This window comes from Rutilus rutilus (assembly GCF_951802725.1).
Source record: "Rutilus rutilus genome assembly, chromosome: 5".
NCBI classification, from domain to species: Eukaryota; Metazoa; Chordata; class Actinopteri; order Cypriniformes; family Leuciscidae; genus Rutilus; species Rutilus rutilus.
In genome coordinates this window covers 9,081,314-9,225,492 of record NC_140213.1, presented here as the reverse complement: position 1 = coordinate 9,225,492, position 144,179 = coordinate 9,081,314, and the positions used below count along the sequence as shown (strand labels likewise).

The following is a 144,179-nucleotide window of genomic DNA, read 5'->3' as shown; positions in this document are numbered from 1 at the left end:
CCTCAGCGTTTGAGTGTGGGAGGGAGAGGACAGGAACTGCAGCAGAAGCCAAGTCTTCATATGGGTTTATGCCAGCTGAATCTCTGTACTTTTTAACTTCAGCCCAGAATGCCAAGGAGTTTGTTGTTTCCTCCCATTTCTGAAGGTGAATAGACCACCACTGATTAATAATTGTGTCCGGGCAATATCCTAAAAGGTTTGCAAATTTGACCATGTCTGTCAAGCTCTTGTTGTGGTTTAGTGTCTCCCCCACATTGAACAAAGACATGTGCTGCAGTATCTCCATATATTATCTGGGAGCCTTGCTCTCAGTTCATTTGCTAAGGAGATGGTGTAGCTCACACATCTCCTTCGCACACCGTCCTCCTCTGGAGAGAGGTTTAGCTGTGCTGCCTTGGACTCAAATGTATAGCCAAGGTATGGCTTGGGAGAAATGTGGCCATCTATTGATTCTTTAAGGACATACATTTTTGCCATTGGGTTAATGACCCTCATTATCTGACTGTTCCCCCTCAAAAGCCTTAACAGCGGACTGCACCTCACTAATGATAGATTTTTTTTAAAGTGAGATTCACAGAGATGGGAAGTAACGAAGTACAAATACTTCGTCACTGTACTCAAGTAGATTTTTCAGATATTTTTACTTTAGGCTACTATTTATTTTTGTTCCAACTTTTTACTTTTACTCCTTACATTTTTAACAGGAATATCGGTACTTTCTACTCCTTACATTTTACAAAATTGTCTCGTTACTTTAGTTTCAAATAATTTCAGTGGAGTTAAGTTTGATTGACAGGCGATCTGACCAATCATAATCCGCCATCCGCCATTTTGTCCGACAAAGCAGTCAGGAGAGTTAGTAGATTAATATTGGAGGATTTAAACTTGAAAAACGAAGTGTACCGACGTCTTTCCGCGGTTAAAACAACATTCCTTCTTATGTTCATTCATGTTCATTTGATGCTAAATTAACTAGAAGGAAGAGATGATCGGTTCACGAGCAGCTTTAACTGATCGATCTGTCAGACAGACACATTAAAGAGACACAAAACGGTTTAACTTTCTTTAAAAAATTACTAAATTTGAAAGGTGAGACTTTGTTTCATATAAAAAATAACCTGGCCTGTCCTGTCTGTCAGTGTGTTGTCAGTGTCCTCTCTGCTACGCGATGTATTTTTCACTGCGTGAGAACGGCGTCGCTTGTCGGACATCATAGATACAGTATATATATCTATGGTCGGACATAGCAGCGGTAACTAAAGGGGCGGGTCTTTGCGAACGGTCAATAGGATGGGAATATTAGGTTTTCTATTATTTTGAAGGTACCCCCGGGCGCCGCCATTGGCTAGCGGACCCCTGCTGTTAGCTTCCCATTGACTCCCATTCATTTTGGCGTCACTTTGACAGCGAATAACTTCACATCTGAGGCGTTTAAAGACTCCATTTGTCCATTATTTATTTCTAAAGAAACACGAAAATGTATAAAAGGCTTCATTACCTTGTAGCTTCCGTTATGGCCCAGTAGAAGCAATTTTTGTAAAAATAGGCTAACGATTGCGTCATAACCACGCGACTCTCTGTCGCACAGTAGAGAAATTATCGTATGGACAGGAGGAGAAGCTCGCGCGCAATCGGGGGGACCTGGAGGCAAAGTGACAAAATAATTAATCAGAATCAGTGTTGGGGAGTAGTTAACTACAAGTAGCGACGCTACTAACTTAACTACATTTTTCAGTAGCTTGGCAGTAGCTCAGTTGCTTTTTACACAGTGTAGCTTTTCCAGTAGCTAACTACTTTTTGCAGCAAGTAGCGGTGTAGCGCGAGCAAAAGCTACATTGCGTTTTGTCGAGCCTGCACGCATCAGCGCGGCCGCGATGCAAGGATATTCTTCTTCTTGTTCGATTGCTTGTTTTTGCCATTACCGCCACCTGTTGTTTAATCACGCATCTTGCGGCTAACGGTTCACTGACGTACAGAAGTGGGTTGACACACCCATATTATCCATGATGGAGCATGGCGTGGCGGGCGGCAGATTTGGAGGATGGAGAAACAACTAACGTTAATTACCCATGGCCTTATTTGTCCAAGTTCATGTCTCTCAAAGAAACGACAAGTAAAGGTTACACTTTTGTATGCAATCTTTGCAAACCAACGCTGTCTACGTCGAAGACCTCAAGCACAAATTTAAGGACGCACATAGTAATGAGTAATGGCCATTTTAAATGTATTAATTATCCTGCTTTATTGCTCTCTATGTTACATCAAATTTCTATTTTTGATTTAATTACAATGACTTGCCATGATCTGTCCGCCAGTTTGGTAATGAACATAAAAGACCACTAACGTTTGCGCCATCATGTTTGTCAGTTGAACAAAAAATGTAATCTTAGTGTGGCCGGATAAGTGATTTGGCCTTCTGATTGGTCCTTGTTGAGTGGGGCTTTGATACTCCAATAAGGGGGAAGTGTTGTAGTGCCAATGTTGAGGTGCAATCGAGGAAATGACTTCTCAAAGATCTCAGATGCCAGAAAGATTAGACTTTATTTCACAAGCAAAGTCTGAACGTCCTTCTGCAGAAAGACGCCTCCTGCACGATTGTCCAGCAAACGTATATACCTACATCCTTCTCCCAAATATGGTAATACATGATGGTAATACATTCTATAGGTATTTTGAGAAATAGTTTTGTACCATGTGACATTACTGAAATAGAATTTACTGCTGCAGCAGCACAGCTCTCAGGCTTCCAAAGTCAATCCAAAGTCAATCAAAAGACACACAGAAGGAGATAATAGTGTACAAAAATACAGTTAAATTACTTATTTTCTAAATAATAAAATCTTCAACATTCCCCTCTCTGGGGCTTACTCAAGCCCCACAATCATTTCCCTTTTCCAGAGTGTAGTTTCAAAATCCAGTCCCCTCAGTTATACTACCTAGTGACTAAATTAAGTCACTCATTCTTATTTCCAATGACTGAAATTATGCCACCACACTCCGAGGAGCAATCGAGCCAAACATCTTTCTCCATACATTTTTCTTTCTTTCAGTTGTTTTTCTTTCAATGGAGAAAGTAAAAGACCCGAATCCTCCCTAATCAAACATCAAACATTGTTATAAGCGTGAGCGTGTATTTTGTTCAGCCTTGCCTGTGGTTGTCACAGTTATGTAGAACACATCAAACATCAAATCATGCATTATACTATCCAAAGTTTTTCTTGAGGTGTAGACTTTCTCTTCGACCCAGACACTTTGCGCATCGTAGAGGGTCACCCTTTTTGGGCCAGAGGTTAGGCTAGCACATACACCCAGGGTCTGGCTCATCAATCATCTTCTTCGTCCTCATTTGAGGTACTTGATTCATTGTCCAATGCTTGTAAGATCCAATTTGTTTTTTCAGGGCAATCCTGACACTTTAGCACCTCCATTTGTTTAACTGTGGTTTTAACTACAAGCGATCGTAATATTGGAAGTACACAACAGAATAATAATCCTCCTATTAATATTGCAGCACCTAAAAACATTCCTAATTTTGCAAACCATGCTCCTATTGCACCAAAGTTTAAATCAAACCAGTCCCACATTTGGCTATCTCTTCCTGCATTTGCTTTAACTTCTGCTCTTAATCCTTTTATCTTAAGCATAGCTTCAGTAAATTTTCCTCCTGGAGCGGTATTATTTGGTATAAAAGTACAACACTGATCTCCAAACATAACGCATACTCCTCCTTTGTCTGCCAATAGCCAATTAAGGGCTTGTCTATTTTGCCATGTCATTTTACTTGTTTCACGTAGTTGTTCTCCTAATGCAGATAATGCATCATCAGTGTAATTAATAAATCTCTGCTGATTATAGTAAATATAATTGATCCATTCAACATTTTTGTTTTGCGTGATCCATATAAATATTGATTCAAACCCTGATTTAACTTCATCTCTAGCTTTAAATTCATTAGGGATACCTCTAGGTTGACCTATTGAATCTAAACTTACATTAGGATCTGGTTGATAAGCTCTCTTACTTCTGTTCTTGTCTTCCTTTACATTTTGTTCTGGTTCCCACTGTGCAATAGTAATTTCTTGAATTAATCTTACCCTAGCACATATTCCTTTCCATTTTAGCGGCAAGGATGCTAAAAGCCGTCCTTTTCCACAAGCCCAAAAGAAATCTGCTACTACCAATGTTTGATCTTCATATAGCTCTATTGACGGTAATGCTATAGTTTGGTTTTTACATTCTTGTTCTGGATTTATCTTTTTCCCTTTTTTAGTTCCTAGTGCTTGAAGTTCTGGGGCTCTTACAGGTATATTTGATTGCCAAGCGTTTGTTTTGTCTAGGTTCCATATTGTATCACACTTTCCATCAAATTCTCCTAAATTATGAATTCCTGTAGATTTATTAAAGCACTCATATTCTTGAGTGTAGTCTATACTGTACCATTTTGGGATTTCTACTTTTCCTTTTTCTATTTTAATATTTGAATTTACATCCCAATATTGACACCAGGTTCCCCAATGTGGTCTATTAAATTGTTCATGCAATTCAGAATTTCCTGAAAAAGCTAAACATTCAGCTGAGCAGTAAGGTCTAAAATAGTCATTTGTATGACAAAAGTGACTATTGAACACAGCACATTTTACGTAGTCATGTGGATTTGGAACTACTATTACCTTATTCAAGGGGGATTTAGAGCACATTAAGCAATTGCTCATGCCTATTTCTCTTGCTGTAAACGTTGCCCATTTATACCAATCATTATTCTGCGCTGTTTCCCATAAAATATCTCCTTCATTACCTCCCTCAATGTTTTCATCTTCAATATTTCTACGTTGTTTTGATAGCTTTTGCTCTTCAGTAACTTCTTGTTCTGTTGAGGTTATTGCTAAGTTGTCACTAATTATTGAGGGATAAGAAGTCAATTGTAGGGAAGTCTGGGTGGTGTTGTCTATAGTTTGAACTTGAAAGGAGGTTTGGGTGCTGATGCTTAAAGCTTGAACTTGCAGTATCAGATACAGTAAGCATGTGAGGATCATTATCAGACGCATTATCGGACTCATTTCTTTCAGTCTGATGATTTTCTCTACCTTGCTCACCGACTTGTTGTTCTGAGCTTTCAATATTCTGCACGCTTTCGTCCTGTCTCTCCGTTCCACGTGTATTTTCTTCTCTTTCCTGTCTTTGTTTTGGAACTCTTGTGCAGTGGTTCAGATGATACCAGGTGGTCTTTCCTTCCACCTGGACTGCTGTCGGAGTAGCTGTCACTACTTTGTAGGGACCCTCTCTCCTGGGCTCGTTCCACTTTCTCCTGAACACCCTTAGATACACTAGATCACCTGGAACTACCGGACAATGTGTCTCTGTCTCCTCACTGGGCTGCTTTCTCGATTCCTGTAAATATATAGCTTTATGTATTGCAGTTAGTTTTTTCATATAGGATCTTAATTCCAGTTGCAATTGTTCCAACGGCGGTCCTTTGTAGGGACCTCTGCAATACGGCACAGGCATGGGTCGACCCGTAAGCATCTCATGCGGTGTTAGATGAGTGATTCTATTAGTTTGCATGCGGTAGCTCATTAGTGCAATTGGTAAAGCATCAACCCAATTAAGTTTAGTACTTTCACATATTTTATTGAGTTTGGTCTTGAGGGTACCATTAATTTTCTCAACTATCCCTTGCGACTGCGGATGATAAATACAGCCTAATCTTTGTTTTATTCTTAATTGCTGCAAAACTTGTTTTACAGTCTTTTGAATGAATGCTGACCCATTATCAGAACTTATTTCTGATGGTATTCCAAATCTTGGGATTACTTCTCTTGTCAAAAATTTAATCACTGTTCCGGATCCCTCATCCGCTGATGGTACTGCCTCTACCCATCTGCTAAATCGATCTATTATCACAAGCATGTACCTTTTGCCTTGTACTCGCTTTATCATGTCCACATAATCCATTACCAAGTGTCTGAATGGTCCTTCTGGTACTGGTATGTGGCCTATTGGTGTCGCTGTTCCTTTCCTAACATTGTTCTTGGCACAAATTTCACATGTGGACAGAAAATTGTCCACCATTGCATACAAATATGGAGACCAATATCCTTGCTGTTTAATCTTCCTAATCACTTCCCCTCTCGCGCAATGGTCAAAACCATGCGAATCCGCCATGAGAATATTTAAAAATGCAGTTGGTGCCACAATTTGTCCTTCATGTGAACGCCAAATATCTTGTGCATCTTTTTTAGCCCCTCTCTGATGCCACATTGAATGTTCATAAGGGCCTGCTTCTTGTTGAATTCGAACAATATCTTCCAGTTGAGGTTGTGGTTCTATTAGAACTACTGGATTTAATATTGCTACTTGACATCCTGATGCTTTTTTAGCTTCTAAATCTGCTACGTTGTTACCTTTAATGACAAAGTCATTTCCTTTTTTATGAGCCTGGCATTTGATGATTGCCAATCGTTTTGGTAGCATCATAGCAGAAATTAATTGACCTATTTGTTCTGCATGTTGGATTGGAGTTCCATCACTCTTTTTGAAACCTCTTTGTTTCCATACTGCACCAAACAAATGACATACACCATGAGCATATGCTGAGTCTGTAAAAATATTTGCTGTCAGTCCCTTTGCTAATTGACATGCAGTTGTGAGAGCTTTTAATTCTGCTAACTGAGCAGAACAAGGCTGTACACAATGTTGGGATATTACTGGTACAAATTCATCTTTGTCTTTTCTTACCACTGAATATCCTGTATGATTTCCCAGGTAATCTTTAACACTAGAACCATCTACAAAGTAAATTACTTCTACTTCAGTTATTGGTGTAGATTCAAGATCTGGTCTTAATCTGGTGAATGCCAATGAATTGGCCACACAATCATGTTGCTTCCCTTCATAGTCCAAAGGAATTAACTCTGCTGGATTCACTGTATCACATCGTTTGATGGTAACATCTGGATACGTAAGTAATGATGAATATGCTAGAATACGAGCTTGAGTTAACACAAATTTTCCTTGTTCGATTAATTCTACAATCTTATGGTGTGCATAAATAGTTACTGGGTACCCCATAGTTATTGTAGATGCTTTTTCATATGCATAGTACATTGCTGCAAGGCCTTGTTGATAGCATGGTGGGTAGCCTTGAGCTACATTGTCCAGTTTGGTGCTATAATAAGCTATGGGCTGTTTTTTCCTGCCACTGCAAGTCTCTTGCATCAGAACAGCTGAGGCATAGCCATCAGTCCTGTTTGATACATATAAATGAAATTGTTTAGTATAATCAGGATTTGCAATTACAGGTGCCCTTTGTAATTCCTTTTTTATAGATTCAAATGCTATCATAGCATCTGTATTCCATTTCAATTGATTATTTAAATTTTGTAGTCCTGCTTGTTTCATGATTTCTCTCAATGGAGCTGTTTTTATTGCATAATCTTCTATCCAATCTGCACTGAAGCCAGTCATTCCTAGAAAAGTCATCATTTGTTTTACTGTTTGTGGCAATGGTGCTTTACTTATGCCTTCTAATTGATTTGGAGCTATCGCTTTTGTTCCATATGAAATTAACCTACCCAAATATTCAACCTGAGGCTGACAATATTGTAGCTTGGTTTTAGATGCTTTGTGACCTCCTTGGGCTAATTTTGTAAGTACCTTTATAGAATCTTTATGACATTGTTCTCGTGTTGTTGAGCAAATCATTAAATCATCTACATATTGCAGCAAAGTGCTATCTATCTCAAGGTCTTCCAAATCAGCTTTAAGAACTTGATTAAAAATATGTGGAGAGTGTTTAAATCCCTGAGGCATTCTTGTGTAAGTATATTTTTTTCCGGCATATAAAAATGCGAATAAATATCTACTGTTTTCATCCACGGGAATACTAAAGAAGGCATTACATAAATCAATTACTGTGAAATATTTTGCATCAGGAGGCACATTTGTTAACAGCGTATGTGGATTTGGAACATCAGCTGGCCAATCTTCTGTTATTTCATTAATTGCACGTAAATCATGTACAAGGCGCCATTTTGATTTGTTTGCTTTAATTACAGGCAAAATTGGAGTGTTACAGTAACTATTTGTTTCTATTAGCACTCCTGCTTTTACTAAACCTTCAATTGTATCTTTAATGCCTGCTTCTGCTTCAGGCCTCAAAGGGTACTGTGACTTACGAGGCAGGTGTACACCTGGCTTGAGTTGTATTGTTATTGGGCTAGCTGACTTTACCAATCCCACATCAGTGTCATGTTGAGACCATAACTCAGTTGGTACTTGTTGCTCAACTTCCTTAAATAGTTCCTCATCAATAGTCTCTATCGATTTGTTGGTTGTTATCATTTGTTTTTGTATTTCTTGATCAATGACAATCTCCTGAGGAGACCCCATTAATTTTGTTGTATACAAAATTTTAATGAAATCTTTGTCAACCGAATGAAAAATCGACGGATTTATTGTTGGCTCCCACTGGCATTGTTCTGCTTTTTTCATCATTGGCCCTAAATCTTTTGTCTCCCAATTCTTTCCTGCATACAAGGACACATGTGGAACAGAGTTTGGTACATTAAACCAATTTTTTATAAATTCATTTTCTGTTATACTCATTGCTGCTCCCTGTTTACCAATTATAATGTCTTTTACGTTTAGTTCAATCTTTTGGTTTTCAGTTTTCTCTTGCCATGCTTTTTCTATCTTTTCATCTCTTTCGGGGTCATATATCATAGTGCAATGAAATTCTGATTTTGGAAATTGTGCTTCAAAAATCTGTGCTTCAATGAACTTTCCCCATGTATTAATTATTTGTCTCACTTCGTTTTCTATTTGTCCTATCCAGTATACATTTGCTTTTGGTTCAGAGATCATCATTTGAGTTCTTATTCCCTGTAGGTCTATATATACTCCTTCTGGAGAACACCAAATTTGTAGCCCTAATTTACATAATGCATCTCTTCCTAACAAATTAACAGGAGTCTGATTTGATACGAGGACAGGTAGTGTCACACTTTTATTTTTAGTTTGTAAGCAAACTGGAGAAGTCATAGGAATTAGCTGCGTTTGTCCCGAGAATCCTATTGTCTTTGCAAATTTTCCAGACAAGGGGAGATGTGAGGCATAATTTGAATTTACACATGTATAAACAGCTCCTGTATCTACTAGCATGGGTGTAGTTTTACCTTCTATTTTAATTTTTAACATTGGTTCTTGATCAGCATTAGTTGTCAAAATTGGCAGCTGATTATCCCCTTTAGGATTCTCTGGGCACCCCTAATATCCCTGATTTGGACCTCCCCAAGGGTTTACTGGGCCTTGACTCGGACCCCGAAAAGGGCGCTGCCATCTCCCCCCCCTTCCACTCCTCAGTGGCTGTGACCATGGATTGATGAGACAATTGTCTCTATTATGTCCTGGATTTCCACATCCCCAGCATACTTGGATATTATCAGGCCTGCCTTTTCCTCTTTGTCCCCCTTGTGGTGGATATCTTTTCCATCCCATTGGCTGCTGCTGTGGAGCATAGACATTGACAGTGGGTGCAGGGATCTGTTGTACATTTGGAGGTATTGCTACAGGCGGGGGCAGCTGCATAGGTGTCTGTGGAGCCATTACTGTCATTTGATCTGACTCTTCTCTTTTTACAGTAGCTTGAATCTTTTTCTTATTATTGCTTGTCAGCTGCTCAATCTGTAACTGAGTCAGTTTTCTTTGCAGTTCTTTTTCTTGAATCTTTAGTCTTAGTTCATTTTTTCTGTATTGTTCTACAGCATGAGTCACATAATCACAAAACTCCTTGTGTGTTTTGGAATTTAGACCGACCACATCCTCCAGCTTGCTCTTTACTGTTTGCGGCATAGCATCTACCACAGCATTTCTGAAAAGTGTAGCCATTAATGGGTCTCCTTCTGGATTCCCTTCAGTCTCTTGCTTCCATCTTTTTAATTGTCTCTGTATATATTCAATTGGGCTTTCTGTATCTCCCAGTTGTTCCCCCTTTAGTGATTTAGGGTCTATTCTGGTTGGATACTCGTCACGCAGCGCTTGCCATACTGCTGGACGGAATGCATCAAAAACAGTCCCATCCATGTAATAAGAGTCAACAGCTCTGTCTAAATCAGACGCTTGGAGGATTTCTTCCATTTTTGATCCTCCTATGATTTTTGCCAGAAGTGCTTTAATGTCCCCCACAGATAACAATTTGCCCATTGTTTCTTCTTCAAACATTCTGATCCACTTTCCAGCCCCCTCATGAATGTTTGGGAGGCGAGTGACTAACCCCTCAAGGTCCTGTGAGGCCCAGGGCACATATTGACCCTCTGTACCCTTAATCAGAATTGGGAGTTGTTTTGCCATCGGTCTAAGCCTTCCTTTTTCTCTTCCCTGTGTCCACCTTTCCTCATCAAATGATAACTCCTGTTCACTTCCTTCATTTAAACTGTCCAATAGTCTACTTCTGCTTTTGACTAATTTATCTGTATCATCTATTAATTGTTCTGTTTCTTTAATTCTTTCCTCTATTTCATCCTCTATTTGTGCTATCTCCTCCTCTTCCTTTTCTATTTGCTTTCCCTCATATTGTGTTTTTATTTTTTCTAATGCTGTCCGTGCTTGTTTATAACAATCTAAGGGCAAGCTTTGCTTAGATGTTTTATTTTGAGTCATTTTTTGTCTTACATATTGTTTTGTTCCTTTTTCTTTTTCTAATTCCACTTGTCCCTCCATTTTCATTTCTCCTAATACTTCTACTATTCCCTTAAGTATTGGAAACTGACCTTCTGGTATTACTTTTGAAGGTGGTTTGGCAAAGATTTCCTCTTTTTTCTTTGTTTCTTTGTCTGTCTCTTTTATTATTTTCCTTGCTTGCTTTATGCTTTTCAATAAATCTTCTCCCTCTTGTTTGAACAATGCCAGCACTGCCTGTTCTTTTTCTCGTTTAGCTTCTCTATTTTTTCTTTTTAGGCTTTTATTCTTTATCTTATGATTTTTTATCAAAGTTTCCATTTCTTCGCATAATGTTACGTCAAATGTTCCTTCTTTTGGCCATTTTGTCATCATATCTTGAGTTCTCTTTTGCCATTTAATTGACATTTTATCAATTAATTCCTTACACAAAGGGTATTTTAACCCCAGCATTTCCACTGGAGAGGCCATAATTCTTCTTTAATCAATTTATTTTAAGAAACAAATTCCAAGTTCCAAATCTTTTTTTTCTTTTCTCCTCTCAACAGGAACCCAATATACTGTTTAATTTATTTTCCCTCTATCCTTCTTTAACTGGTATTTGAATGTTTACTCATACACAAATTTTTCTGTATTTATTTAATTCTTATTCAAATATCACCAATCATTGAAAACCACCACCTTTTTATTTCGACTATAGTATTTATCTATTATCATCTATTAAATTTTGCATAAACAGAATAACTAATTATTTAACACCACTGAATTGGATATCTTATATACTTTATTATATTAATCTATTTTTGCAAAGCTAATTTTCTAACTTAATTTCTCTCACATTCACAGTCATTCAACATTCATTCATTCCCAAAAGTCCTTTATTGATTGGGGACAATTTTTATTCTTTCATTCTTGTTCCTCAGGGCTTATTGCTGTTCATCCCCGGGACTCATACACTCATTCCTTTATCTCTGCTCGAGTGAACAACTCCCTCACCACCAGACCACAGTCTGTGAGGTCAGCAAGGGGTCATGCTCCACAAGAGACAGAGCTTATTTTTAACCACAAGCATCCAAAGCCCACTCACACACAAATATTTACTCCACTCCCTGTCAGCCTTACTTAAAACAGTGAAAAACAATACACTTTTAAAACCTCTATTTATACTATCTTATTCATATACCTCTTCACTCCCTCAACAGAAAAGAGTCATATATGATCTTAATTCCCCTGAGCAAACTCTTATTAGAGTAATAAGGTACCCGGAAATTGACTTAATCTGCAATCATGCTCATTTGTATCCTTCAAGGCCCTCTTACAAATGTCTGCAGATCAACCATCTATATAAGCTAAACTACACCTGTATCAATCAATGCCCACTTACAGGTATAAAACATCAATAACTGATATCCTTATATCAGTACGCTTGTCATCCATCAAGGCCCACTTGACAAGTAAGACATAACTATCCTATTCCATAAACCTCTGTGATTCACTTCCTCAACACAACAGAGTGAAATAAGACCTAACTTCTACTGTGTTCATGCTATTCTTGTATCCATCAAGGCCCACTTACAAGAACCCACAGTCTAATAATTGATATCCTTATCAATAAATTCAAACCCTCTGTGTGCATGCTTTTTGCTCATCATCCTTCAAGGCCCACTTGATGAACAAACACAAAACTTTTACGTACGTACGTCAAAAACTCTCAGCGCTAAATATGCAGTACCAGTACTTCAAATAATTCACACAGAATTACTCCAAGCACTGGCAAAGTCTATTGGAGCTCCCTGCGCTTTTACCATATCATTTGATATCCTCAAGGCCTTCTTATTAGAAATCACACTTCATGCATAATTTCTGGAGTCTGAGTTTTTCATTCAAAAATTTTTCTTTTTTAGTTCGTTAAATTTAAAGAAGCTTTTTTAAGTGCCTCACCGTAACGGACAAATGTCTGGGCGAACCACACAAACTTAAGCAAAAACTGCTTACCTTGGCCAAGAATAGAGTTTGTGCCGCTCGTCCCAACACAGCCCGCCGCAGTTCGTCACCAGCTCCTAAGGAGTCCCATCTGGGGTGCCAAATGTTGTAGTGCCAATGTTGAGGTGCAATCGAGGAAATGACTTCTCAAAGATCTCAGATGCCAGAAAGATTAGACTTTATTTCACAAGCAAAGTCTGAACGTCCTTCTGCAGAAAGACGCCTCCTGCACGATTGTCCAGCAAACGTATATACCTACATCCTTCTCCCAAATATGGTAATACATGATGGTAATACATTCTATAGGTATTTTGAGAAATAGTTTTGTACCATGTGACATTACTGAAATAGAATTTACTGCTGCAGCAGCACAGCTCTCAGGCTTCCAAAGTCAATCCAAAGTCAATCAAAAGACACACAGAAGGAGATAATAGTGTACAAAAATACAGTTAAATTACTTATTTTCTAAATAATAAAATCTTCAACAGAAGCGGCCGTAATATTTAAGGACCCTTATTTTGACGGGTTTACAGGTCCTCGTAGGTCTGGGTTTCTCACTTCCTGGCATTTTGTTTCGGTTCTCGGTCCCCTTAAGTTTATTTATAGCGGGGCTGGTGGCGATGGCATTGTAACCGGTTTCTGGCGGAGTTGCTTTCAGTAGTAACGCATTGGCAGATGCGGGTGAACGCTGGTCAGTAAACAGAGCTGCAACACCGGTTGTGAGTAACCATACAACGCTGTAAACAGAGCTGCAGCCCCGGTTGTGAGTAGCCATATAACGCTGCGTTCGATTGTGATTCTACCTAAACTGTGAATGGAGAATGGATCATTACGGTCTCTAATCCAGGGTGGAGAACGCTGCACGTGACGCCGCTGCTGTTTTGCTTCCCGGCAACGTTTTCTCAGTTTAATTTGTTATTGTATGTGCTGCTGGACTAACGCCTGGTGATTACCTGGCAGATATGGTGGAAGGCTAGTTCTCTAACTTTGTGCCTGTCCGGCTGCCTACCAGGGTTATTTAGTTTTGTTTAGTTTATTTTTTTGTGTGTTTTGTTTTGCCAGGTTGTTTTTTTTAGATTGTTTATTTTGAATTTTGGTTTTGTCTAACAGTGGATTTACTTTGTGATTAAATTCTGTTTTGTGTGATTTATTTGTGGGTATTTCCCCTGTCTATTATTATAATATAAGTTTGTGTTTGTCTCTCTTTCATCCCCTGTCCTGTTATTTTTGGGCCACTATAGTCGCTGATTGTCAGCTTGAGCGGCGGAAGGCACCGGTAGTGGGCTGGAGTATTATAGCTGCCATATGGTGGCTTTACTCTAGTTTCTTTTCATTATTTTGTGTATTTTATTTTGATTGTTACTACGAGTCCCTTTTCTTTTTCTCTCTCCAGGAGCCAGGGAGGATTTGGCGTGGAGCGGGGGAGGCTAGCTGCTTCATTCGAGGGGTGCGTTACACCGTGTGCTACCCCGTGTGCTGTGTGTGCTGACAAAACGTCCCTATGGTGTGGGTGTGCTGGTTTGATTTGCGGTGACTTGAGGTGGGTTTGGACAACCTCTTGGCTTGCAGCCGGCCTGCCCTGTTCCCGCCAAGCTTGGCTCGGAGGAAGTATTGGTTATGTGTAAGAGTCAGGAGAGCGAGTTTTTTTATTGGTGCTGATCATTTTATAATAAAGTATACTTGTATTGTCCCTCACGTCTCCTGTCATCTGCCTGTCCAAATGGTAACACTTACCTGTGTGTCTTTTTCTGGGAGTTATTTCCCTGGTGCCCCCCCAGGGTGGCGTAGTCGGATTAAAATTAGAGATTAACTGTTCCCTAAACGTGAGTTAACGTCACATTTTGGCGTAGTCGGCAGGATTTACCGGGTCAGGCAGAGATTTAAGTGAGACGAGGGGGTAATTTGGTGTTTAATGTGATATTGGTTGTTGTTGTTTTTTTCTTCCTTTTTTTCTTTTCAGAAGCAAAGCAGCAGCGTGTGTCCCGACCCTTTGGGCAAGCGGTATTTCTTTATCGGTGGCCCTTTTTCTATCTTTGGGGTGAGTGTAGCTATGACCAGTATGGAGGATGAGATGCAGGAGTTGCGAGAAATAGTGGCGCAGTTGAGAGCAGATAATGACCGTTTGCGTCGTGAAAGGGAGCAGGGGCTAGGTGAGTTACCTGGTCCTAGCACCGTTCCCGGGGTTGCCCCTGCAGTAGGGCCTGATCCTCCTCTGCCAGTCGAAACTAATTTTGTCGTGCCGGAGCGGTTTGTTTGTGTGCCCAGGGACAGACGATGCCCGAAATTTAGTGGCAAATCCGGCACCGGCGTTGACGAGTGGGTGGAGGAGGCTGAGGCATGCATGCGGATTCGTTATTTGTCTAAAACAGATAAAGCGTTTTTTCTCTTTGACCACTTGGAAGGTGAAGCACGGGAGGAGATTAGGCATCGTCCCCGTGAAGAACGGGGAGACCCGGATAGGATTATTACGATTTTGCGTGAGTTGTATGGTTGCTCCCAATCCTATGTAGCACTTCAAGAAGCCTTTTTCTCCAGGAGGCAGCAAGACGGGGAATCTCTGTTAGAGTTCTCCCTGGGTTTGATGACTCTCCTGGAGAGGGTTAAACAACAATCGCCCAATGCCATCCCTAACGCTGAAATTGTGTTGCGCGATCAGTTTGTAGAGTACGTTGCTGATAGTGCCCTCCGCCGGGAACTGAAGCAGTTTGTTCGCCGCCAGCCCGACTCCAGCCTTTTGGTAGTGCGTGGGGAAGCAATTAGGTGGGAGCGGGAGGGAATGCCAGGAGGTGCAAGGGGTAGGAGTCAGTCTGTTCCAATGGCCTACGGTATCCAGTATGGAGTACAAGGGCATTCTCAGTCAGAGTTGAGTGAGCTGCGGGAGATGTTAAAATCACAGCAGAAACAGCTAGATCAACTCACTCAGAGTGTTGCAGGCATGCGGTGTCCCCCGAGTGTTCGTCGACCTTCCCGGACCGAGGCGTTGCTCTGTCGTCGGTGTCAACAACCAGGCCATTTTGCCCGTGAGTGTGATGGAGAACGTGTTCCCCCTCCTCCTGTAGTTCGGCGAGAGTCGCCTCCTAGGACGAGGGCTGGTCAGACCTTTTCCAGACCGACGGAAAACTAGGTCCCGCCGAACTGCAGAGTCACAGTTCGGTAGGGAGAGATCAAGACTCCATGACCTTGGGCCCCCTACCTCGTTTAATGGCGTCGTGTCCTCACCTCGTTGTTTGTATAGGGGGGGTGCGGGTGCCCTGTTTGATTGATACTGGCTCCATGGTGTCTACTATCACGGAAAGTTGTTTTCTAGAGCAGTTTGCACCATGTGGCCAGGATCATCTCCGGGCATGTCAGTGGTTGCAGCTCCAAGCGGCCAATGGGTCGTTGATACCGTATGTGGGTTATCTTGAGTTGGACGTGGAGCTGTGTGGTCAGGTAATTCCAGGGTGTGGCGTGCTGGTTGTCAGAGATCCTCCTGGTGGCACTGGGGCCCAAGTCCCTGGTATTTTGGGGATGAATGTGTTGAGCCGGTGCTATCAGGAACTCTTCGGGCAGCACGGCCCGGCCCTTTTTGATGCACCATCAGTGTCCGAGGCCTCCAGGCCAGTGTTTCAAGCATTGCAATACTGTCGCCAGGTGAGGGCTACCCTGCAAGATGGCCAGATAGGCAAGGTCCGGTTGCGGGGTCGTAGGGCATGTCGTATTCCGGGAGGCACCATGAAAGTCGTGGCCGCCACTTGTTCCGGACACTTTGCTGGGGACTCAGTGCTTTTTGAACCTCCAGAAATGGGTTTGCCTGCGGGTCTTTTGGCGTCATCTGCATTAATGCGGGTAACCCGAGGCACTGTGTATGTACCAGTCGTCAATGTAGGTAAAACCGATATAATGCTTTTTCGTAACTCCGTTTTGGGCACGTTGCACCGGGTATTTATTGTGAGCCTGCCCCAGGGTGTCTCGGAAGTTAAATCTGTTTCGGCGTCAGTGAATCTTCAGATTCCCATAGTTCTCCCTTCAGTGCAGGAACAAATCCAGCATTTTGATTTGTCGGTGTTGACAGCTACTGAACAAGAACAGGTGAGGTCTCTGCTGTTAAAGTTCCATACGGTTTTCTCTGCGTACGACGGCGAGTTGGGATGTACCCAACTCCTCTCTCATGACATCCCCTTGACAGATTCGGTTCCAGTCCGACAACGGTACCGGCGGATACCTCCGTCGGAGTACGATGTGGTAAAAACGCATATAAACCAGTTGCTGGATACAAGCATTATTAGAGAGAGTTGCAGTCCTTACGCCTCCCCGATCGTGTTGGCCAAAAAGAAGGATGGTACGTTACGTATGTGCGTAGATTATCGCCAGCTGAACACAAAAACCCGAAAAGATGCTTTTCCTCTGCCGCGAATAGAGGAAACCTTGGACTCACTGACGGGGGCCCGGTGGTTTTCCACCATGGACCTCACCAGTGGGTATAACCAGGTTCCGGTCACGGAGGGTGATAAACACAAGACCGCCTTTTGTACACCTTTCGGTCTTTTCGAATGGAACCGTATGCCATTCGGGCTCTGCAACGCCCCAAGCACCTTCCAGAGGTTGATGGAAAGGTTGTTTGGGGACCAGCAGTGTCAGTCCCTTCTTTTGTACTTGGACGATATAGTGGTGTTCTCATCCTCGGTGGAACAACATCTAGAGCAGTTAGAGTTGGTTTTGAGTCGGTTAGAGCGAGAGGGGTTGAAGGCTAAATTATCTAAATGTACGTTTTTCCAACAGGAGGTAAGTTATCTGGGACACGTAATTTCGGCCAAAGGAGTATCGACAGACCCAAACAAGATAGCGGCAGTGAAGCAATGGCCGTGCCCTAAAGGTGTGTCCGAGCTCCGTTCGTTCCTGGGTTTCGCCAGTTATTATAGGCGGTTTGTAGAAGGTTTTGCCAAGTTGGCGGCTCCTCTGCACCGGCTGGTAGCGGAGTTTGCTGGTCGTAAGCCCAGGGCCCGAGCGGAATTAAGTTTTGGTGCGGCATGGATAGAGCAGTGTCAGGTGAGCTTTGAGGAATTGAAGAGTAGGCTCACCTCTGCCCCGGTATTGGCCTATGCTGACTTCTCCCTTCCCTTTATTTTGGAAGTAGATGCTAGCCATGGAGGTTTGGGAGCGGTGCTGTCCCAGGAACAGGGAGGGAAGGTGCGGCCCATAGCTTATGCTAGCCGCAGTCTTAGGCCCACAGAGAGAAATATGTCAAACTACAGCTCCATGAAGTTGGAGTTTTTGGCGCTTAAGTGGGCCATGACTGAGAAGTTCAGAGAATACCTGCTGGGGCAGAGGTGTGTCGTATTCACTGATAACAACCCCCTCAGCCACCTTACTACCGCCAAGCTCGGGGCCACGGAGCAGCGGTGGGCTGCGCAATTGGCGGCATTTGATTTCGAACTAAGGTATCGCTCTGGAAGGAGCAACCGGAACGCGGATGCTCTCTCCCGGCAGGGTCCCTCCATTCAGAGTGAATTGGAGGGATTACTTCCCGGTACAGCTCTCCCTGCCATTGTAAGGCAGGCGGAGAAGACCGAGGTGGGTTCTCAAGCAGCCGTTACGGCCCTCCCCGGTCTGGCCGTGGACATGCAGTCATTGCAAGAGGAGGACCCCGTTATAGGTGAGGTAGTGAGGTTTTGGAGGCGTGGGGTTCCTCCGAGTGCGGAGGAGCGTCAACAGCTGCCTAAAGCTGTGGTGAACCTGTTGCGCCAGTGGAGTCGGTTGTGTGAGCAGGATGGAGTACTGCATCGCCGAATTTTCCGCTCAGATGGGGGAGAAGAGTCCCTGCAGGTGGTGTTACCAGCACTATTGCATCACGAAGTGCTGATGCTGTTACATCAGGAGCATGGGCACCAGGGGATGGAACGCACCACTGAGCTGGTGCGGCAGCGCTGTTATTGGCCGGGCCTGGCAGCTGATGTAGCACAATGGTGTCAAGAGTGTGAACGGTGCCAGGCCGCTAAAGACAACCAACCCCATCCTAGTAGCTTCATGGGCCATCTTTTGGCTTTTAGACCTAATGAAATTGTGGCCATAGACTTCACCGTGTTAGAGCCGTCTCGGTCAGGGCTGGAGAACGTGTTGGTTATGACAGACGTCTTCACGAAGTACACCTGGGCTGTCCCTACACGAGATCAACGGGCGGAAACAGTGGCCCAAGTCCTGGTGGTGGAATGGTTTTATAGATTCGGTGTCCCCAGTCGAATACACTCGGACCAGGGCCGAAATTTTGAGTCCTCCCTAGTACAGCAGCTTTGCGTATTGTATGGGGTGGAAAAGTCTCGTACTACCCCTTATCACCCGGCTGGGAATGGGCAGTGCGAGCGCTTTAATAGGACCTTGCACAATCTTCTCCGTGCTCTACCTTTGTCCAGGAAAACCGACTGGGCTTTATGCCTCCCGCAAGTGCTGTTCTGTTACAACACTACCCCTCATCAGGTGACGGGTGAATCCCCATACCTTTTAATGTTTGGGCAAGAACCAAGGCTCCCCGTGGACTTCCTCTTGGGTAGAGTACAGGAGGTTGGGGTGGGTAGCGTGCACGAGTGGATGAGGGAACATCAGGTTAGGCTTCAGGTGGCTTTTGAGGGGGCACGGGGAAGGCTGGAAGCTGCAGCTGGTCGCCGCAAGGCGCGACATGATGCCCATGTCCGTGATGCACCACTGGGGGAGGGCCAGTTAGTATACCTGCGGGAGTATGGCGCTAGAGGTCGTCATAAAATTCAGGACCTGTGGAGCCCGGTGGTGTATCAGGTCGTGAGGGCACCTACGAAGGGTGGGGCGGTATATACTATTGCACCAGTGGGAGACTTGGGTAAGGTTAAATGCGTTCATCGCTTGGCCTTGAAGGCCCGTATCCGGAGGGATGGGCCGGTCCCAGCTTCCCTAGATCCCCCGGTGGTGGAGGAAGAGGAGCTTCCCCTAGAGGTGTCCTATGAAGATGTTGATCTGGTGATGTTGGTGTCAGAGACTCCTCCGGTAAGTCAGGGCCTGGTGCCTCAGGTTCTGGTGTCTCTGGCGCCCTCTACATCACAGGGTAGACCAGTAGATGCTGAGGAAGGGGCACCGGCATTGGGGGGCTCTGGGGCTCCTAATTTGGCGTTCGGGGTAATACCAGTGCCTGATAGTCTGCCGGAGAGTCTTCCGTGCACAGAGACTGTCCCATTGCGGAGAACTGGTCGTACTACTGCAGGTCACCACTCAAATCCGCACCGTTTACCACGTGCCATCGAGGAGGGGGGCTTGAGTGCTGCGGCAATACCAGCTCCTACGTCTAATAGGATCTCTATTTGGTTTAGGCCGTGGGACATGGGCCAAGAATAGGGTATTAGTATGCCACGGCAGAGGTGAGGGTCTTTGGGTCATCGTCGGGGCGCCGAAAAAAGAAAATGGGGGTAGAATGTGGCCGGATAAGTGATTTGGCCTTCTGATTGGTCCTTGTTGAGTGGGGCTTTGATACTCCAATAAGGGGGAAGCGGCCGTAATATTTAAGGACCCTTATTTTGACGGGTTTACAGGTCCTCGTAGGTCTGGGTTTCTCACTTCCTGGCATTTTGTTTCGGTTCTCGGTCCCCTTAAGTTTATTTATAGCGGGGCTGGTGGCGATGGCATTGTAACCGGTTTCTGGCGGAGTTGCTTTCAGTAGTAACGCATTGGCAGATGCGGGTGAACGCTGGTCAGTAAACAGAGCTGCAGCACCGGTTGTGAGTAACCATACAATGCTGTAAACAGAGCTGCAGCACCGGTTGTGAGTAGCCATATAACGCTGCGTTCGATTGTGATTCTACCTAAACTGTGAATGGAGAATGGATCATTACGGTCTCTAATCCAGGGTGGAGAACGCTGCACGTGACGCCGCTGCTGTTTTGCTTCCCGGCAACGTTTTCTCAGTTTAATTTGTTATTGTATGTGCTGCTGGACTAACGCCTGGTGATTACCTGGCAGATATGGTGGAAGGCTAGTTCTCTAACTTTGTGCCTGTCCGGCTGCCTACCAGGGTTATTTAGTTTTGTTTAGTTTATTTTTTTGTGTGTTTTGTTTTGCCAGGTTGTTTTTTTTAGATTGTTTATTTTGAATTTTGGTTTTGTCTAACAGTGGATTTACTTTGTGATTAAATTCTGTTTTGTGTGATTTATTTGTGGGTATTTCCCCTGTCTATTATTATAATATAAGTTTGTGTTTGTCTCTCTTTCATCCCCTGTCCTGTTATTTTTGGGCCACTATAGTCGCTGATTGTCAGCTTGAGCGGCGGAAGGCACCGGTAGTGGGCTGGAGTATTATAGCTGCCATATGGTGGCTTTACTCTAGTTTCTTTTCATTATTTTGTGTATTTTATTTTGATTGTTACTACGAGTCCCTTTTCTTTTTCTCTCTCCAGGAGCCAGGGAGGATTTGGCGTGGAACGGGGGAGGCTAGCTGCTTCATTCGAGGGGTGCGTTACACCGTGTGCTACCCCGTGTGCTGTGTGTGCTGACAAAACGTCCCTATGGTGTGGGTGTGCTGGTTTGATTTGCGGTGACTTGAGGTGGGTTTGGACAACCTCTTGGCTTGCAGCCGGCCTGCCCTGTTCCCGCCAAGCTTGGCTCGGAGGAAGTATTGGTTATGTGTAAGAGTCAGGAGAGCGAGTTTTTTTATTGGTGCTGATCATTTTATAATAAAGTATACTTGTATTGTCCCTCACGTCTCCTGTCATCTGCCTGTCCAAATGGTAACACTTACCTGTGTGTCTTTTTCTGGGAGTTATTTCCCTGGTGCCCCCCCAGGGTGGCGTAGTCGGATTAAAATTAGAGATTAACTGTTCCCTAAACGTGAGTTAACGTCACATTTTGGCGTAGTCGGCAGGATTTACCGGGTCAGGCAGAGATTTAAGTGAGACGAGGGGGTAATTTGGTGTTTAATGTGATATTGGTTGTTGTTGTTTTTTTCTTCCTTTTTTTCTTTTCAGAAGCAAAGCAGCAGCGTGTGTCCCGACCCTTTGGGCAAGCGGTATTTCTTTATCGGTGGCCCTTTTTCTATCTTTGGGGTGAGTGTAGCTATGACCAGTATGGAGGATGAGATGCAGGAGTTGCGAGAAATAGTGGCGCAGTTGAGAGCAGATAATGACCGTTTGCGTCGTGAAAGGGAGCAGGGGCTAGGTGAGTTACCTGGTCCTAGCACCGTTCCCGGGGTTGCCCCTGCAGTAGGGCCTGATCCTCCTCTGCCAGTCGAAACTAATTTTGTCGTGCCGGAGCGGTTTGTTTGTGTGCCCAGGGACAGACGATGCCCGAAATTTAGTGGCAAATCCGGCACCGGCGTTGACGAGTGGGTGGAGGAGGCTGAGGCATGCATGCGGATTCGTTATTTGTCTAAAACAGATAAAGCGTTTTTTCTCTTTGACCACTTGGAAGGTGAAGCACGGGAGGAGATTAGGCATCGTCCCCGTGAAGAACGGGGAGACCCGGATAGGATTATTACGATTTTGCGTGAGTTGTATGGTTGCTCCCAATCCTATGTAGCACTTCAAGAAGCCTTTTTCTCCAGGAGGCAGCAAGACGGGGAATCTCTGTTAGAGTTCTCCCTGGGTTTGATGACTCTCCTGGAGAGGGTTAAACAACAATCGCCCAATGCCATCCCTAACGCTGAAATTGTGTTGCGCGATCAGTTTGTAGAGTACGTTGCTGATAGTGCCCTCCGCCGGGAACTGAAGCAGTTTGTTCGCCGCCAGCCCGACTCCAGCCTTTTGGTAGTGCGTGGGGAAGCAATTAGGTGGGAGCGGGAGGGAATGCCAGGAGGTGCAAGGGGTAGGAGTCAGTCTGTTCCAATGGCCTACGGTATCCAGTATGGAGTACAAGGGCATTCTCAGTCAGAGTTGAGTGAGCTGCGGGAGATGTTAAAATCACAGCAGAAACAGCTAGATCAACTCACTCAGAGTGTTGCAGGCATGCGGTGTCCCCCGAGTGTTCGTCGACCTTCCCGGACCGAGGCGTTGCTCTGTCGTCGGTGTCAACAACCAGGCCATTTTGCCCGTGAGTGTGATGGAGAACGTGTTCCCCCTCCTCCTGTAGTTCGGCGAGAGTCGCCTCCTAGGACGAGGGCTGGTCAGACCTTTTCCAGACCGACGGAAAACTAGGTCCCGCCGAACTGCAGAGTCACAGTTCGGTAGGGAGAGATCAAGACTCCATGACCTTGGGCCCCCTACCTCGTTTAATGGCGTCGTGTCCTCACCTCGTTGTTTGTATAGGGGGGGTGCGGGTGCCCTGTTTGATTGATACTGGCTCCATGGTGTCTACTATCACGGAAAGTTGTTTTCTAGAGCAGTTTGCACCATGTGGCCAGGATCATCTCCGGGCATGTCAGTGGTTGCAGCTCCAAGCGGCCAATGGGTCGTTGATACCGTATGTGGGTTATCTTGAGTTGGACGTGGAGCTGTGTGGTCAGGTAATTCCAGGGTGTGGCGTGCTGGTTGTCAGAGATCCTCCTGGTGGCACTGGGGCCCAAGTCCCTGGTATTTTGGGGATGAATGTGTTGAGCCGGTGCTATCAGGAACTCTTCGGGCAGCACGGCCCGGCCCTTTTTGATGCACCATCAGTGTCCGAGGCCTCCAGGCCAGTGTTTCAAGCATTGCAATACTGTCGCCAGGTGAGGGCTACCCTGCAAGATGGCCAGATAGGCAAGGTCCGGTTGCGGGGTCGTAGGGCATGTCGTATTCCGGGAGGCACCATGAAAGTCGTGGCCGCCACTTGTTCCGGACACTTTGCTGGGGACTCAGTGCTTTTTGAACCTCCAGAAATGGGTTTGCCTGCGGGTCTTTTGGCGTCATCTGCATTAATGCGGGTAACCCGAGGCACTGTGTATGTACCAGTCGTCAATGTAGGTAAAACCGATATAATGCTTTTTCGTAACTCCGTTTTGGGCACGTTGCACCGGGTATTTATTGTGAGCCTGCCCCAGGGTGTCTCGGAAGTTAAATCTGTTTCGGCGTCAGTGAATCTTCAGATTCCCATAGTTCTCCCTTCAGTGCAGGAACAAATCCAGCATTTTGATTTGTCGGTGTTGACAGCTACTGAACAAGAACAGGTGAGGTCTCTGCTGTTAAAGTTCCATACGGTTTTCTCTGCGTACGACGGCGAGTTGGGATGTACCCAACTCCTCTCTCATGACATCCCCTTGACAGATTCGGTTCCAGTCCGACAACGGTACCGGCGGATACCTCCGTCGGAGTACGATGTGGTAAAAACGCATATAAACCAGTTGCTGGATACAAGCATTATTAGAGAGAGTTGCAGTCCTTACGCCTCCCCGATCGTGTTGGCCAAAAAGAAGGATGGTACGTTACGTATGTGCGTAGATTATCGCCAGCTGAACACAAAAACCCGAAAAGATGCTTTTCCTCTGCCGCGAATAGAGGAAACCTTGGACTCACTGACGGGGGCCCGGTGGTTTTCCACCATGGACCTCACCAGTGGGTATAACCAGGTTCCGGTCACGGAGGGTGATAAACACAAGACCGCCTTTTGTACACCTTTCGGTCTTTTCGAATGGAACCGTATGCCATTCGGGCTCTGCAACGCCCCAAGCACCTTCCAGAGGTTGATGGAAAGGTTGTTTGGGGACCAGCAGTGTCAGTCCCTTCTTTTGTACTTGGACGATATAGTGGTGTTCTCATCCTCGGTGGAACAACATCTAGAGCAGTTAGAGTTGGTTTTGAGTCGGTTAGAGCGAGAGGGGTTGAAGGCTAAATTATCTAAATGTACGTTTTTCCAACAGGAGGTAAGTTATCTGGGACACGTAATTTCGGCCAAAGGAGTATCGACAGACCCAAACAAGATAGCGGCAGTGAAGCAATGGCCGTGCCCTAAAGGTGTGTCCGAGCTCCGTTCGTTCCTGGGTTTCGCCAGTTATTATAGGCGGTTTGTAGAAGGTTTTGCCAAGTTGGCGGCTCCTCTGCACCGGCTGGTAGCGGAGTTTGCTGGTCGTAAGCCCAGGGCCCGAGCGGAATTAAGTTTTGGTGCGGCATGGATAGAGCAGTGTCAGGTGAGCTTTGAGGAATTGAAGAGTAGGCTCACCTCTGCCCCGGTATTGGCCTATGCTGACTTCTCCCTTCCCTTTATTTTGGAAGTAGATGCTAGCCATGGAGGTTTGGGAGCGGTGCTGTCCCAGGAACAGGGAGGGAAGGTGCGGCCCATAGCTTATGCTAGCCGCAGTCTTAGGCCCACAGAGAGAAATATGTCAAACTACAGCTCCATGAAGTTGGAGTTTTTGGCGCTTAAGTGGGCCATGACTGAGAAGTTCAGAGAATACCTGCTGGGGCAGAGGTGTGTCGTATTCACTGATAACAACCCCCTCAGCCACCTTACTACCGCCAAGCTCGGGGCCACGGAGCAGCGGTGGGCTGCGCAATTGGCGGCATTTGATTTCGAACTAAGGTATCGCTCTGGAAGGAGCAACCGGAACGCGGATGCTCTCTCCCGGCAGGGTCCCTCCATTCAGAGTGAATTGGAGGGATTACTTCCCGGTACAGCTCTCCCTGCCATTGTAAGGCAGGCGGAGAAGACCGAGGTGGGTTCTCAAGCAGCCGTTACGGCCCTCCCCGGTCTGGCCGTGGACATGCAGTCATTGCAAGAGGAGGACCCCGTTATAGGTGAGGTAGTGAGGTTTTGGAGGCGTGGGGTTCCTCCGAGTGCGGAGGAGCGTCAACAGCTGCCTAAAGCTGTGGTGAACCTGTTGCGCCAGTGGAGTCGGTTGTGTGAGCAGGATGGAGTACTGCATCGCCGAATTTTCCGCTCAGATGGGGGAGAAGAGTCCCTGCAGGTGGTGTTACCAGCACTATTGCATCACGAAGTGCTGATGCTGTTACATCAGGAGCATGGGCACCAGGGGATGGAACGCACCACTGAGCTGGTGCGGCAGCGCTGTTATTGGCCGGGCCTGGCAGCTGATGTAGCACAATGGTGTCAAGAGTGTGAACGGTGCCAGGCCGCTAAAGACAACCAACCCCATCCTAGTAGCTTCATGGGCCATCTTTTGGCTTTTAGACCTAATGAAATTGTGGCCATAGACTTCACCGTGTTAGAGCCGTCTCGGTCAGGGCTGGAGAACGTGTTGGTTATGACAGACGTCTTCACGAAGTACACCTGGGCTGTCCCTACACGAGATCAACGGGCGGAAACAGTGGCCCAAGTCCTGGTGGTGGAATGGTTTTATAGATTCGGTGTCCCCAGTCGAATACACTCGGACCAGGGCCGAAATTTTGAGTCCTCCCTAGTACAGCAGCTTTGCGTATTGTATGGGGTGGAAAAGTCTCGTACTACCCCTTATCACCCGGCTGGGAATGGGCAGTGCGAGCGCTTTAATAGGACCTTGCACAATCTTCTCCGTGCTCTACCTTTGTCCAGGAAAACCGACTGGGCTTTATGCCTCCCGCAAGTGCTGTTCTGTTACAACACTACCCCTCATCAGGTGACGGGTGAATCCCCATACCTTTTAATGTTTGGGCAAGAACCAAGGCTCCCCGTGGACTTCCTCTTGGGTAGAGTACAGGAGGTTGGGGTGGGTAGCGTGCACGAGTGGATGAGGGAACATCAGGTTAGGCTTCAGGTGGCTTTTGAGGGGGCACGGGGAAGGCTGGAAGCTGCAGCTGGTCGCCGCAAGGCGCGACATGATGCCCATGTCCGTGATGCACCACTGGGGGAGGGCCAGTTAGTATACCTGCGGGAGTATGGCGCTAGAGGTCGTCATAAAATTCAGGACCTGTGGAGCCCGGTGGTGTATCAGGTCGTGAGGGCACCTACGAAGGGTGGGGCGGTATATACTATTGCACCAGTGGGAGACTTGGGTAAGGTTAAATGCGTTCATCGCTTGGCCTTGAAGGCCCGTATCCGGAGGGATGGGCCGGTCCCAGCTTCCCTAGATCCCCCGGTGGTGGAGGAAGAGGAGCTTCCCCTAGAGGTGTCCTATGAAGATGTTGATCTGGTGATGTTGGTGTCAGAGACTCCTCCGGTAAGTCAGGGCCTGGTGCCTCAGGTTCTGGTGTCTCTGGCGCCCTCTACATCACAGGGTAGACCAGTAGATGCTGAGGAAGGGGCACCGGCATTGGGGGGCTCTGGGGCTCCTAATTTGGCGTTCGGGGTAATACCAGTGCCTGATAGTCTGCCGGAGAGTCTTCCGTGCACAGAGACTGTCCCATTGCGGAGAACTGGTCGTACTACTGCAGGTCACCACTCAAATCCGCACCGTTTACCACGTGCCATCGAGGAGGGGGGCTTGAGTGCTGCGGCAATACCAGCTCCTACGTCTAATAGGATCTCTATTTGGTTTAGGCCGTGGGACATGGGCCAAGAATAGGGTATTAGTATGCCACGGCAGAGGTGAGGGTCTTTGGGTCATCGTCGGGGCGCCGAAAAAAGAAAATGGGGGTAGAATGTGGCCGGATAAGTGATTTGGCCTTCTGATTGGTCCTTGTTGAGTGGGGCTTTGATACTCCAATAAGGGGGAAGCGGCCGTAATATTTAAGGACCCTTATTTTGACGGGTTTACAGGTCCTCGTAGGTCTGGGTTTCTCACTTCCTGGCATTTTGTTTCGGTTCTCGGTCCCCTTAAGTTTATTTATAGCGGGGCTGGTGGCGATGGCATTGTAACCGGTTTCTGGCGGAGTTGCTTTCAGTAGTAACGCATTGGCAGATGCGGGTGAACGCTGGTCAGTAAACAGAGCTGCAGCACCGGTTGTGAGTAACCATACAATGCTGTAAACAGAGCTGCAGCACCGGTTGTGAGTAGCCATATAACGCTGCGTTCGATTGTGATTCTACCTAAACTGTGAATGGAGAATGGATCATTACGGTCTCTAATCCAGGGTGGAGAACGCTGCACGTGACGCCGCTGCTGTTTTGCTTCCCGGCAACGTTTTCTCAGTTTAATTTGTTATTGTATGTGCTGCTGGACTAACGCCTGGTGATTACCTGGCAGATATGGTGGAAGGCTAGTTCTCTAACTTTGTGCCTGTCCGGCTGCCTACCAGGGTTATTTAGTTTTGTTTAGTTTATTTTTTTGTGTGTTTTGTTTTGCCAGGTTGTTTTTTTTAGATTGTTTATTTTGAATTTTGGTTTTGTCTAACAGTGGATTTACTTTGTGATTAAATTCTGTTTTGTGTGATTTATTTGTGGGTATTTCCCCTGTCTATTATTATAATATAAGTTTGTGTTTGTCTCTCTTTCATCCCCTGTCCTGTTATTTTTGGGCCACTATAGTCGCTGATTGTCAGCTTGAGCGGCGGAAGGCACCGGTAGTGGGCTGGAGTATTATAGCTGCCATATGGTGGCTTTACTCTAGTTTCTTTTCATTATTTTGTGTATTTTATTTTGATTGTTACTACGAGTCCCTTTTCTTTTTCTCTCTCCAGGAGCCAGGGAGGATTTGGCGTGGAACGGGGGAGGCTAGCTGCTTCATTCGAGGGGTGCGTTACACCGTGTGCTACCCCGTGTGCTGTGTGTGCTGACAAAACGTCCCTATGGTGTGGGTGTGCTGGTTTGATTTGCGGTGACTTGAGGTGGGTTTGGACAACCTCTTGGCTTGCAGCCGGCCTGCCCTGTTCCCGCCAAGCTTGGCTCGGAGGAAGTATTGGTTATGTGTAAGAGTCAGGAGAGCGAGTTTTTTTATTGGTGCTGATCATTTTATAATAAAGTATACTTGTATTGTCCCTCACGTCTCCTGTCATCTGCCTGTCCAAATGGTAACACTTACCTGTGTGTCTTTTTCTGGGAGTTATTTCCCTGGTGCCCCCCCAGGGTGGCGTAGTCGGATTAAAATTAGAGATTAACTGTTCCCTAAACGTGAGTTAACGTCACATTAGTTTGTTTATCACACGACACAATGCTTTGAAATCATAATTGTATTGCATTGTTTTAAACACTAAATATTTTACTTAAAACATTCCTCAGACACTTATTCAATTATTTATAATATACGTTGTTCAAAAAAATCAAAAGTAGTTTCAATGTAGCTAGCTACTTTTTGATAGTAACTTGTAGTGTAGCTAACTACTTTTCCAAAAGGGTAGCTTGACTGTAGTTTAACTACTTTAACTTACGAGTAGCTTGTAGCTTGTCAAACTACAGTTTCAGAGTAGCTTCCCCAACACTGATCAGAATACATAGCAAACGTTTCTCTTGCTCCTAGCTCATGGACAGCTCCTACTCACACTCTCCGTCTCTGCGCGTTTCGGAAGGGAATGATTCAGATTTCTCTTTGCAGAGCTACTAGAAGACAGACGGGTTGCTTGTACGTCACATCTACATCGTCAAGCTCAGTTTGAGTCTGCGCAGTACGCTCGACCCCCAGGAAGTAAGAGTTTCTAACTGACTTCACTTTGGCAGTTCATTGAGCGAATATGCAAGTCATGTTACAAACATACAGTCATGTTTAGAACATATTGCAGGAGATCACAACATTGTCTCTCAAGGTCCACTAACATGCAGAGTTTTGCTCCAACCTAGTCCTAGCACACCTGAACAAGCTAATCAAGGTGCTAAACTCCGGGTTGCGATATTTTTTTCACAGGATGGTAGGGTAAGACTCATGAATATTCATTAGGGAAGTCATCCCTGATTTATCACAGTGTGTATCACTCAGGTCCTTAGCTCAGTAGGCAATGGTTAAGGGCTGTCTTAATCACAAAATCCTTACAGTGCACTGAAACATTCGCTCCCTAAAAACTCACTATGTTCCCTTATCGGAGGTTCTGAAGCTCAAAACTTTAATCACACGAGACAGTTCGCAACAAAATGGCACATGATAGATGATTTTAAAACACAAACCAATATTATATTTCAGGATAAACATACATCGCTAGACAGGTGATGTCTAATCAAGCATACATTTACAATTTATCTATGACTGAAATCTTGCACGTAACGTTATATGTATCCACCTTATTCCTGACGACCTTACTGCGTTTTGAATTATGGGTGGCACTTCCGGTTTGGGGAACTTCCATTCAAAAAGGCTGAAACGAATCATTTCAAATCATAAGTTTGCCCTACAAATAAAGCTGATCCGTCAGTTTGACTGGATGAGCTGTCAATTTTCCTTCATGATTTATTTTCAGACATCATGCGAATAACGTTATACTTGGTATTTTAACGTGGCATGTTATAACAAGAATATCTATGGCAAGAGCTCTTTTCAGTCGCTGCTTTCTTTTCCTCGTGATACTTTTCTTTTTTCCCTTTGCATTCCGCTGTAAAAGTATGAAAAAGGACAACATATAATCTCAACAAGAATCTCTCGTTATTCTCCTCAAATCCTCACGTCTCTTTCCAGGTTTGTTTTCACAGGTAAATGCAATTTATAATCTGTCAAAATGACGGAAATCACTTTAAATTTGTATCACGTAATGCTGAAGTAAATGAACATTTTTGATTAAGGCAACCAGTAACATAATACAGATATATATTAGAGATATTTAACCAAAGACTCACGCTTTTGGGATTATTTGGTCTGTTGAAGTACCTTGTTGATGCTTTTACACTTTTAAATTTCCTTTTAATGTTCGATGGTTGAAGGGTGAGTAGATTAATGTCATCTCATTGTGACACTTTTTTTATTGCGTTCATAGAGCGAGCCTTTTCACTGATTGTTTACATCTTAACGGAAGTTACACCCATAATTCGCGCAAAGCGTCATGGGGCGTAGGAATAAGGTGGATAGGAAAAAATCAAGTGTAGGCCTATGCTTTACATTTTGGACAACCATTGTTATGTTTTTTTTACATTTACATTTTGGTTATTATTTTCTTTCTCACTTTAGATGCTGGAGAAAAAACAGCCATAAGCATTCAAAGTAAAAACTTCTGTCGTGGCTCAATAATCCGGGATTGGGATGGTGTAAGGAGCAGAAGAACCATAAGATCAGAGATCAGGAAGAGATCTACTGGTGCCCCTGAGGGAACTGATTTAATATGTAAAATGTGTAAAATTCACCTTCAAGTCGTTGCAAATCTGTAAGACTTTCGTTCATCTTTGAAACAAATGTAGATATTTTTAATGAAATCTGAGAGCTTTCTGTCCCTCCATTTCACAGTTTATGCAACTACCACTTTCAAGCTTCAGAAAGGTAGTAAAGACATTATAAAAATAATCAATATGACTCCAGTGGTTTAACCTCAACTTTATGAGGTGATGTGAATGCTTTGTGTGCGCCAAAAAAAACATTGCCTATTTTTTCACAAAATATACATCTCTGACACGTGTTCACGGAGCACCACGATTCATCAGTGTTATGTTTGCGTGTAACGACTGAGACAATCAGACACATAACTATTTGTTACATTTAACAAATAAGCTTCAAAGCCCACTCTTAGGAATGAAACATCCCCCCAAAAGAGACAAGATAGCCGGAAAGGTTTCAGTCGCCAGGGCGACGATCAGATAAAATGTCTTTATTGCTGTGGAAAATGTGATCAAGACCTAGGCCATAGGAAACAGACTTTCCTGCATTCATTTATCGACAAACTGATCTATAAATGAACATGCATCCCTTCTCCATGGTTGCTCTGCGTGGCTTCTCTGGCCCAGGGCCGGCAGGCCACAATCTGCAATCCAGCCATGTGCTCATGGAGAGAGAGAAAACTTTCAACCAGAACAGAGTCAAATAAATCATTCGAATTCATCACCATTTTTTTTCCTTCAACGCGGTAGAAATCAATTGAGACTCATGAAATCATCAAAATCCTTCTTCAGGAACTTCACAAAATGCTTTCACTGCAAAGGCCATGCAAGCATACATTTAATGAGGTGCTCTGAAAATAATATGCTGATGGTTCTTTTCATAGTTCCATTTCCTGCTTCCGGTTTCATACTGTCACTTACCATTTTTGTGTATATGTGTGTTTAGTTTAGTTATGTTTGTGATTTAGTTAATAAAACTTGTGCACAATACGTACTTGGTTCTGATTCTCTACTTGCAACAAAGTTTATTTTACGATTTAGATTCTGACTACAGGCTCTTAGTAGTACTGTACAGTAAGAAAGACATTTCTCTCCCCCGGAAATGAAAATTTCTTAGAATTAATAAGCAATTAACACTGAGTGTTCACGGGACGAACAGGTGGATTGGGCAAGAGCAAGGGCAAGAAGACAAGCAGTCTCAGATGAAATTCAAGCCATTAGTTGCACGTCTTTATGGTATGACTATGAGGGAGGCTGGGCTACGAGTAAGGCCAAATTTGAGTCGCTTTACCGTCGCCTCGATAACCTTCAGGGAGGTGTGGTGGCAAACAAAATTCTATCACTGAATAAAAGACAAACATTTCCAATAGTCTTTGATGAGGTGTATTTTCTTGCAAGAAAAGGCCAGCAGTCGTACAGTCACACAGAGTGGCTGCGAAGTGTGACAGTGAAGGGAGGGCATCCTTTCTCCTTTATAGTCTTGACTCCCAGAATGTTATCTTTCTAGGAAAATGATGGTATTTCAACCATATGTGGAACATTCTTAGACGTGATCATCATATCGTCTCCTTGAGTGGAGGCTCTCCTGTCACGTCCCAACACTCTTTACCATTTCAATACAATTCCATATTAGAATAAGGTTTGTGTGTGCTCTTTTACTGTCATATGATGGTCACACACATCTTACTGTAAGTAAATATACATTTTTTAGAGGAGAGAATAAAATAAAAAAGTAAAACAGGGAAAAAAAATGTGTTTTGTTTTGTTGTGTGTGTGCTGTACTGTGCCAATGTATCCACTGGTTGTGTCTTTTGTGTTCATCATGTGAAAAGGTTTGTGAGGGGGGTTGAACCACAAGCAACATAACTTACCAGTTTTGGAAATGTTGTTTTGAATTTATTTCACCAATGTGTTAGACTATGTTGTAGTGTGTGTGATTTTGGGCAAAGTTTGGTTTTTCAGCAAGAGTGAATGGTTTTGAGTGTAGCTTCATTTTGACCTGAAAATAGGATGTTTGGGGAATTGGGTGAGACGTTATGGATTTGTGTTTACAGTTTTGAGAATACGATGCATAGTTTCAAGAAATGTGTTTAAGCAATCGAGAAAGACTGTAACTGATCCAAATATTCATAATAAATTATAACAAGTTATGATTGATTATTAATATTTAGAACTAATTTGCTACAGCATGAGAGTCGGTCATCTCATAGTGCAACGTGTGTCAGCGATACATAATTTGTGAATAAAGACTTAACTGTTTTTTTTGTTGTTGTTTTTTTGCGCACACAAGGCATCTGTTAAAAATATCTTCAGTTGTGTTCTGCACAAAAGTCTTATGGGTTTGGAGCGACATGAGAGTAAGTAAATTAATGACAGAATTTACATTTTTGTGTGAACTATCCCTTTAAAGGTGCTCTAAGTGATGTCACACGTTTTTTAGGCCAAAATCTTTTTTGTCACATACAGCAAACTTCTCCTCACTATCCGCTAGCTACCTGTCCCCTGAACACACTGTAAAAAAACATGATCTCTGTAGAGAGCCCAGGCTCCACAAACGGCAAGAAAAACAACTGACCCAGCCTGGACCAAGAAACATAACAAATAGTGTTCCAGCCAATAACCGACAAGAATGATTTGGGGGTGGGGGGTTAGTGTGTGTGCACATGAAGGGGGGTGTGGGGAGTGGAGGAGAGAGAAGCATGAAAAGGGAAATTAGCTAGAGGAGAGATGTCCTAGACAACGACAACGACTGACGTTAAAAAAGTATATTCTTGAGAATTTTGATATGGCCGACACACGACCAAAGAGACAACGTTCCGATGAACAAATAACAAAGAGGAGGGAAAAGGATCGGAACGCGTAAAGTCCCGAATTTACATCGGAAAAGCGTTCAAAAGGTGGCGAGAACTCCCCCGGCAGAAGGGCTTCCAAATCCGAAATTCAGGTGGCTCTGTTTTTGCTGGAGGTGGGTAAATCCAGTTTGGTTTTTCTAAATGATTCATGACTGTTTCAGGAAGCACGGAAGGGAGGGGGAGGGGACGGGATGAGGAGGAGGGAGGGTCGAGCTAGCTTACCACTAAGCTAACCTACCACTAAGCTAACCTAGTTTTGTTTGACAATACTTTGAATGTCAACAAGAAGTGTCTTCACCCAACATCGCTTAGAGCACATTTAATGTTTTCTAATGTGGTAATTATTGGTCATTGGTCTGTTTTATAAACATTTTCAATATTTTAAAGATTTATTGTTTTGAAAAATTATGTTTATACAGAAAAGATGGACTAATTTGATCAAAAGTCACAGTAAAGACTTTTAAATAGTTAAAAAATATATGTTTCAAATAAATGCTGCTCTTTGGAAAGTTCTTTTCAAAGAATAGTGAAAACTGTATCATAGTTTCCACAAAAATATGAAGCAGTACAACTGATAATAATCATAAATGTTTCTTGAGAATCAAATCATCATATTAGAATGATTTCTGAAGGATCATGTGACACTGAAGACTGGAGTAATGATGCTAAAAATTCAGCTTTGCCATCACAGGAATAAATAACACTTTACTATATATTTACATGTATATTTATTTATAAATTTATGGAGAAGTTATTTTTATTGTAGTAATATTTCACAATATTACTGTTTTTAGGGTATGTTTGATCAAATGCAGGCTTTCCTGATGTGATCAGGAAAGCGTTTTTTTACGTGAAATGTATTTTATGTGTCAATAAATGTTTTGGTACACTTTTGTGAACTGTCTTATTTTGACAGTAATTATGAATATTAAATATAATCATGAATTCACGTTTGAAATTAGGCCTGAAAAAGAAGTCCTTTCAACTTTCACTTTACAACCTAATTTAGACGCGAATGTGACGTCCTTTTATAGACCTGAAACGACCTGAAAAAGATGGCTTTTCACTTTTCAACCAAATTTTAACGCAGAAAAAGGTGAAGAGAACTTTTTGCAAACAGATTTTTTTGGTATTAGTGTCTACAAAAAGGGGAAGTCTAATTAAAGATTAGTTCACCCAAAGATGAAAATTATATCATTATTTAGGGGAGAGCGGGGCACAACGTAACACGGGGCTAGTTGTAACACACTTGTTTTAAATACTTCCACACATGCTAGCATGACGAAATTTGGTGTATTTACTAGTTGCCATATCAACACTATAGAGAAAAAATTGTGCCAAAAGTATTATTTTTTTGGAAGACATTTATTAAACCATAGCAAAAGTAAATTTCTTACTTAAGTTAATTTTTCATCTCTATTTTTTGTGTTTATTTAAAATTAGACAAATCTGATATTATTTTAATCTCCAATATGTTATTTAACAGTTGAGATAGTTCTTTAATGCTTCGCTAATTAGCAGAAGACACTAGCCGGGTTTAAATCCCAGTTGTGCAAGTGGGGCATGTTGTCACACTGCGTTACAATGTGCCCCTATTAGAAATATGCTATTATATTCTATACTTTTATTAATTCTATCGAGAAAACATGAGAAAAAAGTGAATAAAGACAGAGTCAATGTTCAGAATTTGCTAATTATTTATTTGTTTTTAACTATGTTATATAGTTGTGTTTTCCTGTGTTCGTAGTCAAAACTCAAAAATGAGTTTATATGTATAGTTTATATGTATATTTATATGTATAGTTTATATGTATATTTTTTTTATTAGATCAGATAACATTTTAAGCTGTCATATGGTCATGTTACAATGTGCCCCTCCAACACTATCTCACGACCAATTCGTACGAATTAGTACGAATGATAAAAAAGGTGGCTAATTCGTACGAATTCGTACGACCTCACTCGTACGAATTTGTACGATTTGTCTAAACCCACGTGATGGGTAGGTTTAGGGTCAGGGTCAGGGGTAGGTCATTCGTATGAATTCATACTTTGGGCAATTCGTAAAATATGTACGATTTTGCAAAAATCTTACTAATTTGTACGAGTGAGGTCGTATGTATTGTACGAATTAGCCACCTCGTAGAATTTGTATGTTTTGTCGTGAGATCAGGTTGGCCCCTCACATGTTACAATGTACCCCACCTATGGGGCATGTTGTCACATTTCACTTCCATTCTTTCGGGGTATATCAAGAAAAAAGTATATACTGTATTAATAAAACAAAACCACATAAGTGTACTAGACATGTGTGAAATTAATGTGATAAAAATAAATACTCTGAACCATAAGTAGATTTACACAAACTGACAAAGTCAAAAAGCGTTACTTGTGCCCCGCTCTCCCCTACTCACCTTCATGTCATTCCAAACCTGTAACACTTTCGTTCTACGAACTAATATCCATATTAATAGATTTAATAATAGATTTAAATTCGTCCAAATTTTCTGTAGATACGATCGCTTTATATGATGAACAGAATGAATTTTATTTAACTGAAGAGAAGCTGCATATGACAAGTTGTTCTTCTTTTTCAAGCCAAAATATATTTTTAAATATTTTTACTTTCCCCAAAGTGATGATTTCAAAAGTCGCAGATTCTTGCAAAAGAAAAAAGGTCTATTCCAATTCCAATAGATCTACTGTGCAGTTTTGACAGCTAGTGGTTTTATATTGGAGACGGTTGTTTTTTCAGAATCAAGTAGTAGGAAATTACTAGTCATCCAATTTTTTATATCACCTATGCATTCTGTTAATTTTGTGAATTGGTAAGTTTCGTCAGGGCGTGAAGAAATATAGAGCTGAGTATCATCAGCATAACAGTGAAACCGAATGCCATGCTTCCTAATGATATCTCCCAAGGGTAGCATGTACAGAGTGAACAGCAACGGTCCTAGTATTGAGCCTTGTGGTACGCCATACTGAACTTGTGATCGATGAGACATCTCTTCATTTACTGCTACAAACTGATAACGGTCAGATAAGTATGATTTAAACCATGCTAGTGCAATTCCACTAATGTCAACATCATTTTCGAGTCTATTTAAAAGAATGTTGTGGTCAATAGTATCAAATGCAGCACTAAGATCGAGTAACACTAATAGAGAGATACAACCACGATCGGATGATAAGAGCAAATCATTTGTAACTCTAATGAGAGCTGTCTCAGTACTATGGTACGGTCTAAATCCTGACTGGAAATCCTCACAGATATCATTTCTTTCTGAAAAGGAACATAGTTGTGAGGATACCGCCTTTTCTAGTATCTTTGACAGAAAAGGTAGATTCGAGATCAAACTGCTCATAGTTTGGGAAAAAGTAAGACCAACTATATTAATATTCCCAAGAGAACAAATGTGGCATTAAATGTATATACAACAAAACAAAAGCCTTTTAATTAAGCTTTTTATTAGAATCTAATAGCGAATCTGTTGCAGTGATCCTGACTTCAGCAAACATACTGCATGGAAACATTGAAAGAATCATTCTTTAGATGCATTAGAATTGCATCACATACTCCTTGTGCTGCTACATGGGGAAGCACAAATATCGATCATGACATTGCATGCCATTCATTTCAAACACAAACTCATTATCTGCTTCACCACACACACGGCTCAGAACATCCCTACTGTACTGCCATTTATTTGGACTTGAGATCATTGCTGTGTACAAACACCCCATCAAAATCTATTTAAAGAAAAGATTAAGAGCTAAGGTAGAAGAAGAATATCTGTCATAAAGAAGGACTGCAGTTTTTTCATCCTTTTCTTTACTGATTGTAAATTATGCAGAATTGAAACATAAAATGTTTAACTAAGCTGAAAGTACTAAACTGGAAGCATAATCAAATTAGCCAATATATTTCATAAATGAATATGCAATGATTATGTATACAATTTTGTGAATGACAGCAGAATTCTGCAAAATCTCTATGTGGGCCTGACGGCTTCCTTAGACACAAATCAGTGACTCGGATTACTCAGAAATACTCAGTAAGTAAATAAATGAAAATATACCAAAACAGCAACAAATAACATATTAGTGTCATGTGAAGAGCAGAGGTGTAAAGTCCAGGTTTAGAAAGTAAAAGTCATCCTCAGTATTTTGTTCCAATCACCTAGATTTGCTAATTAGAGTTCATTGGTGGAATAAACATATGGCAGGATTTTTACTTTCTGACTCCTGGACTTTACACCTCTGGAGTGTCAAAATGTGCCAAAAAGCTTGGTGCAGTAGTAGAGAATTGGGGACAAAACGTAAAGCTGTTGTAGAATACATTAAGACTGTCACAAAACACCATTAACACAAGCAAACTCACAAATACAGACGTCAAGATCTTTGATCAAACAAATGGGAAATAAGCTCACATAAACACTCAAAATCGACCCTTCATCTCAGAGGGAAGCCAATTCAAATGGCTTCAGTAATGGTTGTCTTGGTCCATTGGTTAAAGATGAAGATGTAAAGCAAGCAGATTAATGAAGTGCATACTGCATAGAAGAACACAAGCTTCGTGGACCTTACCAAGATCACTGTGAGAATAGTTCTCACACAATTCTAAGTGTCTTTGCACGTGTGTTCAGTTCAAGCTTTAACTTTTGGAATCTTCATGCACCATCCTCATGCTATTTTAAGGCCTCACAGAGGAAAGCAGATCTCACCAGTAGTAATACCACATTTTAGCAAAATACCATTCCCAGTCACAGGTGAACATGTTCTTTAAAAACACTACATGCTACAAACTGTGACAGCAGGTGCGAATTCAACTTGCCTATGATATAAATCAACATTAATTAGGAAACAGACTGCTACTGTATGTGTGATTACTCTCTAATCGACTGCATGAAGGGTTGCAATCAAAAACACATTTGCAAGTGGCCATTGAAAACTTGATTCAGTTATGGGGCAGGATAAGCTGATGCAGATAACCATGTCAGTGACTAAACTAAAGAGTGGCAGTCTGTAGCATGCGTGTTCAATTCTGCATATCTCTCATCAGACACTTTGGGTGATTCTGATGCAGATGAGTAGAAACGTGACAGACAGGAAGATGGTTCGCAGCACAGTCGAGCTGCTGTCCTTGAGCATAGCCCTGAGTTACCATGGAGACTACTGAATCTTGGGGCATAGACATAACATCTCTGAAGTCTTGCTTGAGATGTTCAAGAAAGTGTCATCAAGTCTCCCTTGCTGTTTCTCTGCTGGGAAGGCCCAGTGCTCAGCAGGTTTCTGGGTGCAGTCTAAAGCAGGTTTCCATGTGTAGAGCTGTCTGGAGGCATTATAGGATCATCCGGCAGACTGGCAGTTCCTCTGTAGGCTCTGATTTGCTCATAAATGGTGGTGCTATCATCGCCAAAATCATATTGACCTGTTGACTGCCATTCTGCATCTGGCATGGGAGCTAGGAGAGGAGATGGGGGCGCCACCTCCTCAGTCCCATTAACTCCATATCTGTATACCACATGAATATCAGGTTTCGTGCTAGTGGCTGCCTCGACTTCCAACTTTGATTGAGACCAGTCCCCTCCATCATTGCTGTCTGTTGGTAGGCACTTGAGGCTGGGATAGTGTCCAGACTCAGCCATGACCTGTTGGAGCTTCTCCCAGGCAGCCGGCGCATCAACACCTGCTTGAGTGGCCTGGAAAAGTAGATTGGCATGTTGGCGGAGCTGGGCTATGTCTCGTTCGGTGGCGGCATTTTGTCGCAGCAGATCCTGCGTTCTTAAGGTGATGTCAAGTAACCCCGACTGGCTCAGAATCTCCACTGTGTTGAGGAAGCGACGATACCGTGCTGTCCCTTTGTGGGTGTTTGACCCTTTGCCAGTGTCATTTTTCTGTCCTTGGCAATGCTTATGGGGCTCTTTTCTGGACTGAATAAGGTCGTTGGAAGAGGGTGGGGAAGGAGTCTGAGAGCTTGAGACTGACGGAGAGCTCACACTGAGGGAAGTGGAGGGACTAGATGGGCGGCATGGGCTCCGGTGCTGGTGAGAGGCAGAAAGTGTCTCATGGCCCACAGACTGCGACCGTGAAAGGGAATGAGAGTGCAACAGCAAGTTGTTCTCTGGCTGTTTGTGCAGATGTTGCTTAGTCGCTTGCGTGGTTGTGGACACCTCCTCTCTTTTCTCCTCTGTGCATACTCTCTTACTCAGGCTGTGCTCCTCTGTGTTACTTCCCCTACTGGTTGTAGGTTTCTCTGGGGTTTTCTTATTAGGGTGAGGTGCGATTCGAGGGTAGGAGTTTAGGATGGGGAGGTAAGTGCTTTTCTTTACACCCTTGCTTTCGGATCTTTGTGAGTGGGGTTTGAGGGTGTGCATTGGGGCGCTTTGATTGATGCCAGGCTGTTGTAGCAAGAGAACATGGGTGGCACCCTGATTGCTTGTAGTACCTCCACCCCATGACAGTGATGAAGGGTGGATGTTGTCCTGACCGGACTGCCCTGGCTTGGGAAAGAGAAAAAGAGGAGAGACAGAAATATTTCTTGTACAGAGCAATTTCACAATATGAAATATCAAGTAAATCGTCTCTTTTGTAGCACATTTTATATGAGAAATGGCATGCCAATATCTTATTTTATAGGATTTGTTGTTTTCTTATGTGACTCATTTACATGGTTATGTTCATAAACACCTAGGACCTTCAGACACCTCTTACCATCTGTTTCAATTTAACGCATCATTCCGTTTTCTTTGTAGCTCTTTCTCATCAGTCTTTTCCAACCATCCGCCTAATACATTTTTCTCTCTGGCTTTTGTTTCAAAATATAGTGAGCTGCCCTTTTTACTTTCTACATATGTTTCTGCCTTAGAAGGTAGCTGTCTAAAGCCGACTGTGTCCGACTAAATTTTTGTGTCTGAGCGGTGTCGTGCAAATGATTTGAACGCTTGAAAAGAAAGGTCCACATGTGGTCCACATCAAATGCCTCCACTTGCCCTTACGAAAAAGAAGTTTATTCAAGGGTGCTATTAGTATACTTATTTTAAACTAAAAAATATGAAAGTATACTTTTAGTCTACTTTTTATGTACTTCTCAGAAATATACTTAAAATCACACTTAATTATACTTAATTATACAGAAAAAAGTATATTTGGCTTATACTTATACTCAATCTTTTGATCGAGATATACTTTAAATTATAATTAATTTAAGTATACTTGGCTTGTAGTTGTGTTTACGCTTTGAGTAGCCTATTAATTACTTTTTTCTAAAAGTTTTACATACTGTCTTATAAACTTACATTGTTTGAAAATATTGATTTATAAAGAAACCTGATATGTTCCTAATTCTGAGTTTTCGAATTTTTGTGTAGGCTAGTCAACTGATAGTGTACATAGGAATCTACTTCAAATCAAAATTTCTCAGCTTTTTGCTTAAAATATTTTTTCACTAGTTCGCCTGCCCATTCAACCTTAAAGGTTAATAGTAAACTAGCTTGGCTAGCTGTCCTTGGAGGAGGCTCGAGTAAAAAAAAAAAAACCTATGATGAAATAAGAGGATAGAGATAATTTACTGGAGGAGAAGGGGAGGAGGAGGGCTGCCAGAAGAATTTGTCAATGAGATGACGTGGTGTCTGCTGCTTATATAGTATGCTCGTAATGACGATTGACAGGACTGAATGTTTATGCTCCTCCCGAACCTACGTTTTGAAATTCATTTAAACTTACCTACATTCAAGTGTTGATATGCCGATATCAACTCGTCTCCATACCGGCATGATGACTCCGACTTCCAACCAGATGGAACTGGATAAATATTCTGAATGTTCTGATCCAATCTGAATTCTGACCTGATGGAGAAATCCATCACCTTGATGGAGTTTTGGTTCCTTGCCACTGTTGCCTTGGCTTTTGGCTTGCTTAGTTGGGGACATTTAATATTCAACAATATTATTGATCTGCCTTAATATTATTGATCTGGTGGACGATGACGCAATTTTCTTCTAGAAACTAATTTTGTTGTATTATTTTCATGTTATCACTGTGAAGCTGCTTTGATACAATCTGTATTGTAAAAAGCGCTATATAAATAAAGGTGACTTGACTTGATAAAAAAGATTGCATGAAACTAGTAATACATTTTTTTAAGTACAGTTAAAGGTATATTTCAAGTATAAAAAATGTATAGGTCTACTTAAAATAGGAACATAGTAGTATACTTGAACTATATGAACTATAAGTATGATGTTATGTTCACTTAAAGAACATTTACAAGTATACTTGCAGTATAAAACTACTAAACTAGTAGTTTACTACAAGTATTTAACTAATAAACTATTGTTATAGTTATATATAAGTTCACTTGTAGTATAGTTGCAGTACAAATGAAAAACTTGGTTGTAAACTCAAAGTTTACTACTGTTACACTTAAAGTATACTTAAAAGTATACGTTTATACAATAAAAAGTGGGCCAATTTAGTCCCAGGTAGTACTGACAAGTATCCTTCTAGTACATTGATATTAGTATACATAAAGTATACTTAAAAATATATTTTTTAAGTATACTTAATAAAATGAACTTGAAGTATACTTATTTTTCGTAAGGATGAGCTCAATTGAGTACATTTTAAAAAGGCTTCCATGCTAAACTACGTGAGACAGAGCGGAAAACGGAAAATTAAGTATACCTGGGCCTTAACTGTCATTGTGATTGTGAGAAACCTCATAAGTGACCAACCTGGAACAATTCACATTGGCAGCAATTCCATTTGTCAGAAATAGTGCTGCTCACGTGAGGCATATGTTGGAAACATATGTAGGCAGCTCACTATGTTTTGGAACAGAGCCTCTTACTCTTTCCACTCGGATTGTCTCACCTGCTTCAACACCACATTCTTAATGATGAATATGGGGGTGAGTTCAGGGGTCCTGGACACCAGTATGTGGCTTCCCTGTAGAGGGCCTTGATCCACCCCACCCAAATCTTTGCGGACCTGAGGCTCATTTACACTGCTCTGCTGGTCATCTGCATCAGTTTGCAAGGAATCTGAGCCAGTGTCTGAGAGAGAAAAAGAGCAATAGGAGGAGCAGAGAAAGAAGGAAAGGCAACAGGAAGGGTGGGAAACAAAGAAAGAGAAAAACAAAAGTGAGAGGGGTAGCAGTCTCAGTCTACTAATGACAAATGAAATTAAGCATCACAGAAGTACATCAACTTCTAATGAACAGGTTTGACTCTTTCAGCTGCACTCATTACTAGTATGTGCATAAATTCAAGCATACAACAGCCATACAACAGTCATTAAATGTCCTTATACAAACATTTTCAGTTGAATCGGGCACATCAAAAAACATGACTGTCATAAACTGCAAATAGTAAAAATAGTAAAAGTGTTTACTATTGAACACACTTGAGATTGAATGGAATGCTGTTTTTGATTTTTTTTTCATGCAGCGTCAGTGCTTGACCTTAACATTTCTTTTGTTTCTGACTGGGAGAAAATAACACTATACCTACATCTATTAATAGGCCTTTTCAGAAGAATAGAAGCTGTTATAGGAGCAAAGGGAGGAGCAACTCCCTATTATTGCCCGTGGTTTTAAAATTACATGGTTAACAAGCACATAAACAAGGCTGTTACATTTCTGACACACTTGAGGTGTTTGGCCAATCATAACACGCAGTCTGGGCTTTTCGGAATGAGGGCCTTTGTAGAAACCGGACCTCAATCTGAGCGTTTCAGACAGACTAAGAATAGAGGTGCTGCAATAATATGCAGCATGTGAAAATAATGTGTTTTTTGAACATTAAAGCATGTTAACCTATTCTTGTACACCAATAAACAAAATAAACTTTTAAAATAGCATCATATGACCACTTTAATAGCCTTTGGACACTGTGGAAAATCTCGTTTAGTGTTCTACAGAAAGAAAGTCATACAAGTTTGGAACTACATGAGGGCTGATGAGAAATGCAGATAAAACTTGCAGAGTGTGTGTCGTTACATGGCCACATATAAACAGAGAGATATCTTTTTTGTATGAACATGTGTTCCTTGTTTTTCTCTATTAATGCTATCAATGTGAGAGACCGCCTTTTTTGTACTCACAATATTCAGAAGGACTGGTGATGTTGGGATGTGGCGCTGACAAAATCAAGGAAGTGCTTTTGAAGCAGGTTGAATAGCCGGTTAGGGAGAGTACAAGTTAAAGAATTTACAATGACTATAGACTTCCACTCTTTTATTAGATTACTCTCACCAATAACTATTTCATGGATTCATGCTTACAAATAATCAGATAGAATAAAACGTATGCGTATTTGACGTGGGCTTTCGAGGAACATAGATGAGTCGGCCATGTATGTATATATAGGCCTCATCTCTTGCTGATTGGCAAGGCAATTTGAACGTGTTCCTCACGAAATTTGTTAATAAAACATCATGAAATATACCTGGAGTGGAATATACTTGTTTCTTTTTGGATTTATTTTCATTACAGAGATTTTATCACAAGAGTTCCAATCACCAGAACTTTCACTCACTATTTGACTACCAGGTAAGACTGATTTATTGACATATTACTAATATATATTATATATATATATATATATGGAATTAAAGAGGACTGAAACCTGGTGGGATTGCTTTGTGGTTTTGTATATATTGTATGTTAGGACAATTGTTGTTCTTGGTACACTTGTTTGTTCTACACTTGCATTATACTAATAATAGTGTGACCCGAGTCTCTTAGGGGGTGAATGTTACAGCAGGACTGTCAATCAATACTCACCTGAGTAACCAGAGTCTTTCTCAGAGCAGCGGGAGTCACGTCCATATGTTTCCTTTTCAGTGCGTGCTCTTGCTCTAGATGCCAAAAGGGTGGCACTGTTGCTTTTGTCCTTAGCATTTTTACTGGCTGGACGAGAGGTGCGTTCCCTCTCCCCTACACACCCCTGGGCATCTCCTCTTGGTTCCTTGGGCATCCCGGGCCCTGGGAGCAGAGATACACAGCTGGGCAGACAGTGACCTCATGCAGAATGTATTTACCCATTTCTAACATGGTGTTTGTTCTAAAGGTTCTTACATACAAACATGTTTGGTCAGGAGCACTAATAACACCTATGCCCACAAAGGGTTGTCTAGAGGAGAATAGATTTTTTTTTTTAAATGGGTAGCAAAAATAAAAAAGATTATTAACAAATTCAAGTAATGATTATGTATATTGTGTTCCAAAGCTGCTAATAGGCTTTTAAAGAACACTTAAATATATGCAGATTGTAAATTCAAAGCACAAGGTACACATTTTGTCACTAGTAGCAGCTTTTCTGAATGGCCAGCCTTTTCTGTAGTGACCATTAAAGTGTATTCAATGCTACTGCACAAAATGTAGCCTTTTTCTAAATGACTAACTACTAAAGTGACCACAACTCACATACATTATGTATATGTAAACACTGAACTCACTGCTGATACACAATTGTTTATTGTAATTATTGTAATGTCTTCTCATTGACCAACATTTCAGACCCATACAATAGGCTTCTTGATTTTAACGAGCATGTTAATTTACATGGGACTGCATGAGACCTGTGCTTATATATTTAAGGGAATTTTATAGAATAAAAACTTCAGCTATACAACTGATACTTCCAACACTAATTCTGATTGGATTGATTGTGGTTGCTGCTGTAATGCCATATCGTAATTACCGTATTCGAGATGACAACACGTGAGGTTCTATTCGGGGCTGTTCACGTCAACGGACTGGGAATTACGCATTTCTATGGTCAGGTGGCTCAGAAAATTCCCAGTTTACAGGTTGTAGTCTACTCTGAGCAAAGACGTGAACGCTTTATACAAATTGGAAACTTGTAATTACGGTAGTTATGACATGGCTTGAAGGCACCTTAAAATACTGCTAAAAACTGTCATCTTTGCTCATTAACACTCATGAGTTCTGGGATTATTTGTCATGTGATCTCTTGTCAAAAGCAGAAAAATGGGGAAAATCCATTTCACACTTTTAAGAGACCTCAAAAATAATGTGCCACTGGCCTCTGCATCTACAACATATTCATCACAAATATTTCATCATATTTTTGTACATGTTGACCGGGAAAATAAATATATATTGTCAGAACATAGTTACGTTTGAATGCAGAAAAATGATTTTTGCCGTCATGGTGTAGTTCTGGCATCTACCAGCAACCAGCCAATTCCATAACGCATTTTGCGTAGGCTACTGTTGAAGAAGAACAGTGATAAAGCTTGCCAGAAAAAAACTACAGCATGTGTGAATGATCAAATGTATAGATAAGGCAAAAAAATTATTAAATAGCTCTAATGCTTAATCATCATTTTGCATTAGTGCTCAAATCTGTAAAATATAAAAGAGGACATTTTAAATATGTCCATCGATGTTGTGGCTGCTACATTATGACTAAAACCGAGGCATTTAATGCGCCAAAAGTTGCGACGTTGCTTGGCAATCATTTAGGCCTACCTACAGCCTACAGTTAATGCACAATACTTGGCTGGAGAATTGTATAACTAGCCTATTTTAGTGAACAATAGTGCTTTGTCATTCTTTCGGTTCTATAACAACGATAAGCCACTAAATTCCGAGATTTTAGCCATTGGTTTTGCTTTAATGACTTTTGTCCGTAAAAAAAATTCGGAAAAAGTTAAAATTGTAATGTTCGATTCGGAAGTGATTGAAGAAACAGAGAAGCTCTAATTATTACATTACCCCATCTCTCATGTAAAACTGTCAACATATCCTGACACTTTTAAATACGCGTAAATATTACACACATTTCATGTAAATATATAAATCATTGCTATAGTAGGCCTAGGCTATAGCCTATGTTCCACACACAAAAAAAAAGGACACAAAGATGCGATGTCAGCTTGCACAACTCTGTAAATTATCATGAGCAATACAAAATACTTTCATAGTTCTTGCTTTGGTCTGTGGCATGAATTATCCTGCCAGGAAGGTTATTTTAGACACACACACACACACACACACACACACACACACACACACGGAGCTCTGAGCCCTCCCTTCCCCAGACTGTTATGTAATATTACAACAGCCGAGCTCAGTCTCCACTTCCTCCTGTTGACACCACATACACCGTTAAAACAACGTGCTTTACTCAGACAACCTTTATGTGCAAATAAAGCTGGAGCTTAATGCCAATGGGTAATCAAATATACACCCAAAGAGACCTAAAAAGACATCATTTGTTCGCAGAAAACTGAAATATAAATAACACACCAATAGCCTATTGCCTACCTTAGTAATGTCCAATGCTGGTCCCGAGTGTTCGTCTCTTCTCCGTCCAGGGGTGCACACACTCCTAACTACCTGTCCAGGCACAATCTGTGCCTCCCGTCATCTCGCTGACAAGGATGATGACCACCCAGCGTGACCGAGCCACATTACCTTTTGCTGTACTTTTTTCTGATGGTCTTCAGCTCGGGTTTGTTAAACCTCCTCCAGCCCGTAAGTCAAAATTGCCGAATGACAACTCCACCTGCAGTAAGCCCCGCCCTGTCTAATCGGAGCCCGCCCACTCGAGTGATTGACATTTCACCGGGCCAGTAGTGGCAAAGGGATTCCGCCATATCTCGCCCCAAGCACGAGTGACGCAGGGGAATATGCGGCATGGCCAATCCTGTGAGCAGGCACGTGGAGAGGAGGAACGAGACGGTATGACAGCACGCAACTGAACGGACACGAAACATAACCAGACGGAGGAGTGGCGAAGAAAGAAACGAACGACGCATGTAGATTTGGCTGTCCATGTGTTCGATATTTTGTAATCCTGACCACTGACTATGTATTGAGACAAATAGCCTACGGAAAGCATTTAATACGTATCCTTGCAGGTCAAAGTGTGAATATTACAGCTTTATATTTGACACTTTTCTCTAATGTTTATAGCCTACTTTCATGCAATTTGTTGGAACGCACGAATTGTGCGATTAAATGCTGCTAAGTCAATGCCATGGCAAAAACATACATAGCTAATACTTTGCCCATTTTAGTGAAGCTAAGTGGTTTACACAAGATGATTTTTTCTTTTCTTTTCTTTTGTGGATTTTTAGACATGTGGTCTCAATATAAGCTTTATATGATGAAGATATTGAATTTAGGCTTTTATTCACATATTAATATTCATCAACTCACTCATCATCAGTTGTAGTAAACGGAAGCTCGAGCATGTTCACTTGACATGCGAGAAAGAGGTTCATTCTCGTGGGACAGAAAGCGCCCAGATTTCATTAATAAGATCTTCATTTGTGTTCCGAAGATCCGGAACGACATGAGGGAGAGTAATTAATTACAGAATTTTCATTTTTGGGTGAACTAACCATAGTAAACCTAGTGTGTGTTTTTTGTGTGTGTTTTTTTAAGAGTGTAAGTGCAGGTTTACATGACTATGTTATATTTTATGTTTTCATGTTGTCTCCTTTTTTGCCATGCAGCGTTTAATTATCTATTTCAGGTTATGTTTTAGCTTCTGATTAGAACAATGTAATTAAAAATAAATAACTTTACAACCTTTTTTAATTAACTCACAATTAATAAAAACAACAAATCCATATCTAAAGTTATATTGTTTTCATAATATGATTTCTATTTTTTTGTCCTATCATTTATGGGTGCATTTAGAGACATTTTGTGTTACTGGAACATAATTCGAGTGTGAAAGGGTAACATTCTGGCCATTACAGATGTACCAGTGGGGCCTATAAAACGTAGGCTATAGGTCCGAACTCAATGAGACTGACGCGCATATTTCATTGACTGCCCGTATGTTTCACACGTTGCAGACTAAACTATAGAGCAAAATTCCCGGGAAACCAAGGCGCGCGGGGGAAATGTTTCGCTCCGTGAACTCTCCTTGTGTCTCACACGCGCCTCTCAAATGTGCCAGATCTCGAGAGCTCAGCTGTTCTACTACAGCGCCACGTGGTTTTTTGCAGAGCACAATGACGCCGCGCGCTCGGGTCAGCCAATCAGCTGCGCGGGTGTGCGCGGACATGTGAGAACGAGAGTAGAGGAGCTGCGCGCACATGTTCTGTGCACAGGAGCTCGTTGACAAATTTGCGCTCGGTTCAGGTGACGTCATAAATAGAAAAGAAAACACAGCAGAGTTGCCAAATCCGTTTTTTTTACCGACGTAATTAAGCTAATTTGAAACCATTCCCACAGTTTGAGGGTTTGACATTTCGCTTACAAAGCAGATTAATCACATAGCTAGTTATAAATATGTGCAATTAATAAACATTTACGATCAGCAGATTGAAGAGGTCAAGCACATAGTCTACTTACCGCACCCCTATTGTTTTTAACAAACTGGGAATACAGGTGCGTCAGCAACATATAGCCAATACATGAAATTAGCACAAGGCAATTTTTATGCCTATTATTATAAGCTTAGTCCCTTTCAATACAGTAGTGATGTGATTTTTTCTTAATGTCTGTGAGCTTCATATTTTAACAACTGAATCAGCAACAATAATTATGTAATAAACCTACAAGAATCTAAAAGAACCAGACTTTAACATGCAGGCAGATCTGGCAACTCTGCACATGATGCCCCTGCTGAGAGTGTCATGTGAGGAGGAGTGCACTGAACCGCCTACACAGGATTTAGAAAAAAAATAAAAAATAATAATGTTTCCTTTCATATACAGTGATGTACTGACACACGAAGCCTGTATGGATTCCCAATGCAGTTTTCCAAAACAGATTTCATTTTTATTTTTTCAAATCTTAGACATGGAAAGCACAAAAACAGTTAAAACAGTAACTGTTTTAAAGTGCTTTAAATTTAATAAGACACCAACATCTATTCCAGTTTATAAAGTTCACACCATAGCATTGAGAAACACTTAAAAGCTACATAGACATAAATACACTTTTTTTTTTTTTATCCTTTTACATCAAGGTGACATAAGATTACAATAAAAAGTTACAAAAACAATTCAGTCCAAAGAGTAACCAGCTCTCCTACATGGTATTTTGAAGTCCACTGATGTCCAGTGCAACAATCCTCACGACTGGCCACATTGCGCGTTTACTTCCCTCCCCAGAGTAGCAGTGCTGTGCAGCGGTCCTGAACATTTCCAGCCTCCTCACTGGTGTTGGAGCGTCACGTCCGAGGGCACGACAGGCCCAGTAAGCCAGGGGCGGCCTTCAGGGCAGGGTGCATGCTGACATGGAGGGTTTGTATAGTGGAGAACTTGATGAAAGTGGCACGGGTCTCACGAGTGTGTGCTCTCGCTGCTGCCATGGCCATGATCTGCATTATACTGAGGAGAGCTGCTTCACTGCCTCAGAAATAGTGAAGATGATTTAAAAAAACAACAAAAAAAAGATTTATTAAATCAAATTTGAACATCTTTCTGCTTTTTAAAAATTGCAGATTTTAAATTGTATGAAAGCATCAAATAGACCTATGATATGATTCAGAATATATGATAGGATTCAGAACCATATGGTTCAGAATCAGGTTGAAACAACATGACAATTTAATAACTGACAAAAATAGGATTTAGAAGGGAAAAGGTTATCTTGAAATTATCCATTATTCTTACACATGCACTACCAGTCAGTTTTTTGCCATCCAAGGCCAACTATAAAACTATAATATTACTACAATTTAAAAGAACCTCACTTTTCTTTACTATTTAAAGATCTTAAAATGTAATTTATTCCTGTGATAATAAAGCTGTATTTCCAGCATCATTCCAGTCTTCAGTGTCACATGACTGTTCAGATATCATTCTAATATGCTGTTTTGGTGCTCAAGAAACATTTATCAATGTTGAAAACAGTTTTTGCTTTTTAATATTTGTGAAAACTGTAATACACTACCATTCAAAAGTTTATGCAGTTCATTGAACTTTCTTTTTAAAGAAACACAGAAAAAAGAGAATTAGCAGTTTTCACAAAATTAAGCAGCAACTTAAATTAAGTTTTAAACATCAGAAGGAGAACCAAATAAATTGAGCATTAATATTATAAATATAATATAATATTCATCATGTGATGATGATGATGATGATGATGATGATGATGATGATGATGATGATAATAATAATGATGATGATAATAATAACAACAGCAGCATATTATAATGATTTCTGAAGGATCATGTGACACTGAAGACTGGAGTAATGATGCTGAGAATTCAGCTTTGCCATAGAAAATTTGCTTTAAAACTTAATTTTACAATATTTATTTTACTGCATTACATGAGGTGAGCATAAGAAGCTTAAATAATAATAAAACAGTATAGTTGTATTTAATGCCATGTCAGCATCTGTGGCCATCTTCACAAAAAAAAAAAAAAAAAAACCTGAATAACAAAAATACAACAGTTACATGTATACAATAAAAATAAAAACCAAGCAAACAGAATTTTTTAAACCAATTAAAGGTTTAAGGTTAAAGGTTAATCTCCCAGAAATCAATCTCAACACAACTGTGAGCAGTATTAAAGGGATATTTTCCTGACCTTCCTATATAGATACTAGAGGCAATGCACCAGGCCGTCTCTCCATCTGGAGTGGGAGCTTCCTGGAGGATCCTTCGGGCCAGTCGGAGGGCAGCACCTGCCAGCTGAGCGGGCAGAAACACCACACACTGCCCCTCCAGGAGCGACAGCTCCAACAGATACCGGGCCATCCAGACCCACTGAACAAACCATTTAGGAACACATTTTGTTGATGTTCAAGTAAGAGTTTTTGCAATTCTGTTTGGTCCTACTTCACCTTTAAAGGGATACTCCACTTTAAAATGAAAATTCTGTCATCATATACTCACCCTCATGTTTCAAACCTGTATGAATTTCTTTCTTCTGCTGAACAGAAAGGAAGATATTTAGAAGAATGTCAGTAACCAGACAGTTTCTGGTCTCATTGACTTCCATAGTAGAAAAAAAACTATAGAAGTCAATGAGACCAGAAACTGTCTGGTTACTGATATTCTTCTAAATATCTTCCTTTCTGTTCAGCAGAAGAAAGAAATTCATAAAGGATTGAAACAACATGAGGGTGAGTATATGACAGAATTCTCATTTTAAAGTGGAGTATCCCTTTAATAAATGACATTTAGCAATTAGCTCCAGTTAACTGACCTTGTCGCTGCAGCGCGCAATGGAAGCAGTGATGAGAAGAAAGTGAAGTGGGAGACAGTAATAGAGATCAAACTTGAGCCCAGTTAATACTCTCCTCTCCATCCGTAGCAGTTGTTTCTTACTGTAGGTATTCTCCATCAGATAGCAGAGCTCTGAAACCTGACAAACATTGACACCTTTAACAGTGTTCACTGTTAAAAATAAGTTTAATGGAGATGTGAAGTACCTCTGGTAATAGACATTCCTCTTTTTTGGCAGCCAGAAAGAGACAAACCACACCCAGCAACTGCAGGCTGGAGATGGACACTTTGATGAGCCTTAGCGCTCGATTCAGCAGGTGTACTGCCAGATACAACGTTTCCTCGGAGAACTGAAACACTTCCTGAGGTGAAAACGTGTAAATTATTATTATAAAAAATAAAATTACATTATACATTTCAGGTCGAAAGTTTGGAATAAACAAAATGTTTATTAATGTGTTTGAAAGCAGTTGCTTCTGCTAATCCAAGCCTGCACTTATTTGATTTAAAAAAAAAAAAAAAAAAAAAAAAAACCCACACACACACACAACAATCTAAAAGAACTTTTCTATTTTAATACATTTCTAAAAATGTCATATTAACCTGTGATGGGAAAAGCTGAATTTTCAGCATCATTACTCCAGTCTTCAGTGTCACATGGTCCTTCGGAAATCATTCTAATATGATTATTTTGTACTCAAGAAACATTTATTATCATAATCCTGTATTGAATAGTTTTTGCTGCTTAATATTTTTGTAGAAACCATGATACATTATTGAAATGTTTTTTTGTTTTTTTTTAAATCAGGGATGAATATTTGAGCAAAGATGACCAAAAGAGACAATAAAGAGGTTTATAATGTTAAACACTTATTTCAAATAAATTCCGTTCTTTTACTGTGAAAAAAAAAAAATTATGACAGCGTTTTTACATTGCTTTAACTCAAAGTAAGTTAAGCAATTTTCAAGATTAAACTCATTTCAAGTTGATTTGACTTCATTTATTTATTTTTTTACAGTGTTTGAACTAAGGAATTCTGGAAGAAAGTTTCCACAAAAATATTCAGCAAAAACTTTTACAACAATAAGAACTATTATTAATAGAGCACCAAATCAGTATATTACAATGGTTTCTGTAAGATATGACACTGAAGTAACAGCTGCTGAAAATCGATGTCAATATGTATACATATACAATAGAAAACAGTACTTTTAAATTGTATTTCTGTTTTTACTGTATTAGATTAAAATACAGCCTTGGTGAGCATATGAGACTTTTCAAAAGTAATTTTAAATAGTATATAAATATATAATTAGTCTAAACTTTTGACTAGTATAAACACACAAATAGGATAACACCTAACTCCTATATAATATAATCCACACTGTTAGGATTGCATAGCTAATTTTCCCTCTCATTCATGAACAGAAAAGGAACAAACAAACAGGTCATACTTACAAATTTGCATCCATTGCACTTACATGGACTTGAGTTAGCCAGTCAACCAAAATAGCTCTGGTAGTGTCAGTGAAAGGCTTGGGCAGGTCAGCGTTTGGGAGAGTGCATAGTAGCTGACTTCTCTGTAACCAGGGGGGAAAACAAAAACATGACCACAGTGAAGGGAAATCAACAGTACTTTGCATCGTACCCTCACCATCATGTCTAAAAAGATATCCCATGCATAGGTCTGGTCATAGAGGAGTCCCAGCTTGCTGATGGCTACCCCCACCTCTCTGCGCAGAAGTCCGGGCATCAATTCCCGTAGAATAGGTGGACCTGGCAACCTGGTCACATACTGCAGCAAAGCCTCCTCCTCATGGACATCTAGCATGGTCACACAAGATTGAAAAATGTTCAACTGAAAGACTATAAACATTCTTCTGCATTTCAGAACACTGTATGTTAACCATGTTAACCCACAGTGAAATTAGTAGTCAAACGAAAGCACCTGCATTAGTCATCCATGAGCATACTAGTTAGGAATGCACCCAATAAATAAATAAAAACACTGCACTAAGAAAAGCCTGTAAAAATAGGACAAAATACTGTCAATATGAAGGAATTTTCTGTATTCTTTACATATGTTGCCCGCATTACATGTTGCATTGTCGTTTAGGGGTTAACCCTTATGTTGTGTTCAGGTCAGGTCATTTTAACCCAGAGAGGATTTTCTTTTTAACTAAAATGTTAGTTAATGTCACCACATTCACAGGGTATAACTACTTCCCAAATTTAGGGGATTTTTGTTTTCTCCCCCATCTTTTTACACTTAGTGTTCCCGGTCAAAAAGGACTGGCCTACAAAAAGCAGCTTTTAAATATCTCGTTATTCTATATTAACACCAAACATTGGAATTAATATTGTCAACTTCCTGGGTAAACATTAAAGCACACTAGTGTGATAAACAGGGCAAATTCCATATTTTGTTGAATATTGAAACACAAAAACTGAGGTGCATGAGGCCTACAATCAATTAGATCCAAAAAGAAATACAAAACCTGTCCTAATTGAAAGAACAAGTTTGAAATAAAAAAAGATCGAATCCATTATTTGGCGATATAGCATAAAGAGCAATTTTTAAAAGGCTGTTCATTCTTGACTGGGAATATCAAAGGTGTTTCAGGGTTTTCAAAACATCATAAGGGTTAAACTTTAGGACAATCCCACACCATTTGTGAATTGAGCAGCTTGGCAGACAATAAGGCCTGGTTTCACAGATAGGGCTTAGATTAAGCCAGAATTAGACTTTAGTTCAATTAGGACATTTAAGTAAATTTTATAAACGTGCCTTAGAAAAAAACATTACTGAGTTACTGACATAACTCAAGATATGTCAGTGCAAGTTGCAGCTCAAACATGCATTTTAGTCTGGGACTAGTTTAAGCCTTGTCTGCGAAACTGGGGGTAAAATGGAGGAAAAAAATATATCAGACTGAAATTGGAGGGACAGAATTATAGCAACCACCCAGAACCTAGCAACTGCATAGCAACATCGTGGTAGAAAGTTTTAAACGGATAACATTTTTACAGAAGACGCAAAAAACTAGTTGGCATTTTTAACGCAAATAAAAATGGCAAGTTAACGAAGTCACTGCATTTGCATGAATAGTTAAATTGGGCCTCTGGCCTGACGACCTGAGAGGTCAAAACATTGTAGTTGTTGGATTAAGTTAAGCATTAACATCAGCGCATGGACATTTACTCTTGTTTCATTATGTCCTGGAGCAGTAACTTGGGTTAACGCAAGCTCATGCGAAGAGGTTTCAAATTTCGCTGCGTTCCAAAGTTCAGGTTTGGTGAACTCAGCGAATTCATGTGTGAAACCGTGTGACCAACAAAAGATCAATAAGTCACGGCTTGACCTCGTAGCTGAATAAAAAGAACAAATTAAAAGAACTGCAGCATTGCAGGAAAGGTGACTAGATTGTATGCTTAAATTTGTTACGTGTTGAATTTATGTTTTTAAAAAGACGCTGCATATCATGACCATTGCAGTGTCTGAAATGATTTTGTATGCTCAAAGTCTAGTGTAACATGGCTTTAGATCTGGTACACTAAATTGAGAAAAACGTATAAAATCATGGACTTCAACTACTAAAGCAGCATCGAACATGCCATTTCACGTCACCTGAAATTGATTCGTCTTGAGGAGCATAATCCATTATGATCCCATCCTCTGCAGAGACGGAAAGCCTTCGAACCTTGAGAAATTGCAGAATGGTGATGAGAACACATAATTTGAAGAACCACATGTCTACCAGGGTGATTTTCTATCCATTACACGCAGAGGAGGTTACAAATTATTGCATTAATCTGGCACATAAAGACATACGGCAGATGTCTTCAACCCTGCTCCTGGAGATCCACTGTCCTGCAAAGTTTATTTCCAACCTGCTTCAGCACACATGCTTGTGTATCTTCAAGCCACCAAGAGCAGCTTGATTGCATGTCCTGATTTTGTAGAGTTATTAATCCTGGAACAACATTCCAGGCTGAAAATATTATCCTAACCACATCCCTACCTCTTAACCTCATGCTACCCATAACATTTCCCTAAAATCATTGGGAAATGATAGGTGAACAATACTGATGTAGAAGCACCTAACCCTGGTTGGAAGCCTAAACTTGACAAACTCTGAACTTGTCCTGATTGGTTGATTGGAACGCTGTTCCAAGAGCCAAAGATGTTGATCCAGGAACATGTTGCACTCAGTAATTGACTTGATAAACTGCTCCAGGTGTGTTTGATTAGGGTTGGAACTAAACTTTACAGGACAGTGGGTCTCCAGGAGCTGGGTTGAAGACCTCTCACATAAAAGGTGTAGTTACCCATCGACTCTCCTGGGCAGGTTTGCAGTGCTGCCCTGACCCAACCTCATCTCCTTCAGCAAACACCCTGCGCTCCTTCAGAATACAGGAGTTTGCCCACACCCGCAGAGGCGCTTGTCTGTCCTCAGCCTTTCAAAGCACAAAACGATTTCACTCATTCACAATAGATTAAAGCATTACCACCTTAGAGTAGCAGTCTTTCAATCCAAATGTACAAGATCTGAATGAATCCAAAGACATTCAGGTTTAGTCCTAAACTCTGGAAGATAATCAGCATGGATTCCTCCTACAAGTTTTCAATTATGAGCAAAGTAATGTCTGTGGATAATCCCACACAAAGAGCTTTTATTTGACAACAAACGGCTACATACTTAAATGTGAATTCTGAAACCCTTGGTCAACTGAGCTACATTTTTCAAAGGACACAACAGTTTCAATGTTCACATTTGAGGTTTAACTGTACAACAAATGGTTTCTTCAAGGAATGTTTACCACAGACCTCATTTTACACAAATGTCACACGGAAATATATTTTGGTTAACCCGAGTATGCCTTCAGATATCAAGAATGTTGATACTGGTGAACTTGTACAAAGTTTCCTGCTGATCAGGTAAAATGGGTTTACTGGTCGCATTTTGGCCATTATTCACTATACACAAGAAGTCTAGAAATTAAAAGAGAGATTTTACAGGCAGTCTCACCATATGGAGGTCCAACAGTTGCCTGGAATCACAAAACCCAGTTCGAGCCATGATTCACCCGGACACTGCAGCTACCTTCACACACTGAATCTGCAGCTGTTCACTGACACCAGCATCAGCTAATTAACACCAGTGCCACTAATAAAGCTTACTAATTGACCCGTCATTAAGCCCCGCCTTGTGTCACTAGCTTGCTCTTGTCATGCATGTTTGAAGTCCTGTGTGTGCTTGGGTAAATTTGGAGTCTGAGAGAAATTGTCCAAATATATAGTAAGAGTTGCCATGACTCTTTTCGCCAAACAAACACATATTGTCAACATAACATTTCTCCAAGATTAATTACATAATTAAAATAATATAATTTGATTGTTTACATCAAAAAATAACAGAATAAATAAATTAAACATGTTTTTTTAGTTTTTAACTGCAACGATTGCTCATAAAATGGGATTTTAACTTGCATTTGTAGACAATAATCGGACTAAACTAATAACACAAACAATTGTATTTGTCACATTTATTATCAAATACATTGAGGGTATGTTTTCACGATAACAATGTACTGAAACCGTAATGTTTTTCTTCTGTATTTTTCACATTGTCAAAAACAATCCCCGTTCACACAGATCGTGAAAACGATTAAAAGCACTGTATTATTCATGCCAGGCCAGTAGTTGGCGATGTCACCTTGTAAAGAAACACTTTTGTAGTTTACAGAGAGACGATAACAGTATCGTTTTCAGAAACTTGATCTTTGAAACCTGGGGCCTACACCATGAAGCCGGTTTAGGTGGCAAGCCAGGTATGTTTCAGTGTAGTTTGTGCCAACCCTGGGTTTTAGGCACCATGAAAGTGGTTTGGCTTTTAGCAGTGTTCATCGCCATAGTAACTTAGGCTCCATGGCTAACCTGGTCCGGGTCAGGTTATGCTACAGGTAAGAGGTTGCAAACCGAACGTGGACCAATCAGCTGTGAGCAAAGGATAAAGTCACTCCTCCTGTTTCTACTCCAAATTAAAGGTCACTATACATCACGAATGAATTTTAAAGACAAAATCGTTTGGCTTTTACTAATGCTTATTTAGAATAATAATTTTGTATGATTTAGATATTAGATATACCCTTAATCGATCAACATGTACAATTTTAGTTTATCAATTATTATTACGCAGTTTAAATGAATAAATATATTAAGGTAATGTATATACGCTTTAGAATCAATAGATAGCTATAAAATGTAACTTTTACTTGCACTGATATAGCAAGACTTTTTCTTTTAGCTGTCCTCTTTCATAGACAGCTTAGGTACACATTCTTGCTGTGTAAATTTGTTTAAATTCTTAATATTTAACAGAAGAGAGAAGTGAATCGCGCTGCTTCTCTTGCGAGAAATGAATCGCAGTTTCACTCTAAGCATGTGATTGGCTGTTCGCTACTGATGTCACACCTAAACTCAGGATCAAAGCCCGAGTTGAAAGAGAAAGTTGAGGATCAGCATCATGGTACCAACAAAGCCTGATTGGATTGGTTTGATTTTGTCAACTTGGAACTAATCACCCTGTAAAGTTTGCATTTTCAGGCCCCCAAAACGCTGTCGTCGTGTAAATGAACATCCAAAACTCATAAAACGTTTTCAGTTTTTAGTTGAAAATGGTGTCTTGCAGACAGCCCTTGGGAGTCATCATTCCCAGAGTAAGTGAATTCTTGAATTTAGCAGCTTGTAAATCCTCCTTTGGCAGCACAACCTCCACCAAATGTTTCCTGTCGCAGACTTTTGAATCCCTCCTCACAAATCAGTTTAGCAGTATTTCTGGGTTGTCTTGATAGCACAGTCCTCTTTAGGTTATGCCACAGCATCTCGGGACACAACACGTTTTCTTCATTTTCAACCATTCTTTATAGTTGATTTGCTTTTGTCTTTGGGTTTTTTCTCACATCTTTCTGTTGTGTGATCTTGGCAGAATGTCCTTGATTTCTCTTGAGAAGAACAAATTTGTCAGTAACCAGGCATTGTGTGCCTTTATTTAAAGGGCATGCCACCCACACGTCCAATCTCATCTTCTTAATTGATTTCAATTAGCCTTTGGAGAAATTGCACACATACAGGGCACACTGTTGCGCTTGTAAAACACCTCTAAGCGTTTTTTGTTTGTTTGTTCAATTATATATTTTGGATGTAGCCTTTCGTTACAAAGACTACTGGAGACATTTTTGATGGCTATGCATATATACAGCATATAAATATCCATTTTAGATATTAATTGAAATTCACTTGATACTTCATGTTTTCTAGTGAATACTTAATGGACCCATTGTGCAGATCAATGGATCAGATCACAGCAAATAGTATGTAATGCTCGATGTGATTATTGTGCATGTCATTCAAAACCTGTTTTGCAGAACATAAAGATGATATTGAAGAATGTTAGTAGCCACACAGTTTTGGTGACCATAGACAATATGGGAAAAAAAACAAAACAATATCACTGAAACAAATTTTACGTTCCACTGAGGAAAAAGTCATACCGGTTAGGAACATGACTAAGTAAATGATGAGAGAAAATTCATTTTTGAGTGAACTATCAATTTAAGGTTAGGGTTTAGTGTAGGGTTAGAGGTTAGTATTTGTTGAGTGGGAAATCAGCACCGTGATGGGCATGACCAAAGAAATTAACTGCGATTCCAAGGCTCTTCATTGTCCAGGACAATATTCAAATACCCATAGGTCTATAGGTTATTATACTTGAGATGTAATGATGACTGTCAGTAGATTTTCATACAATAAGCAAATTTATGTTTAATATAGAAATTTCCATAATTTTAATGAATTATTTTGGTATTTTTTATTTTAAACCCCACATTTAAAATGCCAAGTTTGCCATGATCGTGAAACCCTTCTTAAAAATGAGTTGTTGATGGTGACAAATTAAATAAAGAATGATACAAGTTTACATTTTGATATTTTTGTTTTACTTCGCTTGTCTAGTCTTAACATATATGCCATCTAACGGCCCCCTAGCGAGCCCCCGTCCCCTGGATGAGGTCCACTGCTCTACAAGAACACCCCCCAAAATATCACTGGTTTATAAATGGAGAGTTCCACTCCGATCAAAAGCAAAAAGCGTGTCCCTGTATTTTTAATTTATCGGCCATGAAAGCTTTTTGCAGTGCCATTAGGTGTAAATTATCCAGACCACTGCTGAAGTAGAATTATCATGCAGTCTCACCGATGTGGGTCTAATCATGGTCATTCATGATCCCTCTACAAAGATTTTTTTTTAAATCATTTTGAAGATATGTACAAGTAATTCAAAAGAATACTTCTGAAAAGTATAAACATCTTCAAATGAGATAAATATTTGAAAACATTTGCTGTCCACTAGGTTAATGTCACACACTGTTTGGGTTAGTAAAAGAGGCAGACATAGTTTTTGGTAAAAGAATTTACTTGCATGAATGTCCTAATAGCAAAGCATAACCCATAGCACTCTGTAGCAAAAAAAAAAAAAAAAAAGTTTGCTGACATATTTCAAGTTTCCCCTAACGTTTGCATCCCCAGCACTAAAAAAAGCAAACTGTGCATCAATGATGACATTCGTGATTGTTCATCACATTCAGAACAGAACAGTCGATGGTTAAAGTTGCAAAATAATTTCACTTCAAAGCTGATTTGTCCAACAGGTAGGTATATACACACACAAGAAAGATGGGTGAAACCACTACAGCAGACCAATTCAGATCTTTGCCCCTCATGTCTCACCCAAAAGTTTCTTTTAAAAACTTTAGTTTTTGAGCATCATTAATGATGTGAACGAGAGTGCACAATTGTTATTCATGTACGGAGCAATGTATTATTTTATGACACAGGCAAATGGCACCATCTAGCGGTCTCTCTCAGTCAAGGCAACAAGGGCTGTTTCAATACCTAGACGGGCAATCGGGCATGATGCGTTTAAGACCCGTAGAAGCACTTCAGTTCGGCCTTCCTGTATGAGTAAGTCTATGGAGGAGGGATGGTAATATATATCATGTTTAAACAAGAAGGATCGTCATATCTTAAAGGATGTTTTTCATTTCCCGTTGCAAATATATACTGTGACTACCTTATCACACACCCACACATGCACAAATAAAGCACACACACACTCACACACAAAATGGAAAAATGGACAAAAGAAACGAACAAACAAACAAAAAGAAAAACTTTACTACTGTAATATATATTTTATATATATTTTTATCAAGACAATTTAATTTCAGGGAGTAGGTGAATGGAACAAAAAGATGAAAAAAAATTGATCCAAATAAAATAATGAATAAAATAAAAACAAAAATAGTTTGATGTTCCTTACATGAAGAATCTTTAAAAAGGCAAAAGAAGAAAATAACACCTCACACATCTAAGCAGTGTGTTGTGACAGCTTCTATCTGGAGAAGCACGCCTACCTTACACATCTGGAGATCAAGTAGAACATTTCCTCTCAGACATCCTAACCATTTTTTTTCTTACTACACTAATAAAAAAAAAGGAGAAATGAAAAAAGTGTTAAGGCTGCGACAACAATGGCGTGGCACGCAGGTGCGCGTTTCCACCGTTTGCTACGTTAAGCAGTCAGTGATGCTGACGCAGTAGCTATTGCAGTTAAATAACAGGACAAAAGGACATTTAAATCCTCTTCTTTCTTTTTTTTTTGGTTGTTGTTGCCTGTACGTTTGTCTCTAAACTTCAACATCAATGCCTGCGAAACTGTTGAGAGAATGAAAACAACATGATGGAGAGTTTCTATGATTCACTGACCTTGGAACATCAAGCCTCTTGGGCAGCGGATGAAAACTGGAAAGCCGGTTTCAAGGAGGAAACCGCAACCTCCCTGTTAACATGCTAGAGATGTCTTCCTCTCTCTTCCCTTTAAAGCACAAACATTTTCACATCTATAGTGTGTGTGTGAGCCTCCCAAAACCCCTAACAATCCCACCCCGGTCCACTACTCAACGTTATGCCCATGTACAAAAATTGAAACAAAAAGACACACAGTTTAAGAAGTAGATTTGAGAACACGCATTCGTCCGTCCGTCCGTCCGTCCGTCCGTCCGCGCACGCACGCACGCACGCACGCACGCACAGCAGTCGGTACGCTACCCAGGCAGAGAAACAGCACTATTCCTTTCGGTGTTACCCCATCATCGGTCCTCCCGCTGTAAAAACACTATTGGTAACAGCTAGTTCCAGAAAGAGCACTTGTACAATTGCAGAAATATGGCTTTAAAACTGTAACAATCAGTGGGGAAAAAAGTCCAAATTGTTTGATATCTTTTGTCCCCACAAGATGATTTAGAGCGTGTTCAATATTTGTGTTTACAAGAGGCTTTAGTCCTGTAGTCCAGTGTTGAGTGTGAGCGTGTGTCCTGAAACCTGCTGGTGCTGAGCTGTGTTCTCGATGGTACTTGATTGGTTGAGACTTATTCAGTGATTGGTGGATTGTGTTGCAGTGTGTAGTGTCAGGCTACGATAGGCTGGATGGAAAGCCAATCGTAAACCAGGACAGACCAGAGGGTACCACCTGTTCGGGATCATTCACAGATGCCGTACTCCTGCTTAGAACCCGCTTCCTCAGAAGGCTTGGGTTGCTGGTGCACGTGTCCTTGTACGAGTTTGCGTTTGTGTATGTGAGGGGCGTCCGGTTTGCTGGTAAGGGTGAGAGAGTGGTGGGGAGGGGAAGGGAGGGGGGGGGGGTGGTGTGGTCACTCCCGCACACTGGCTGAGTAGGAGAACTGCGAGAAGTGTGTACGTGTATCTGGGTCCTCCGCATCAAGACTGTCATCTGCAAGCAACGGAGACACAGGCCAATGGAAAAAACCAAATCAGTTCATCAAGTCATTTATTTTATTCATTATCTATCACTACTATTGTCTCTGTCTAAATGCAAGTTATCGATCTTATTGTGAACAAAAAGAATGTTTGACCCTATAAAGCCTACAATATCTTATTTGATACGCAAATTTCTAAGGCCTCTTAAGTATCAACTTAAGCGGAGATGAAACTTTGCTGAAAAAGTACATGCTTAGTTTTGTCTGATTAATAGTTGTAAAGGTTTTTTAATAGAATTATATTTCTACACCTTTTTTGTTTGTGTTTCTACAGCTATTTGTTGTGAAATAGTAACATGGTGAAACACTCTATAAATAGTCTATAGGGCCTAAATATTTAGCCTAAACAATGCTGTAATAACTAATATATTTATCAAAATGCTCCTCTGAGTTATTTTATTCTTGCTATTGAGATATGGACATAGCATAGCTTTCCCTGAGGTAAACATGACATGACACGTTTTATTGACTTCTTTCCGCTGTTGATTACATGTGACCAGATACATTCCAGTAAGTTGTACTGTATCTTTCAACATGCCTTCTGAAGTTCATTCATGTTTATTAGCTTTTGAATCTCAGGAGTTTTTCTGAGGACCTGTCATCACCAACTGTTTAAGTTATGATGAATGGCAGGTAATATCCAGCATTATGTGTGCTTTGAAACCAGGGAACATATAAATGTTGTATATCAAAATAAATAAGTTAGTATTGTGGTTATGTAGGAACGCATGAACAGAAATATTAAAATTCTGATTCTGTTGATTTTTTTTCTCCCCGTTTTCACGCCCTGACAGCGAGTGATCCATTACGCCATGAAGAGCACCAAAACTACATTTATTCTTTGAATTTCATGATAAAAATCAACAGAATTTTGAAAGTTGAGACAGACCTTCTATCTGCATTATCATTATCTAATGGGATACTTCCGATAAAGGTGACGTATAGCCTATAAAGCATCAAGGAGTACGGGAGGTGATGCAAACAATGTGTTATGCGTTACAGATAATATTATAAGGAGAATATATATTATAAGGAGTGACAACTGATATTTATACACATTTTATGCAAGTAGTGTATTATACTGTTAAAGATCTATCTAGTTGATTTACATTGCAAGGTATCAGAATTTCATCTTAATTTTTGGCCATATAAATATCAGCAACTGGACCACATGGCATACTTTTGCTCCGTTTGGGTCTCTGAATAAAACTGACATGTTTATGAATCTAAACAAAAAAAAATATCATTTTGGGGGCGAGGGGGGGTTAAAGGTTTAATAAACCATTCTATATATATATATATATATATATATATAAAAAAACATTTCTGACCCAATTCATATGTCAGGGTTAATTAAATTGTCATAACTGGATCTTCCGGTGAGAACGACAGACTCTGTTGATGTATGCTGGGACTTCTCCAATCAAATAAACCCTGCACCTTTACCCCTCCACTTTTGGGTGCAATGTCCACCTCGGGAAAACCAATAAATAACAACCCTACATTTTTTTCTTTTTCGATAATCCACTATACATACGTAAAATAAAAAAGACACATTAAAAATTTATCTCCATCACTATTTGGAGTTATTTTCCACAGAGTGGCTCCTCCGATGTTACTCCTTTTCTCAAACACACAGAAGAGTTGTGACTCCTCTCATGCAGACAGGCAGTGAGGAAGGACTGAGGTACTCACATTGGTCAGGTGGCGTGACAGTAATGGTCTGTGCAGTGAACTCGTCGTCAAAGTAGCGTGTGTCTGTCTCTGAGGTCACTTGTGGCTTGAAGGGTGGGATGAGCTGCAGTAAACAGGAGGAGAGAGAGAGAGAGGCGAGTCTGAGAAAAAAAACTCTAGAGAGCAATGGGTTTTCACACATCCCTCATTAGCCCCATGCAAAGATCAGCATAAATGACTGTTCACTGTTAAATGTCTTTTGAACTACAAATAAACACATTTGGTTTGAGGGTAAAGCTCTTCTGATCACACAGTAATCAATCACGCTGATGCACCCCATTTGAACACGAACGCAAACAAGATTTTAGAGCATTTGTCAGAGACGTTGGGTGAGTCTCAATAAGCTCCCTAGTTTAGTAGTCAGGGCACTGATCAGGGTGTTGGACATTTTAAGGGCTGTCTCATTCCTTCCAGGGCACTGAAACGTTCTCTCCCTAAAAAGTCCCACAATGCACCTTGAAAACCATAGTCTCAACTCACTACACATAACGACACGTGATAGATGTTTTTAAAAATACAAACATATATTTTTTTAAATCAGCATAAACATACATCGCTAGACATGTAATGACCATAATCTGGCTAACTTTTTATTTATTTACAGCTGAAATGTTGCAACGTAAATGTAACAAGCAAAGTACTTATCATAAAGTTCTTGAAATAACATTACAAGTAATGTCAGAAAGATGTCGCTGGAAATAGAGTCATCAATTTCCCAACGTGTAGTGAGCCAGCTTCCTTTACTGTCCTTACCAGAGCCCGAATTCATGAACACGATATACTGATTCACGAGCTCGGGAGCTGACTGAGATGCACCCATTAACTTGTGATGAATTCATCTGATGAATTGGTTCTCTCACTGTATTAACTCTTTTACCTTCTTTTGAAGGACATCTTGCCAGTTCATGGAATTGAAGAACTTGTGTGTCATCACTTCTTTGGCATCTTCGGGACTTCCTCCAAGCCTTGAAAAAAAACAAATTCATGTTATTAAAACATACACAAAATCTTCTTTACAACAAAAGTAGAAACAGACGCTCATCTAACCTCTGTTTGGGGTCTTTCTTAAGCAGGCCGGCCAGCAGGGCCTTAGCCTCGGGCGAGAGGTTTCTAGGAAAGCGAATCTCCTCCATTAAAATGAGCTCAAACAGACGCTCGTGGTCCTGGTTATAGAATGGCAGCCGACCACACATCATTTCATACATGACCACTCCCAGACCCCACCAGTCCACCGCACGGCCATAATCGTTGTCTTCTAATACCTACAGCAAAGAATGTGGAGGAGGAGATGAAAAAGAGAGCATAGACATATAATATTGAGAGAGAGAGAGAGAGAGAGAGAGAGAGAGAGAGAGAGAGAGAGAGAGAGAGAAATAAAACTCTTTAACATTAGGATAGTATATTAAGGTCCAAGAAGCTAGTGCTTAAATACAACATGAAATGGCTTTTGCAAACCATTTTGTGTATTTCTGAGTGGCAAGACCATTAAATGTGAAATTATCAGGTTCATCTTCTAGCTTACCACCATGTTTCCCAATTGCAACATCTTATTTGGAATTATTGCCAAACCTTTATTACATTAAAGGTGCAGTCTGTAATATTGACAACTAGCGGTTGAAATGGGTACTGCAGTCCAAATTCAAAATATTGGAGAGAGTTGTTTCCCCCGCCCCCCGGGTTGCCAGTTTGATGACACGTAACAGGAGCGAGCGCAATTGACAGTGAAAGCCGAGGAGACTAATTTGAAGAGTTAATTTATCCACGTTTTAATATGCTTCCGTTCATAGAGATTTTTAGATGGATGCCGAGTTTTTTTTTTGGTCTGGTAGAATATGCGATCTCTGACCTAGCTTGTTTGCTGGCTTCCAATGCTGCAATATGCTGTGTTTTCCACCAACTGGCGACATAGTCGAAATACTATTGGGTAAACTGGCAGAGTGAGGTATCGGACAGACTAGTGGTCGACTCTTCTCCGATATTTGGCATTTTTAAAATATTGGCCGATAAGTTTTTCTGATTGGCCAATGAGTTGGAAGCGGGACTTTTATTTTGACGGCGCTCCAGACTTTTATTTTGACGGGCGGTGCTGAGAGCCACCTTCTCTCTGAGAAGAGAACGGCAGCGTCTGATCACACACACAGTGCTAGCTCGCTCACATTCTCCGTCTTCATTCGTTTATGATCTCTGTCAGTCATATCTAATACTATGTTAGACAGAACTGGTAAATGGTATCCAAAAAAGTGAAGCGTTACTTTTATATTATTTGTAACCAAAAAGGCAAACAATCAGGCTAAAATACTTTATCATTTACCGTCAACATTCAGCAAATGCGCATCTACATCATTTAAGCAAATCTCTGAATATCTAATAAACATTTAATTTCACAAACCTTGCAGATTTAATTGAATCCAGCAGTGATCTCTTGTGAAGTGTGCATTTGTAGCCGGCATAAACGTGTTACAGCGAGTGACGGTCGGTCCGTGCGAAGTGAGTGAATGCGAACAGAAGATCAGCTTCACAAGAGACGCAAAACTTCCGAGACGCTTCGAAAAACTTTAAATCCTTAATTTTAAAATATGCTGTGCTGTATCCAGTTGCCCACTGTGTCATATTCATATAGTTTTCACTGTGTGCTGTATGTAAAATTAGTGTTACTTTGTCTTTATTTGAAAAAATATGATAACCAATGCGCACAAAATTACCAGATTACTGAGTAACCTGTTACAGTTTACTTCCTTTTTATTCACATATTCATACATCTTTAAACAATAACTTTATTTGTGAAAAATACTGTAATAGGATTGCAGATTCAAGAAGTTGCCATCTAAAGTATAAGTATGTTTATTTTAAGGATATGTTTTCTAATTTATTTCTAATTTATTAAATATTGATTAAAATAAATACAATGTATACACATCAAAAATATCGGCTTTATATCGGTCATCTGCTCTCTAAGATATCGGCATCGGCCATCAAAAAACCAATATCGATCGACCACTAGGACAGACCAAAACAAAAACAGACATTCCGACACGAAACGCACATTTCAAACATATCAAAGTAGAATAACTGGCTGTAGCATTGTTTTTCAGAGAAACGACTAGTGTTGTCAAAAGTTGAAATTTGAAAACTTTGACGCTTTGAGCGCTGTCGAGCAGAATCGTAAACGCCTCTAACTGGCCATTTTGTTCATGCGCTCATCGGATATGTCTGTGATTGGCTTCAATGATCAACGCACTGAGAAATTAAAAATGGGCCTGGGGAATATGATGATCAGGCAAGAGCTAGGGCCCAAGTTAGCACTGGAGAAGCTTTCCGGCGCTGGAGAGACAGAGTGTGGGAAAGCCTGAAAACACATGCCGAGGTTGCTTAATTCTGCTCGATACTTGACTAACATTGGTTTTGCTATGTTTAAAAGAAACAAGATATGATGTTGTTATAAAATTAGCTGTAGTAACGGGACAGTCTGATGTGCAGCAGCTGTTAGTCGTTGACTGTGCAGCATAGTGTTATTTTGGGGGCGGAGCAATAAAGGGAGGGTTGGGTTTGTTTGGGTGTCGAATTTCAGAATCAACAATGTTTCTCAGAAATTGCATACTGCACCTTAAACAAGCAGTGAATTATTGTTTCAAATACTGGAAAGATTTTATGAAGGCTGGATTACTACAACAGCACCTTAAACCATAATTAGCTATTTGGAGATTGGTTAAGAAGCAACAACGAAAGCTTACGACGATAACATTTTTCTTTGGAACAACATGCACTGATGAACTGTGAACAATGAGAATACACCGGGAATACACAGAGGATAACAGACGGATACATTCTATTTACAAAGCATCTTTTTTCTGCTAGCCAAAAGCCAAAAATTCTGCCAAATATTTTCAAACCAACATAATGCTTTTTTTCTACAGTGGTTTTTGAATATTTTAAATAAATAAAAGAATCTAACATATTGTGCCTTTAAAACACTAAAAAACATTATCATGGGTCAGAAAATGAGCGATTCAGAGATGAGCCTGATTCAGTGTTTTTCCATTTTAATCTGGTACCAAACTATGATCTATAAATTGGTTGAGAAAACATGTTAATGGAGTGAGTTGGCAGTACCTCAGGAGCAAGGTACTCTGGGGTCCCACAGAATGTCTTCATGGTGGCCTCATTAGTAATGCCCTCTTTACACAGGCCAAAGTCTGTGATTTTAATGTGACCATCTTTATCCAGCATTAGATTCTCCAGCTGCAGAAAAAACGCAATTCAAACTGAATTAGGAATCAGTTATTAGTGGTAAAAAAAAGGAACACAGACTTCATGCCTTTGTGGTCTATGACACAATTACATGACATCCTTTCCCAACACAATTCATAAACTATTTTCAGACAGCACATTAAAGGAGAAAACCTTTAGGTCCCTGTAGACGACATCTTTAGAGTGCAGATACTCCAATGCTGAAACAATTTCAGCCCCATAGAAGCGAGCTCTATCCTCCGTAAACACACGCTCTCGAGACAAGTGGAAGAACAGCTGGGAACAAGAAAAAAGGAGACAAAACAGAATTTTAAAAAAGACAGAATGGTGAAGGCTTTTATAGTTTGTTTTTGTAAGGGGCGAGAGGATGTGACAAACCTCGCCTCCATTTGCATACTCCATGACGAAACACAGACGATCTCGTGTCTGGAAGGCGTATTTTAGTGTCTGTAGTCAGAAAGATTGAAAGATTTTAATAAAATCTAAAACTAAGATAGTTGTGCAATAATGAAAAAAAAAAACTAAAAGAGATGGACATACTGTAAGGAAGGGGTGCCGTGTGTTCTGCAACACTCTGCTTTCTGTGATTGTGTGTGCAACCTCGTCCTGAAACAGACCCACATACGCCACCATGTTATTAATATAAAACAAATAATTCATGAGCATTTTAAACTTTGATTTGTGAGGTGCCCACCTTAGCAATGATGACCTCTTTGCGTAGAATCTTCATGGCGTAGTACATGCCAGTAGCCTTTTCCCTCACTAGAATCACCTTTCCAAAAGTGCCTTTACCCAGCAGCTTTAAGTAGTCAAAGTCACTCATTGTCTGAGGAAGAAAAAAAATAAATAAATCAAGTTTAAAAGTTTATTTTATATGATTTAATACAGTTATAAACTGAATTGAATTACAGTGATGCAGATCTGAATCATTGCATACAAAAACAGTTAAGTGAAATAAATGTGCACCATTATGCTTTTTCGGATACTACCTTTCATGCAGTGTGTGATCTAGCTGTTTGTGAATGTAAAAGGTCAGCAAAGTTTCAATCCAGTAATTTCAGCCTTACTTCTTGCATGAACCTACATAGGTTTGTAACAACAAATTTGCATAATGCTAGGCTTTGGGCTGTGCATCAGCAGCTAAGTCACGATACGATACATATCCCGATACAGGGGCCACAATATGATATATATCTCACAATACGGGTCTGCACTAAATCTGACCTCGTCCTTCTCAGCAAGGAGTTGGTAACATTACTGTTTTTGAAGCAATTAAACTCACCGCTTCAGTTAGAGAAACGCGGCGCAGACTGTGGTCATTCTCTCTCTTTCAGGCCCGTAAATAAAACACTGACTTGAAGTATTACACTTTTCTGTGAATAGAATATCGAAATGGAAATCTATAAACTTCAAGCTTACTGGTGTTTTCAGAAAGCCAGCGCTTTTATCCACAGTGGAGACAGAGTGTGTGCACATGGTTGCCAGGTTGAGAAAAATAAGTAAAACACTTAGCAGATATTTTGCGCAAGTGTGAAGCTCTGATTGGGGGACTACGTCTCTTGATATCAGGCAACCCCAGTTATGTTTCTCTGCAGGCCAGATTAAACCTTGTTCTAGCCTATATATTATATATTCATTCATTTCAGCACATTTCCACCCGGTTTCAAACGGCATTCTTGTATTCAAATTAAGCGCAGTCCACTGCTGTGCACATGCTGCGGAATCGATACAGAAGCAGCTCGTACGTGCAGCAAGTACGTGGCGATACATCGTCGCATCGGTCTTTACACGCATGTTCTTCATTGGCTGCCCGTGAACAACGTCTACTTTGACCTGCCCTCAAACACTGTTGTTGTAGATGAGGGCTAGAGGTGTTTGGTTTATGTTGTAGACATGTCGAGACGGTGCCGTTTTCTGCACCGCAAATCCACGTTGCACGCACTTCCAAAGAATGACAACTCATGGCAGTTTCACACCACATGCTTGCGTTAGAGTAACTACATCATTGCAGCTGCAGACTCACGAGAGTATTCACACTGGAAGCATTTGTACAGCGTCACAGCAGCGGCTCCAAAGCTGAGCAATTCTTTACAAAGTCAACTATAAATTTGTTTTTAGAAGTTGGTCATTTATAAACTTGATAGTCTTGAAAGTTTGTTAACATGTGTACAACATTTGCATGTAAATGGTAAACAAACACCCATGAAAGCAGCTCCGATCATGTCGTTTCAGTCATACTTCAATATAGAATGTGCTGTTCCTCTTGAAGGCAGACAAAAGCACCTTTTCAAACACTGGGCAAGTTCTCTCAACGTCTTTGTTTTTACTCATTATATTCAACTTGTTGAACATTTGTAATGCAATTGACAAGATGATTTAGCCATTTCAACTTAGGTCTAAATTGTCTATTCATAATATGCGTGTAATCATCACGGTTTTCTTTTCTTGTATGTTTTTATGTCATAAGTATGTTTTTTCTGTCAAAAAATCCTATTAAAATACGATCAGAACAATTGACACTCCAATTCTTGTTAAGACACTAGACATGCTTATTCTGTGCATTGAGCACTTTTTGTGTGAAATCATATTTATTTTGTCTATCAAAAGTGTGCTTTCACTTTGAGCGAGAGCAGCGCAGCTAAAATAGACTCCGGAGCAGAAATTCAGATATGGTAATGACCGCTTCATTTCCAACATGCGCTGTACTCTGAAGAGTAGACCAATCACAACAGAATGGGCCATCTGACCAATCAGAGCAGAGTAGGCTCTTGAAAAGGATCTGGATCCTTGATTGAACAGTTTCAGACACTGTGAGAAAAGAGGTGATGCTGCAATGTATATTATGCAAAATGTAAGTGTTTTTTTACCTCGGATGCATGTAAACCTATTGTAGGAGACCTCCAAAAAATTTGGAACTAATTTTTACTTAAAAAAAAAATTATATTGTGTATTACTGGCTACTACATGATGATAACTGGATATGAAAGATAAAATTCTATTATTTGACAAGAGAGAGTACATGGTGACACCAGAGACATGAAATTAGCACAGCTATGCAGGAAATTGGTTGCTTGGGACAGCAGACAAATGAGGAGGTTACTTAAAGAGAAGTGAATGTTACCCAAACAACCAGAATGTGGCTGTACGTTGAGGCAAGGCACTCACCACTTTGGTGCGGGATTTTGCGATCGCTGCCTCCATCCCCTCCAGGCTGTTGTCTCCAGGCGAGCCAAAGTTGATGTCCATTGGCTCCTCCTCTTCCCGGGACTTGAGCCCATTGGCCACAGCCTGGATGGCACGAATCCACTCCTCTCTGCATAGACATCAAGATGAAATCATATTAGTAATTCGTTAAATCTAAGTAGCAAAGCAGGTTAGATTTCCTCTTGTTATTTTGTGTGATCCTACGCTGATCTCATGTACCCGATTCCTATCCTTTTGGAAGACTTGGGCTTTTTAGTCACGAAATGACCTGAACACAACTCCTGTTTCCACCGAAATGTTTTTCACCTACTTTACGGTTAATTTTAAGCAACAGGCAGTGAATAATATCCTGTTTGGATTGGCAAAAATCCAGTTAATAGAACCAAATCTGCTTTCCCAGTAATTACCATTCAACATCTCCTTAAGCTTTCTCTCTCTTCCATTCATTCATTCATTCAGTCACTGATTCTAGCAGGACTCTCCATCTCATCTCCTCACCTTTCAGCATTGCTATCCACGTGGAAGGTGCGCTCAATAACAGTGGTCCACTGCAAGCAGCGGATGACAAACGTGTTCGGTCGAGGTCGTTCAGTCTTCATCAGCTGACACTCTGCAAAGGATTTTACAGTTTTAAAAAGTTTTATTTGGGATTTAAATTTCTTGAATGGGTCAAAAAATTCTAAACACCATATATTAAAAGTGAACTGTGATTTGATCTGTGCCTCTTGCTGTCTTAATTGGGAGGTTCTTTTTGACTGAATACATTGTTTTCCAGGTTGGGAGATTGAAACACCAGACCAACCAACATTGATAAAAAAAATATAAAAAAAGGTTACTATGAAGAGCCAAACAAGCCAAAATTCATTCTTCTACTCTCACACACATATATTCTCCTTTGAAATAGATACATTTCTACTCACACTCATACATTCATTTCTACTCTCTCACACACACACACACACTCCTTTCACATACATACATTTCTACTCTCACACACACACATACATTCTCCTTTCACATTAATACATTTCTACTCTCACACACATACATTCTCCTTTCACATTCATACATTTCTACTCACACACATAAATTCTCCTTTCACATACATATATTTCCACTCACACACACATAAATTCTCCTTTCACATAGATACATTTCTACTCTCACACACATAGGCTACATTCTCCTTTCACATATATACATTTTACTCTTACGCAAATGTATTCAAAGTATGCATTTAATATTATAAATAATAAATGTATGTAAGAAGAAAATGTATGCATGTCTAAAAAAAATGTGTATGTAAGAGAATAATGTATGTGTGTGTGAGAGAGAGTATAGTGGAAACGGAAGGCGTATAATGGAAACGGAAGGCAGGTCTGGTGCGATCGGGGTCACCGGACTGCGGTCAAGCCAGCCGCGGTTTGAAAATACACGGTCAAGCCAGCCGGCAAAAAAAATTATTACGGTAAATTCAGGAACAGAAGCAAGAGAACTTTTTTTCATCCGACTAGCTACGGATGTCCGCGGCCGCGCTGTCAGATGTCGTGCGGGAGATCGCGACTTGACAATGTTTAAAAGAGATTAATTTTCAGTGCACATCAGTGCAATGTTTTTGTAAAGAGAGTTTACAGTTATAAAGTTAAATAGCTACGTTAAGTGCTTGTATAGAGTTGGTGTATGCTAATTGAGCTTTATCTGATTACTGAAATGTTAATAATGTCAGTATTGTTTTATTTGGTGGAATACACTTTCATTTTCTGTGACCATACAGTATCAGATAAATGTGTAATGTGAAAGAGCGTTTCACTTTTTGACATGAAGTCACACTGCCAGCTATTTCAACACTGTGAAACAAAAACAAATTTATTATTGTCTTTGTTGAATTTGCATTTGTACAGTGTGTGAGTGACAGAAATAAAAATTATATGTGCCACCAGAAAAACAGCCTCTTCTGTGTGTGCAACAGGACATAACCGTTCTCAGACCTGATTCTTTGTCTGGATTCATAAGCAATCCGCACTACATTTAGACATCCATTTAAGGACTCCAATGTATTTACTGCTGCTCTATTTCTTGAATCCTCAACAAATCTTGAGACTGAGAGACATCCACATAGGGATTGAATGTGATCACAGAGTTCTCAATGCAGCCTATCATGCACAAAATAATCTGTTTCTCTTTGCATTGGGTCAATACATTCCAGCACATTATTAAAAAATGGTCTGATTTCATGTTCATTGTTACTACAAAAAGTAAAAACTGTACTTGAAAAGAAAACAGGATTACTTTGAATAGCATCATTGTAAAGTTGTGATGAAGAGCTGAGCAAGTATTGCATATGTATTTCCGGGTCTGAGTGTGACTTCCTGCTTAAAGAGGAAGTAATGGATACAAAAAAATATATATATAATAAAATATATATATGAAAGGAGAATGTAAGTGTGTGAGTAGAAATGTATGTATGTGTGTGACAGTAGAAATGTATGTATGTGAAAAGAGTATGAATGTGTGTTACAGTAGAAATGTATGTATGTGAAAAGAGTATGAATGTGTGTTACAGTAGAAATGTATGCATGTGAAAGGAGAATGTATGTGTATGTGAGAGTAGAAATGTATGAATGTGTGTGACAGTAGAAATGTATGTATGTGAAAAGAGTATGAATGTGTGTTACAGTAGAAATGTATGTATGTGAAAAGAGTATGAATGTGTGTTACAGTAGAAATGTATGCATGTGAAAGGAGAATGTATGTATGTGAAAGGAGAATGTAAGGCCTTGTTTACACTGTCAGTGAAATGTGACCCAATTCAGATTTTTTGCTCATATGTGACACAGATCGGATGCGTTCTATGCAATGTTGTTTTCGTCAACGATGACGATAACGAAATGATTTCGTTGTCGCACCTTTTTTTTATGACGATAACGCGACGATAACTAGCTAAAAATGGCTCTAAGGTGACTAAAACATGACGAGACGTTTTCGAGTTTTCGTTGACGAGACGAGCCGGAACGAACATGATTAAGTCTGACGTTCACAATGCATGTCATTTCTGCCTGTTTTGCGTGAAATCTGTCTGTTTTGATCTAAAAAAGTATCAGCAATGCTGCCGCTTCCTATCCTTGTTTTGGGTACGCCCACCACCCGGCTGCCGCCATGCCACACACCAGATTCCACACAACAACAACACACCTGCGGCTGCGGCTAGTCACTCGCCAGTCGCCACACATCTTCGATATGAGGCGCCGGACTGGACAAAAGCGAAACGAACTGCGCAAGCGAGCAACAGTGCGCGAGAGAGACCGAAAGTGCGCGAGAGAGACCGAGTGTGTCTGCGCACGAGAGAGACCCGAGTGTACGCGAGAGAGACCGAGTGTGTCTGCGCGCGAGAGAGACCGAGTGTACGCGAGAGAAACTGAGTGTGTCTGCGCGCGAGAGAGACCGAGTGTGTCTGCGCGCGAGAGAGAGTTTAGTTGGCTAATTGGTATAAAGTAATATAGAATTATTATATAACTTAGATTAAAACATAAATTATAACATAAATTATTTAACTAATTATATAATAAAGCCACAATTGCCAAAGTAAGAATGTTTTTATTCCTGGCTTTTTTGGAGTAAAGCAGTGATTCCACTGTTACCACTTTATCTGTGTGTAATGTTGTAGTAGCTCAAAGTTTTTTGCTGTTTAAACTGTAAACCATTCCTTTATTACTGTGATTACTGGTGAAAATAGCCAATGTGCTGAAATTTTAGAAGAGCATCAATTCATGGAAAAAATATAACTTGAAATATGGGGATAAAAGGTTTCTGCCCAATGCGACAATGAAGTACAGCTTGGCAGCACTGCATCTCCATCAATGAGGAAATCTAGTTTATTGTGCAAAGGTTTTAAGGTTAACTGTTGTTTTATGAATTGCAACACTTGCTACAACCTGTCAAACCTAAGCCCATTTCCAATACTTTTTAACCTAAATTAATTTGTTAAAGACTAATTTTTTTTTTTTACTAAAATTGACTAAAACTTGACTAAAACCTTTTTGCGTTTTCGTCGACTAAAACTAGACTAAAACTATCAAGTTTATAAGTGACTAAAATGTGACTAAAACTAAAAAGCATTTTCGTCCAAAAGACTAAAACTAAGACTAAAACTAAAAGGGCTGCCAAAAACAACACTGGTTCTATGACAGTGTAAACATGAAACAAACGCATGCATTCGGATATTTCCAGATCGGTTTCAGGCCTCATTCATATGTGGAAATAAATTAGAAATAAATCGGATATGTGCCAATGCGACTGTCATGTAAACAGGCAGATCGGATTTTCTTTAGGCAACGTCTCCGCGGTTTAATGACGTGAGAAACCCCGACGCGCTTCTGCAAAGGGACGGATGGCCCGACGAAACTTGTCGTCGTAGGAGAGGAATGTGGACAAACGTTGACACCATATCAAAGGTTGGCTTGCTCATCCTAAAAATTCGGACCCACTGCTTCTCGTTAAAGCCCGCCACAATATGCTCCCACCAGTCCTGAGATCTCTCTCGCAACACAATAACTGGAGCATATGCACAGGCTGCAATGATGGCACTTTTCGTCCTCCTCCGCCTCATAATCATGGTGATGTTTGGCGAACTTTGCATATATCGCAGAGCTAGCATCAATCATATTTTGCGTTCGTCCATTTAAGCAAAATAATTTAACCCTTTAAGCATGCGCAATGTTTCAGATAGTATGGCAAGTGTAAACACATGAATCGGATATGGGTCACAATTGAAAGAACCTGTAAACGGACGGTCAAAAAAAATTGGATAGGCAACAAATCAGAATTGGGCATCAAGACCTGCAGTGTAAACGAGGCCTAAGTGTGTGTGAGAGTAGAAATGTTTGTATGTGAAAGGAGAATGTATGTGTGTGACAGTAGAAGAATGGATTTTGGCTTGTACGGCCCCTCATAGTTACACTTTATTTTAAGGTATCCGTCTTACCGTGTCATTATACATTTAAGTACTGAGTAATAATAATTAACTACAAGTACTTACTATGGGGTTAGGATTAGGTTAGTTCCATGTAATTAAGCACAATTTATAGTAATTACTATAATAATTACATGTAACGTGTGTAAGAAAGACACTGTAAAATAAAGTGTTACCAAAAAAAATTATAATAATGAAATAACTAAAACTAAAGTAATTTTTTTTTATGAATTCTTTCATTTTTGGTCAAATTGTAGTATATAGTTTGTGTTTATACTTTTTCAAACATTCGTATGTACACTTTAGTTAAATGTGTGATTTGTGTGTTAAATGTGTAATTTGTGTAATGTCTTTGCCACTTTTGTCAAATTAAAGTCTATAAAAAAAGTATTGTTGAACACTGACTACATTTCCTATTGGTCAGACAAACGAATAAATATAAATATATGTGTGTGTGTGTGTGTGTGTGTATATATATATATAGCCTTAGCAACAGTTTATGTTAATGATAATTGGCAAGTAAGAAATAATAAACCAACTAAGGGAGACATATTTTAGAATATTACACAATCTGGTTTGCATGAAGTGAGGCAGCACTGTTACAGACCTGCGACGGAAAAGTTGTTAAGAGGCGGCTGATTATGGTCTGACGTCTCAGGCTTCTCCTTGTAGCCGATGAAAGAGCCATCACTCTTTAGGATGAAATACCGGGGCCTCCAAGTCTTAATATATTCACCTGCAGACAGGAGGAAGAAGAGATACAAGGAAGTAGATGGCAAGAGGATGAAAGCATCACCGGGGGAAAATAAAGAAAAAGACAGACAACAAATCAGTGTTTACAGTTCAAATTTATGATACAGACTGTCCTGATGAATGATTGAGTAAACTGTGCTCACCTCTCTTGTGGAGCCAGCCCTCTCTGACGATGCTGACCTCGTTCATACTGGGTTAGGGGTGTGTGGGGCGTAGGGCAGGGTGGCAGGGAGGTTGGGGGAGGGGGAGCGTTGAGTCTCGGGTAAGGCAGACGTTCAGTACCACAGAGCCAGACTCACCTGGGATCAAGGCAAATAAACTAATGTCAACCACAAAGTACGACACAGAAAGCACCACAGAAGCATTTCTATTGCTTATGTATGGCAAATAGAATTCATGAACAACATTAGATCCCACTGCCTTTCGTTCTATGACCATCTTTATTCCACAGAATAAAGAAAATTATACAGGTTTGGCAAAAGCATTTGGTGAGCAAATGACAGAATTCTCCTTTTTGGGTGAACGATACTCTGGGATTACAAATTTAAGAATCTGTTTAAGATCTGCTGATCTCATGTCCTTACATAACAATAACATGAAAAACTAAGGTAGAGTACATTGAATTCAGCACTTAAGGTTATGATGATGATATCAGCTGTTAAGCAAAGTTTCCAGTAAGAGATTCCTGCCAGTCCTGTTCTCTCTATTGTACGTTAAATGAGTCAGATTACTGAGACTCTCACCCTTTGTCTTTAATGGCTCTTGGAGCCCCTGTCCCAGTCTTTGAATAGTTATGATGACTGGATTAGGAATGGTAACACTCTAGGACGGGTTCCTAAACCTGGATACTTCATTTGCATGTTTTGTCTCCATATCTAAGCACTGCCCACTAAAATCTATATAAACTACAACGTACGTACACTGCCTTAGTTAGACTTGATGACTGCAGCTACCGACAGCTCGTATTCTCAATAAAAAATCCTGCTGAAGATACAACCAAATCTCCAGGTCTTCGCTTCTGAGTTTCCTACAATACCTTAACAAAAGCACTGTGAATGCGAATTTATGTTTGTTATTATTATTATTATTATTGTGTCCAACATGGTTTCTCAACTGGTTTGGCCATGGGACCCATATTTCCGCATGGTCATTAAGCCACGACCCAAATTTTTAGGAATCGGAACCAAGCAAATTTATTTTTCAAGAAATGAAACATATGGACACTGATCCTGATGAATTGAATAAACACCATACCCGCATGCAAATCCTTCCCAGCTAACACACGACATACAAGTTAGGTAATTTCATGACTTAGGCTACTACATGCTCGTAATTTAATTTGCTCTTTTACAGTACACAGCGCGCACCTCCACATTTGCGCGCAATTAAAGAGTGTGTGCTTGAGGACCTGGTATTGATGCGTTTTGGTCGATCGGATCACAAGTGATTGATGCTAAAGACAGGTGTAAACAGTCAAAAACTTTTTGAGCTTGTCCACTTTCGATCCACTTCCAGAGGTAAACGCATTTGACCAGATTGCTTTCATAGTGTAAACTCTCATGTGGTCAAATATGCAAAAGAGCGGCTACTGACCTAAACATTGTGAGAAGTGCGCTAGCCAGACAGGACTTAAACTTTGTCGGCTGAAGACTGTTTGAAGACGAAAAACGTACCAAGCACAATGTTCTCTCACCATTCCTGATTTCTAACACGCACTCAGTGTTCGGCATGGTCTTGCAGCTATCAGAGCAGAAACGAAAGCAGATGTTCTCCATAAGCCTATGTTTTTTCATCGTCTCCTTTTGTGTTCATATGTAAATTGTGCGTGCTTATTTGTACATAAGATCGTAAGATCTGGAAAAACCCATACGTTTACCTACCCATAGACCCTCTCCTCAAAGAAATCAGTACAGAAGTGGTTGAAAGTGGACAAAAGAGACTAATTTCAAAGCCAGGTGTAAACGTGTCTACCTCGTCCACTTGTGATCCGATCGACCAAAACGCATCTTAACACCAGATGTAAACAGGGCCTAAGGGTGAGAGACTTTCTTTCGTAACAAGTTACGAAAATAACAGAATAATGGCACTGACATACAGTTTAGCCTGACATCTCATCTGACCACAGATACTCAATCAGTACAACGCATTTTTCTCAAACGCTTTACTTAAACTGCTATTGAAAGAAGAGTCAACAGCATCCACACATGTCTTTCAAAATAGAAGTTTTGCATCAGAAAAACTTTTAGATTTACGGGGGGTTGTTGTTGTTTCTTTGACTACACACCCCGCGACCCACTCAAAACGGTCTTGTGACCAACTTTTGGGTCACGACCCACCAGTTGAAAAACACTAGCACATGAAAGATTTTACACAAATGGTCACCTGACTACAGCTACAGGAATGCCACCTGTTCAGAAATGTTTGTAATGTAAACTTGACAAATGCAGCATTCAGCACTCTGTAACAGATAAGCCTCCATCTCTAAGGATTTCATATTTAACAGAAGAGGAACAGCTGAATTCATCTAAAACAGCGTCCTATACACCATCCAATATCAAACTCTAACTGGGGGTAGGAGAAGATGAACGATCATGACAAAGAGGTGAGTGCAAGACTTTCTATGGAAACTTTCATTGGTATTATAAACTGCATTAATGAATCTAAAGTGCCAAGTCATCATTATTCACATAAAAGTGTCTTTACATGTGGGATAAAGTGCTGATCAAGGATCAGGGTCAGAACCTGATGGATAATCAGTTTTTTGTCTAGCACATCCTGAAGATGATTTTATGAAGGCTATGGGTTGACAGCGAATCACCACCTTGTATTATAAAAGTGCTTATGTGAATAATGCAATATTCACCTCACGTCAGACCTGAACTCTGTCACTAAAAAGAAAGAGCAATTCAGTTCAAAAAGATAAGATGGATACTTTCTTTCAGACTTTGTAAGATGTCCAATTCTTAGAATGAATAATTTATTGTAGCTAATAGCTATAATGAAATCAAAATGAGAATTTATGATATAAAATTACATTCATTTCATATTTAATATAAATGTATTATGCTTATGCTGATGGTGATTATATGTATACAACATTTGTTCTAAAAACCCTTTATCTAAATTCACTCGCATGATTAAACTGACAACAGTTACAAAAAGGTTACAACTTAAGGTTACAACAGTTACAATTTACAAATGTGTTTAATTTACGCTTGGGATGAAAGTGCAAAATAATCATGAAACCTGCATTCCCTGTTCTTATTTGCAAAGCTTTTACTCTGACAATATATGTATAACGCAAATGCTGTAAATTTTTAAATCACAATACGTGTGAAGAGAAAAACACCAACATGGGACAAGGATGAGCCTCATTTACCACAAAGTGTTTTTAAACCATTTCTGACGGGAAATGCGACAGTGCTATTCTATCACTATGGAGATGCCAATTAGACTGCAGTGAAGCCAGTCTGATCCACAGGTGAACACGCCACTCTGTACACCGAACAAGACAAGACACCTGCTGTTTTCAGAATCAACATTAGAAAGAACGTTTTGTTCTGCATAAAGCCATGCTCAAAATGACAATTTGGGAGAAGAATTGTTCATCCACATAAAAAAAATGTAATTGTCACTTGTACATGCAGAAGTTGACAGGGTATTGTGGATGGTTGCCAAGGCATTGCTGGTAATTCTTTTTAAACTTCACAACACTGATTTGGCAATGATTAAAAAGATTTCTGGATGCATGCTTCGGATGTTTGCGTACGGTAAACTTCTTGTCCAGTAAACATTCTGTAATAATGTAGGGAACCACTCGTTATACATATATCATGCAACAGTTAAAGTTTTTACTTACATATACGATGTAAGTTTAGTTTTGATCTAAATGTGCCGAGTGAACGATCAGCCATCAAGAGTGAGCGCTCTTTCTTTCTTTCTTTTTTTTACCATCAGTTAACGTTAGTAATATGTGCCTTGTTTTACATTCTTTGCTATTGACAATTTATGTCGGTATCGCCGTTTATGACGCAGATATGCACTTTTTCTTTTTACAGAACATAGTTTATTGAGCATTGTCCAGCAGAGCGCACTCCATTGTTTGCTAATGGCGACCCATGTTACTGTAGTGACACCAGCCAACCCTTTCACTTCAGTAAGGAGGTCTCTTCAGACACGGTTTAAGATGCGCACACATTAGCTTCCACTCCACTGACAAGGTATGAAACATGGCTAGCTAGCTAATGTAGAAAACGTTGTGAGAGTAAAAGACGGGGACATTGTTTATTTACTTCATAGCATAGTGTCTCACTAACTAGGTGACAACATGGCGTTAAATCACCATTCAACAGACTCAAGCCACCACGGCACTGGTAACTAGCAACTTACCTTTAAGACACTGCTCTTGCTGCTGCCTGAACAAGACACCGGCGGCGCGATTCGACAAAAGAGAGTTGAACCCATAATAATCAGTGAAGTTGTCTACACTGGATGTGGCGCTTTGCCCAGGGTAAACAGCTGTTGCGACGTGAGCGACAACGGCCACGTCCGGCGTACACAGTGTGAGCCCATTCTGCATACAACGCTACGTTACAACAAAGCAATATTCCAATAATTTATATAATTATAACACTTTATATAGGGCCATTTTGCATAATGAGTAGTTTCACGTTTAGTACATTTTGCCGAATATTTACTTAGGCCTATTTAAAATAGTATTTAAGTAAAAGTACTGTAGATATGTAATTAAACGTTTTCATTATGGTATTATTACTTTTACTTAGTAAAAAGATCCGAGTAGCCTACTTCCTCCACTGGTAGAGACTAGAGGAATTGGAGACTAATAATAAAAGATAACAAGGTTTTGCCAGTGACACTTTTGATATATTTATTGATACAAGTTATTTTTTATATAACGTGACTAAATAAAAAGAAAGTCATTAGTGAAGATTATGTAACAGTATTTATAATATAATATACAGTATCTCACAAAATTGAGTACACCCCTCACATTTCAGCAAACATTTTAGGAAATCTTAAGGGACAATACTATAGAAATGAAACTTGAACAGATTTTAGAGTAGTCAATGTGCTGCTTGTATTGCAGTATTTACTGTCTTCTGAAAATAACTCAACATACAGCCATTATTGTCAAAATAGCTGGCAACAAAAGTGAGTACACCCTAAGTGAACATGTCAAAACTGTGTCCAAAGTGTCAATATTTTGTGTGAGCACCATTGTTATCTAGAACTGCCTTAATCCTCCTAGGCATGTAATTCACCAGAGCTGCACAGGTTGTTGCTGGGATCCTCTTCCACTCCTCCATAATGACATCATGGAGCTGCTGGATGTTAGACACATGGCACTTCTCCACCTTCCGCTTGAGGACACGCCACAGGTGCTCAATAGGGTTCAGGTCTGGAGACATTCTTGGCCACTCCATCACCTTCACCTTCCTCAGCAAGGCAGTTGTCATCAGTAGCTCCCCAGTACCAGCAGTACTCATGCAGTCCCAGACCATGATGCTACCATCACAATGCTTGACTGTAGGCAAGACACAATTCTCTTGGTACTCCTTACCAGGGTGCCGCCACACATGCTGGACACCATCTGAGCCAAACAAGTTTATCTTAGTCTCATCATGCCACAGGACATGGTTCCAGTAATTCATACTCTTGGACAGGTTGCTTTCAGCAAACTGTTTGCAGGCTTTCTTGTGAGCCAGCTTCAGAAGAGGCTTCCTTCTGGGACGATGGCCATACAAACCAACTTGTTGCAGTGTGCGGCGTATGATCTGAGCACTGACAAGCTGACCTTCCGCTTCTGCAACCTCTAAAGCAATGCTGGCAGCACTCATGCGTCTGTTTTTTTGAAGCCAGCTTCTGCACCTGACGCAGAGCACGAGGACTCAACTTCTTTGATTGACCCTTGCGAGGCCTGTTCCGAGTGGAACCTGTATTGGAAAATCTCTTTATGACCCTGGCCTGTACTGTAACTCAGTTTCAGGATGTTACCAATCTTCTTATAGCCTAGTGCAACTTTGTGAAGAGCAACAGTTCTAATTCTCAAATCCTTAGAGAGTTCTTTGCCATGAGGTGCTATGTTAAACATCCAGTGGTCAGTATGAGAGAATTGGACTCAAAGCACAAATTTTAACTGCTGTAATACAAGATTCACAAATTTGTATGGTCCTGTCAAGCAGACAAAAACATGAAAATTATGAATAGGACGTGGTTTTACATGGTTAAACGACGTACAGCTATTATCACTTTTGTTGCCAGCTATTTTGACAATAATGGCTGTATGTTGAGTTATTTTCAGAGGACAATACACATATACTGCTATACAAGCAGCACATTGACTACTCCAAAATATATCCAAGTTTCATTTCTATAGTATTGTCCCTTGAGAAGATACTGAAATGTTTGCTGAAATGTGAGGGGTGTACTCACTTTCGTGAGATACTGTAGAATAGAACATGCAATGCAAACTAGTTTGGTTACAGCTCAAATATATCATTCTCATTCGATCATTCACCCTTCCTCCATTACATATCTGTCACACAAGTGTTTGATCTCCATGTTTGAATGATCATTGCAAAAAATGTGTTAATATATATTATATTCTGATTATGTATAGGCTACTGTATTCTATATACAGTACCAGTCAAAAGTTTGTACACACGAATGGGAAAGTGTGCCCAAACTTTTGACTGGTACTGTACTATAATATGCACAAATAATATTGCTACTGTATTATAATATACACAGATAATATCAGGCTTTTTTACTCCATAATATCGGTATTGGCCCCAAAAAATCCCTATCGGTCGGGCTCTAGTGAAGACTGTGGTTTTTGAGCAGCATTTGCACACCGTCATGCTGTTGGCTATTTTCCACTGCAGTAGACGAATATTGCAGTATTTAGGCTAACGATTAATCAATCGTTAATTTAGCCTAAACAATGATCGATTATGGGAATTTGTGTAAATTGACATCCCTAATTGAAATGATTTGTTTAAATGGCTGATTCATTTAAGAATGTTAATGAGTTGTTTATGAATGGATCATTGATCATTGAAGTTCTGCTGTGATCTTTGTTCGGTACAATTTTTGCTGCTGAAATAGAACAAAAAGTCAATATTGCATCTAAAATGTAAGTGACTTCATATTAACTACCTGTTTATTGAGCTGTTGTATGACATCGGTCTCATATTTCAATCAATATTCAGGAATTGGTATTCAGGAAAACAGCACTCTTGGTCGTGTGATGTTGCTCACTTTAACTTAGGGTTGTGCAGATAGAAAATAGTATCGTGTATCGACGATAGTCAGAGATGTCGCTGACAAAATATGAATAATAATAATAATAATAATAATATCAGTAAAATGATATAGGCCTAATAACAGTCTTTAGTTCACGAACACAGCACAACTCTGCCATCTGTGAAAATCAAAAACAGCTTCAAACACTTGTTTAACAAGAAATATTCTTCAAAAAAATTTCACTGTCATTAATGTAGGCTCACAAGAGAAATATTAAGCCAGTAAATTAAGATAGTTGCTTTACATCCATCGTCGTCTCTGAGAGAATGCGCCATTAATGCAGCGACAGATGCGGAAAGCTCAGTCCGTTTCTGCTTTCACTTTCAGGGAATGAGCGCGTTTACATGCACGTTCTTAACCCGAACGCTGAATAAACTGACAAAGCATGTGGTCATGTAAACACATTAACCCGTTTTCCTTTATCGGAGTCAAGTCATAAGTTTAAGTATAACTCGATTTTTGCCCCTTACTCTGATTTCTCCCAGCATTTAAAACACATTAACCCGCGTTCTTTGGGCTTATTGAAGTGCGCATATGTGAAGTGCATCCAGACAGAGAGAGCACTGGTAGGAGGACATAGGCCTATATCGCACTCAGACTATTTCTTGACCCAAGAAATTATTAAAACGTGTTCTCACCTCGTGCAGAAGTACAGTTAAAATGCTGCATCTGTAACGGCATGAGAGGATAATGTGTGTTCGTAAATTTCACACTGATGAAATACTCTGAGTCAGATACAAAAATTAATAGGATCTTTTTTTACCTCACTATACCGGGAAATAACCTGATATAGCCTATTAATAAACACTCCACCTTTGCTAGTAAAATTGAAAAAGATTCTCATATATAAGACGAAGTAATAAAACAAGCAAATTGAGTAAATAAGCAAGTTAATAATCAAATAAGTAGGCTAAGCCCCACCCCTCTCACAATAATATCGTGTATCGCCAATTTCACAGGCTGACGATAGGACAATATGAAAATGGAGCATATCGCCCAACATTACTGTAACTCCATATTTTGTCCGGTCGGGCAAATAACATTCTCTTTCACTTGCCCCTTCAAAAAATCCATATGTCCCGGACAACCATTAATAGCGACTCACGAGTCCTATATACCAATTTAATGGTTGCTGCCATAAAATTCAATCTTGAACCACTAGATGGCCCATGTTAGATTTGATTGACATAGAACATGATTCACAATATCTTTTTTTTATGTTCCGTGGAAGAAAGTCATACAGGTATCATTATGGGGTAAACGATTACATAATTTTTTAACATTGTCCTTCAATCTGTTTTTGACCATAATATTATAATAATTATTGTAGTATCTGTCAGAATGTTAATATTGGTGCATCCTTTGTGTAAAAAACTAAACAAAAACAAACATGCACCAAGTTATTAGATCAATCTACTTAACCCTTAAAACCAGCGGGACTGTGTTTGCGTGTCTCAACTGAAACCAAATCGGTAGCACAATCATTCTTTTTGCATACAAAATCAGAGACGTTACACATTCAGATCAAGCCTCCAACATGCTCCTGTTGCGTTGTTTTCACCGTCGAATGAGTCTGCACGAATTGCGTAAAATGACACGCTTTTTTGTTTACAACAAAAACAGTGCACAGGCACTAGCTAAAAACAAATATTTCGATTTCACGTGGCGTTTTCGCTCATAACTTCATGAAACATGTATGTGCCACCACACGTAGAATGGCACATCATTCTTTACAGCAGACTCTCACAATTAAAAAGTGATGTAACATACTTGGCTAAAAACATGTCTCTCATCTTTCCGGGATGCAATGTGTTATCCAATGTTCCCAGAACCGTCCATGCTTGTTTTCCAACATGGAATAACACAAAAAAGGGTATAATTTTAAAGCTTAGAAACTCAGCTTTTTAATGCATCTAACCATTTTTATCCACTCTTAACGAGTGCTGAGTAATCCCTCTAAACCGGAGTGTACCGCCCCCGGGCGCCACCTAGCAACGAAAAAAATAATAATCATATTTTTCAAAAATACTGCCTTGATGAACACAAAATATGTGTCATTTCATTTGAAAGCTTAGAGTCTGAACTTTACAATGCATGTAGCCAATTCCATTACCTCCTAAGTAGTGCTGAATTATTGGCAGATAAATGGGGGGGGGGGGGACTTTTTTTTTACTATGTAGCCTACTACAATGTGTCAAAAACATCATAGATTCCTCCCTGAGTTATTGCATTTCGAATAAGAAAAAGATGTAAAATTATAATAAAAATTGTAGCCTATATATTTTTTGTCTTTTATCAGCAGTTTCTCAGCATGAGAATGTCCAAATGTAATGTAAATTATATTTTCTAAAAATAAAAAATAAATAAACTCCCTGCTTTAATTCTGGAGTTATGAGTCTTTACTTTTGTGTGTGTCACTCAGACAAAACAACTCTAAAAAATGCCTTCAGGGCTTAAACTGCATGAAATATTAATCTAAGAAGCAAAAATGAGTAAGATAAAAAGAGGTATTGACAAAGAATTAATCTTGAATGGTATTAATGAAAAAATTAACTCCAGATATATTACAATATGCAAAAAAATAAAACATAAATGATTTATTATATATATATATATATATATATATATATATATATATATATATTGTTTACCAGTTTTATAAGAAATTAAAAAAAAAAGATTTTTAGCAATGTGGTCAAAAGACCATCTCTGAGTCGCTTTCATTTTGGTGTCTTGATATGGCTCCTATAATGCAAGTCTATGGGATTTCCTTTAAGTTTATCTATAGCTGATCACAGAGAAAACATCTCTCCAGTCCTCAGCAAGATACAGGACCTGTGCAGGACAAAATGTATGCTACGGTTTAACGTTTAGTGTAAGGTGTTTGTTCAGACCTCTAACCCAATATAAACAGAAGTAACTGAAAGCTGTTTTTCTGCTTTTTCTATCATTGTTGTTGTGAGGCGAGTAAGACCAGTCTGTGCCAGAGGAGTTTCCTGGCATAGCAGTGCCTCTGGCACAGATCTGGCATGCTGTCCTATCACCATGGGCACAACACTGGATTATCCCTGCAAAATAAAATCCCCACCTTGTGACGCCCCTGCTAGTCCATTACACAACTGCTTAACACATGCACTGGCATTAAAAAAAACACTGACTGTCTCCATCGCTGGCATATACGTAACGTGCCGTGCATCTAGTGTGCGTGTATATCAGTTGGTCAGTGGTCTGACTGTTCCTCTTTTTCAACAACTCTCTCGCGCACATACGCACTTTGAAGTCCACAAGAGAAAGACAAACAAGAGCTGTGACCATTTCAACAAACTAATGATTACACATTTTCTGTGACGAGTGGAATAATTCCAGACTGAGAAGTCCTAAAACTGACCAGTCCTAAAACTGACCCCTCTCAACCCCAATAACCTTCAGGCCTCATTTACACTCGCGCACTAAACTGGTAACGTTAGATGCATTATTTCATATGTGTCAAACATCTGACCACTTTAAATTTAAAGTTTAAATATTGTACACACGCAAACAGAATTGAACTGAACTCCACGTGGAACAGCATGGCAGCTCTATTAATAAAACCAAAGGCAAAGTGGCATAAATCTGATCGATAATCCAGCATGTACAGTGAGTTCGCCCTATAGATTCACATCCATCTGTGCAACGTGTAAAGGGCCTGATCTATAATATACTCTTCATTTACACTAATTCAGCGATTCTTTTTTTATTTACCTAAAATAATGAGATTTTCGTCAAGACACATTAATGCACTTACAAGAAGATAACATGCAAAGACCCCGCGAGGGAGATAAGCATAACTTACGCGCCAAATGGGTTTAAATGGATCTATAAGCGTTCTTTTATTTATTAAACTGATGTGTAACGTTAAAGGGAAACGGAGAACAAACGTGTGTTATGACGGGAGATGATGTTTATCTATCCAGTAAGCAAAAGAAACACATATTTGTAAAGAGATTCTGTCCTGTAATGGATCCCAATGGTCAACGGCACATAACATTTAAGTGCAATTTAAATATAGAGACTCGGGCTAGGCTAAACATCACGCTAGCCATCAATCATCGATGCACGCTTTAGTCCCTTACCTCCACTTTTATTCTCCTGCGTTGTGTTGGTCAACCGAACTGTAAAAATCCTCAAAAGCCCATGTAAGTGGAGTGAAACGAGGGTATTTCAAGACGTGAAGTGTGTATTTATTCCTCTCGCGAGCTGCTGTGTATTGAGCTCTGCCAATGACCACTCAGCTGCCCCAAAAATAACAACACCCAACCGCCCGATTATCCTCACAAACCGCCCCTCAGTGGCCCAAAGCACGAGCCCGGTCGCCCAAACTCATCCCACAGCGCTTATCTGACGCGTTTAAGGCTTTTAAAACCTCGTCGTGCCCGTCCTTTGTAGGTCTGTGTGTGATGTTACGGCGGTGGTAGTGGTGGTGGTATCGCGATTAGGCCTCCGTCTAGCGACTCAACGGGAGCACAAACAGGAAATGACCTCAGCGCACGCTCGGCGCGACGTCACATGCAACGTCCGAAATTTGAAAAGGTTCGTTTTTTTGTGTTGCCGTCTGTCAGTAATATACTAATATTGAGGGTGTGATTTTAGAGTGAAATCATAAATGTCCGGATTGTTTAATCGATTACTATTTCATCACACATTTGCCCTGCATGCGCCCTCTGCTGCTTATGTGTCACACGGTTCCTCTGCGATATTCATTTTTTCAAAGTTAAAGCCTTGAGGTTAAGAGAGAATAATACTGTAGGCTACTACAATATAAGTATGGTTTCATATAGCCTGATTATAAGGATTTGTAGCTAATTTTATAAACAGACATAAAAATAAATCAAAAAGCACTATGGTACTACCATTTTGTTGCTATTTTTGAAGTGCATTGGAGGATCAAACTATTACCATGGTACTGAATATGGTAATAATTAGATAATATGGTATTATCAGATACCGTTATTGTTCCATTCGTATTTATGTAGGTGGTACCATGGAACAATAACGGTATCTGATGAAACCTGTGAAAAAATTGTTCACTGGTATTTGCTGCATCACAATAGAATAGAATAGAATAAAGTTCCGGTCCTCGTTTTTTCTGCAAGTTACAGATGGCGGCAAGTAACTGTCTTTATGAGTGAGTCTTTTAATGATTCACTCAACCAACCGTTTGTTGAGAACTATAACAATAATGTTCATAAAATGTTCAACACATGGTTAACAGCCTTATAGTAGGAAAAAGTAGTAAACAAATAGATAGTATTCATAAATTAGTAGGTGAAAAGTACCCAAATTAATTACTACTTCCACCAGTATTCTGAAGTATGCATCTGGTGGACAATTTACTATCCCATGAGGCCAAGGGAGAGGAGTTGTAAATGGCAGTAAAGCAACACACCTGATGTTAGTATGATAATGACAACATGACGAATGTAGTCTGGATTTCATTCATACTACAGACATATATAGAGCATTCTTTTAAGTCACCATGAAATCAAAAAGGACAATTCATATATTTCAAGGAATTTTACAGTATGTATTAAAAGTGATTTGTCCATGCACATCATTATTGTTTTATATAATTCATGTGCCCTTGTAATCTTTAATCAAAATAACTTCCCCTCCCTCTTGCAGTGACTTCATTTCTCTGATGATGTGTTCACTAGCGTGATGGCGGGACAACCTGTGATCAACCTGCGAGATCACAGCAGCAAACGACAACGACAATTCCCAATGGGAAGTTAGGTCGATTCTAAGGGCCCACGCACTTTTGGGGCCCCCAGAGATCGATTTTAGTAATGGAATGGAGGGCCCAACCTCATATTCTTTCATAGGGCCAAAAATTGCTAGTGGCGCCCCAACTCGATTTTGATTTCATCCTCTTGGAATTGATTGGATCATAGGAAGTTGGGCGTTGCTAACTAAATGGAGGCAAAAAAAGCTGAAAAAGCTGAAGCGTGAAGTCCAGCTCCCCCTCTCTGGATGTAATTCGGGTGTAATAGGTGGAGCTAGAAGATCCAACCACCCTACCCATAACTATATCCCTCCACCCATTAGATCCACTGAGGTAGAGCTGGACTAGGTCAAGATCAACCCATGAAGTCCAGAGAGTTGGAGCTGGACGTCACGTGGCTCTGCAGTGAGCACCACTTGGATCTGAATGCCAGTTTGCAGTCAGTTGAGGAGGATATTTAGTCCCACCCTCTGCCGAGAGATACATCAGAGAACAGATGTCGAGGGGAAGGGGAGGTTAACGTTTTTGATTACAGATTACAAGAGCATATGAATAAAATTGAAAAAATAATGATGTGCACAGATAAATCATTTTAAAACACTGAAACATCCTGTACAACAAAAAGAAAGAAAGATTTGTCCTTTTTGATTTCATGGTGACTTTAATTCGATCTGCTGTGTGTGTCTTTGTTTCACAAATATGTTTATACTGAATGATCATATTCATGTAACATGATATACGTTCACGGTTCTTTTTAACGACCTTATTTATTTCCATATGACGGGGCCAGTGGAAATTGGAAAACATGCGTGACAAAGAAAACAATTTCTAAAGAACAGATATTATCTGCAGAATTGTAACATTTGTGTATTGTTATTGCGCTCAGTTTGGCCTGTTGTTGAGGTTATTCTAATCCTCTATTCTAAAAATCAAATGTGTTTATCAGGGCTGGCTTCTAAAAGCAGAGTGAGATAGCAGTTGTTGACAACTCTGCTTGGGTCCATTCATAACAGGAAACAACAGCTCATTATCCTTCTGCCGTTGCTCTCTTAGCCACGGCTAAATAAACATTTATATAGTCAAAGAAATCGTTTCCTGGATTTCATAACAAGCTTGTTTTTATTATGTCCAGTACGTGTGATGACAATACATGGGCTGCAAATATGTTTCCTTAACTCAAGAGTAAGGTTTACTCCTGTCATATGTAGGCTACTATATATTATTGCGTTGAAACCTATTTAAGAGCTGATTTCAGGTTTCACTTCAGTGTTTCCCATCCTATATGTACATGCTAGGTTAACCTGTATTAGGCTATCATATCCATTTTTGTATCTGAAACACCCCAAACAATTTAATCAACAGGGAAACCAGAAAATCTCCTAATGAATAAGCTAAATATGTTCTGTGACAAGGCTAAATAATAGATTAAAAAGATTTTTCTTGCGATATGGGTATATGGTGGTAATAAAAACGAGGCAGACACAAGTGCAGTAGAAGAAGCATCTGTATTTGACTATAAAGACATCTAATCCAGTGTCTCTACGCAATTTTCTTTATATATTTCAGTGTAAAAAGCCTATATTCTATAGAAAAAGAAACAAAAAAGAAAATAACAATCTCTGAAAAAGAAAACATTATAAATCACAATAAGTCCCCATTCACCAATTATTTCAATTAAAATAGAAACATTATCAAGTTTTCTATCACTTTCCCTCAAAACAAATATATATACCTTATATATATATATTTATATTTATATGTATTTTCCAAGGCAGTTTGGCATGGCCAACAGACAAAAATGATCATGGCCATAGTATTTCATATCGCAACACAAAGTTTAAAAACATTTCAAATGAGGGCTGAAGTTATGAAAACAGTTGTTTCGCACCAACGGATAGTGGCGGTCAGGTGACCACGTACAAGATGGCACCGATAAACGGAGGCAAGTGCAGCCATACACGCAAACATGCAACCACACACACAAAACATGACGCTCAGAGCCTCAAATGAATGTGTTAAATATGCTATTGTTTTCCTTATACAGAAAAAGAGGTGCTAAATCAGGCCTGACATGAAAATCTCCCAGCTGAAAGCCCAAGAGTGGAACCTGACATGGTGGTCCGGTCACGTGTGGTAGACAGTGTGCGTACTGCAGGTCTTTTTCTCCAAGATCCGTCTCGTTTTTGCCTCCTTAGTGCTGCATCATAACTTGCCGGCTCTGCGGATCTGTATATGGCCGTTACAGTCACTGGGATAAGTGATATGCTTTATTCCCTGAATACAATAACCTTAGGCAAGTTTTACGGTGAGCATTTATGTATAACAGGAATCAAGTGTGAGGGTGACGACGTGTACGTTATGTAAATCATTAAGTGGAAAACTAAATACGTAAAACTAAATGTGGAGAGAAAAGAAATGGATGAATGTAAAAGAAAACGATGGCAGGTAAAGGTACAACAAAGCTCATCTTGGGTTGAATTGTAATGATTTAGGGTTAAGTCCCTTGGTGATTATGTGTGCATCCCTGGGTTCTCAGGACCGAGCAATCCCTTCCCATCCATTTCTGTGGGACTATGTAGATCCTCGTTTCTGTAACTCCTGAATAAAGGCTGTGAAAGAGAACAGATGTTATAATACAAAAAGAATCTTCATTTTAAAAACACAGCAGGGACAGGGACAGGGAAAAACTTGTTCTCACCTCCGATGATTTCATTCTTAACCTTCTGAAGCTCTTTTCTCACCTCCTCTAGCAGTTCCTGAAGAATCAGATAGACACATATAAACAAATCCATGGTAATATCAAGGTTATAGCTTTCAGTGGTCAATATCATGGAATGTGATATTAAAACATGATGTGCACAGTATTCACTTAATTCAATCAAATATATATATATATATATATACCATATATATATATATATATATATATATATATTTTTTTTTTTACCCCAAAAAACTGTATAAAAGTTTTTCAGAATTAAATAAATAGTTAATTGATAATTGAGTTTTTTTCTTCTTCAGTAATTTAATCACGTAAACCACCCGACAGCTTTTGGTTACCGAATGAATTTTCCAGTTAATTCGGACTCCTTTCACCCTGCATTGTTTCCCAGCACAATCAGTGGAAGACGTCACTGCCACCGGACTGCTCTCTCAACCTCGTGGAACATGAATATCACTTCACCTAGTGGTTCTCAAACTTTTTTTCCCTCATGTCCCCCAAACTCTACAACCGCTATTCACGCAATCTCTTTTCTGATGACGTGTTGCATCACAAATAGAAAAGAAAAGATGATCGTAACTTCAGTTCCATGCCGACTTTAAGAGAAAAATCAAGAGCAAGATAAAACTTAATCATTTACGTTCTATGCATCCATTTTTATATCCATTCATTGTATTAATTTAGTAGTTGGATTAGTTTCTCTCAAAAATCCTTCAGGACAAACTCCCAAAAATGTACAATATTTGTTTTTATTCATCAATCCTCATTGATTGGTCTTTACGGTTAAGGTGAAATTCCTAAGCTGGTGCCTCAAGTTAAAAGGAGGATAAACTCATCCGACACTCACCTTAAGTGATGTGACCAAAACAATTCACTCAACATAGTTAGTGTTTGATCAAAAACACAGTAAAAACAGTAATATTGTGAAATAGTATTACAATTTAAAATAACTGTTTTCTATTTAAATTAGGGTTGGGTGATATACAGCTAGATATCTTGGTATTTTCTACTTTTTTCTATTCGGATAAAAAAAAGTTTGTCTTCATTTACAAAAAAAAAATCAATAATTCACATCCTGCCCAATGTTGTCCTACAAACAATGTTCATATTTAAGGCTATGGAAACAAATATAGTGTATTTAACTATGTAGGCTATGCTATATATTTTGTGTTAAAAGAGAAACAAATCAGAATTGCGAGATATAAACTCACAATTGAGAGTTATAAAGTCAGAATTGTGAGATATAAATAGACAATTATTACTTTTTTTTTCTTGCAATTGTGAGTTTATATCTCACAATGGAGAAAAATGTAGAATTGTGAGATAAAAAGTCGCATTACCTTTTTTATTTTTTAATCAAGTTTCCATAAAACACTGGTATTTTTGACATTCTCGTATGGCTAGCTATTCGTTTATTGACTTCAATTCTGACCTGTTTAATTCGTTCCATCTCTGACTCTCCTTCTCCACTGTCTTGCTCCGCTGATTGGTTAACAGGTTTCATCCTGAAAAGACAGAAAGACAAGTAATTAATAAAAGGAAATGGGGAAAAAGAGGAGGGAAAAGGAAAAACAGAAAGGAGAAAGCAACGGCCTGTACACCATCCCAAACGGCAATAGACCAGCTTAAAAGAAGTCCAAAATGACTGAGCAACATCAAAGTCTCATTCACTTCCATGGCTTCAACTGGAACAACGTCACTGCCAAAAAACTGCTGTTCACAAATACGACTGCAGTTCATTTCTATAGCTATGCATTTACTTTGAAAAAGTCGAAAAGTGAATAACCATCCTTTTCCAATGTGAAAGAGGTTGTGGGCAATATTAGCAGGAAAAAAGCAAGGATACACACTTCAAAAATCCACTGGAAAAAGTGATTATCTGTGCACCTTTGAACAATTTGTGGGTGTTAATTCTAATCTTGCATACTAATTAGTCATTTATTTATTCTTCAGTGCAGCAAAGTGATGCTGTGGTTTTAGAATTGAAGTCATGGATGTGGAGAGAGCTTTAATACGAGCTCTTACACAGATCTGCTGGAAACGGGAGTAATAAAGTCAGTAACATGGAGCCCCCTGTGGACAATAAGAGAATAGCAGCAGAATCAAAGCAATAAACCCAAGCCTGAAGATAAATGTAAAGAAGACCCTTAAATAAATCCTGTAATACTGTTGAAAAAAGCATGTAATACTGTGACAGAGTTGCACAGATCTACAGAAAGCCAAATATTTTTCCAAAGCCCACGAGTTTATAGATAGCAAAACCAGCAAAGATGAAGCAAAACAAGATCAGAAACTCAGATCCACTCCAGTCTCATGATGGGTCAAGTTAAGTCCAGTCTCCCTGAACAACCAACACTGTGACTGTGTGTGTGTGTGTGTGTGTGTGTGTGTGTGTGTGTGTGTGTGTGTGTGTGTGTGTGTGTGTGTGTGTGTGTGTGTGTGTGTGTGTGTGTGTGTGTGTGTGTGTGTGTTATAGACTAGTTAGAATCTATCCATACTTTGGTGACAAAATTGCTGACAATCTGTTTAGAAGTTACAAGTTAGCTAAGTCTGGTCACTATGATAACTAATTTTGGGCATGTCCTCAACAAAAAAAGTGCTTCATAAAGTAAATGTTCCCTTTCATAGGTTCACTTGACACTGTATCTGTAGCTGACACTATGGGAACACTCTCCAGGTAACAATTTTCTGAAGCTCATTCAGAATCTCACCAATTCATTGGCTAATGGTGCAAGCGCTGCCCTTTGAGGCAGTGTTCTACTAATGCAGCGTCTCATTCCCTACTAAGGAATTATGTAACAGAAACATTTGATTAAAAATAAATAAAAATTAAGGTTGTGTTTGTAGAAATTATAACTAGTTGTAAAATGAATAGAGGTCTATGCAATATTGGTATATTCCCATTTATACAACAGATTTATCGAGTACCATTTAAAAGTTTGAGAAATTAATATTTTTATTAAGCAAGGATGCATTAAAATTAGGGCCGTCGCAAACCGTTTTGTCGAGTATCCTCACAAGCATGAGTTAAAGGAGTTAAATGAAGTCCTAAACGAACGTAAAGAGTTGTGAGAAAATGGGATGCGTGTCAGATCCACGTCATGTGCAGCAGCGGCAGGTCTTAAAGTGACAGTGGCCTAATAAACCTGCTGCTGTCTGTGTCATTAATGTTAAAAAAGAAAATCATCCACTGCTCTTGACTGAATAACCTTTGTAGCTTTAATAAGGAGTATTCTATATTTAATGTATAATAGGCTATGCATTGAAGACAATGAATTGTTTGATAACTTTATCCAATTTCTGTATACTTCCTACCTATTAGACGTACCTAAAAAAACTTAAAGGGATACTCCACTTTTTTTGGAAATAGGCTCATTTTACAACTTCCCCCAGAGTTAAAGAGTTGAGTTTTACCGTTTTCGAATCCATTCAGACGATCTCCGGGTCTGGGGGTCCCACTTTTAGCATAGCTTAGCATAATGAATTGAACCAGACAAGACCATTAGCATCTCTCTAAAAAAAATGAACAAAGAGTTTCGATATTTTTCCTATTTAAAACTTGACTCTTCTGTAGTTACATTGTGTACTAAGACGGAAAAGGAAAAGTTGCGATTTTCTAGGCTGATATGGCTAGGAACTATACTCTCATTCCTGCGTAATAATCAAGAAACTTTGCTGCAGTACCATGAGTCCAGCAGGCGTAATGATATGACGCAGCACCTGATAATAGTCCCCAGCTCAGTAGCCTATTATCAGGCGGCATGCGCTGCGTCATATCATATTCATTATGCTAAGCTATGCTAAAAGTGGGACCCCCCCCAGACCCGGAGATCGGTTGAATGGATTCGAAAACGGTAAAACTCAACTCTTTAACTCTGGGGGAGTTGTAAAATGAGCCTATTTCCAAAAAAAGTGGAGTATCCCTTTAAAGCACTGTTAACGTGAAGGATATATGGGTCAAAACCAACGAAAACAATTACTTTTTTTGTGCATTTTGACATTTGCCTGACTGGGCCAAGAGAAAAAAAATCCTTAGCGTTGAGCCTCGATATATTAAAGGCACAGTCAAATGTGACATTTATTATAATGGGTTTATGTGAAGATTGTTTCAAGTTCAATTAAATCAAAAGTTTTTTATTTTTTTATTTAAATCTTTCAAATATATAGTAATGTTGAATGGCTACAACTGATTAATAGAGACATTGGTGTCGATTAATCTGGCCTTCATTCAGATGCAAGTAAACAAATATTTTAAATATATACTGTCTTTATGTTGTTTCTACATTAGTTTGGAGATTAAATATTACAAATATTTTAAAAACTTTAATCGTTAGGTGCAATTAATCACGATTAATTACAGAAAAATGCGTGATTAATCAGTTCTTTTTTTTAATCATTTGACAGCACTAATAAAAATGAGTACAACTGTTTTTAACATTGTTAATAAGAAATGTATGGAGCCCTTAATGGGACATAGTGATGGGGGGGGGGGGGGGGGGGGTGAGATGGGAGGAAGTCTTTTAATACGTTTGCGTTCTCTTGAGAAAGTTTCATTCGCCATTACCAAACACTAGTTTCTCAGGGGAATGTGAAACCGCTGCGAGAGAATGGTTTCAGGGGTTTCAGAACCCTTTAGGGGCTCAGAAGAAATGTTTCTTCAGCATCAAATCAGCATATTGCATCAAGCATCAAATCAGCATAATGGCTGCTAAAATATCAGCTTTGGAGTAGTAAGGAATAAATTGCATTTTAAAATATTTTGAAATAGAAATGCATGCATTGCATGTTTAGGTAAATGTGTGTGTGAAAGCAGAGGAACCAGGCGCGCTGACAGTGTTAGACCATAACCACATGAGAGCTTACTGTAGTAAAAGTACCTGGTAAGTGGGCTAGTGGAAGAGGGCGATTCCAGACTTCTGGGTGCCGAGTTAGTCCTGTTTGAGACATGTACTGTATATATACTTCACTTTAAACTACAGTGCCCTATGGACAGTCACACTGTCCATACTCACTCAACAGCTGGAGTTCTTCAAACACCAGACTAACGGAGATTCAGTTCTGTTACATGATTTAGACAAAAGTTTTCAATTCAATATTCAATACAGTTCAATATGTGTCTCTAAATGAGTGTTTACCTGGGCATGGTGGCAGATTTTTCCCATGGTCTCCTAAAGTCTGTTAATGAAAAATCACGGATGAGAAAAGACTCTGAGTATCTAAATGTCACAAATATCAATCACAAATGCATTGTATTCTTACCGCCTGGGCCTTGACTGTCAGAATCATCCTGAAGATCAACAGGTAAAGGAATAGAAACAGAGAGTAGAATTAAAGAGTGTTTCTACAGCATTCAGCAAATAGTGATGGTGTTTCAAGTCTAACTCAATTTTACTTACTTACATTTACAGTAATAGCAGCTATATTCCATCTCAAGTCTATGGACAAGCTCTATAAATCTTTTAAGACTTTTGCATGCACTTTAAATAGTTGATTTACAGAAAAAAGAAAAGAAAAAAGAAAAAGCAGGATTTTCCCCTCAAAACCAGTTAAGCACAAACCACGCCTCACAATCTATTTCATTGGTCAACTAAACACATAGAAAAACTTAAGAAAATTGCAGACTTTCAGAAAATTTTAGATGAATCTGATCCCGACAACCAGTAATGCTGTCTATCAGAATATGCTACCGATGCTATACTAAGGTTACGGTTGTGGTTTAGGGTAGCATTGTGTAGGCAATCAGGACCGTGACTGACATAACTAATGACATTTTTAGAATCAGTGTGTTTGTGCTTAACTGTGGGAAAAATCATGCAAATGCTTTGTTTGGGAATTGACACATTTTCCCATAATGAGCCTTAAAAGATAGAAGGTGTTCTTACATTACTGGGCTCTTCTGCTTTGGGAGGAGGCTTCTCCCCTTTATCGGTTGCTTTTCTCCTGTGTCAGCAGACATAACGACAGTAGTTTAAAAAAAACAAAAATCAGTCATTACAATAGATTTTAACACACAAGCCAAAGAAATATCATGGGTTATTTACAACTTAATATCTATAGATAGCATTAGTAGCAAGTCTGTAAAATAAAATGAAAGAAGCATTAACAGTAATAAATTTGCCGCAAGGATGAATTACTTGAATTAATAGTTGACACAATTACTCATGCTTGTGTCATTCCAAACCAAGGCAATCATTCAACTTTATTGATTAAAATAACTAGCGTCCGGCAGACTTCAGCCATTCACTGCCATTATAAAGCTTGAAAGAGCCAGGACATTTTTTAATATAACTCCAATTGTATTCGTCTGAAAGAGTAATGTCACATACACCTAGGATGGCTTGAGGGTGAGTAAATTATGGGCTAATTTTCATTTTTGGGTGAACTATCCCTTTAAATCTGTCATTTAAAGCGATTGTGTCTCTTCAGAAGATTTAGATTGAACATATGGATTATGTTTAGGAACATTTGTAACAACAAAGGTGATAGTTTTCATTTTTGGGTGAACTAACCCTTTAAGAGGACATTTGTCAATTTACCCTAATAAATTAAATATTTATTTATACAAATATTGCTCTTGTCTCCAAATATTTGTATATATATAGGCATTGCATATTTTGCAAGAAACTTATATATGTTCTATAGATATAATCAACAACTTTAAATGAATCGTTTTATATTTCTCCATTGTTTTTTGTCTCCATTGTCATTCGCAATGCTTGATGGGATTGTAGTTATTTCCCTCATTATAGCCGTTAAGTATACAGTCTTGCACCTTTTTTTTTTTGTCTGAATTTGAAATACTTTTTGCTTCAAATCAAAGTTTGTGATGTTATGATTCACATCATAGCTGGTTGGCTTAGTTCATGGCTTATTATAATGCTTTAACAAAGACTTTAAAATCCCTATGGGAAAAAATGAATGGAAAAATACTTCCCGAACTAGTGCTGGCGACGCACTAATGCACTCAATAAAGCTGAGTTCTGCACCTCGAATTACAGGAATTATGTCAGTAATGCAGAACAAGTTCATCCACCTAGTCATGCCTCTTCACAGCTCAAATATGAAATATTTTTGTAATGAGCAATTCATTTTATGAGCAATTCATGTAAGTGCTTCACATTGCTGCTATTAAAGCCTCCAGCACCCTTTACATTTCAAGGTCATTACGAAAGTACTTCGACCAACAGCCATTTTGGAAACACCCAAGGCTGTTATTTTCTAATCACACAAGAACATCTTTCAGGTTGATCAGGGAAAGACAAAAAATTAAAAATAAAAAAAATCCAAAACCAACTAACAAGACTAAATTGCAATAATGTAATCTGTTTAGTATTACAGTATGTGTTCACTTTATGCATTTGAAATTAATTAATTAACTGATAATCTGTTCTTATTTAGAACTGGTTCCACCTTTAAATAAATGAAAAAATACCAGAACCAAATGTCTTTTGGTTCTTGAACATGTAGAATCGAATCGGTGGAACAACACTTCTACTGAATCTATGGAGTGAAACAGTGCAACCAGTGCCGAATAAATCAGTCTGATTCTTATTTTGTAAGTCAAAAACAAAGTGTGAAGAGTGCAGCCCAGTTCAAATGACTCTTATGAGCTGGTTGAATGAAAGAAATACTGTTACTACATTTTTGTATGTTTAATATTTGTATTATGTATTTATTGTATTATATGTGTCCGTATGTAGTTAGAACAAATGACTGGATTGCATTTATGGTGCCTCTAAAAAGGTCTGTTAAAAGTGATTAAATGTATCTGTAAACGGATACCTTTTGAAAGAGCTATATAGTATTTATTTCTAATTTGTTATCTATTGCTCAAATGTGAAATGAATGAATCAGTTGCTAACAGATTGCTGATGGAGGATGAATACAAATGCAATTTTCAAAAACAAAACAAAAACAGAAGCATTTTTAACAGACGTGCTAAATAAATGGAATCAGAATTTGAGTCAGGGGAGCCTTTGAAGATTAGCAAAATAAACACAAGTTAGCGTAAGAACACTGCCGAGAAATGGATGTCAATGGAGGAGAGGCTTCAGTACACTGAACAGCCAATCGGCTATTCTTCAACATATTTACCATTACATATTCAGTTTGGATTGATCGTTTTGCGACAGGTAGGATTCTGTTTTGCTATTAATATCCGCAAACAGCGTTGTACTATCGTACAACTCTGACAGCAACTCAATGACGTTGAAGCAATATTGTGTTTGGTTATCATAAGGCACATGTGATCCAAGTTGGCCGCCGTTTCATCTCATGGTAGAGCAGCAGAGTTTGATATCTTTCCATTTGAGAGAATCTTTTAATGTGACAGCTCAGTTCCTGCCCTTTTTTACAATCTGAGATAGAGCTGATTATATTGTTATATTATATAATATTATACTCACGATTATATTGGTCAATTTGTTATCGTAATCACGATTATTTAACACGATTAGAACCAAAATCTTATATGAGCTTGCATATCTTACATAATCTTTTCACGATAGCAATATACATCAAGTATATTTTGTTGGAAATAAGGTTCTTGACAGTCACATTACATGATTTGACTGATTCGGACGTTAAGGTGGGGAGAAAGTGCACTGCTTTAAAGGAAAGGAACGGAATGTGGCCGAATAATCGGTTTATCTCAATTACCATGTTATCATAATCGTTGGAGGCAGGGTTAGAATTATGATTTCATCTTTGTGGGGGTTAGGGTTAAAAAAGTAGCTTATGAGCAGGCGCGGTGTAGCTTACTAATGTAAATAAATAAAGATGTTTAAGAAAAAAGCGTTGCTAACACAATTCAATTTAAATAGTACATTTGGTTTAATTTGTCGTTTAATTAGGTCTAATATTTTGATAGTGGTGAGAATTTTCACGTGAATAAATAAATAGATCCAACAATTTTAAGCGTGTAATTAAGTGGTCCAGTGGCAGAACTTTTGCCAAGCGTGTTAGAGGTTCTGGGTTCTAATCCGCATTAGTAAAGTTTTTTTTTTTTTTTTCATCAAATCCGATTATGTTTATCAGTGGTTGTATATCAGGCAGGGACATGTTTGTGTGCATTTTGTTTTGTAATTTCACCGGAACGTATAGAGAGTCTCTCCACAATGGATTGAAGCGCGCGTCCGGGTGAAGACTGTGCGCGAGCCACAAGAGAACACAGTATCCGCGCCACTGATCGCAGCGGCAACGAGCACTTTGATCACTTCATTTAAAAACAACAACACATTTCAGCGCTAGATCGCCTCTTATTTAACAAACGAACTAAATGAATGTTCTGCTAGTTAACTGAAGATGTTTTATTTATTTGTATTTGGTATATTAGTGCCGCGAGATGTTTCAAAAGTGGTGGGAACAATATCAACCTTAGCAAAAAGTGGTGGGGACATGTCCCACCCGCAAATTACGCCTATATTAAAATAACACTTGCCTGATGGGTTATGCTACTGCTAGATCGGACGTTGACGTCACTTCTGTGAGTTGAGAAAAGTCAGTAAAAGTCCTGGCAGAAACAAAACATAAGGATGTAGTGTGATGACGATCCGAGATCCCGCGAGATCCATGTGTTTCGCATCTTGTCCTATCTTTTAAGTGACGCTACAGTAGTCTGAAGGAAAAAGTGCTTTATTTGTCATTTAAAATAATGGTGCTGGTGATTTTTAGAGACCCCCACAGGTGTATGATTTTACTGCTTCCATGGAAGCTCATCCTCTCTTTATGGGAGCTCAGCGCCCACTGGCTCTCACGTAATTCGAACCATTGTTGGAGGCCCAAATTAAAATCGAAACTTATATTCAATTAATCGCACAACCATAATCTGAGGGACGAACTGAATTTATCGTGGTAACCGAGCCTGCTACTCATGCATCACATCATCATTAAGCTGTAAAAAATTTGAACAATTCCGTCAAACTCCTTAAAACTGAGACATGTTCCAATGTTAATGGGGGGATACGTTTGTGATCTTCACATTTACCGTATGCTTTTTTCAAATTATTATTATTTTTTTAACTGACCGTCGTGCTAGAATTGCGCTCATCTCTCCCATCAGGCCTCCTCCTCCTCCTCCTCCGCTGGGCAGAGATACACTGCTGCGACTGCTGTCTGCTTTAGGAGCTGCCGCCACACTGACCGCAGCACTGCCTCCTCCAGCAGCAGCAGCAGCCTCATCCTGCAGGGGGAAGCACTGAGTCAATAACAGCAGATAGCCATGAATATGTGTGCAAAATGGGTAACACTTTATTTCACAGTGTCCTGGTTACGCATGTTACATGTACTTACCATAGTAATAACAGTAAATTAGGCATAATTACATGCAACTAACAAACCCTAATCCTACCCTAACCCTATAGTGAGTACATGTAGTTGCTTATTATTACTCAGTACTTAAACATTGAATTACACTGTAACAATGACACCTTAAAATAAAGTGTAACCGCAAAATGTTATAGGAGTTCAGTCTCAACATTTCAACTACTGAACAAACTGAATAACATGTACATTTGTTTGTAATTTCATCTTTGTGGAATGGATGTCTTATTTCATTATTCATCATTTCACGGTCTTCATAAAGTTCCACCAGGGGGAACATTAAGGCCTGTTCACACCAAGACTATAAAGATAATTATATTAGCATCCACACTGATGCACCCATAAAGTTCTATTTATTATAAGAGTGCGCTGCGGTTACGTCATCTGCTGCTTTAAATGCTTTAGCTCATCAAAGTGGAGTGGATTCTGATTGGCTGTCAATGTTTTTTTTCGTTCATCAGCTGGAAAAAATAAAACGTTCTGAAAGTGAATCCAACAATATCATTCCTCTGTGTCATTATCGTTATAGTTGTGGTGTGGACTTCCCTATTCTCATTCAATTAGAACAATTATTACAACTTTATAGTTATCGCAATAGTTACCATTCTTGGTGTGAACGAGCCTTTATGCTCTTATTTCACATCTGGCTTTGTATGTGATTTGGTCAATTCAATTGACATTTATTTGTGTAGCGCTTTTCACAATACACATCGTTTACAAAAGCAGCTTTACAGAAAGCTGTTATCAGAGGTAACTGTCTAATTTATGTATTTCAGAAATGTACATCACAGTTAGCAAAAAATTTATTTAACTTAAACAACGTAATAATTTAAGGAAGAAACAATGAGCTCATTCAAAAAATGTATACTTGTTTGTTAACAAATGATTATGACATTTAGAAAAATGTAGCATTGGTGCATGTTGATTCAGAGTTGGTTGTCACCTTCTACCCTATTTCTACTGTCTACATAATTTTTGTAAACCTTTAGTACACACGTTTTAGATTTGCCAGTAATTTATTTTCTGTTTCTCTATTTTCTACTTCTACTTAATACACATTCCTGGTCTTTCAATTGCGCATGCATGATTCACAAGGGCATGTTATTCCACGAAAAAAATAAATAAATAAAAGTGTATCATTAAAATGTGATAACCTTCTAGTCCTCTGAAAGGAATTTCATTTGCGGGTGACTCCACCAAGGCCATAAATAATGTTACAAGGAAGTGACACATTATTTCAACCTCTGGAAATTCTCTTATTGTGATTCTCATGTCACTCATTGTCTCACCTTGGCCACTTTGCGCAGTTTGGCAGCTGCCAGAGCAGCAGCGAGACCCCCGCCACCTGCTCCTCCTTCCCCACCTCCACCTCCTCCAGAAGAGGGCAGTGGAGGAGCAGGTGGAGGTGGAGCTCCTCCTCCTCCTCCTCCCATGGGGGGAGGACCAGGTGGTGGGGGAGGTCCAGACGGAGGGGGCCCAGGGGGAGGTGGGGGTCCAGGGGGAGCCGGAGGGCCTCCAGGGGCCAGTGGTGGTGGAGGAGGAGGAATGACTACAGTAGAACAACAGCACATCATTTACACACACACACACACACACACACAACAAATTACATATTAATTAAATATGTATAAGCTCAGAAATAGGGGTAGACAGGTTTGGTTTGCAGGGGTGTGAATCGTCACTGGTCTCATGACTCAATTTGATTATGATTATCATCATGTCAACTTTTGTAATATATAACTGCACATGGCTATATTTTCGTCAATGAATACAAGCAGTCAGATATATGAACTCCCTTTTTATTTTATCTGTTCCATGAAAGTACACAACTTAAGTCTGAACACAGCAGACAACAGGAGCATTTAGAACTAATAAACACTAGTAGATACTAAAAACGCATGAAATTGTGTACTTGTGTAGTGTACTTAAGTTACAATAACGCTCATACACGCGCACACACACACACACACACACCCTATTCTCACACACACATGCTGTAAATGTTAAAATAGTAGGTGCATTTTTTATGTATGTATGTATGTATGTATGTATGTATGTAAAGTGTACATTTATTACATGTATAATGTATATTAGGGCTGCAACTAACGATTATTTTGATAATCGATTAATCGGACGATTATTTTTTCGATTAATCGATTAATCGGATAGGTGGTTTTTTTTAATTCAATTTGATTTTTGTTTATAACTAAATAAAACCCTAAATCAGGGTATTTATGTGTAAAAGTGTACTTTAAAAAGTGCAAAAGCCACACATTGAGTTTTACTAATATAATCTTAAATTTTTACATTTTAAACCCCAAACACAAAAGTTTGTCCAGTTTTTAAACAGTAAAACTTCTTTAAATATCCAAAATATAAATAAACAAAACAAAATATTGAGTTGCGCTGCTCATATAAACTTCACATTATGAAATTAGGACACAAACATGTTTGTAATAAGATATTAAGCAGCAGATTTTGAATTCCAATGTAGAATGCGATCTGTTATTTCTTGATAACAGACCGCTGCGAAGTATAACACACCAGAAAAACAGAGCGTTGCTATGGACACAGGATTCTAACCGTAGAGACGGAACGGACTATTTTCTAGCGGAAGCAATACAATCATTTTTAAATCAAGAAACTCCTTTTTAAATCAATATTTTGTGTAAAATTATTGATTTATTTGGTGGGTAGCCATGTAATAAGCGGGATTATCCCTTACATAGTAGACAAATGCTATAAAAAGAGAGCGGAATGGAGGTACGCAGCTGACAACAGGCTTGATTAAAAGTACAGAAAAAATTATGTATTACTGCACAAGCATTCGCTGAAAACCACTGACTACAGTGACTAAAAAACACTATTTTACTGCTGCTGTTATTAACTGCCTTTATATTTAGTGCTTCACTTTGTAAACACCATTTAATTTAACCTATTTCTGCGGTAGCGCTATTTTAATCCATCACTTATGTTGCGAGCGAACTGATTGCGCAACCTGATGCTCGATACAAAATAGATCTAGTGTGACTGTCCCGAAGTTAGTAAACAAAGCTGTTTACACAGTAGCATTGAATTAAACTAGACTATACCATTTTCACATCTTCATAATAATGAGAATACAGTTTTTGCTTGCCGTGCTGATGTTTCTCTCCGATTACTCTCTGCCATTTCGCGTGACTGCGTTGTCATGAAAGTGACGTCATCAGTAACGCTCCCCGTGACGTGAGCAGACCAACTAATCGACAATGACATTCGTTGACAACGATTTTCATAATCGATTATTATCGATTTTATCGATTAGTTGTTGCAGCCCTAATGTATATAATGTTTTATCATTTAAAATGATAAAATTAATAATATTTTTTTTTTCAATTTTAAATAATATTACTTTTTTAAAAACAATAATAATGAATTGGGAATTCTACTGTTTTCTACTGTAACCTGAAGTGTTGCACGGTGTACCGATACTTCAAAAGTATCGCGATACTCGGAAATTAAAAACGTCACGATACCTAAATTTATCAGTATCGATACTTAAAAAAAAAAAAAAAAAAAAAAAACGCCTCCCTATGGACGTCTGTGTTTTTTTTCCTGACGCACGCAGCAAAGAACCTGCCGCTGTCAGTGTCATGTGACAAAACACTACAGCGAGATGGCTGCATGTGCGAGCACAAGTGGTCCACGACTCGTAGAAAAAGATGACGCGAGGAGTGACATATGGAAGTACGTTGCCTACCTTGCTCTTTTGCACGGTGCACCAATACTTCAAAAGTAAATCGGAAATTAAAAACGTCACGATTCCTTAATTTATTAGAATCGATACTTCTAAGAATGACCGCGTTCCAGATTTGTAAGGCCGGCGACACACTGGCTGCGTTTTTATGTCGGCTCCCATGTTAACTGCCTGCGTGACACACGCGTCTGGGCGCAGCTCGAGACGCGCGGAAAACGCGTACATGCTAGAAATAGAACCGACGCCTATTTTTCATGCGTCACGCAAGCGTGTTGGAAGCGTTCCCAGGCAAAATAGAATAGGAAAAGATGTTTCTATGTCATTTTGACACGAATACATATTAATAAATGACATTTTGATGTTTAAAAGTTTTGACATAAATACAATATAAATGTAATTTAAAAAAATATTATCGATTTTCAAATATTGCACCTCTCAGTATAACGAATTATTCTGTAGCCTATTTTGCCGTCAACACTGCCGACGTTGTCTTTGCTGCTATACATTTATGTTTAACATGAAGTATAGGCCTTCCACAACTCTCTCCCCACATGTCAAATATATCACCAATGAGGCTTATCATATGTTACCAATATTAAACATTGTTTAGTATAATCGCTGTTCATATTTTTATTCAAAGTTCAGAATCAAGATAAAGCTCTTATGTTTCTTTTGATAAATGAGATAATGCTGCTAAATTTATAAAAAAATTTACCTTGAATGTCATTGCTCTAATTTATTTTTTGTATTTTTATATTTCATATTTTGTTCAAATGTTTAATAGGCTATATCTGCTGTTCATATGTTCATTTATTAGTGTGTTAAATGATTAGAATGTTGTCCCGGTTTTAAAATAAAGCACAGCAATGATATTTGAGAGTGTTTCTCCCTTTTCAGGAAAAGTATCGAAAAAGTATCGAAATCGCAATACTTGACTTGGTATCGGTATCGAAACAATAATTTTGGTATCGTGACAACACTAAACCTGATTGTCAAAGCAATGACAACAATGACATGACATACCACTGTGCATTCATACAAAATATTTTCAATCATAAAGTATACAGTTTACCTCTACTTCATTGAAGTGAACAATTTCCACTGACCTGAAGCTGCTTGCCGTTCTCTTTCCTGTCGTTCTCTTTCTTGTCTTTCTCTTTCCTGTCGTTCTCTCTCTTGTCTTTCTCTTTCCTGTCTCTCCTTCTCTAGCTGCTCCAACCTCTGCTGTTCCAATCTGCAGGGGAAAAACATGAAGGCATTGCAATTATTTTGGTCAATAATTAAATCATGAAAAATGTCAAATTAAAATAAATTCAAAAGAAAAACAATAAAACATTATGAAATAATATGAATATAATACATTCTTCCAAATGAAAGCCGAATTGAAACAGAAATATCGATTAATCGTCCACATTACGTACATCCAAGTGTAACGGATTATCAAAAAAGAAAAAAGAGCTTTCAGGGTCAGGGTTTAAGCGGACTAAATGACTGGAGAAAACATGCATACGTCACCAGAGAGTTCTGTCAATTTTCATCCGGAAGATCCAGTTATGACATTTTGATTAAAATGTAATATTTTGTTTGAAATAAAACATATACACAAATAAGTATTCACAATAAAACCTATACCATGCATTTAGAAAAGGCATAGGGTGAAAATATATCTTAATTTGACACTGTTGCCAATGCAGTCACTGGGTTGAAGCAGTGGGATGCAATTATTTGGTGGGTTTACATATTTTGAATCATTCTGAGAACTCTTAAATGAGCCTGTATATATAAAACACTTTAAGCACGCAACATGCATGCAAACTTACACGCATAAACATACGTACTCTTTGAGGCACTTACGAGACTGCAATGCCAAGTTTCATGTTAAGCCATTCAAAACATTTCAGTCAAGTCAAGACATGACTCATGAGTCAACAGGCTCCATGTAAAGTCTTTATCAAGGTAACCATAACAACAGACAGACCGAGAGAGAGATATGAGAGAGAGAGAGAGAGATATGAGAGAGAGAGAGATATGAGAGAGAGAGAGATATGAGAGAGAGAGAGAGAGAGAGAGAGAGAGATATGAGAGAGAGAGAGAGAGAGAGAGATATGAGAGAGAGAGAGAGAGAGAGAGAGAGAGAGATATGAGAGAGAGATATGAGAGAGAGAGAGAGAGAGAGAGAGAGAGAGAGAGAGAGAGAGAGAGAGAGAGAGAGAGAGAGAGAGAGAGAGAGAGAGAGAGAGAGAGAGAGAGAGAATGTTCTGGAATTACAGTCTCATTCCAGAGTTTTCCTCTGCTGGCAGGGATATTGTCTCTTGAATGTTCTTATTAATTTAAAAAACACTATTATTACCACTATAAAATTGCTTTAAAAATCATTCACTGTACAATTTCCCTATACATAGGGTGATGTCAATGTGGACTGCCAAAAACTTTTCTGCCACAAATATTTGTTCAAATAATGGCACAGTAACCTAAAATAGCTGTGCAGTAGTTATAAAAAGATGTCCATGAACAATTAAAATTGAGCCGGATTTAAATCAGAGCTGTAGCATAACGGCTATCAGAAATAGTTGAACTTTACTGCTCATGTGGGCAATGCAAGTTCGAGTCTGACTCACATAATTTCCAAATCCTAATCTGTCAAGTCACCATTATTTTTATAGCGCTTTATACAATACAGATTGCTTCAAAGCAGCTTTACAGTGATAAACAGTCAAATAATGATTCAATGACACAAACAAGAGTTCAATTCTGCTGTAAAGCAGCTCTAAAAAGACAATAATAAACAGTACTCAGTTGAAATCAGTTCAGTGTTGATTCAGTTTGGTTTAATAACTGTGTGAAGTTCACCAATAATGTAATAATTCAGTTCATCTAGAAAACAGCTCTGTTGAAAACAGTGATGTCATTGTCCAGCTCAGTTCAATTGTCATCCAATAGCGTCAGTGCATTTAGTAAATAATATTGTTGAACATTAAGTGTCCCCAACACGATTTTAAGTTTTAAAAAGACACAAATGTTTATTTTTTTTTTTACCCTGTAGTATCCAGAAAGAAGAAGAGGATTTAAGTGTCAGAAGACCTGACCTGTCCGGGGACTTTTGCCCCATCACTTCAGGGGCTCACGGAAAGCTAAAGACTTGAGCGTTAATACCAGTAAATCCCTTGAGAGTGTGTGCTTGTGTGTGTGTGTGTGCATCTGTAAATGAGGTTAAAGATTGACCAAGGAAACAGCGAACAAAAACAAAATCGCTTAATGAAAATACTGATCAAATAAAACCTGTCAAGTTCTTTGTTACACACACAACAACAAATAAGTTTGTACCTCTTCTGTTGTTCCAGCTCTTCAGGTGATGGTCCATTGGACACGGGCCGTGTGGGGAAACCTAATGACAATGCAGTTGTAAAAGGTTGTGTTGAACAGATACGCCCTGTCACAATGGGATGTAAATGGGAGTATACGTTACCTCCATCAGTGGAGGTGTTGATGATATCGAGCGCGTGCATCATGCCATTGGCGAACAGCGCTGCATCTTCCTTGCTGCCAAAATTCAGTCCCCACACCTGCCGAGCGTCCCGCCATTGGTGGAAGTTTGGCGTGGCCTGATTATATTTTAATCCCTTTACAATTGGACAATTCATCACAACCTGTACAAGAAAAGACACAAATGTCTAAATGTAAATTAAGCCATAAATGCACACAAGTATAAACTGTAGTTTATTGGAGAAGATAAAAATGCATGCATATTCGTGCATAATCAGTGTGACAATTATTTTTTAAATGCTATTCATTATAGACTATTACTTAAATACACTTCTTTTATGATGAACATATTTTACATTTCTGAATGATATATATATTTTTTTACTTTTGTAGGGCTCTTTTTTGTTGTCAAGCTGATGCAATTGTACTGAGAGTTAAAGGGATATTTCACCCAAAATTGAAAACTACCCCATGATTTACACACCCTCAAGCCATCCTAGGTATAAATGACTTTCTTCTTTCAGACAAAATACATCTGGAGTTATGCTAAAAAATGTCCTGGCTCTTCCAAGCTTTATAATGGTAGTGAATAGCGGTCCTGATTTTGAAGCTCAAAAAAGTGCATCCATCCATTATAAAAGAACTCCGGGGATTAATAAAGGCCTTCTGAAGCGAAGCGATGGGTTTGGGTTTGACCTCTGACCCGACAGTTGAGATTTGAAAAATATTTCTCAAATAAATTCCTGAAAAATCAGGACGCATTCTTGCGTGCAAGAACTGACCACCCGAAGGAACCAAAATGCAAGGTTCTCAAAGAGCGTTTTGAAAAACAAAAAATTTCACACAATTTTTTATTGAAGATACGCAAATGTGAAAAGATTGATATATGCAATTGAAAAAATGGACTGCCATGGACTGTAGGCCTATGACAAACATACATTAAACCACATAAAACAATATTCATCTCTAAATTCACTTTTCTAATAAAGAATTCACTCGTCTGCCACCATAAATAATTTATCCTAAATGATCTACATTTGGGTGCTTTTATTTCAGTAAATATCAATATATGTTTTTTTGCGATTATTTAAACTGTTATAATGAATCCAAGAATGAATCCAGCATAAATACAAAGACTACATGTCCAAGAACATGGCACATGCGTTTTAAACAAGATCTAGATTCACATTTATTTAAATGCACTAAAAATGCACCAAATTATTTGCTCATACTCAAAGTAGTTCAACAGCAAAGTGTCAGATTTGTAAACTTATTTGTATATTCCAGCAAGAATATATGCTTATTTAACAATGTCCACGAGGGGGCTCTACCGCTGCAGAGCACATGTGTGTGTGCGCGTGTTTGTGTATGTGTGTGTGTGTTTCAGGGATTCCCTATGTTATAAGAATTAGAATAAGAATACTAAGAATGGTAATACCAGAAATCTTTGACCTTGTGGAGATATTTTTTGGTCCCCATGGAGAAATCAGCTTGTAAATAATACTAAATGATGTCTTTTGGAGATGTGAAAATGCAGAAAGTTTTCTGTGCTGGGTAGGTTTAGGGTTAGGAGACTAGAAATACATTTTGTACAGTATAAAAATCATTCTATGGAAAGTCCCCATAAAACACGGAGACCTGTGTGTGTGTGTGTGTGTGTGTGTGTGTGTGTGTGTGTGTGTGTGTGTGTGTGTGTGTGTGTGTGTGTGTGTGTGTGTGTGTGTGTGTGTGTGTGTGTGTGTGTGTTCGTTCGTCTGTCTTCAGTGAATGTGCTGACACTTCGTTTCTCTGTTTGTATTACAATCATGAATTCCACAAAGCAGAGCGGCGGAGGAAAAAGGGAAGAGAGAGAAGAAAAGACGAAAATGTCCAAAAAAGCTCAACATGCCATCCACACAGAAGCGCCATCATAAAAATACATATAAAACAACTAAGAAAGCAGACACTTCTGAGAAACAGTGACGGAAAGAGATAAAAGTCACTGAGTCATTCAGACAAAGAAAAATGAGTTTGAGGAATCAGACAGATGGACTGTGGAGAGGTAGAGACATGGGAATGGGGGAGGAGGGCCTAACTGGCACAGGAAATGGTTTGGCTATCTTACAGGAAACAACAACACTACTTTAGTAGTCATCTCTGGAGAGCATTCGTGTCTGTGCGTATAGAGGGCGACCGAGCTGGGAGGAGGAAGAGAGAACTCAAGATAGAGGGATGCAGGTGATGGATGGACTGTAAAACTGGGAAATAGACTAATTATTTCCATTCCGTCAGTTAGAGGAATATTTCACCCAAAAATTTAATTTGGGTCATCAGGTGACAGACGTTTAGTAGAATGTCCAGGCTGCTCTTTTCTATTTGATGAAAGTGGATGGATGCTGAGGATGTTAAGCTTCAAAAATATGATTTGCGCACTATATGCACCAATATGATTCGTGCACTATATTCAAAAGGAACACTCAAGTCAAACAACATAAGTTTTAAGTCAGTTAATAAAAAATACATTAAAAACATTAAATTTGTAAAATCTTATAACAATGCAAAATTCTATTTTAAAATAATAAAAAATGGAAAAGCTGAATTATCAGAAGTGTTATTTATTATAATAATTTTTATTATACTAACAATAATATTGTTTACTTTCAAAAAAGAAAGAACGTGTTTGATCGGTATACAAACATATAAATGCATGCATTTTCTATTGACCACAAATGAATCCTGTAAATAAATAACTGTAATTGTCTTTCAATTAATTCTTCCCTCTGTAACAGATGCAAAGATCAACCACATATAAGGTACAGAATGTATTGGATCCAACAATATTAATAATGCCATTCATTTTAATACTGAAAAGAATGACTGAGAGTATGCTTCCCTGAGGAACTCCAAGTTCTTGTTTGGGTAAATTTGATAGTGTTTCCTATTTGGACTCTGCGATATCTACTAGCCAAAAAGTTGGAGATGAAGATGGGTAATCGTCCTCTAAACCCATTTGATACAGGCATTTCAAAATGCCATACATCCAAGTTGTATCATATGTTTTTTCCAGATAAAAAAAAACAAAACAAAAAAACAGCGACATTTTGTATCTCGGATGTATGATTCTAATCTAATCAATTTATCCAAAGTGCTCTTTCTCGTCTAAAACCACACTGGTAGTCACTTATTTGTTTCTTTAATACCAGTATCCAGACAAAATGATTATTTGCCATCCTTTCCATGGTTTTACAAAGGCTACTGGTAAGAGCAGTTGGCAGAGTGTTATTTGGATTAGTATGATCTTTTCCTGGTTTAGGTATAGGAATTACTGTTGCTTCTTTTCAAGATGATGGTATTTTATAATAAACTTTATTTTATATAGCGCCTTTAAAAAGCATCTCAAAGCGCTTCACAAAACATAAAACCTACAACAGAACAAACAATGCAAAATAAAACAATGAAATGTATGATAAATAACAATAACATAGCAAATATAAACAGTTATGTAAAAGCTACCGTAAACAAATAAGTTTTCAGGGAAGATTTAAAAACACTAAGAGATTCAGCTTGCCTAATCTCCACAGGCAGGGAATTCCAAAGTTTTGGAGCATTCGCCGAAAAGGCCCTATCACCCATGGATTTGAGTCTAGTATTCGGGACAATTAAAAGGCCAGCATCCGAGGAGCGAAGATCACGTACTGGTGTGTAAGGGGTTAAAAGTTCAGTGATATACAGAGGTGTCAGACCATGCAAGGCCTTATAAGTAAGCATTAGAATTTTAAAATCAACACGGAATCTGATAGGCAGCCAGTGTAAGGATTCCAGTACAGGGGTAATGTGATCCCCTGCTCTATTACCAGATAAAATTCGCGCGGCTGCATTCTGCACCAACTGCAATCTGTTGAGGGTAGCTTTTGAGACCCCGGCCAACAAGGCATTACAGTAATCAATTCTAGAGAATACAAAGATGTTGATTAGCTTTTCAGCCACAGGAAGTGACAGCATGGGACGCAATTTTGCTATATTTTTTAGATGAAAAAATGATGTCTTAACAGTGCTTAACATGATGAACAAATGTTAGGTTACTATCAAATATTACTCCCAAATTTTTTAGTTTTGTATGAAATTGAAGTGTAGAACCTTCTACACTTAAGGCTGGAGACTCAGCCTTACGTAGCTGGTGGGGGGAGCCAACGAGCATTACTTCCGTCTTGTCACTGTTCAGACATAGAAAATTACTAGACATCCATTCTTTTATCTCAGAAATACATACAGAAAGATAGGACACAGCCACATTAACGTCAGGTTTTGAATGTATATAAACCTGTGTGTATTGGTGTACCACCGGTATTTTACCAGACGACCAAACAAAATTTAAATTATCCAAAAGAAGGGATAGTGTCATTGTCACTTTGATCTTTAAAACTTTGCAGACCTTTTACATTAACAGTTTTATTACACACATGAAAGGTAATATTTGAAAAAAGCACTTTAAATCATCTCAAGTGTTTTGATGGGGTCACTTGTATTTCCAAATGAATTCCTTTATTAGGGATGCACCGATAACCACTTTTTTTCAGACCAAGTACAAGCACAAGTACTTACATTTGGGTACTCGCCGATACCAAGTACCGATATGAGTACTTAATAATACCATACAGTTCTTCTAACAATGTTTTATTTTCATCAGATGTTTTTCACTTTCTGACTGTAACAAAGTAAATATACAACTTGTATAATCAAATTGCTTGTGTTAAAGGAGCTATTTCTCACCCGTCCCCCCTCCTCTTGACAATTTAGCAGAGCATAGTGACGAGAGGTTAGGCTAATGTCTCGTTGCCATAAGCGGCCATTCACATATCGCGTTTTTTGCGCGTGCAAATTCGTTATTTCAAATGTAGGCACTCATAGTAGAAGCAACGCGGTGTGGAGCGATCGTTTTTCCCGGCGTGCCTATGTTCATGGTTGCATAGCAACGACAGACGCCACGGGAGCGCGAGTGCTTGCGGAAAGGAGGAGAAAGCGGCGTGGCCGCGATTTCCACGCATTTTAGACCTGATATGTGAACGGCCCCTTAAAGGAACACTCCACCGTTTTTTGAAATAGGGCTTATTCACCTTCTTTCCTACATTTAGATAGGTGGGCAAATGCATTTTTGTCTCAGTGGATGCATTGTTTTAGTTTGACAGGGTCGGCCCTAGCTTAGCTTAGCATAATGAATGGAATCCTTTGTTGCCAGCTAGCATGTCATGAGTAAAAGTAATATATAAAATAAAAAAAAACCCACCTAATTATTTCTTGTGGCCTGCGTATTCACAACAAGTACAAATAGTGATGCAGATTAACACTATGCGATTTCCTATGCAGATATTGACTTGGGACTATATTAGGGGGAAGCACAGGCGAAGCACTGCTACTTGGGTGCAGAGATATCACGCCCAAGTAGCAGTGCTTCGCCTGTGCTTCCCCCTAATATAGTCCTTAACATATAAGTCAATATCTGCATAGGAAATCGCCTAGTGTTAATCTGCATCACTATTTGTACTCGTTGTGAATACGCAGGCCACAAGAAGTAATTAGTTTTTATTTTTTTATTTTTTTATATAACTTTTACTCAGGACATGCTAGCTGGCAACAAAGGATTCCATTCATTATGCTAAGCTAAGCTAGCGCTGACCCTGTCAAACTAAAACAATGCATGCACTGAGACAAAAATGCATTTGCCCACCTATCTAAATGTAGGAAAGAAGGTGAATAAGCCCTATTTCAAAAAACGGTGGAGTGTTCCTTTAAAGTGGTATATCGGGTGCGGTTGTATCGGGGTAGTTTTACGAGTACGAGTACATGAGCACAGTATCGTACCGACACCCGAGTACTGGTATCGGTATCAGTGCATCCCTATCCTTTATGGAGCACCTTTATCATATTTGTACAGTTTTTTTGCTCATCTTTGATGCTCAACATCCCAGTATGCACACAGAATAGACCTCCTGGTAAATTTCTTTTTTGTGTTCTGTAGGAAAAACATAAATACAGGTCTGAAAACACATGAGGGTCAGGAAATTAATCATTTTTGGGTGAACTATCCCTTTAACAACACAGTGTTAGACTGCAGCATGTGCTGCTGGTCTTTAACCATGAAAAAAATTATTGAAGTCAGTTCTTGCAAACTATTTTAAAGTGTTAGCTTGAGGCGGAATGATTTTATTTCCAGTTACCCTGAATGTGTCACCTACATGCAGTATTACCTTCAATGAAAAATGGTTTGTTTGTCCACAACTACAAGCTACATCTGTCTGACTGTAGTTTGTTTACCTGCTGGTCGGTCTGCATTTTGCGTCCCACCACTCTGAAGGCGTTATTGCTTGGGTTGTGATAGATTTGGACCCTGCTGAAAGCCTGGGGGCCCGTGCCTGCTGGGACCCACTTCTTATTGCCATCATCGTAGATCATCACAGTGGCCCGCGCCTGACAGATACTTGACTCACTGTGCATATGAAAGAAAGAAAGAGAGAGAGATGACATTAACAACATTTACAGCGTCACCCTTTTATATCAATAAAACTGCTTTTCAAACTGCAAGAAAGTGAAACGGAAAACAGGGGTTGGACACTGGGAAAAGGATGACAAACAGAGAGGGAAGAGAGACTGAGGCATAATGAACAAAGAGACAAGTGTGGTTAGAAATGTGTGAGGTAGGAGGAGAAGTCTGTCTGATCGAAACAAGCCCAGCAAGTACCAACAATGGGGGCAGACAAAGAAAGGAAGTGCTCAACATTCCGGTGCTCAGGAGAGAAAGCAGGTTCTGGAAACTTCAAACTGACCGCATATCACATTCTCACACATTACATACATGCACAAACAGAGCCTGTTCTTGAAGGAACAGTTGAAATGGAAATTCCAGGGCTCGACAATAAGGACTGCCCGATGGCCCGGAGCCACTGTAAAAGACTGTCTGGGCAGCTGACGGAATTGTCACTGTCCCGATCGGGCCAGTACTGCATTTCATTTGCAAATTTTTAAGTTTTACAGTTTATGCATTCAAACTATATTAAAGTGCCCATATTATGCCATTTTAAAGGTTCCTAATTTTGTTTTGGAGGTCTCCTACAAAAGGTTTACATGCATCCAAGGTTAAAAATCACTTTAATTTTCTCATATTAAAAATTGCACATCACCTCATTTCTCAGAGAGTCTGAAAACGACTTGTTTGAACCATATACAGTAAAAAGAAGATGCAGTCACTTTAAACCCCTCCTTTCCGAGAGCCTGCTCTGATTGGTCAGACAGCCCATGCTGTTGTGATTGGTCTACCACTTTTTCGGAAATGAAATGCCCATTCCTATATCTAAATTTCAGCTCTTCCTCAGCAATTGATACAGTGATATGAACCGTAACATTGGTGTCGGGTTTACCGTATCAATTCCAGCGCGACTCCTCGATGATACTTTTGAAGTGCATGTAAATTGAATTTAATTGAACAGCATCTTCTCAACATGTCAACAACACAAACTGAACTCCAAATCCAGGCCTCAGCTACAAGTACAGTGTTTGAGGGCGGGTCAAAGTAGACGTTGTTCATGGTCAGCCAATAAAGACCATAGATGTGCATTATGCAAATTTGTTACATTAGGGGCTTTTAGACAAAAGTTTTCATAGTTCCTAACTACTGGCAGAAGTGTTTTTTGCCATATTCGCACTGCAGGACCTGGGAATTATTTTAGTTATAGGAACGCCTTTTAGAGGGACTAAGTTAGCTCCTATTTCAGAGTAGGGTCTAACCCAGCACAATAGGAACTACCAGTGACATAAGTGTATGTTGATTGGCCAAACACATGCCATATAAAACACCGGCACCCACAATTTATAAAAACTCCATTAACTAATTCCATTTAAATGGAAAACAACGATAGATGGACCGATGACGAAGTCCAGGCATTTCTCAACCTTTAGGCTGGGGAGTTGTTAAATGCTGTGCTTAAATGACATCGCTGTCGACCGGCTTACGTCACTTCTGAGAGTCGATTGGCAGTGTAAATGCAACCAGGAGAATGGCCCTATTGGACATTTAGTTCTCGGGAGACCGGTGTGGCTAGGTAACAGTGTTCCTATCACTACCCCATGTGAAAGCCCCTATTGTTACGTAGGTATATAACAGGAAGTGAAACTGGAATTGCTAATGACTCATTTTGGCAGTTTTTACCAAAATGTATTCTTTCTTTTGGGAGACAATACATTTATTTGTCATGCACTTTGATCTTTTAAACATTGCAAACCTTTTACATTCACAAACAGCTATTTTACACACTACATGGAAGGCAATATTGGAAAAAAAACATAATAGGTGCACTTTAAAACGATTCAAGTGCAAGCATATGCAAAAGAGAACTCAATTTGGATCTCATGCGCTGGTTGATAGACGGCTTTCTGTGCGCTATTGACTGAATAGCTTATGTAGCTTTAATAAGAATTAATCCATATTTAGTTTATAAAGTAAAGACCTTGCAGTGTTATTTTGCATTTGATTACTATAGTATTCAGGTAAGAAATACTAAAATGTATTACTGTTAGACTCACCTGAAAAACTTAAAGCACTATTTCATTTGTATGTTTGTTCTATTGTATTTATTTGTGCTATTGCTTGTAATTAAAAACACTATATAATAGTCAGGTTAGTTGTTTTTGTTGTGTAATAAAAAATGGAATTGAGAATTATGAAATTTCATAACATTATTTATTAAAATACCAGGTTACATGGGACAAAAACAACGACAAAAAATATTGACAGGGCAAGTAAAAATCTGGGCCAGTAGAAAAAATCCTTAACGTTCAGACCTGAATTCTACTTCTACTTCTATTTACTCAGCCAACACAAAAGGAGAGATTTTTTAGAAGGAGCACTTTTAGAATAGTGATTTGGAACAACATGACGATGAGTACAAAAACGACAAGTTTTGGCAGAACAAGTCCTTTCAGAATTCAGCTGACAGCGGATGGAAAAAAAACAGCTGGATTTGTCCATCACAAATATATACAAATAAGGATGTCTTGCTGACATCACCTTACTCGTAGTGTGCGCATGTGGCGGCACATTTGTTCCTGGACTGTTTATAGTGTCTCTAGAGAAATTAATCGGACACAAACAGGCGGTTCATTTTCAAACTCAAATGCTGCCTCTGCACTGGCTCCATGTTCACATTCCTCCATGCTTATTAAATTAAATCTTTTCACCTGCATGCACAATTACTCAACTAAAAGCAGACTTCTGTAGTTTTCTGTACAGAGGAAGAAGAAAAAGATGAATAGACGCTTAGTGGTTTCATAGACACTTTAAGCCAGAAAATAAACTCTTTTAAAACGCTTTTCACGCTCTCATTAGCTTATTTAATTTGTCTCCCATGACAACACTGGACATGCATGCATGACGCATCACAACAGAAATCTGAAATTTTTATCACATCCTAAATTATCTGTCAAGTTTAATAGCATTATGTGGTGGAATTAACATTTTTAAAAGGGGCATGAATCGAGAAATCTAATTTTCCTTGTCCTTTTTTTTTATTTTTTTATAATATTTATAATATTATTATACTATAAAATATCCTGTAAGTTTCAGAACTCAAAACTGCCTCCTTGTTAGTCCAAAAAAAAAGCTTTTATTGAAACCAAGCTCCCGAAACGACTCGTTTCAGATTTTGTCTCAGTATGACATCATAGTGTGACGGAAAACCATCTCTGCAAAAGATCAACGGATTCTTCCTACACCGACCAATTTGCCCATGTAGTATGAGAGAGACGCAAACACAGGACTACTTGAGCAACAAAATGATAAAAATGCCTCTAAGGATTACAAGACGTTTTTCAGTGCCCAGTATTTACATTCCCTTCCTTGTGATTATTTTTAGCAAAGTTCCAGATCTCGTCAGTAAGACACAGTTTGTGTTCGCTTCTGTGACAGTTCAACGCGGGCTTCTCAGAGACAGAAAATAAAAGATGATTCAGTGAGAACTATATTGGATGTGACAGTGTTGCATGTGTGAGTAACAGTGTTTTTACCATGAGTCACTTTTGTTTTGTCCTTTACAGATGGCTTGATATCCACTCACTTTACTGAAAATTATGAATGATGAATATAAGTACGACAAACAATGATACATTTATTCATAATTCGTTTATATGAAAAACTAGGTTATCCTTTCAACTATACCTTTAGTTACTCCAAGTAGCCTACTTAAACTTTATTTGCAACAACCAAGAAATATATAGCATATGTAATACGCATAAATGTTTCGAGACAAACACCTTTCTGTAGCGTCTTTGTTTAAACACTTATAATGTAATAATTACCTCACAAATACAGAAGGAATAAATATAAATAAAGATAATTAATTAGCATGCTGTCGTAGATTGGAGTATCCTTAGTATTTGAGGTGTAGGTTCGTTGTCTTCCGATTTGGGATCAGACTCTGGCTCAAACATGTATGCCTGCCATTTTTCAGCACTGGAAGGTTTTAGAACAATTCCACACCAGTAATGGCGGGGACGTTGAAATGTATTTTAACATGCAAAACTGATACCCTATCATAGCAGTGGGCGTTTATTTCCAAGTCTTGAATGCGGCACGCCTATCAGAACAAAGTGTTTTACAGAGAGTGTCAAATGAGAGGGTTTTAAAGAGAGGGTTTGTGATGTAAAAATCTTGCTTACATTATAAAGTGGACCTCAAAGAACATTATAAAACTTTTTTTAAATGCAGGTCATGTCCCCTTTAAGATTTTTGGCACTCCTCTGTACATTTTTATGTACCCTAAGTATACAAAATAAAATAATATATTAACACTATCTAAATTATTTGACAAAATTACAGCTGGCCTAAAAAAAAGTTATTTGATTTTTCACATTTCTTAGACACTGCTGTCTAATTGAAGACAATAATAATATTTGATAATATTGTATAAAAAGTTTATTATGGGCTAAATTGAGTGACATTTTCACACAATTTAAAATGCTTCAAATATTTCACTATTTGTTTATATTATCATACATTAAAACAATAATTTTTTAAGATCTGGGTTCTGGGACTAGGGTAACAACATAGAGTCTATTCATAATACGCATTTAAAAGTGCAAATAACAAAAATATGATGCCATTGTAAAAAAAAAAAACATATCTTCTTTCTACATTCTCTTCCTTCTCATTTCCTCCAAACTGTGATATAATCTTGTCTTCCTGTGACATCACACTGAGGACACAGCCCACTTCCTTCTTCAAGAAATGCCGAATAAGGACTGACTATATGGTCTGCCGAGTACACACACACACACACACACTCTTCGAGCCCAGATGTTGATTACTATTGGAGGAGGGGGCTTTGGTAAACCAGATGGAAGGAAAGACGGGATAAAATAAATCACAGAGGAGATAAAGAGGATGAGTGAAAGAGGAGGGAGATCAGGATGAACTTGGCTCAGACTCTACAGACAGCCATACTGTTATGGGAAATACATACATTTTTAATATGGGAAGGCCGAGCTAGAACTAGGAACGAAACAGTGTGTACAGTAAATTATTAATGACGAGGAAGACACACACACACACACACACGCTGTACGTAAACAATTGCCTTCATTAACAGATGCAAATGCAAACTGCTCATCAAGCGTGTTCGTGACTAAATCAAGGCACTTTGAAACAGATGCAATATATATAAGAATGAATATTGTTTAATTTATCAGTTTTTGGCTAATATTGGATGTTTAATTGTTTCTGCAGTTTTGAATGATAACCATGGGTGCCGGTTTAGGGGGGCAACATATTGTTCATCCCGAGTTTTATTGGGTAAATTACTTCAAGACAAGCTGGACTTTGTTTCGGAAACAAGATGAAGCTAAGCAAGTCCCAAGGCAAACATAATATCAAACCTCTTTATCATCCAGAAAGATTAACTGGCCATGTCCAATATCTGCCCATGTTGTTTTAGTTATGTTTTCATCAATATTCTTTGTGCAAAGTTTGAGACTGTTGCTCTCTAGATATCGATATCAGCAATTGAAACAACATACCAGGCCGTCACAACTTTAAAAATACACTGCTTCAAAGTAGCACGAAAAATCACCACAGTTTCCAAGTAATGAATGAGTTAACAGGAAACTGCTGAGCACGGCTGAAGAAATGTCTGTATAAGGCTGTTCAGACAGCTGCCCTTGAACACTAACAAGTAGAGTCAAGCCCACTAATCGGTCTCAAACTCTCTCTCCCTCCCTCATTTCTCCTTCAACACCTCAAATATGTTCTGTTCCCCTCCACTCACCTGGTTCTCCAGCTCACCAATGACACAAAGGCAGAAGATAAGGGCTAAATGGTCACTGTGTAATTACAAGTGACTCACTGAGGATAAAACACGCAGACTGGCAGATGGGTGTTTGGACAAAAGAAGAAAAGAATGTAAACTCAAGGAACCTGTGGGATTTTGAAGGGTCTTTCTCTCAGCAGAGTGTGTCATGCTTTATAGCTGTTTAGATCAACTGTCAAGTCTTGCTTACACTGTTTTAACTCTGTGTGGGTTTTAAGTCAATTTCAATAAATGCTTACACTAAAGACATCCTCTGGTCAAACAATTATGTAATGGTATAGATATAATTTACAGTTTTTGATGATGTATAAGAGGAGGCATGGAAATTATCTACTGGCAAAGTCTTCAGGGAAATTAATGGACAATCATTCAATATTAACTACATTGCTTCATTTTATTAGCAAAAACAATAAATAAAATACATAAATAGATTTCTACCAAATACTCGAAGGTGAGGAGGATTCATCCGTCTACATTAAAAATGGATTTCAAAATTGATTGGTGTGATTTTTGGATACTTGTCCTTTCCATGGGTGAAATTCTAAGGTCACTGGTTCAAGCCCATTACTGGAAGAATTATGTTGAGCAAGACAACCAACACCACCATATCAGGATGGTATTTCCAAGAAATATAAGACAATTGCATGGTACATCCAAAGAAACAAGGCCCTACTATGGTAATGTAAAAAAAAAAAGGAAGTAACATGGAACTTTTTGATGTCAGAATATGACAACTCAAGTTGCATTAAAACCGTCACATGTCTGGAGCTTGCTAAATAAAAATCGTTTTTGTTAGATAGTACCATGCATAATTCCTTTGTCAGAACCAAAATAAATTAATTAAAACCCAATTTGGATCAAGACAGTTTAATTGGTCATTCAAAACTGAACTTTAAAGGAAAGTCAGTGATGCCTGTCAAAGACTGAGACGAGGCAAAGCTAAAGAGCTACTTGCTTTGCTCTAATGTCTTTCTTTTCTCACAAGTCTTAGCTTGTTGTTTGGAGTGCTGCGGGCTACAGCTTTTAAAGTTTTTCTCTGTAAGCAGTACTGAATCAGGCAAGAAAACTTACCTTAACAGTTACCTTAACAGTTAAAAAAAGCAAAACAACCCAAGCACAATTCTAAGTGGCTTTTCCATTCCTTAAATAAAAATGCCATTGAACGAATCACTCATTGAAGGCCCGAGTTTACTTCATTTTCCAAGTTCTGCTCAGTCTTGCGCACAGTTGAGCGCGCAAGTCTTTCAAAGTTTGGCCCTTTGGCCGTGAGCGCGGAAAGGCACGTTCGGCGCGTGCGCACTGTCTAGTGGACTTTGTTTTCAAGTGCTCAAGTCACTCGCACATGCGCTGTTGTACTGCCTTGACACAAAAGTGGGCTGCACTCAGGACGGCTGAAGTATACTTTGGGCTTTACTGTTGTTTAATGTAAGAAAAGATAGAGGGATTTGGTTTTAATTAATGGGAGTTTAGTAGCCCTGTTCTACTGAAAGAGTCATCCTTGGTATTTATTATCATAGTCTGGTTCTCACCACACAGAGTTTCTGTGGCCCTGTTTCCACCTTGTATTTAGATGTGTCTACTGTGACCACTTCTGTTCAGATTTCATCAAGACACACCCCTCTTATTTTCTCACAATCTACATCACAGAAGCAGAAGTGTGAGTAATACACACAAATATTATTGACTGAACGAATCCATGTTAACTGGACCACGGGCGAATGAAAAGGATAAAGGAAGCAGCTGCGATTTCGACCATAATCTGTGTATTTGGTACAACAGCAAAGTTTGAATTGCTTGTTTCTTGTCCTACAAAGATTACATATTACGACAGCAGGCGGAGAGTAGGCAGTCTTTTGTGGCTGTTTGACCCCATTTGACCACATGAGCATCTATACTATGAAAGCAATCCGGATGAATGTGTTTTCCACAACCTCTGGAAGCGGTCAAAAGTGGACAAGCTCAAACACTTGACCCTGTTTACATCTATATTTAGTGTTGTTCACTTTCGATCAGATCGTCAAAAACGTATCCTAATACCAGGGATAAACAGGACAAAAGTTGCCATGTCTCGGTCAAAAGAGATTTCTGAGGACCTATGAAAAACGTTGATGATGCTCTACCAGGCTACAAACACTTTTCATAGGTCCATGAGGTCCATATGTGCTCCATTTAATAGTGGTTATCCAACAAAAACACTCCAAGAGCAAGCTGTTTAATAGCTACAAATAACTCCAGGGTAACATCTAATGATGCACCGATCGATCGGCCAGGGACCAGAATCCGCAGATTTTCCGCATGATTGGCCCGTTTTGTTGCCAGTGGCACAGGCAATAACGTCAGCTGCACGTTCTCACTCTCTTCTCTCCGATGGCGAAGTGGCACACACTCCCGCCTCCTCTCACTCACTGGTCTCATTGGTTAAAAAGTGCTCGTATTGCGCATAGCTTTACTAATTCCTGCAGGTTTCACATTCACACCGAAAGCACGCGCACCACTGATCTATATAAGTGCCATGCACAAGCCGCCTCTCAAACAGCTTGAGAGTCGCAAGTACCAAATTGAGTGCCGTACCTTAAACGGTCAAATACATACAAAATGATGTCAAAATACTCGTCTTGGTGAGTATTCAGTTAAACACAGTCAGTTTTGGAATCGAATTAGTTGAGAAAGATAACGCAAGTTGTGTAACAGTATATTGGATCCGTGCATAAAGCTCTTAAAGTGACAGTAGTCTAATTTTCCAGCTGCTGTCTGTCATGTTAATTAAAGAACAAAAGACATAGAAAATCACTATCTGCTCTTGACTGAATAACTGAATAACATTTTATTACTTTAATTTCTGTAATATTTCTTACCTGAATATACTGTATATCTACCAGGAAAAAATGAAGCCGTGTTTATTTCATATCTCTTTTTATTCTTTTGCATTTTTTTTTTTTTTTTTTTTTGCTGTTGTTTGAAATTTGTTTATTTGTTTTTATTTTATTACTGTCTTTTAACTTAACTTAATATTTTCCATTGAAAACACATTGGCTAAGGTTAATCCCTGATGATGCAGGATCAAAATCCATGGCAGGATAGCAAAGAGCAAGTCACTGCAAACACTGCATTCAGAAATAATGGGAACGTGGGTTTTGTAGGTGGTTAAAGCAGAAGAATGCCGTGTTTTGGAACGGCCTAGTCAAATTCCTGATATGACCCAATAAAAACTTTGTGGAAGGGCCTGAAGAAAGCAGTTCATCCAAGAAAGCCAACCAACAGTTTTCCACAGATACTAGAAGCATTTGGTTGATATGCATAGTTTTTCCAGACATGTATTTGTGGTTCATTTTGATTAAGTGAAAATATAAAACATAATTTAGATCTCTGTGAAGAAGATGAAGATTTGGATAAAGATCTCAAATGTACTGTAGGTCATATTTATGCCAAAAAAATTCTTAAGAGGAAATGAAAATTCTGTCATTATTTACTTACGTTTCATATCGTTCCAAACCAGTATGGCTTGGAAAACACACAAAAAAGATATTTAAAAAAAAATGTTTCAGTGTTTTTTGTCTATTTAATGAAACTCAGGGGAGTCCAATGTTGTTTGGAACACAATGTTCTTGAAAATATCTGCATGTTCTACAGAAGAACGTAAGCCATAGAGGTTTGGAACAACATGAGGGTGACAAAATGATAACAAAAGTTACATTTTTGGGTGGACTGGTGCTGTCAAACTCCAAAACAACAAATCAAGCACCATGAAAGTAGTTCAATATGACTTGTAAACTAAGGTTGGGTGGCATGACGATATATCATGGCGAAGACATACATAGCGTACAATTTGAAAGAGATATCATTTATATTGCGGCATGTAAATATATCCACTTAGCACAGTACTGACATGTTAGAGAGAAAAAAACATTGATGAAGAGCAAATAAAGAGTGGGACATCCTTTAAATAAAGCACTGTTTAGTTCATTTGTATCTTTGTCTTGTTTCTTGTAATTGGTTTTTTTGTTTTACTGACTTTCCATTTTGATATCTTAACAGCCTAATTTCCTGCAAAAAGTTTGCAAGTTAACATTTGAATCCGTCGAATTCAACCTTTAACCATTAGATGTTTCATCTTAGATTTGATTAACAATGATTTGAACATCAAACATTATTCACTTTCATTGTATGGAAAACAGAGGCCAGGACATTCTTCAAAATATCTTTTATGTTCCACAGAAGAAGTCATACAGGTATGGAGTGATAAGAGACTAAGTAACTGATGACAATTGTAATTTATAAGTGGCCTATCCCTTTAAAACACTGCTTCCTCAAAATGCAGCGAAAGCTCTTTGAAGCAGTGACAGAACAAACACATTCCTCCTCCTCCACGTCCCTGGCTGGCACTCCGCATGGCCATATTTGGCCAATCAAACACAGCAGTAGGCTTTTCCTCTTAAATCCTTTTACAGGTTGGTGCACATCCCCCCCTGACAGATATTTGTCCTGGGAGAGCCCCCTTTCACAGGGAAGGGGAAGTCAAGATGAGGCAGCCAATCATTCCGCTCCCCGTTGTCCTAACATGCTCATCTGTAATACTCCAGGGGAGCTTGTAGTTAATATCAAAGTGGAATCAGTTAAAGAACCAAAAAGGCAAATATAATATTAACTCTAGGAATTTAATAACGCAGCAAATGCGATTCATTACTGGAGATCAGTTGGGGATGAATCGTCTGGTCTGGTCATGCTGATCTGCAACAGAACGGCGAGAGCCACGGCCAACACTGGGGCCAGGCACCAGACATCCCAGGACACCAAACCAATTTATCTCAGGCTGTCCATATGACTGCTGCACTTAATCTCAGATCCCAGCAGCAATCTCAAATGAGAACACTTGTATTGTAGACTAAACAATGATTCTCATTCAAATAAGGCCTTGTTTACACCTGGTATTAAGAAGAGTTTTTGTCAATCCGATCGCAGGTAGACGACGCTAAATATAGGTGTAAACGGGGTCTAAAACGTTTTGAGTTGTCCGCTTTCGACCACTTCCAGAGGTAGTCGAAAACGCATTCGATTGGCTTGCTTTAGTGTAGATGCTCATGTGGTCAAATGCATTCGAACAGCCACAAAAGACTGCCTACACTCTGCCCATTGACCTAATGCGTTAACATTATGGGAAGCACGGTGGTCGGCTGAAGACAAAGTTTGGTTTGAAGACAAAAACGTACCAAGCACAATGTTCTCTCAGCATTCCTGATTTCTTACACGCACTTTCAGTGTGGTCTTGTGGCTATCAGACCCTGCTCTACATCATTTTTTTCCGTCACCACATTTCGCATTAATATGTAAATTGCGCAACCTTATTTCGTCCATTAGATTGAAAGATCTGAAAAAGCCCATACATTTACCCACACATAGACCCCTCCCCTCGAAGAAATCAGGGCAGAAGTGGTCAAAACTAGGGCTGAAACGATTAGTCGACATTGTCGACAAATATCTTTGTTGTCGAGTAGTCGTTTGATCCCACGTGACCTAATGTAAGGGCCTGCAATATCGCGATTTGATTAATCGATTATCAAAATAATCGTTTGTTGCAGCCCTAGTCAAAACTGAACTAAACGGTAGTTGATGAAAAGTTGAAGTTGAATTTTTTTTATTAATTGGTTAGTCGCAGGAAAAAAAATCCACAGGAAGTGGCGAAGTCACGCAGTCCGTGATCATTTACACAGCTGGTCCATGTGCTAATTACAGTATGTCGGGCAAGTAAATCAAATGTTCACCTATCATTCATCGACCTCAAATATGGCTTATCATTTGAAACCTAGCCTAATGTTAGCAACTTTACATGGCCGCTCACTTTAGTGTTAACCTAGATAAATGCGCGCTATTATTTGGCACATAACATAAGCGTTCATGCAGAGGTCACTTGCATTTTTTCCAGATAACAGCGAAAAGTAACCAAACAAAATGTTTGGTCAGATAAGAGTAATACATCATTCAAAACAGTAAAGGGTCTACTTTATTTGTCTAGTCTTGGAAATCACAATTTTAATTTAAAATATATGATGTCTAGGTTTCCATATCCAGGGGAGCCTTGTGATGGAAGTGATGCCACACAGATCAACATTTTTGTAGTGATAATATAGTGCTATTGAATTTCTTAGCATCTGTCTAGACACACTCAGAGACATGAGATCTATGCTAATAAAGACTAAATCACAGACTCCTTTACCACCAGGTCCATTAAACTCCATTACAGTCTCTCTCTCTCTCTCTCTCTCTCTCTCTCTCTCTCTCTCTCTGAATATACAGAGCGTGTGTTTAAAACGGTTGTTCTCTGCAGAACAGCTGGTTGTTATGACATCACCACCTGTGCAAGTGGGTATCAGTGTTGTGTTGTCTGGATTCATATGCTGAAAGAAATATTCTTCAAACAAATAAGTGTAATACGACAGATAAAACAGAATACATCACAGATTAAGGGCTATTGTTAGTGTAAAAAAAAAAAACACTCAGGGCCTACAACAACTTCCTGCTGTTAAAGAACATATCAACACAAGCCACACCAGACCCCAGTGAATAAATTTGACTGTTTCAATCAGGAGCTTTGTTGGCACCATGAGGCATCAGCTTTCATGTTCAGCTGTTCAGTAGATTAAGAGTCGGTTGGTTTCCTGGATGTCTCTATGTAAATCCAGCTCTAACGTTTTTTGCTATTTCCTTAATATGAGGGGTTAGATTTACATGCATTTGAATTTCACAAAAAAATTAAATAAACTATGACATCTAAAATGTGCCACAAATAACTTTTAAGTTCAATTTACCCTTTAAACATATCAATCTCCTCAACTCCTCAAATCTCGTCAACTAACTAGCTAACCGTTTAAAAGTACTGTGAATACAGAATACAGTACTGTGAAAAAGTCTTAGGCACATTAGTATTTTCACCAAAAAAAAGGTTAAGTTAGTTATTTATATATTTTGCTGTAGTGTGTCAGTAGGAAATATCAGTTTACATTTCCAAACATTCTTTTTGCCATTAATTGTAATAATCCAGTGATATTATTGTATGCACAAGGAGTCTGACAACAGCCAATATGCTCCACATGGAGATCTGATCTCACCATCATCGAGTTTGTCTGGGATTATATGAAGAAACAGAAAAAACAGACTAAAATCCAGAAAAACTATGGCAATGTCTTCAAGATCCTTGAATAAACCTACCAGCAAAGCTACTTGAAAAACTATGCGCAAGTGTATCTAGGACAAAAGCTGTTTTAAACGAAAAACTACTACTAAATAAAAATATTAAGCAATATAAGAAGCATTATTATGGTCAGTCATATTTAACTGTAAAATAAAATCCAGTATTTAAGAAAAATAATAATATAATAAATATAGCTGAAAGCAACAATTTAAGGGTTAGGGTTAGTAATGCAAGCACAGCACGGAGTATCAGTCCAACTGCAACAATGAGTAATTTTCAGCCATTTTGATTAAAATAATCTAAAATGTCTTTAAGTAGAATCACTGGTAATATAATTTAATTGTTTATCACTTTTGACCAATTGGTGGCGCTGTGGCCAAATTGATGAGGTGTGAAGTGGGGTGACATAAGCCACGTTTCCATTACCCTTCAAACTGCGCAAACTGAAATTGCGAATTGAAAATACGCCTAATAGAAACACGTCGATTTTGCAAAAACACCCATATATCGCAAAAAAGTTTTTACACTGGCATGAGGTGGTTTTTCAGGTAATTTGAAAAAGGAATATTTCGCAAAACTGCAATGGAAACAGTTTTTTAGCATTTACAGGTCACCTGGTCTACGTAAAATTTGATCATTCTTTAAAGCTGCATTCAGTAATACTTCTGTATTCTCGATTTTTGCTCGCAGGTTTCTCTCTAGAGCTCCCCCCACAGCTTCGGAATAGATATTTGACAACACTGTTGTAAAAACTCGTTGGCTATTCTCAGACACCAGAGGCTAGCAGATCAACGACATCAAAGCAGATGGGATATTCTTTAAAACGTCTTCTTCATTCAGGTTCGGACAGCGTGAGGGAGCGCAATAATGACGGCATTTTAGCAGATTTCTTTTGGCCGTAAAGCAATTGTTTACATCGCGAGACCTGATATCACGCGAGACTTCCTGACGCGGCGGCCCGTGGCCCGCCGCCCCAAAGTTGCAAGTAGGGGTGGGCGATATCTCGATATTTACGATATATCGAGATATTTTTTAAACTCGATATGGATTTTGACATATCGTATATATCGATATATTGTTTATATTTAATTCTGATTTCGGCAATTTGCTTGTTTGCCTTCTCTGTGCTGTGCTCGCGCTCGCCCCCGCCCTCCTCCGCCTCCTTGCTTTTGTTCCCCCTCCCCTCGCGTGTTGTCTCATTCAACCAAGTGCCCCGAGTCCGGTCAGGCACATACATTTTTCCCCGCCCAGCGAGTGCTTGAAGTGCGTCAGAAACAGCGCGCGCGCGATCAGTTGTTGTTGGTAATTTTTTGTGTAGCGTCGCCTCTCGCCGCATTGCTTTTGTTTGAGGGCGCACTCACACTTAACATGCTCCCCTGTAGAAACGGGCCTGGCAGCTCGCGCAAGGTCTAGACGCGGTGAAAGTTTCCTGATTGTGACGGATGGCTGAATTTACATGACACATTATAAATTAGCATTAGCATTAGCCTAAGTTACCTATTCTGCTATACAGTGCCAAAAAGAAGAGAAGAGGATAAAGGTGGATAAAGACAGAGGTAAAGTGATGTAATGAATGAACAGTTTATCTAATTGTATAGTAGTAAGATACTGTAATTTAATGGCAGTTATTTTTACCTTAAACTTTATGCTAGCAGTTGTTCTGAGTTCCCCAGAGGCCCCAGACAGTGTGATTTTGTGACAATCATGTCAATTTTTAGATGCATTTTTATCACTTTTTTTTTAATTAATGTTTTACTCTACAGTTGTGCAGTTTTTGGGGGATATATGGCTTTTTTTTTTTTTTTTTTTTGCCAAAATTAGTAATGATATTTCTATACAGGTTTATTAAAAATAGTGCAATATGTATTATTTCTTCCTTTATTTTACAGTTAAATTATTATTTTTGTATACAGGGATTTTTTTTTTTTAAATGTCGCAGAAGCACTTTGTTCCTACATGAACAGCCTACCTATTTGCACGTCAATAAAAAAAAGACTTTGTGGTATTTGGCATATTTGTTTTTGCAGTAGTTTTTGGGGGGTTATTTTTCCTGTAAAGATATCGAGATATATATCGTATATCGAGATATAGCAAAATATATCGAGATATATTTTTTGCTCCATATCGCCCAGCCCTAGTTGCAAGTGCGTATTTTACGCTCACGGGCACCAGGGGGGTGCGAAACAACCACCATTCAACCCGAAATAAGTAATATAACCATTCCAATGACTCCGAAGCTGTTCAGTTAAGGTAAAAAAAGTTACTTAGTTCACCTTTAAAGATGACGCGGTATGTTTGGACAGAAGACGAGACATTTGAGTTCTTTATTAAACTCATAAAAGACAAAAGTATTAAGGGAATACTGGATTCTAAACAACAAAGAAATGCCACAATTTATCAAGACCTTGAAGCAGAAAGGAGGGAGAAACACCTCATATGCGGCCGCTCCCAAGTATAAGGAGATTTCCTTGCCATTAATGCTTGGATAACATGCCTACGTCTCCTTCGATTAAAAATAACGGATAGTGCAGTGGCTGCTCTATACGTAAACCTACCAACATCCATTGCTATGATTTTTGGAATGACTTATCGCGAGAGGAAAAAAAATGACGTTTTGGTCGCATAACATTGGTTAATGGAAATGAGGATTTTTTATCGATTTATTGAGTTGTTTTGACATCATGCCTTCAAAAATGTTGCTCCATTAAACAATAACAGTTTGGTATATCAACATAAAAACATAACTTGTTTTTTACTTGAATCTGGCGACACTGTAATAATTGGTATCATTGTTCTTGGTATGACTCAAAGGATCTATCAAGACCAGTTTCAATAAAATAGGCAAAATAAATCAAAAGCTATTAGCATTTTTTTCAATTTCAATATAAGTTTTCTCTGCCCTAAAATGTGAGCACCTTCAAGACATCATGCCGAAGACACATACTGAGTTGCATAACACCAATGCATTCAAAATAATATAACATTTTACAACAAAATGCGAATTCGAATCGTCTTGAGCCAAGGAATCAAGAGGAAATTTTGTTTTGTAGTCCTTGCGGTTCAAACGTTATTAGCATAAACAGTGCAAATTCTGACAGTTACAGGGTTTAAGTTAGAGACTCCAAGTCAAGTCACCTTTATTTACATAGTGCTTTATACAATAAAGATTGTTTCAAAGCAGCTTTACTGTGATAACAGGAAAATGATTCAATGATGCAAACAGTAAATTTCAGCTGTACAGCAGCTCTAAAAGAGAATACTGTCATTGTTCAGCTGAAGTCAGTTCAGTGTTGATTTAGTTCCATTGTAAAGATTTTAGTTTCAGTTATTAAATTTGTTTCATTTAAACTCTAAAGCAGTTCTGCAGAAAAACAGTGATGTCATCGTCAGTTCAGTTCTCATCAAATAGTGTCAGTGCAGTCAAATCAATAATATAGTTGAATATGAAGCCAGTATATGGGGACGACAAAGCTAGTCATAGGTCTGTGCAGAGGGACTTGTCTGGTTCTTGTGGTCTTTGCTGAGGATCCAAATTTACCATAGTAACAGGTCAGACTGTCCTCTTTCTGTGTGCCAAATTTCATAACTTTCCTGCAAGCGGTTTTATATGTGGAAAACTGCAGGGAGTCCTTTAAGCTTCTCTTTTGTTGACAAAAGGGCTTCTTATTACAAGTTTGTGAAGATGGTTGGCGATTTCTGTAACAAATTAAATATTTGGCTAATTTGATTGTATATTCAGCTACCAGTAGAGTGTAACTCTATTAACACATTTTAACATACTTCAATCATTTCAGTAGAAAATCACATTATTGTGTTTTAAGAGAATTCAGAGCTGATAAACACAGCAAATGTAGAATAGTTATTTTTACTTAAAAACAACAACACTCACAAGCGTTTCAGAAAGAATGAAATGGATGGATTTTGCCAGCATTTAAATCTAGTGGATTCTGTAAGCAACTTGTGGTAATGCATGCACCTAATCTTGTCCAAGGGCTGTTTCACCAGCCATTCAAAAGCAATAAATCCGGATAATGAACCAATCAGCAACTGGCGAGGGCGTGACGGAGCCTCTGTAAGGAGGCCAGAGGCCCAGCTAAGCAGTGCGACTCTGGCCGAGCGCCAGGATCCTATGAGAACAGAGGCCAACGACACGGAGCAAATACACACGCCACAGGGTGCAGGGCGACCCCTACTACTGATCTAACATGTCAAATAGATTTCAAAGGACCTCTGAGACATATTACATTTGAATCCAGAAAGAGAAGTGAGATTCTCAGCCGGGGGACTTATTTTGTAATATTATTCTGATATTAATGTAAAAGTCTTTCAAGGATTTCCACAATTGCACAAATCCAAAACGGGTTCTCCACAGTTGCTGTAAGAGCGTAACAGTGACAGCCCACTTTTTGCAAAGCCTTAGTTACAGAAGTATTTTCATATAGATAAAAAAAATAAAAATAAAAAAAACACACAGTACCATACACAAGACAACCAGCTCTGAGATTAATTATAACATTCTATTCAAAGCAAAAAAGTACAATACTGTGACCTTAAATTACATTACATTTTATTTATATTATTATATTATGATAGTATTCTTTTTATGGTTATATGTATACAAATATATGACTATATCCAAATAAATAGTTGTTTGAGAGTATATATACTTTGAACAGCCCTAAATTTGGGTCTGCCTTAATTGGCTTTGTTAATGTTATAGCAAAGCAATTCCTCTATTGAGAAAAGGAATTACATTTCCACATCCAGACCATGACTGTTGATCTCTATTGAGCCCTTACAAAGGACTCAATATAAATAGCTCAGTTGTTACAAGCAGCTTTGATGTAAATAAGCCATACATTGAAACATTTCCTATTTTTTCTAAACATGCAGTGATCGCTTTAAGCATTGAGATTTGCATGTCAAGATCTGCCTTCATCTTATTCAAGGCAGATATTTTTCATATGTTAAGCCGTTTGAATACGTAGAGGCTCAGATCAATATTCATTTGAGCTTTCAATGGCTGTGGGTGATTCATGGTTAGCAAAAGGGCTGCAATTCGAAAGATGTACGATGGGCCAGACCCATACAAAATACCAAAGAGAATCAAGACATGTTGAGGCAAGAAAGGCTGTAATTACGCAACCAAGTGTGCTTCATGACGAACAACACTTGAAATGAAACAGCCGTTTTTGGTTTTGCTCAGTACACAAGACTTGTGTATGATGATACACAAGTGGTGTATGAAGGCAAGTCCTCAACGTAAAGAATAATTAATGACGATCCATTGAATTATTGAAAATTACTGCATACTGCGCATAAGGCTCTCCACAGTGTTAGGCAGTAGTTTCTCTACAAATAGCAAAGCCATTAGTTAGGAACTACTTCAAAAATAGCAGTGTTACCTCACTACTAAGAAATGTCAAGCCATTTTTTTTACTCGAGTAATGTCTTCTTGGTTCTGCAAAGCTCTTAATTTGGCAAAGTAATGTAATGTGTAATGTGGTCCAGATTTGTAATGCAGTTGAGAACCAGATGCACAAGCACAAATATGAAGTAATCGACACCTCAGAACATCTGTTAGCCAATCAGAATAAAGCATTCGACATCACTGCGGTGCAAGTCCTTAAGCTTGTCCTAAGATCCCCTTTAATGGTTTTTCTTGGCAGCGACTATTTCCTGCAAATGTTCTTCAACAAAGATTTACATTCAATGATGTCCACTTAGGGTTGATGGAGACCAAATGACATACAGTATTTGACCTCAACCTGACCTCTCCCCACAAGCCATAGCTCTAGATATGTGAGGAGAGAAAACAACTTTAAACATTAGCTCATTTCTGTCAGTGTATCGTCCATCTAGTGTTGTCAAAAGACCCGGTACTTCGGTACCAAGTCGGTACAAAAAAAATTAAACCGCTACGGTACCAGCTTTTCTTAAGTACCGGTGGTACCGAAGTACCGGGTTAATCCGGTTCTTGATGCGCTGTCCTCTTCATAAAAACACTGAGACATGGCGACCGGTGGCTCTGCTAATGCGGTGGCTCTGAATCCACTTGTTGACAAGAAAGGAGGAAAGAGCCTCATATGGAAATATTTTGGATTAGGCTAATGTCACGTTGCCATAAGGGGCCGTTCACATAGCGCGTTTTTTTTTAAACAGCCCCTAAAGTGGTATATCGGGTGCGGTTGTATCGGGGTATTTTTACGAGTACATGAGCACAGTATCGGACCGACACCCGAGTAACTTACTGGTATCAGTATCGGTGCATCCCTACTTATGTCATTAATAAAGCAGTTCTAGGCTGGATAACTCTCAGCAGGTTTAATGTTACACTTTTATTTGTAAAGCTATTTTATTACTAAAAGTTGCAGGGCAGCTTTGATAAAGTTTCCGCGTGTGCACAGCACGATCTCCGTTCTCTGTGTGCGCTTTAACACCGCATTAATATAGAACAGTGATTAAACTGAACTGGAACACCTTCCAACCAATCAGAATCGAGTATTCAGACAGACCATGGTATAAATTCATATAAACCCACACCCCCAATTAATTATTTATATTTATTATATATTAATTTATATGCATCGCGAACAGTGAGCTTGCTGTGCCTGGTACAGTATTTTCTCTGCTCTCCTCTCCTTTTTTTGCGTCCATCTTCAGCACGTCTCGTCTCTGGCTTCTGTTAACGTCCTGTTTACAGACTTCGTAATTAATCAGGGAGTGCAGATGGAAACTAGCATTTGCTAACTCTGGTACAAAACATCTTTTCGTAAGATTAATGTATTTTGTACATAGTTTATTTGTCAGGGACAAACTAATTAAATAAATAAATAAATAATATATCCACACAAATAATGTTCTGGGAAATAGGAAATGGGCAATGCAGTTTGTGTGCAAGTCTGGAACAAAATCAGCCAACAACAACAAACAACAACAAAAATGGTTCTGACTGATGGCCAGTTTGACCGGTGCATCTCTAATTGTCATTTCACGTTTCTATCTCAGCCCTACTCTTAATGTTCTGCTTTTACCCAGCACTCCGGTTCCTTCCTGTGTTCTTAACTTCTAATAAGCACTAAGGATTTGCATTAATCGAATTGTATCCTGAGAGCTGAGGTATTCATAACAAACAATAAATGCACCTTCTTTTAAGTCACATTGGCTACATGTAAAGTCCATCCAGTGAACTTAGGCCAAACATCTGCTCTGAGTTAATCAATCCATTCAATAATATTCAGTCAATACTGTAAAGACCCAGAAGAACGTTTTCCCCACAGCTGACCAACTGACACATCCAATTTACAACATGACTTTACTTTGCTGTTCCTTCAAAACATTAGCTAAGGGTGGAGGGGTATAAATGTTTCAACTGGTAAAGATTCTGCAGTACCATTTATACCACATATTTCCACGGCACATATTATAAAATCCAAGCACTGACATATTTTAAGTACAAATAAATACACGTGTACACATCTTGATCATTACTTTCAAGAAAATAAGTATTTTCTGACTGACACACACCCGAAACTGATGTATTGGCATTGGAGTTTTCATAAAAAGCATGCAATTCGAATTTAGTTCTCTTTCATGGTGTATTGCACTTGAACAGTCAGATCCACACAGAGTTATGTCAGAATTATGTCCATCTTGGCAAGAATTCACTTAAACAGTCAGTTATGTCTTAAGTAGTGATGCACCAAAATTTCGGCAAACGAGAATTTTCCTCCAAAACAGCCATTTTCGGTATCCGTTGAAATGGTTTCGCAGGGCCGAAATCACTGACCAAAACCAATGATGTTTAATTGAGGGCAAGTGTTCAATATCATTTCAGTAATTTTGTGTACATCATTTAACGATGTTTAAATTGATGTTTATATCCATGTTCTGTGGTTATATCAGCCATCAGTCTATTTTCAAGAAATCTGTCTCAGCCATTAAAAAGCCCATTTTAGTTGACCCCTTTGTTCTCCTATATCATTTCGATATCTAATGGTCTGTAATCACCCAGGATCATAAGAAATTAAATACCGGCAGCAGAAGGACCACACTGTAGCATCTGGCATAGGGCGCGAACCGCGAAGCCACCAGTGCCACCCTAAACCCTTTAGCCTGTAGAAGCACTAGAGTGGAAGTCATTTAGATAAAGACATGCTGGGCGAGTCCCACACAGTCATCAGTCTGATAACAGCAGTGAATCACAGCGCTGCCATTAATCAGACATGCACTTCCAGGATGACAGGCTGTGACAGAAATACACACAGGAACAAACTGGACTGATTACACAGCAAGTGTGGAAAACCAGCTGCGGACCACCTGTGCGTTTGTGTTTTCACATAAAGTTGAAGGGTGCCGTTCAGCTCCACTAGGGGCAGAACTGCAAAAACAATGTTTTCGATTTCAAAAATGTGTGTGCCAATGCTTAGACAAAACAGATTATCGCCATAACAACTACACGCCATAACAACTCCACTCCACTTCCTTTTACACTCCTTAACAAGTTTCTCCTCATTTTGACTTGTTTGGGATGCGTCTTCCTCTATGTATTTTCACATTACTCAATGTTTCTACAAAGCTCTAATGTGTAAATATATTAAAAGCAGTCCGCATCACTAATAGTCATGCAAATATATCTACTGCAGTCGAAATGGTAAAGCAATCAGTCGAATCCTGTATAACAGAATTTCACTCTGTCCCTGTCACACGCAAGTTTAAAATATTCGAAAAAAAATAGCGTGCCTCTTGCGCATGTAGGCAGCTGCAGTATTATAAAATGCAGAGTTTAACTGCACAATGGCTGCTAAAAAGAACAACAAAGTCAGCAAAGCTTGCAGTTCCGTCTCCATGTTATTGCTTACACTGTCGAGGCTGGTCTGTTATGGTCATCTTCCGGTAGCATAGTGGTCATTTGATAGGGGCTCGACGAATCAGGGAAGGATATGCAATGATCCAGAGAAGACCCAATCAGGGAGCGAATGTGGGCAGCCACGCCTTCGTTTTCATAAGTCTCCGTTTTGTTCTGTCTACACTAAAATGCAACCCAGAGGTTTTCAAATTGAAGCATTTCCAAAATCGACTGTTATTTTAGAATGTATCACCTCTTTTATTTCCATGGCAACGCAGCAAACTTGTCACCTGACACACCGCAGCCACAATAGCGCTGTAAGAATAGAGTATACTATAGTTACACAACGTTTATCTAAAGTGAATAAATCACATCTTCACGTCTGATATTTTCAGTGTCTGTGGCCTATATAAGAACACTCCACATGAAGCTGCTCTAAGAGCTTTTCCAACCCAATCTCATGTGACAAATTTCACGAGGTTGTTATTTCACATTTTACAAATTCATACGATTCACATTCACAAATTTGGAATTTTTTTAAATTTGGGTCCTAAACAGTTAAGTAATTCTTGAGCCACTTAAGATTTGGAGCCTGTTCTGAGCCACTGGTAAATTACATACTTCACCTTTATAAAGGCTACATTCAGACTGCAGGCAAATGTGGCCATTGGCCAAAATCCATTTTTTTTGCTCACATGTGGGTCCGACTTCAATCTGTTTTTCTCATGACAGTGTGAACAGCACAAACCACATGAAATCTGATATTTTCGATTCCGATTTGGGCCGCTTCTATATGTGGTCCTAAATCAGATACAGGTCGGGTGTTTTGCAATGCGACCTCAGTCTGAACAGCTCAATCGAAATTCATGCGACTTTTATGTCACTCTAGAGCAACATTCGTCACAATTCTGTGCTCACGGGAGTCACTTCAAAGATTTTACATATCCCTGACATTATCAAGACAGTTGTGAAAGCTGTCAGTGGAAAGACAGTGATGTGTTAAAACTAACAATTATTACAGTGTCAGATATACAAGCAAAACATGTTAGCTCGTTTCATAAATGTTTTAAAAAAAATCTGCTCTCTTTTTTCGCATCTTCGTCTTTGTTTTTTACTTTAATGTCCTCCTTGTTTACTTCCGAATGACAGTGAGCCGCGTGACATCTTCTTATAGTTTTTTTTGCACATGCGGGTCAGTATGGACGGGGTATGGTATGCGGGGGACCATGATCTGTGCACACTGGAATCTGATATTGGCCACATTTAAAACAACAATGTGAACAGCTATACAAAAAAAATCGGATCTGAGAATTGAACACTATAGGCTTGCAGTGTGAACGTAGCCTAAAGAGGACCATGTATAGTGTTTGAATAACCCTGGAACTTTGATTGTTCTTTGTAATCTTAACCCAGGGACTGCAGGTCAGTGACTTAGCCTGGGTTCCCATGAATTCAATACCGGGCTTCCCAAATAACAAGGTCAGTTTGAGAAACCATTGTTACATTGGGTGGCCTGGCAAAATTCAAAACGAGGCGCTAACCGCTCCAATGCATTCTGATGTTGACGTTCCACAACATGACAGGACAATAAACTTGTAAATGTGACAACATTCCATTCTTCACCTATTATGCAAGCAGACCCGACACAGTAAACTCGTGGTTGTGCGCGCGTGCTCTGCACCTTTTGCTTGAACCCAGCAGGCCTCCCTGAGCCAAGTTTCCTGTGTGTCACAATGGCAACATGGCATGAAATGTCACCCTTCAACACATTGCCCGATAACGTCGCTGAACTGAAATTTGCATAGAAATGCATGGCTGAGGTTTTAAAGTGTATATGCTTATTTAATGCACTCTTATTTTGGTGCGAGACAGATCTAAGAGTTGCGTTGACGAAAACCTGTCAGTCAGGTTGCTGTTGTTGTTTACATAGCAAAACGAGTGCTTTACATTCTCAAGATGTTGGAAGAACATGTCGGTGCTGGCACTTCCCTATTTTACACAAATATGGATGGTTGCACAACTCAGTAGGAAGTCTCTGTCCACTTTATAGAATCTGGAAAGCTCTTTCCTGTTGGCTTGTGTCACTTGAGTTCCTTGTGATTATTTGTCATGTATTATATGTTGTGTGTCATTATTAAAAAGCATATTCTAGCTGTCTTTAACAAAAAATTTGCTTCATTGTACGAAGTACAAAAAAAATACTTTTTTCGTACTAAAGTCCGAAACCAAATTGGGAGAAAAAAAAAAAAAAAAAAATCAACAATGGGTTTTTTTTAACCAATAAACGTATAATGAGGAAATATTTAAGATTCTGTACTACAGTATTCTACACTATTCTAATATAAACAAATTTGTGACATACAGACCATTAACTCCTTTGTACAGATCAATTCAATCACAGAATAAAACATTTCGAATCATGCTACAAGAAAACATGACCATCAGGTTTTTTTTTATGTCAGCTTGAGTGAAAAATGTGTAGTGATTTATTTATTTTTTTAATCGGAAAAATATGTAGTGTATTTTTGTTTAGCTTTAAGGCAAGACACTACAGGCCGCAAGTAGTTTTTTTTATATATATATATGCATCAGTTTGAGATTTTGGTATATTTTTGGTATAGCCTAAGTGTTGTTTCAAACTAGTGTAAAGAAAACAACCAAAATACACTTTTAAGTGTTGATTTTATAGCACTTTATCTATTTGCGTCTGTAGATTTCAATTACAATAGGCTACATGTAGCCTATTTAAAGGATGTTTTCTCATGATGAAATTTCCACTTCAGCAGCTCTTACATACACCTAATTTAACACTTTCATTCCTATCCATAATCTGAAGTTTTTTACAGAGAGGTTTATTCATGTAAAATCCACCTGATTTTATACAACGTTTTATTCCTAAAAAAAAAAAAAAAAAATGGCGGAAATGTATTGTGTTCTGGCTGAAATGTATTGTTTTCTGGCTGTTTTTCACCCGTGTCTTGTCTTAAACTAAACTAAAAGCGCCCTTGAACTCTACAACTGCTCAGGCCGAAGCAGGATGTGGAATTACCAGGCTTCAGTGCTCTATAGGCTACAAGGCGCAAATGTAGGTTAGTTCCGGGTTCTGCCCTGACAGTCAAATTACAAATCCAACTACGGCAAAGGATTTAGTCTTGAATATTAAGTAGGATGTTTGACGTTCGCTACTGGGTGAATGTCCCGTGACCTAATTAATATTCATGAGCCAAACCTTCCCCACAGTAGGATTTTTGAATTCGCGCCGCGGCCACCTCCCAGAACAGAAGGAACAGGGAGGGCTCACAAAAGAGGACTGGCTACGTGTTACAAAGGGCCAATTTACCGGTTGACAGCTGCATTTTCAACATGCACAATAAACAACTTCGTGCACACCGCCTGGGGATACAGTTATCGATACTAGTTCGTTTAACTGTGTTTTGTAAAAAGTCATTAATGTTATTCAAAAGATCACATGGGGCGCACAAAGCAGGTGCACCTTATTTGAACAACTACTTTAAGTTTAGGGAAAATCGATTTATTGAACTGTTCTCCTTGCTTTATCAAAAAACATTTAATAAAAAAAAGTGTAAAAAAATCAATGTGTAAATAAACTGTATATACAATAGTGTTTATTCAACCTTGCACTGTAAAATATGTAAAATAAATATTTTTTGAAATGTCAGCATTAAATTCTTTCTAATAAATACATAGGCTAGTACAAGGCTAGTAGCCTAATGGCAAAAAATGAACCGAAAAATTTCCAAACTTGGAAAAAGGGATAGGCCTCTCTAACCAAACATATTTCGGCTATTTAGAATATATAGCTTTATTTAGCATATTTAGATGCCAAAATGCTGTTTTTACCATTAATGACATGATTCGTTTGACAGAATGTTTAAAATCATCGTCTCAAAACGGAAAAGGAACCCATTTGGTGACAAACTCATTCAAACTCAAAGTATCTCCAGAAAAATCAGTGCAAAATTATTAATAAATGTTCAGCTCCATTCAACAGCTATAGAGCAACGCGATAAAAGAAAGAACTCTTTGGCTGTCAAAGCCACGCAAAAACGGACGAGCTGGAGTGTGTAAACGCTCCGAAAGGACACACTTGCTCCTGTGATGGTCCCCCACCTCCAGTAGGTGCGAGTAACAGGACAGAAAGTGAGTAGGCTAACAGAGCGAAGTCCCACATGCGGCCTCACACATTATCCATACTATGCGTTACATTGTAGCGCGCAAAACTAAGTACACACAAAAGCGAGGGCAACAAATGTGCTTTGACGCGCTTTACCTCATTGTTCGACGACAGTGCAGATTCCCTTCAGATGTAAAGCCGAACTTCCAGAGGCGAAAACCCAAAGAGAAAACGACGAGATCCTCATGGATAAACCCACCGAGGGTTTTGGTGTTTTTGTTTAATCTGTGGGAAGAAGGATAAGCAGCACAGCTCGATGATTTCCTGGTTGAGGAGTGAAGGAGGGGGTTGGAGGTGAAGTGTGGATAGAGTTGCTACTGGAGCTGGGCTTGTGTCAACTCTAATCAGTATCCTGGACTTATGTCTCGCTCCGAGCAAAGTCTACACATATTCCGCCTCATGTCCTCGTCTCCATTCGTGCGGCTGTTTGTAAAATATGGAAGCGGTTTTCGACAAACTCCTCTTGTTCGCCGGTCGGTCTGTTAACGCTCATTCGCGACCGAAGCCCAACCTGCTCCTCAACTCTGAGGAAAAGCTTTCATTCCTGTCTGTCTCTCCCCCTCCCGAGCTGAAAAACAGCCAGAGAAATGTACTCATCCACTCCCTAGCGGCCGAGCTCCATTACTCCAGCTCTGCGTTACAAAGCAAGCATGAGACGATGAATGTATACTTAGTTCTGACTGGAAAAAAAGAATAAGTGTGTGGTGTACGGCACTATTCCCACATCCTGTAATATGCTCAAATGTGAAATGTGTATTGTAGGAGTGGGTTTTATGCTGTGTTCATTTTCAAAAAAAGTACTTTATTGCAGTGGTTTTTGACATGGTAGGCTACCGTGATTAATACCA

The 144,179-nt window shown here is 39.3% G+C and overlaps 4 protein-coding genes across 11 annotated transcripts; all 4 read right to left on the bottom strand.

Annotated features, from left to right (window-relative positions):
- Positions 1 to 36,896: 36,896 nt before the first annotated feature.
- Positions 36,897 to 46,993, bottom strand: LOC311290599 (CLOCK-interacting pacemaker). 4 transcript variants are annotated; one of them, XM_084409182.1, is made up of 5 exons: positions 46,743 to 46,993; positions 45,591 to 45,683; positions 44,232 to 44,432; positions 42,320 to 42,501; positions 36,897 to 39,948 (listed from the first exon to the last, which is right to left on the bottom strand). In XM_084409182.1, the coding sequence occupies exons 2-5, from the start codon at positions 45,637 to 45,639 to the stop codon at positions 38,749 to 38,751; spliced, it is 1,632 nt and encodes a 543-aa protein (XP_084265308.1). In that variant the 5' UTR covers positions 45,640 to 45,683; positions 46,743 to 46,993; the 3' UTR covers positions 36,897 to 38,748. The 4 variants fall into 4 exon arrangements, with proteins under 4 accessions (XP_084265308.1, XP_084265309.1, XP_084265311.1 ...); XM_084409183.1 differs by having other exon boundaries at positions 45,591 to 45,680; XM_084409185.1 differs by lacking the exon at positions 45,591 to 45,683 and having other exon boundaries at positions 44,232 to 44,452.
- Positions 46,994 to 48,662: 1,669 nt separating this feature from the next.
- On the bottom strand, positions 48,663 to 56,836 carry ccnp (cyclin P). Of its 2 annotated transcripts, none has more exons than XM_084409567.1 (9): positions 56,652 to 56,836; positions 55,951 to 56,079; positions 55,250 to 55,322; positions 53,276 to 53,445; positions 53,103 to 53,201; positions 51,827 to 51,982; positions 51,601 to 51,759; positions 50,980 to 51,158; positions 48,663 to 49,789 (listed from the first exon to the last, which is right to left on the bottom strand). In XM_084409567.1, the coding sequence occupies exons 1-9, from the start codon at positions 56,700 to 56,702 to the stop codon at positions 49,612 to 49,614; spliced, it is 1,194 nt and encodes a 397-aa protein (XP_084265693.1). In that variant the 5' UTR covers positions 56,703 to 56,836; the 3' UTR covers positions 48,663 to 49,611. The 2 variants fall into 2 exon arrangements, with proteins under 2 accessions (XP_084265693.1, XP_084265694.1); XM_084409568.1 differs by having other exon boundaries at positions 49,198 to 49,793; positions 56,652 to 56,779.
- A 4,032-nt stretch (positions 56,837 to 60,868) lies between these two features.
- akt2 (v-akt murine thymoma viral oncogene homolog 2) lies at positions 60,869 to 89,462 on the bottom strand. Its single transcript, XM_084409566.1, has 14 exons — positions 88,864 to 89,462; positions 77,569 to 77,724; positions 77,280 to 77,408; positions 72,202 to 72,313; positions 71,665 to 71,812; positions 69,194 to 69,325; positions 69,040 to 69,105; positions 68,878 to 68,946; positions 68,653 to 68,775; positions 68,362 to 68,490; positions 65,299 to 65,513; positions 65,129 to 65,216; positions 64,213 to 64,315; positions 60,869 to 62,471 (listed from the first exon to the last, which is right to left on the bottom strand). The coding sequence occupies exons 2-14, from the start codon at positions 77,612 to 77,614 to the stop codon at positions 62,392 to 62,394; spliced, it is 1,440 nt and encodes a 479-aa protein (XP_084265692.1). The 5' UTR covers positions 77,615 to 77,724; positions 88,864 to 89,462; the 3' UTR covers positions 60,869 to 62,391.
- A 2,536-nt stretch (positions 89,463 to 91,998) lies between these two features.
- Positions 91,999 to 143,970, bottom strand: vaspb (vasodilator stimulated phosphoprotein b). 4 transcript variants are annotated; one of them, XM_084408675.1, is made up of 14 exons: positions 143,428 to 143,970; positions 117,065 to 117,236; positions 110,757 to 110,937; positions 110,615 to 110,675; positions 108,397 to 108,524; positions 104,844 to 105,103; positions 103,260 to 103,414; positions 99,117 to 99,174; positions 98,494 to 98,521; positions 98,370 to 98,409; positions 98,112 to 98,168; positions 94,667 to 94,739; positions 93,211 to 93,268; positions 91,999 to 93,121 (listed from the first exon to the last, which is right to left on the bottom strand). In XM_084408675.1, the coding sequence occupies exons 1-14, from the start codon at positions 143,430 to 143,432 to the stop codon at positions 93,084 to 93,086; spliced, it is 1,314 nt and encodes a 437-aa protein (XP_084264801.1). In that variant the 5' UTR covers positions 143,433 to 143,970; the 3' UTR covers positions 91,999 to 93,083. The 4 variants fall into 4 exon arrangements, with proteins under 4 accessions (XP_084264801.1, XP_084264802.1, XP_084264799.1 ...); XM_084408676.1 differs by lacking the exon at positions 98,112 to 98,168; XM_084408673.1 differs by having other exon boundaries at positions 110,615 to 110,937; positions 143,428 to 143,913.
- Between the last annotated feature and the right edge of the window lie 209 nt (positions 143,971 to 144,179).

Coding starts and splice junctions, on each gene's coding strand:
- LOC311290599 (XM_084409182.1), bottom strand. CDS start 45,639: ATGCCAGAACTACACCATGACGGCAAAAATCATTTTTCTGCATTCAAA. Junction 42,502..44,231: donor GAAAGACTCTGGTTACTCAG/GTGAGTATTGAT, acceptor TTTCTCTCTCAG/ACACTGGCTCAGATTCCTTG. Junction 39,949..42,319: donor AGAATGTGGTGTTGAAGCAG/GTGAGACAATCC, acceptor CTCTTTCCCAAG/CCAGGGCAGTCCGGTCAGGA.
- akt2 (XM_084409566.1), bottom strand. CDS start 77,614: ATGAACGAGGTCAGCATCGTCAGAGAGGGCTGGCTCCACAAGAGAG. Junction 72,314..77,279: donor TAACAACTTTTCCGTCGCAG/GTCTGTAACAGT, acceptor AATCCTTTGCAG/AGTGTCAGCTGATGAAGACT. Junction 64,316..65,128: donor AAGATGTCCTTCAAAAGAAG/GTAAAAGAGTTA, acceptor TGTTTACTGCAG/CTCATCCCACCCTTCAAGCC.
- ccnp (XM_084409567.1), bottom strand. CDS start 56,702: ATGGCTCGAACTGGGTTTTGTGATTCCAGGCAACTGTTGGACCTCCAT. Junction 53,202..53,275: donor ATATCTTTTTAGACATGATG/GTGAGGGTACGA, acceptor CCCTGGTTACAG/AGAAGTCAGCTACTATGCAC. Junction 51,983..53,102: donor ACTGGCTAACTCAAGTCCAT/GTAAGTGCAATG, acceptor TTTTCACCTCAG/GAAGTGTTTCAGTTCTCCGA.
- vaspb (XM_084408673.1), bottom strand. Junction 98,410..98,493: donor TGACAGTCAAGGCCCAGGCG/GTAAGAATACAA, acceptor TTTCATTAACAG/ACTTTAGGAGACCATGGGAA. Junction 98,169..98,369: donor AAATCTGCCACCATGCCCAG/GTAAACACTCAT, acceptor TGTCTCAAACAG/GACTAACTCGGCACCCAGAA.